We start from the raw sequence: 144,179 nt of genomic DNA on the forward strand, positions 1-144,179 counted from the left end.
TAACCTACAACATACAACAATATTCAACATGGCTTCATATCTTAAGCTTGAAATCTACCCATAATCATATTTCTCAATCTTCAAACTTGCAATTTATTCAAAGACAAATTTCTTCTTCCCCTCAAACTTCCCAAAAATTTGAAAATGGGAATCCTAAAATGAATGTTGAAACTTATCTTTTAAACACCATAGTTACTAAACCTGAGGTTTGGTAAACCCTAAAAAGTCATGCTCAAATAGGGGAAAGATATAGATTCCCAACTTAGAAATTGCATTGAAAGCTTTGGATGCTTTGTCATCTCCACCTCCAAACCTACCAAGAATATCAATCCACTATGCCATCAACTCCACAAAAGAGATTTCCAAAATAGAAACTGCTCAATAACTCATTCTTGGGCACCCATTTTTGAATAACTCATTCTTGAGAATCCAAAAAGAAATCTTTCAAATTTGAGTCTAAATATGCCAATTTCAAATTTGGATATGCTATCCACCATGAATACTCCTACATCGCTAATCAACTATTTTATAAAAAAATAAATAGATAAATAATACTTTCTTGATATCTTCTATAAAACATAACTTCATTATACATTTTATTAAAAATGTTGAATAATTCAACTTGATGAATGAAATAATTTGTATATAATCATCATATTAAATCATCTAAAATATCCAATCTGATAAATTCAACTTACATTTATATTTGTCACATTTTCATTCTTACAAATTAGACTTTTTTTTTTGAAGGGTAATTATATAGAATTAAACTAATATAAAAGACTTTTACAAAAAAAAACAAAAAGTTGCCCATGTCATCCATAAGTTGTAACACACCAAAACGATACTACCATAGACCGACATCTCTACACCCATTACAGTTCATCCCATACATACAAAATCAATATATGAAACTGTTTTATCAAAACTACAACAACCCACTATGAATATAATAATAACGTATACAAAGATTCTTATTGCATCCTACATATCGACCTAATTATTCACAAAATGGACATGACTAGATAGAGCCACACATTTTCATACCCCACAATTTAAGGGTTCTTTATTTCTGGCCTAGGCCTGCTGAACTAGAAGTCCCCTTTCTTAAACTTTGATTTCTTTTTGTTTTTCTCCTCTTTAGGGTCAAAGTCCCTCTGCATGTTCTCTCGATCACAGGTATTCCTCAATTACTCCCATTCCACCATGGCCTCCACACACCTTTCTTCCTTGCCTGTGTTAGCGCTCCACAATAGAAAAGGCCGCAATGGGGTTCAAATTTGCTTCCATCCACTCCCCATTCATCATCATGAACCCTTCCCCTGGGTGGGCCATTTTCATGAAAGTATCCAACCGATACTTTTGTTCCTCTTGAACACATTCCCTCATCACCCACTTGGTGTCTTCCTTCAAGCCAAGTTCAGGACACCATGCATAGAAAATGGAGGCAATACCAATGTTTGTCCTACACTTGTATTTCAATTTCATTTAACTATCCCCTAGGAAAACGTCGATAATCTATAAAAACTTTTGGGTCTTCAATATCAAAACATTCTTGAGGTGTTCCTCTGAAACCATGAGTAGGAATGCTAATTGTTGTTTACTAGTTATGAGAGTAACTTTTACCTCCATTATAAGCCCTCTGTGAACTTTGTTTCTCTCAAAAGAAAATTACATGATCCAACACATACATTCCACCAAACTTCCTAGTTTTATTGTTCCTATGAAGTCATTTTGAATGAATGTCGGGTAGAGTGTTCAAGGTCCATTAGAATTTATACCATCCTTTAATGGAGAACATGAGGTCCCCCAATCCAAGTAGGAAGCCTTGAAGGATTCTTGTGTTTAATTTATCCAAGGTTCTTCTAAATCCATTCCAACCTCTTCTTCCAACACATGTCTTGATGATCATTGGGACTCTTTAGACTTTAACCCAATTAAAACTAAGAATGAACCCTTTCCTAGTGGCATTCCAACACCTACATTTAGTTCTAAACATAGATGCAATGGACATGTTTTAGGATGTGTGCAACAAAGTTTAGAGGTTCATGAGAAATCTACATCACACTTTTCTAAACAAGGTGTATTGTATGGAAAGTTAGGGTTTCACAAGTTAAGCCTTGTAAACTAAGTAATGTCCTAACTTTCCAAAGAAAACATTAAAGGAAGGAAGAACTCAAATGATCCAACACAAAATGATTGAGTATAGATCAAGTTATTTTTCCTTTGTTTAGTCTAAATTGATTTGAATGTTAGATCTAGGGGGAATGATAGAAAATTTACATAAAACACTAGGAACAACAAGTTGTAGACACAAAATGTAGACACAAAGCTAAGTCTTTGTAGAAGAAACAAAGGAGCACTTGTGACAACAAGTTTGGCTTGTCAGTGTGGGATTGTGTGGCACTGGGCAGCCTAGTCTCTGATGTTAGATGTAAATAGATAAGAATATTTCAAAATTAAGATGTTTCTTAGAATATATTCTCAAAAATTCGTTAGAAGTTTTTGGAACCATGGAGCACTAGACAACTTGGTCCTCTAATTTTTGCCTCTGCAAAAGTCATAACTAATTGAACATTGTCATCTCTGCTGAAATATGTATCCATGACTCATGGATATGTAATTTACACATATAAATAAGGGAAATAGTGTTGTTGATGGAGGTTTGCCTTAGGTCAAACCCTGGTTTGGAGTTTAACCATAATTGAATGAAAATTTAATTGAAATACTCAAGTAAAGTGTAACATCCAACATTTAAAAAAAATATATATAATAAACTTTTCTAAACTAAGAAATTAAACTCTTATTTTATTAATTCATGTTTAATTGAAATTGAAACATAATAACTAACATAATTGAAAGTAACAACCATAACAATGAATAGAAACATTAACTAACTTTTTCATTTTTCTCAACATAAAGAAGATAGAGAGAGAGAGAGAGTTAGGAGATTATAGAGTTTTATCTTTTTAATGCCAAAATTTATACATAAACATAAGGGAGACAGAGCATTATCAAGGGCTTTTCTGCCCAACCACGGACCTAAATCCCCTACACCACTTCTTATTGGAAGGGCTTGACCCTTTATGAGGAAATTAGATAGTAGATGGAACAATGCCAATGAGCCACTGGGCCTAGTGTTTAGAATCTACACTTATTGACCAGTCATACACTGAAGGTACCTCATAACTTGTATGACTATCTAGCTAGTAGTGTGCAATATAACTCTTATGAACTGACAAATGCATGCATTCTATTGCACTATCTTGGCCAAGGTTTTATATATAACATATTGAGTGTTGTCCATGTTCACCACCCTTACTCAAATCATAAATAAAGGATGCATTCTTACATCAACACATAGGTCCAATCGACCAACAAAAGACTCTACCAGATAGATATTAAATTTACAAACTCAAGAGAGACTTCCCTTACTCCCTTAGGTAATAAAATAACATAAGCATTCAAGCATGAATTCTTAATAGGTTATAGTTTGAACAAGATGTTTTACATTGATCAAGTTGGCTATATTTACCAAACATTCAAGCTATAGAACAGTATCTCAAAATCACAAAGTCTGGTCCTATGCAAAAAGACAAACCGCACAACATATTTTAAGAACACAGTTTGAATGTTCTATAAAGTTACAGGTATAAAATGCATCTCAGTAATGATACATTCCTCAATCCTAGAATAGAGGGTTCAAACTCAGCAAACATAAACAATTTAACCACAAGAGATGTGCATCCATCTCTCTCATGGTTGGAACAAAGTTGCAAAGTTTCCTCTCACCATACTATGACTTAGCATGTTGAAGGAAACCTAGATACCGATCCACCCTTCGATGGATTTACAATACATGAACAAATATAATACTAATTGGAGAATTGAACATCGACTAACCATATCTAAATGTATCTTTCAGAATTGACAATCATCACTGATAAAAACATGCCATAGAATAACATTGAAACATAACAGAGTGATAACTCTTGCCTGGTAATGATAGAGAGGAATTTGTCCCAAGACTCCACAGCTCGAGACAATCACCTCAGTCTTTCTCCCAATTAACAACTATCCATGCACTATGATATTCATGTAGCACATGAGACCCATCCAACAAATGACAATGCCACAACCTCCAAGCTAGCTTCAGCTTCTCTTAATGGAGATAATTAATAGTCTCCCAAGAAACACACCATAACATACAACTCCTGAAAGAACAGTAATGTCGAGCCCAAGATCAAGCTTAATCACTAAATATCATAACCATATCCTCCTCATAAAAACAACCAACTTTATGACATCATTCAATTCCTACTAAATAAGAATCCACTAGCTATGTAGCACTGGAAACCATGGACATCTTGAACCAAAACGTTCAACAGTTACAAGAGAGTTTGACCACCATGATGGTGGCCACCACGTCCACCATCAATGGTCTAAAACATAAAGCATGATACAAATTGTAGTGGTACCATATTGAACGTAACACAAGAATGGATATATTAATATCTATACACGTGCATTTTCCAACATACGTGTGTGGTTATTAATATATTCGTAAACATACATATGTATACATACATACATACATACATGTAGTGTCTTGCCTAGACTTGCATTTTTATTTACGTACTGATAGACTTATTTAGACTTATGATGATGGTTATTTATGACTCTTCTGTTATTTTAGCTAGTATCTTTGGTACTAGGACTTTATGTGCATTCATGTTATCCGATATAACTCTTTATGATTGGAGACTTTTGTGATTGATGATGCGAGACTTATTATATGACATGATTCTTGTGGATGTTGATATATAGTATCACCTTGGTGGATGGATTTATATGACTCATGGATTTACATATGATCATTGTTTACATGGATTATGCAACTTATGATGATACTAATCCTATTTCATGATGATGATTTTCTGAGATATTTTGTTATCATATTGTGTGACTGTCTTCTTGAGTAGAGACGATGCCATATCACTCATTGCGAGCGGGATATGTCGTAGCGATTCTCTATCACTTGTCTGTTTATATATATGTATCATATATGTTGCGTTGGTCTTTGATGCAGGTTTGCGGGTACCAGACATCGACTCCACCTGACTCCACAGGTTTGAGCGTGTCTTTATCCCAATAGCAAGTTGTCAGAGATGACATAGTTTCCCTCACACACTCTAGGTCTAAGATGTGTACCTTGTCGATTGCGCCACGATGCAAGAGTCTTGTGTTATGTTGTTCGCTTGGCATAAGTGGATTAGAGTCTATGTTTATGTGGTTATGTGTGATTGTTTAATTATTAGGCTGTAAGTATTCATTTGATTGATTAATTGATTTAATCATGGTGTACTTCTAATCATCAATTATCTATTTATTGATGGATATTTATGATTGGTGAGATTTAACTATTTTAATGATTGGTTTAATTATTATTTGATGGTTTGTCCATTATGGAATTATTATTTATTTGTATTGCTTTATTGTTGAATATTTATTTTTATTTTTTTCAATAAAAGTGGATTATTCCACTAAACTTTTTTATTAATATTTCTTATTTTTTACACAGGATTCAAAGAGCATACCAGAGGAAATAACCTTGGGAAGAAAACCTCCGGTCACAGCTCATAAAATAAACCTATAGTATCTAACGGATCAATTTATACACCCCGCACAAAACCACATACAAAATGCGGTCACAACACATATAATATCAGTTTTGCATAGAGCCCATATGATAATTTGCCAAAAAAACCCATCGGATAATTTTCAAATGTAGACTCCATAGCTGCTATCAATGGAAGAAGACAAAATTTTCCAAAGCCTTGTGCCAAATCCCATGAGCCAAAAACCTTCCTGCCAAAAAAGAAAGTATCAAAAAACCTTTGGAAAAACACTATTATATCAAATACCATGACCTTGAACTCTTCTCCAAATAACAAACATGAATACTTGAAATGAAAGGGGAAAGCGTGAATAATTATTTATTATTTTATTTATTTGTTTATTTATTTATTTATTTGAGGATTATCAATTATTTGATAATATTTATTATTTTGATTTATTATTAAGCAATCTATTTATATTTATTTATTTATTGTTGTTGAACCTTAATTAGTTATTAATTATTATTGATTTTTGAATTTGTTGACTTTATCAAATTTTTTATCATTTGAGATTTAATTTTATATTTTTAAGTGGGTTCCTATTTCTAAGGCTTTATGCTTTTAATTGATTATTATGATTGATGAATTATTATTATTTAATGTATTATTATAAATTGTGTTTATCAGTAATTACAAAATGAATATATATTACCTACCCTTGCATATGATTGGTCGAATATTAATAGGTAGGTAAATTGTATCGAGGAAATAATATTTGCCTCGAAACTATATAGGTTAGGTGAATAATATAATTTTTTGGAATATTTTCATTGGTCGGCTTCCAATATAGTTTTTGAATTAATTTTTGTATTTATCAAGCTTCCTATGCATTCACGGGGATTGGAAAATTTTGGAAGCTTTGAAGATCTGGATTTTGGAGATTCTACATTTGGCTTTGGATTCATTTTGTCAAAGGTTTTTGCTGGATTTGGATTGTGCCTTTAGTTTTCAACTTGTTTCATTTTTTTCTAGGTTGGTTCCACTTGTTGGCACTCTGCATTTTGTTTCTGAAAATATTTGTTGCAGTGTCTAGAAAAGTTAGTTTGGGGAAAATTGATTTGGTGAATTGCAATAGTTTAATTCCCTTTTGATGATGTATTGATTTGGGGAAATTTGCATTCCAATGGTTTTATTTTTCCTAAAATTGTATTGTCGGGAGTTCTCTGTGTTTTATCTATGCTTGGTTATGTCTTGTGTTTCTATGAATGTTGGAACTTGGTCAGAGATTCTAATTTGTGTTTTCTCTTGTGTTGATTACAAATCTCCCTTGATTGAGCATCATTTTGGAGGCTAGTTTCATGTTTCATGTCTACAAGTTCTCTTTGATTTCATTCTGAATGTGTGGAAACATTCAATCACTTGTATTGGCTGCAATTAGTCTCTATTTATCTTTCTTGAGTCTCTCTTGTGTTTGCAACCCATTCTTGTTCTCTCTTGACCAATTTGGCTTCCTAAACCTCAGTTTTTGCTCTATGGGAGAATGATTTCTTGATGAAAATTTTTGTAGTGACTGTGTACTTGGTATATTTGTTGTCTCAGTTATTATTTGGATGTCTCAGACCCTCTATATGCATTATGAGGGCATTTTTGGTCCCTAAGCCATCTTGAGTCCTCACTTAAGCCTTATGCCTCAGAAATGCTCAATTTTCTACAATTCTCCCAAAAGCGCCATGAGAACATCCAAAAATGTTGTGGTTTGGACTAGGGGCACTATGGGAAAAACCAAGGATGCCACAATACACCCCAGGAATTCCACTGTTCATACCAGAAGCATTGACAAACATACCAAGGGTCCAGGAGGTCCTAATTTGCAGATGCAAGCCTAGAGACCAAAAACGCCATCCTAGAGACCAAAAATGCCATAGAATGAACCAAAAATGCCATGGTAAGTACCAAAAATGCTAGGGTACCTACCAAGGGCGCTATCCTAGGAACCAGTGGCGCTGAACTGTCCTGGGGGTCTCCGAAAGTCAGTTTTAAGCCTATTTTGTGCATTTTTGGATTGTGGGTTTACTCCAGAGGCTTGTGCAGTCTATGTTGACATTTATGTAGTTGTTTATGATGTATTTGTATTCCTTATAATGTTTCATGTGCTCTGGTAAGAGGGTCCATGCCTTACCGTTGAGGTGTTTTACGTGCGATATGTGGCTCCAACGAGAGGGAGAATGCCCCACTGTTGAGGGATTATTAGTATGGCTCCAGTGGGATGTGTTATGCCTCATTGTTGAGGATTTTATGTTATCTCAATGATCTATTTTATATTTTTCATCCATGATTTTTCATATCTTTATGGTTGTTCTGGTGAAGGCTTATTTCTATGAGCTTGGTTTATGAGTCTCTTTTGCTCAGTTTGGTATTCAGTTTGTGGTATCTATTCTTATATCTCTTTTGAGCCTTCATGATTTTTTTTTATGTTCTATGAAAGTATATTTACCTTATGGCCTTGGTTCATGGATGGGGGAGTGGGCTCTTGCATGTGTTGGACCTAGGTTGTGAGTACTAGATCTTTAGGAAGGGGGTCTAAACCTATGGAACCACATGAAGAGTTAATGGTATAATTGCAAGTGATAACATAATAATAATTGATTAGTGGGTTGGATTTATAAACACATCTAATCAAGATAAATAAGATGATATTTTATGCCCCAATTGGACAAACCTAAGGAGGTGTTTTTGGGATCCTAGATTAGGAAGATCGTTGGAGCGATATACCCGATCTCCCTTGAGTAACTCCAAGGTGGAGATGAATACCACATGAGGTTAGCATGTGATGACACTCTACCCCAGATGTATCCATTATCCATATGCCTTGATTTATTGATTTTCCTTTGGAGGTTGATTGCATTGATTTAGCCATGTGTTGTACTTTGGTGTTGCATTCTTATATTTGGGTCTTGTGAAGTCTTGTTGTATCCTTTGGTTGATAGGTGTCATCTTAGGTCTTGAGTGTGAGTTGGAACCTTTGTCATCTCATAGCACAGGGGGTGGTTCCTTGATTGGTTCCACATGGTTGGGTGGTTGATTGCCTTGTTCCATTGGGATATTTTCCTTAGATGTAGCGTGAGTGGATTCTTGGATTCTTCATGCGATTGCACTTCAACACTGATTTCTATATTCTTGAAAAAGAAGACATTGTATCATAATGAAATGTATATACATAAAATAAATGATGTATCCTTGTATATGGTATTATCATGTATTTGAAGAAGAAAATTGTAATAGGACTTGATGTTGGAATTAGATATAGATCTATGACTATTTCATGATGTAACAGATGTTTGTTATGAGTTTAAAGAATCTATGTGAAATGGAATAGTTTATATGTATTTGAGTTGCATTGCATTTATGATATGGTTAGTACTATGTTATGTTGTAGATTGAATGATAGTAGAAATGGATTAGATAGCATTGATCTTTGCTTAAGTAACTAGGTGATCATTGATATCAATGGTTAAATGATTTGTATAATGTTCTATTAGAGTATACTATGTGAATGATATATACATAAATGATAATGATGATTAGATGCATAAAAGTAAATGGTTAGAGGATGATAAATATGACCTTCTACTTAGATAAATGTTGTAATGAGATGATGTCAAGTAGTGATGTTAAGATACCCTAGGGAATGATTATGTTGCAAGAATATAATTGGGGAAATGTTTGATAGAATTACTTCGCTTGCGTAATGTTGATTTATGCTTTCATACATGTACTTTTATATGGTCTTGCAATTTAAATGATGCTATGTTGATCTATGTTAATGTTATCATAGTGCTATGGATGGTTTTAAAAAACAAAATATTTCCATTTGTTAGTAGAATTTTGATTATTTCTCTAGGGTATTTTGGCGGGCACACACACACACACACACACACACACACACACACACACACACACACACATGTATATGTATATGTATATATATATATATATATATATATATATATATATATATATATATATATATATATATATATATATATATATATATATATGTATATGTATATGTATATGTATATATGTATATACATATATGTATATGTATATGTATATGTATATATGTATATACATATACATATACATATACATATACATATATGTATATGTATATGTATATGTATATGTATATGTATATATATATGTGTGTGTGTATATGTACGTATGGATGTATGTATACATATATATATTTATGCACACACACACATATATATAAATATACATGTCTATGTATATATGTACATACATACATACATACATACATACATACATACATACACACACACACATATATATACACACATATATGCATATACATGTACATATATATATATATATATATATATATATATATACATAGATAGATAGATATATGTTTATATATATATATACATGCATACATAGATAGATAGATATATGTGTATATATGTATATATATGTATATACATATACATATATATGTATATGTATATGTATATGTGTGTGTGTGTGTGTGTGTGTGTGTGTGACTCAGGGTCAACATTAGTGGGGTGATATGGACTTTATTATACCATGGCCGAGATGCTCAATATACATTTCTGATTATCCTGATTTTCGACTCATTGGCAATGCTCAGTTCTAGTGTATGCAATCCTCTCCTCAATGAAACTCTCCCTCCCTCTGAGGGTAGTACGCATCTTGCATCCACTTGTTCACATGAAAGGAAATCGGTTAGTCAATTCTTAACCATTAATAACTTAACATAAGAAAAATCAATTAACAAACTTATCTATTCAATCATTTCCCATTCATTAAGTATTTTCATTAGATATTAACCTATTTATCCATTCAAAAATACATAATAAAATTCATAATTCCAAAATTATGAAGGTGGGATGTAACATAAATTTTGAATGGTATACCTCAAATATGCTGCAATGGATGATGATGCAATGCTCTTTAGATGTGATAACAAGTGTTGACGCAATAAAATGACTTGACATGACATGAACATGAATGATAAGAAAATGTGCTAGGAATGCTTGTAGTCTTAGATGAAAATGAATAGGAAGAATGCTCATATATAGGGTTCCCAAGGTAATTTACCAATTAGATCAACCTCCAATGGTCAAATTGAGACACCGAGAATCAAAATCACTAAGGTGGGAAAATGCACCAACATATTTAAATTATGTCTTATTTGAGGAGGACCAAGATGCCCCAAGCATGATGGTTATGGGACTAGGGCATCCTGGATGCCATGGTTCACCAAAAATAGGGCAGAAAAGTGGGATATTAAGGTGCACAATCCAAGACACGTGTTCAATTCTCCATGTAGACAGATGACATCAGATTCAAGGTAAAAAGGCTGAAAATGGACCCGAGAGAGAGCTATGATAGGAAACACTAAAGTAGGGGCATCAAAGGTGGTGTAAATTTTGTAGGGTTATAATTTATGGTGCTACTTATGGCCCCCACTTTAGCAAAAGTATGAGCCTATGCACATACTCACAATAAAGTAGCAAAAAGAGACATAAAGTTGAACAACTAAGAGCAAGATCACAAAGGGATAAGACATCACTAAATTCGAGGTAAAAAGTCCCCAAGCTTAAGATATTAACTCATACAATCATATGAAAGGGAACACAAGACAAAGCAAAGAAAAAGACAAAGAGAAAAAGAAAAAAGACATGAATGGGTTAGTACTAAAAACAAAGGCTCCAAGTCAGCTAGTTGAAGAGAATTTGATAGTCAAAATGTCTCAACCACTAATATCATTCTTAGAATTCTATTGCAAGAGCACAAGTGGTCACAAGGAAAGAGAAAGATAATGCATCGAGTGATGAAACATGATCCAACAACTAGGAAGGTATGTTATGGTTATGGGTTCATGGGGGAGAGAAAAGGGAAAACATGGATTCGACGAGCTAGCAAGCTATGTTATGCTAGGTGATCCATGATAGGAAAACGAAAGAGGCAACATGGATAGCATGACATAGAAAGATATGTTGTGCTAGTTGATCCATGGAATCACGGATTATCATGAGACAACAAGTTGTGTGATGTTGTGTGATCCATGTAGGAAAGAAGAGTTGACTAGCAAGTTGTTTTTATGCAAGTGAAAGGTATAGAGAGATGTGTAATGCTAGTCAACCTACCTTAAATAAATTTTAAAAGGAAGAATTGAAAGGTCTAGAAAATTGTGTTGTGCTAGTCAACTCATCGTGTGACAATGTCATTTGATTTTAGAAGTTAAGAATCTCATCTAAGACTTTCATCTAATTTCAAGCATGCAACAACTTGTATAAGATATATAATAAGGATAACCAAACAAAGCATGTTTGTGAGGCCCTACCCCGAGCCATCATAGCATTTCAGTTATTTTCATGTTGGACCTATTTTGGATACTATATTGTGATGCATTATGGACACAGATTTTATATGATCTCATGTTATGGATAACACTGATATGATTATATCAGTTACTTTGATTTGCAGTACTTCATTTTTATACTAGAAATTATGGATGTATGCTCTAAAAATGATTTAATTCCATGTTTATGAGGATGATGCCATTTAGTAGATGATTGTATGTGGATGTTATCAGATAATTGGATACTTGATTTTTATAATTGAAATTTTATGCGATGTCTGAATTGTATTCTTTTGATAATATTATATGTGATTTTTGGAATTACTAATGTGCAAGTGAGATGTGTAGGAAAATTATTCCATGTGACCATGGAAATTATTCAGAGAATCAAGCCTAGGCCTATGTGCAATTGTGAAGCCAGGGGTTGTCTATTTGGAGAGACAACCCCTCGTTTGTAAATGTGTTTTAATTTGTAAATGTTATGCTTGGATGTGTGTATAATTTGGGAATTGTTTAATTTATAAATTCCAAAAAAAGGGGACATTTGCCATGTGTGTTTTAGTGATGTGTAATTCTTTTTGTAGTGTCACTTGACACGTGTTGTAGGCTGAATTGGCATTGACATGTCTCTTTTGAGGAAATTTATTTTACCAATACATATATTTTCAATTATCCTAAAATGGTCCCAAGAATGTCTTGGTTAGGGTGACATAAGTAAGGTCAACTCAGGGTTGACCCGTAGGTAAACTTTGGGTGGACTTTTAAGGGGTTAAACCAACTCCTAGAATTAGTTTAGGAGCATTTTTAGTGGGCCATATGATGTACCTATGGATGAAGGCAAAATTTAGCCATGTGTCCACTCCCTAGGGCCTTTTTAACCTCCCTAAAAATTGAGTTTCCCAAGTTGACCGAATTTCATCTTTAGAAGAGCCTTCCTTGGTTAGATAACCCTCCTCATGAGTAGCATTGCTCTTCCCCATTCCTTTTACCCTTTTTGAGGTGCCTTGGTTAGGGAGTGCATAAGGTATTGGGAAGACCAACCAATGAACATCCTTCACCCTTCCCAAGTGGGTTGGAAAGAGTGAAGAGTGTCTTCATAGGGAATAGTTTGGCAGGGAGAAGTTTGATCACCCACTCTCCATTTTGGAGACTTAGAATTTTTGAATAATTTTTGTTAGTTTTGGGAAGATTTTGGCTAAGTTTTGAAGGAGAAAAAGTTGTGGATTTGGGCAGCTCTCCTACAAATTATCTTACCCTTTTGGCATATTTAAGGTTGGTTGAACTACTATCTCTTGTATGATGTTGTTTTCTTGAAAAGATTGTGGCTGTAATTGTTTTTCCATTGCTGTTGTTTTTTTTATATGTGTCGGAAGAAGTAGAGTTCTTCCTTATTTGTTTTGGTTGAGTTTTTATATTTTTGTTTTTGGGAGTTTTCAAGGCCAAACTCACCCTTGGGAGGGTAGAGTGGCCTTGGGGTGAAGGATTGTTTGACAGCCTTTGAGTGAGAGACTCTCTTTGGAAGAGAGTGAATCTCAAGGGATTTTGTGACCCTTGCTGCATTGTAATTTGTTTATGTAATGGGGGTCATAAGGGGAGTATTGTTGGCTTGTATGCCTTGGGGGATATAAGGGATTATAGGGACAAGTTTGGAACTTGTAGATGTGTTATTTGCAACCTTGTTATGGCATTATGTTCTCTATATGCAAAATTCTCCTCAAGGTACATAGTCCACCTTCACCCCACTTGAAAAGTCACATATGTGACATTATGTAATCCTTGGGTTGGGAGTGTCTTTTGTTGTTATGAGTTTCTACATGTATGTGTTTGTGTGTGTGTTCCCATCTAGCCTTGATTCTCCTAGCTCGAGGGTGGCTTCTAGTAAGCCTAGGTTGGGAGGTGAGCTTTAAAATTTGAGAAAAAAAAAACTATAGGTTAATGAAGGACATAAAAAGAATTAAATTACTCTGTTTATTGATAATAACCTGTTCTAAATAATGGAAATGTAGACTTAAACCTGAAAACATATATATGTTTTCATATGAACATATATATATTTTTATAAGGGATAATGCCTACAATTTTATTATTTAAAACTAAGCTGTTGTTCTTTAAAAAAAAAGATATAAAATAGACATGTATGCTGTTGTAAATAAAAAAAATAAACATGCTCATGTATATATATATATATATATATATATATATATATATATATTATATTCTAGAAAAGTAATACTTGTCATTTTAAATTTCTGGTTCATACTAAAATCATGCATGTCTACACATATTTTCTATATATATATATATCATCTTTTATCTATATAAAAAAAAAATTTAAATAAAAATAAATAAATTGATAAACAAATCAGGGAGCTCAAACCCCCCCTAAAGCCCTTGCGAGCTTGCAACTGGGCGGCTTGGGCCTCCTCTATGGGCCGAAAGCCACAAGGGTGCCCGTGGCGCCACTGCGGACCATGTCCCACAGGGATGCCACGACGTCGCTGTGGGCCACGACCCCTAGTGATGGCCTCGACTGCCACTACGGGTGGCCACTGCAGCAGTCGTCGTTGCCTCCCTAAACCCCTACGGTCTCCCATGCATAACACCCTCCACCATGGCCTTCGGCCTTCCTCTGTCACCGCCATGAAACCCTGCAAAACACACACACACCGAAAGCAAAGTCAACGAAAAAAAAAAGATATGACAAAATAATGGGTTAAGGTTAGCTTTTAAAATAAAAGATGTGTTAAGATATGCAACCCTAGCCTATATTCGGGTTAGGGTTAGCATTTAGAAAGAATAAAAAGAATAGGTTAAGCTATAGGAATAGATCAACCCTAGTTAGGGTTTATAATTAAATAATATTAAAATGAAATGCGGGGGAATTCGTTTTTAAAATTTGAAAAAGAATTCCCCCACGCCCCCCCCCATTTAACTATAGTCAATATATGAGATTTATTAACTCCCAATATTGACTAGGGTGAAATTGATTTTTATATAGTCTTTACTATCAAGGTTTAATTAAAATTGGGGATTAATTTTTATATAGTTATATTATTGACATAATCAATTAAATTTTATTAACAAGGGTTATTAATGAGAATGTTATATAGTTATTTTTTATATTTAATTAAATATGGATGTTAGGTTAAAATTCCTTTGGGGGATTTTATTAATGGAATTTATTAATTGTTTTATGTAAAATTCTAGCCTATGAGGTCATTATTGGCCGAATATTTAATAGTTGAAATTTAAATGTCTAAGAGGACTTAATATTCGACTTTGTTTTATAAAATATATTTATTTGGCAAATATTATAATCGAATTAGTTAACTTTATTAGTTATATTTTAAAAGTGAAACTGAGTACGTTCAATTATTTAATTTTATTAAGAGATAACATTATCAGTATTTTATTTAGCCTGGAGTACTTTAAATACTAATGAGATAATTAATAACTCTCGATTCTTGTTGGAGAATTTTAATTAGAGGAAATTAATTAGTTTAATTAGATTAATTAATTAAGTTGAGATGATCCCTCTTAGGGAATAATTAGTATTCTCTAATTATTGTCGCCACATTGATTTAGTTAATCAAATCAACTTTAGTAAACCATTCTTTATTCCTAAGTTAACCCTTAGTTAAGACAAAACTTATTTAATTACATTCTAATGTAGATTATTTAATGAATTTATGTTGTTTTAAAAAAAAAATTGTTGCTTCATTTTTGCCCAAAAGTTTGGGCATGACAATGTTGTTCATAAGTAAATCTGTAAACTTGAATTTGAAAAGGATAACCAAGCAAAGAATTGTGTGCAAGGAAATCTGCAAATTGAATTTGAAAAGGATAATCAAGCAAAGCATTGCATACAAGGAAATCCACAACTTGAATTCGAACATATGCTAGGAGGAGGCCGCATGTATGCCCTCCCTTAAGATGTCATCATAGCCCTATGTTTATGTCTTAAGGAAAAGATAGAAACAAGGATACACACCTTTGTCACCAAGGAGATATCCTTTAAGCAACAATGTACATAAGTACAAGCTAAAGTGGCATAAGTCTTACGAGCAAGGAAAAGATAGTTATAAGAAGAGCTATCTTGCAATAAGTGTAAAGGGGTCCTTTTTAGGGATGCACATAGAAAGAGATCTTTACATAAAGATATCTACCTCCAAAAATAAGGATAACATCTTTGGAAGGAGAACGAGACTAAGAATACTCACCTTCCCCATTGCTGGAAATTAATGCTCAAACACGATGGTGACGTACGAGCTCTCAATCTATTTTCCACCTCAAAGATCTTGAGGCTATGTCAAATCTACTACCTCCTTGAAATCTACTCCACGTAGATCCTCCCAGATCACACTCGTGTGATCATCATGCCAACAAATGACCGATTTTGACAACTTGTCTACCACATCATTACTAGCTCATAGAATATGGATAATTTAAAATTTATCAAGTTTTGCCAACTCTGCCTATTTGAAATTGACTTGTTGGTTTAAATTCCAAGCATCATTTGATCCTTTCTTAATGGCGTTAATAATGATTAATGAGTCCCCTTCGAGATGCAAATTTTTGACTGTGAGATTGTTGACAACATCTCCACTCAAATCTCATGCCACAATATCTGCCCCTAAAGGTCTGAGATTGCCTCTCGAGGCACAATCAATTTTAAACTTAATCCATCCTTCATCTGATGCTTGCCAAATGACATTTGACCCCCCAAATGAAACTAGATCAACCTAGTGAGGCCCATTAACAAGACATACTTCCTTTTAACTCTTATAATTGTCATAAACTATACATTTAATTAGAGGACTTTCTTTCTCTAAAAACTATGAAAATTGAAACGAAGACATGGGATTGACATTTTGTTTAATAGTATGGAGAGAGCATAGTTATATTATTATTGTTTTTCAAAAATTTTAATTTAATTTAAAAAAAATTAGTTAGTACAATTTTTTATCCTATTCATAATAATATATTATAATTTTTACAATAATTCATATAATTAAATTATAGTAATAGAAAATTTATAAATTTTATCATTTCAAAGATGAATTGTAAAAATAATATTTTTGAATTTCTTTGTAAATAATAATGTATCTTTGATATATTTTTGTAATATCAATAATGTATTGTTCTTAATGTAAAAAAATGACAATAGTTATAATTATTATTTTTGTTATTGAAAATGTTGTAAAATACATATAAATTTTGAATAGAAATTTGAATTGAATCTAAAGCAACTTTAAAAAACAGCTATCTTCATATAAATCTTTACCTTTTTTTTAAATATTATATTTGATATAACTTTAATGAAGGTTTATTAAAATTTCAATTCTATTAAATTGTTTTTTAGTTTATTAATGTAATTAAATATTTTTTTTAAAGTTCAATAGAAATCATATATATAGTTGAGTATAAAAGCTTTGACATGTTTGGGGATGAGGTTCATATTGTCTTCAAGTGATTTTGGCAAAATAGGTACCCTTCATATTTGGTTCGAAGTAGAAGGCATAATTTGAACATGTTGAGACCACAATCACAAAAAGAATATTGTGAAATGTTTCAAATACTCTAATTAAAAAAATTGGAGCACACATTCATTTATTATAACCACAACTTCTTTTGATTGAGTAACAATCTAAACATGCCCTTTGGTTCTAGTACCATTCTCAGCTCATTTATCAACATATTGATCTCTTAGAGGGCTACTCTCTTATTTACTAACTCTTCATCTAACATGATTTCATAATAATGCATACAAATAATGTTCAGGCATAATTATTATTCTAGATGTGTTGATGCCTTCTCTAACAATATGTGTGGACTCTTCTCTAAACTAATATTACAAATGGTGAACTTGGCCTATGTAATTCAAATTATGTTCAATCCAATGTTCAAATAAAGAAGAAAATGTATACTATCTAGTTGCAAATATAGCTCATGTGATGTAGGAATCTCTGCAACCAACAAAAGTAGATAAATACTATGTAGAAGTAGGTTTTTAGCCTTGCCAATAAATATGACAAGTTTGCGAGGAAGATGGATGATCTCATGCAAAGAATTAAGGTTTCATGTATTGTGAAAACAAGAAATGTGACAAAGCTTGTGAGGAAGATGGATGATCTCATGCAAAGCACTAAGGTTCCCCTTATTGTGAAAAAAATCTACACAATTGAGGGCTCATAATGGTCCAAAAGGATCCAAAAAGCATATAAAAATAAGAAAATAGGAAAAAAATAAAGTTTCAAATAAAAGTCCACAAGTGTCTAATAGTACTATAAACTATACCAAGCATAGACCATATCATAGCTAAGTAAACAACAATGTAGGTGTGCTAGTGTTCATTGTCACATCGACATCAACTTAAAATTGAAACCATACAAGCATTAGTTCAACATCTAGTGATTGATGATCTTTACTCAAAACGTTAGAAAACTCAACAATCATTGAAAACACTATAATAAGTCTTTTATGGGAGCATTTAAATCTTTGGTATTTGGAAAATTGAGAATTATTGCAGTTTCTATTCATTGTAGATCAAAAGTAGACGGTGAAATTGTCCATTAGTACACACCTTTTTTCTATTAATAAAAGACAAATAGTCAAAACACATTGTCACTACTATAAAAACTAATCACTTTAAATAGAAATAATTGTATTATAAATTTTTTTATAATATTTATTGATTAATAACACAATAATCTTATCTCTAAATAATTTGTATTTTTATTTTTATTGATAAACCTTTTTGATAAAATGAGCAAACCAAAAAGATTTTAAGAAGACCTTACACTTTTACAAAGATTACCAAAAATACATTAAAAACCTTCATTTTCAAAAAAATTCTTTGAACTGAAACTCTTCAATTTATACATGAATCATCCATACAACTTCTCTACGAGACCAGATATCTGGAAGCATTCCTAAACTTTCTCAGTAATCTTCACTGAAAATCTTTTTAAGTACCATAACCTAAACCTAGCCTTCTTTCAAGGGAACATAAATCACAAGTAACATGAATATGACTGAATGTAAAATGTCATCCTTAACCAGTTAAAAGCTGAGGAGAAGATGGAGCTTTAGGTAAAATGTAATACTGAGACCACCTACTATTTAAAGTTTAAATATCACTCTTCACTTAGACTCTGCCCTGTTAATTTGGCATAACTGCTCACTGCCAGATTGTCTAGTGCCAAATTTTTTGGCAGTGCAAATTGTAGTACTGTGTCAGTTAAACACAGCTGTAGTCCTAATTCTGACAAGAATCATAAATTCTCAATATCATATTTTGAATATGTGATGAATTGTTCTACAATTTTAGTTGTAGTGGACACTTAAAATTCTAATGTTTTTTAAATTTTAATATTAGGTTTTAAATTTTAATATTAGGTTTGATTGATTCTTGAATTTGTAAGGATTTTAGTATTTTAGAAAAAAGTTTTTTTTTAAATTTATAAGAAAGAATTTTTTTTTTAATTTTGAATCAAGAAAAGAAGAATGATCAAATGAAAATAAGTTTTCTTCACTCACAGAATTACATAAAATTTACGATATCATTATTTCCATCTTACTCTCTAACATCATAATGATAGATCGGAAATGTGATCTGAAACATCGATGAAAAAATACACACGATCAAATACACTAATAAATTGTAAAAATCTGAACCATATTCATTATTACACCAGTACAATATTTAGAAATGAATGCATTTCCCAATGAATAATAGCCACTGAAACAAAGATTTCAGCATCAGCAGTTACAGATGGTGATTGAAAACTCCCCTCTCCAAGCTAGGACTCAAGATAGAAATTTAGGTTTGTGATTGATGTTCCCCATGTAACTTTACAGCACAGACAGTTTTTTTAAAGACCCAGTGGAATTACAGCTAACACATGTACACTGGCATGAACAAATGTACATGTGAACAAAGCTATTAGTGAAACTATTTGTTTTAAATGGGTAAAAGATGAAAGGAGGTAGCATCTAAATCAAGGTAGGATAGTAATTTCAAAATAACTTTATTCTATACTTTCACAGATGAAGTTTCATACAACAAATGAATGTGAAGTTTCATACAACAAATGAATGTCTAGTTTCATATGATCTAAAACAATCCAACTATGAATTCCAACAGTTTACTTTTTAATCAAATAATTTATCCATTTCAAAATAATGAAAAAAAATTATAATCAGAAGAAATCATATAACATTCAAAATTATCTTTTAATGATCTAGAAAGATCAAGTGAACTAGTCTTTTGTGTAAAAACTACTAACAGAAAAAAATGGTTACCCTCTGCATAAGAACAAAAAAATTATTTCAAAGACATAGCCACAGTGAAAAAATATATAAAAAATCAGACAGGTTAAATTGATAAGAAAAATAATCTTCTGATAATTGTAAAAAACTTATAAATTCTTGTAAATCCAAAAATTAAAACTACCATTTGTCCCTTAATTGCTTCTGGATTTGATTGTCTCTAGTTTTTAGAATTGACGTTTCCCATCACACTCTGTGATCCATCATCAGAATGAAATAGTGTGATCTGAAACGTCAATCCTAAAAACTAGAGACTCATTGGATCACACTCTATGATCCATCATCAGGATAAAATAGAATGTGATCCAAAATGTATCCTAAAAACTAGAGACATTTCATCAGAATGAAATAGAGTGTGATCCAAAACATCATGCTAAAAACTAAAGACACAATCAAATCTATAAACAATTAGTTTGTACTGTAGAAATCTGATAAAATTAAAACTACCATCATAAAAAAAAAACATAAAAATACCTACAAATATTAATAAAAAATAATAATAACCATTGTTGATATTGCTCTGAGTACTGCTAAGCTATCTGTGCATAGACATGTTGAACCTCTCCAACAATCTCACCTCTGTGTGCAGAGATATATACATATATCTAAGACATAATTGGTGAGATTGTTGGCGAGGTCAGCATTCCTTCACACAAAATCAATCAAAACCCAATTCTTCCAATGCATTCTAGCACAACTTTCAATTGGTTGACTGTGCATTACACTATGAAAAATGAAGGATTGATGGGGCCTTTTATAGGCCTCTTGACTTTCTCTTTTCCTAATATACAAATCAACTGAATTGGTGTCTGAGTTTTGACAGAGGCAGGAAATTGAAAAGAAGAGGAATCTCGTGATACATTTTCATTTTCAATGAAGATCGGCTTTAATTTTTCTGTTGTTTGAATTTGGCAAGCAGGGAGCCCGTGAGTTTGCAGACAAAAAATAAGTGCACCAGTTTGACCTTGGCAGTACTTTGGCATTTATGGCAAATTTTCACGTGAGCTAACACTCTGTCTATTCCAATCAGTTCCCATTGAAAGGGAAGATCTCGATTCTTACCTTAGTTTTTTCATTTTTCAAAGTTTAAAATAGAAACATGGTTTTGAAACTTTGCTCAAGAAAAGCTCCTTTTCTATAAATTATGATGTGATCTCTATCCATTAAAAATATGGTCTGCTCATAAATTTGTGTACCGTAAAAATATTTATGGCCAGTCAAATAAAAATACACAATAACTGGGAACGATGACAAGTACAGCAGGGAAGAGAACTTCTAGATAGAGAGAATCTTGATGTGAACTATGAGCTGTTTAACATCATCAGGTTTATATAATTGAAAAACTAATTTTATAAATTCATGGAGTGGCGAAGTTGGTTTGGGCTGTGGGTTTGGTTCCTGGTTTGATTATGAGGTGCAGGCTCACCTGATATACGTAGTTTACAGCCGCATGCAGCCCCAAGGGATTAGTCTTGCCCCCACTCACCCATTCCTAGCCCAACTTGGCAGTAAGTAAGATCAAGGCAAGGCATGGGGATACCCTGCGCAACAAAGAAAAGAAGAAGAAGCTAATTTAATAATCCTTATTCATCATCGGGTGCAAAGAAATGGGTTATGATGTTTCTATTACGGTTCAACTACATGGTTTTTGAGTGAAATTATTGATCTTGGAGGAAAATCCATGGTTAAGCACACTTGACTTGGAGTAGCATTGAGATGGATGACCTCTCAACAAGTCCAAATGCTTCAACCCTATGAGCATCGCCTAGATTTAGTGAGTGCTAACTAGACCATTCATTTCATGAGAGATAGGTTCATGTGAACCACTGCTCACGAAATAAGGACCAATGAGTTTGACTTAAAACCACACAATTGCATCCTAATAAAAATATCATAATTTGACACACTACAAAAAAACACCTCCTATTATTGGAACAACCAAGATCTGAATGCAAAATCCAATAACTTCCACAAATGAATATTTGTAAAATATATAAGCCAAATATATATCATAAAAAGGTGAATAAAAATATATAATGAAGCCCTTGCATGTGAAGGTAGGGATAAGATGAGAAGATGGTTGAGGACTCTAACCATCGTGTATATACATAGGACAAGGGTATCTAATGTGCCATGTGCACTTGAGATACGTGTCTCTAAATATGTGTACATTTATCACATCCTTATGAAGTGTGAAAAAAGGAAATTTAAAGTCCTTAAAGTGTGAACTCAATATAGTTAATAAGACTCTCCTAGATAGGCTAAAAGCTAACTAATTTTATCATGTCCTTATTTACATTGATACCTATGTATCGAGAGAAAGAGGCTATGAGGAGGATGTAATAATTACCCTTGGTTACTGCTATTTTTTAAATCCACCACAAGTACCAACTTAATCAATGAATCATCTTCCATCCAATTTGGAAGTGTCAACTTCATAACTTTTCCAACCATGGTTGTGGTGACAACTCTCTACTACAACTCATAAATTCACCTTCGAATGTGTTAAGTTCCAAATGTTAGGGAACTAATCCTAGACCCTAGTCTAAACATCGAGGGTTCATTCGTAGCATCCCTACTTATTTATAATCCATTTTGAGAATCAAAGGCTTTGCAATTTACACTCTAATGATATAGAGAATTCATCATTTCCTCTAATATGAGATCTTTTGTCTCACTTTTAAACCATCACTATTCATTAAGCTTATGTTCTCAAGTTAATTCAATTACTATAGATTGGTATCAAATGCATTCTAATCATGTTTTGATCCCATGCCAACATTAGCGTACAAACATGCCAAACCACACAAGAACCATATTGTTCCAACATCACTTATTCTCACATTGATCAGCTCAAGCATATATCATCTATACACAACACGGATGATTCCCACTTATGTCACACATACATGAGTGATTAGCTCTTTTACACTTCATGGGTGCACACCATGGTTAGCTTAGGCATACATCACATATATGTAAGGTGACTAGCTCATACTTAAATCATAGATACACATGGAGACTAGCTTAGACACGCATCACATATCTATAATGTGATAACTTGTGCATGCGTCACATATACATAGTGCAACTACCTTAAGCACTCAATGCATATATAAAATGTGAATAATTTAGCAACCTTACAAGTATACATAGTGATTAGTTAGAAAAAAGGAAGTAATTGTTGTATATGGTGAAAATGATGATGATAACTATTGCAAACCATAAAAGATCCAATCACAACAAACCTTAGTTCTACAATAAAGCATTCACCATACACCAATGAAGAAACCTAAGAACATGCAAATCAACAAATTGAAACAATAATACCATTCACATGCCAAATATGGTTTGATCTTCATTGTCTCCTATCTCCATTGATCTTGTTTGATATATTTGCTCTCAGATTTTGTATGTGCACAAGAGCTCAACAAAGAACGAATTGTGGTTGTAATGTTGCTTGATTGCTTGAAAGATTGGTAGATGCATTAGGATTATTAGGATTAAAAGGATGAAAGAATCCTCTTATATAGAAGGCACTTTAGAAAATGGAGGGATAAGATTAAGAGGTGAAAATAATAAATGGTCGGCTAGGCTTAAAGGGTAGGTAGAGGAAATAATAAAATATGAAGGGGGTAGGTAAGATAAATGACATTTGTCATAGAGGAAAAATCTAATGTATTAATTAATAAGTAAAGATTTATTTAATTAATAGAAGAAGTGGGACCAATTAAATAAATAAAAGGAAAGGATAATTTAAATAAATAAAAAAATTTATTTAAATAGGGAAGGGCTAGAAAAGGATAAATGAATTAATTAAATAAATAAAGATTTATTTAATTAATAGAAGACTTAGAATAAAAATATTTATTTAATTAAGATAGGACTATTTTAGGTGTCTACAATTGCAACCTTATTGCAAGCATCTTTTCCTTCTCTTTGTTCACTAAGACAAAAGCATGTAAGTACATCTCATTAAAAAAATGAATTTCAATGCATCGCTTACTACACTATGGGTCTCATCCTTTTTCCCAATCCACTACCACTTATGATGATAAGAAAAAATAGCATACTACTTGTTGTCACCACTAGGAAGGGCATAAGAATGATGTAAACAATACTTGAAGCCATTGTTACACAATTACATAGTGATTGATTCACACATACATAGCACCCAACTAGAAATAGGAAGTGGATGTGACACTATTACACATGTATCTTCCATTAATTGGTTCATTAATGTCATTTACCATTTAAGTTCACCCTAACTAGAGAAAGGAAGGTCAATGCATCTTATACTACATTACGGGTCCCATCTTTTTCCGTAGCCCTCTTCACCAATTGTGATAATGAAAAAGAATCCCATAATAGTTATAATCATCACCAGATAAGGTGGAAGTATAACAACACACATCATATAAGGCCATTAATGATATTTTCACAGCCTAATGAACTTTTTGAGTCAATAAATTTTGACATCTATTACCTCCATGCTACTAGGGAAAGTCAATCTAACCTAGTATGGCATAGATCCTAGATTTTTTACCAATACATGGTAATGGTGAAATCTGGATAAGCACTATCATACTGTAAATAGATCTTTGCATTTGTAACCTCTATAGTACCAACAACAACTAAGAAGAATGTCCAAAACCAAGCCCTTGATTACGAACATTTGGAAGTGGATCAATAGATCTTTTTTGCTTCCATGTTCTTCGTGTCCTAATCCTCCACCTTGGTAATCTCATTTCTCGGTAGCCAATTTGTATGCTATTGGGTATTTTTCTTTGAAGTGATTAAGGCAGGTATCATTATCTACATCAGCATCCCTGAAAAGCCACTGATTAATATCTCCTTCTATGACCTCATGATTAAATTCACCATGAGATTGGAATGTAGTAGAACCACACATTCTAACCACGAGATCTTTCTTCTTTTTCTCTTTCGTAGGTTTCCCATGGGTATGAGGATCTAGAGGTAATGCACCCACTACAAGGGTTCCTTGTAAAGCATATTCACCACAATCAATGTCATTGATCTTGAGTTGGGAAAAGGTGGATGAAATGGAAGTTTTTATTTAGCAGCAGTGAGTATGGACTCGGGGTCAACATATGAGGATGATGGAGTAGTTTGAGGGATTCCAACATTAATACCTGGGCAATGATGACAATATGGGGAAGATGCTTCAAGAGTATGACAATACTCAAATGGTTGAGTGTCACCTCGAATAGTAATTTCATAGCCTTGATATGGAAATTTTAAACATTGGTGGTAAGTGGATGACATGGCCTACATGGCATGAATCCATGGGCTACCAAGAAGGATGTTGAATGGAAGATCAAGATCAATCGCATGGCAAAGAGTATCTTGTGTTACTGGGCCCACCTGAATTGGAAGATTGATCATCCCTACTGAGCTTCTCTCTACATTATCATATGCTTTGATAGTGATGCATTGGTTATGCAAATCCATGATAGTATACCCTACCTATGTAACAAATTTCAAAGTACAAAGATTTAGGGAAAAACCATTATCAATCAAAACTCGCTTTACTTTGTAGTGCTTGATAATGGCTTTGATATTAAGTGGATGGATATGATTGGGATCAAGAACCATGGCATCAGATTGGATGAAACTGAGATGGTATGTGGTAGATAAATGTGCTACCAAAGCTTTGAATTGCGTAGGATCTATGTTGCTAGGCACATGAATTTCTTGCAATGCACAGTTAATAATCTCTTGATGAGTAGGTGAAGCTTTCAACAAATCTAAAATGGAGATCTATGTAGGGGTCTACCCTAAGTGCTCAAGAATGTTATATTGTGTAGACACGGGAACTGGAGGTATGGTAGGAGGTGGAGCTCCAAGAACCGTCATGCAAGCTCTTCTAGTGGTTGTGGCACATTGAGTATCAGCTCCTTTGATACAAATCATATTGACATGCTCTTCTACTTGGGTAATACAACCTATCATACCACCATAGTTAAACAAGACTTTGTTATAGTTAATGTTATTTGTTGTATGAGATCGATCTGCATTTGACGTGCTAGCCTCTCCTTGATGTTTAGGAAGGGCATCCTTATACATACCTAGATTCGCATTTGGTGACTTTCCTGTGGTAGGATCAACATCAATTTTTCCTTGGTCAATAAGATCTTGGACTAGATGTTTAAGCTTCATGCATTTATTCATTGCATGACCCTTGAAATAATGATAAGCATAATACTCATTCTCTTTATACCAATCAGGATTGGTTTAGACTCATCAAATGGTATTGTTTGTGGATACACTACCATATTATGTTACTCCATACACTTGAAAATGACATCCAAGGGTTCCCGCATAGGTGTAAATTGACATCTTGGGTTATTATAATTTGTTTGTCGAGGAGGAGCTTGAGAAATGGTGATGGCATTGGTATGATTAGTTCGCACATTTGATGTCAGCATTTGAGGATTATGATAAACCTATGGCGGTGGATTGACATGTATTGTTGGTGATGGATTGGTATATGATTGTTGATTAGAGTATGCATGTGCAAGTTGTGGTTTGGCAGCCCCAACCATTTGAATTATCTTAGAATCAGTAACACCATCTCCTACAACGTTCTTGTTTTTGTTCCAATATCTTTGCCTATCACCACTTGGTTTGTCAGAAGGCTCTTTGTAAAGCTTGATGATTCCTTCATCAATCAAGGAATGTTCTACTGATGGTCCCTTGGACACAACATCTTTGAATGTAACTTCACAATTTAAGCGAATATGATATGCAAGCTTCAGGTGTAGATTATTGATGAATATTGGAACCAATTGAGTGTCGGGTACTATACAAGGGAGACAACCAATGGGGGCTCTCCATCTTTGAATATAATCCAAAAGGTTTTATCCTCCTTTGTGTTTGGCCTGACAAAGACCAAGCATGGAAATTTCCTTTTCCACATTGTAATGATAATGGGCCACAAATCTCTCTGATAAGTTTGCGATGTAGTGATGATGCTAAATGGCAATTTGGAAAACCATTCCAGAGATGGACCACTAAGACTCTTGGGAAAGAGATGTAAGAGATAATTATCACAATATGCAACTTCTTAACAAGCCATATTGAATTCCTTAATGTGATGATGTGGATCACCTTTCCCCTTGTATTTATCAAATTTCGGTGTTTCAAAATGTTTGGGGAATGACATTGATGTTATGGACTTATCAAATGGATATGGACAAAGATCATCAAATTTGAAAAGCTTCTCAGAATTAATATCTTGTAAATTTTTAAGGGTTGCCTTCATTTGTTCCCATTCAGTGTTAATTGGGAATGGCTCGAGAGATGGTGTAGTTGATTGATAAAGTGGTGTTTGATTTTGTCATTTTAGATGGGAAAGCATAATTTGGTTGTTGATGTGGATATTGATAGCTTGACATATTTTGTTTCTTATATTGAGATGGATATTGTTGTTGATATTGAGGTGGTTGTGAATAAGTTGCCACATTCTTTTGTGAAGGAATGTATTGTTGTTGATACTGCATATTTTGAGGTTGTTGAATTTGGGGAACACTACCTTGCATATAAATACCTCCAACATAGCTTGGATGAGATACACTTGGTTGTGGCGTACTATATGATGAAATATTTTCATGAATACCACTTGTCTATTGTTGCGCATTTGGAACCATATAAGATGAAGATGGCACTTGCAAATAACTAAATCATGGTTGTGAGACAATAGGTGGTGCGGTCACTTGGGGTTGATGCTAAGGTGTACTAACAATCTGTGGCATAGACTATACAAGAAGAGACACAAATGATGTTGGCACTATATAACTCATGGTCCTAGTCATGGCTTGTGTACTAGCTCATGGAAGATAACCTAGCATTCCTGTGGTCCAAGTTGGTGTTTGTGTAGATGATAAGTTTAATGGTCTCATGACTGGACTGATGAAAGGAGTCGTATGCACTATGCTAGAAGTCATGGGCATTTGGGCAACCATATAAATTGAAGTAATAAGCTACATAGATGGTACATTAGTGGGTGCATTGTAGATGACTCCTCCTAAGGCTGAAGATAGCATAGGACCTGATAGAGAATCAACATAAAAAGGTTGATAATGTATTCCCATCGTGTCCAAAGGTGGTAATTTTATAGATGCAAATGGGATATTTTGTTGTGGTGGTGTTACTAAAGCTTGGACTAAAAGTGGCACTGGCAGGGTTGTTGTGAAGATACTTGTTGTTGAGATGGCCCTTGAGGATTAGTAGTTACAAACATACCAGGTGACGCAATGGTCATACATTGGGCAACCATATTAGCAAATATTAGATGTGTGTATTTTTCAATGATTTCATTGACCATTTGAGAATTGTCCTGATTTGAAAGAAACTAATTGATAGGGTTGACTAGAACATCAGTCTCATCTGGTTGATTAACCATATCTTCTTTAGTGGCAACTAGATTAAGTGGATCAAACATGATAGTGAAACTTTCTAGTACAGTGGGATTAACACCCAAATCAGGATTCAACTGTGGATCAAATGTCCTTACTCCTAATTGAGAAGATTGTTGTTCCATCACTTGTCTAGACCGGGATTGGGTGGTGACGGGCATGAAGTAAGCTATAGTCAAATATTTGGATTAACTGATTGATCGTCAAACATGAGATGGACAAGATGATTGATTAGGATGATTTGGTACTCAAATTGCAAATAGATAATCTAATTTGAATGATGCAACTTCAAAAACCACTCAAGAGGATACACTCAAGTAATAAGATGAGTTATGGACTAGACCTCGGGCTCAAAGTAATAAGACCACAATGATTTAAAACTAGGCTCTAAACTTGATATAGTCAAAAGTGCTAGTAATAATAGTCTCTAAGACAAAATGTAGATTTTCAATTTAGGATGTGAGACCAAAGATGATAAAAAGATTAGCTTTTGAATTGATTTGATTTGATGTGATGAACTTCAAAAAGTTTGATGATTGGATTACATATTTGATTTGACTGAAATATCAATCCCTGACTATAGAAACAACAATATGACAATGATAAGATGGTGATAATGCAAGTTGACTGTCAATAGTGACAACACAAAATCAAAATGATGACCAAGATAATGACTCAAAAACTAGGATGATCAAGATGATGTGATAAATCAAGACCTTGGTAAGTGATAATAACAACACAAATAGATGTGGACCAAGTTTAAGTAACTGGCGAACCCGCAAAAACATAACAACAATCCTGATACTGGGAAAATCTGAGTAGGATTAAGAGACAATATGCAGCATCATGAGTTCTCAGGGAAATCTTGTCCTTCCAATAGGTGATCTCGTTGTTTCAACATGCGATCCTGGGGTTACTATAAACTAGTAAAACTAAATAGGCAGCTCACAATCCCATCATTTTCAGAAGACTGGTAAAACTGACACAAGCAACAATGATCTCGTTGTTTTAACAAGAAATCCCACTATTCCTAAACTGGTAAAAGTTATGTTGAACAAAGCATTCGTGCCATTTTCAAAAGACTGATAAATGAAAACAAACATAGTGATCCCGCTACTTTTGTAGGCGATCCCGTTGTTTCTGGACTAGGTAAATTGATGAAAATGACAAAATTTGGACTACAAATTTGATATTTCTAGGTGATGTTTTTGGACTTGATTATTGACAAAATATATAAGTGGCACCAATCACAACAAGAACACAAGTATGATAAATGCATGAACAATCATGTACTTCCTAGGCTGCCAAAGGGCAATACTTGTTGGACCCCACTTAAAAAATTAATCCCTAGTTGTGCTTATTAATATTGGATATCATAGAAGTATGGTGACACTAGCTCCCCTCCATGACACACATTGATCGGGCACACCAGACTTTGAATTCCTAATGATCCTAAAATCTCAAAGAATTTGATATCTCAGTAATGAACTATGACACTTCTTATCGGGTCATCGAGATAACACTGAATAACTCCTTCCAATAACCGATTACTTACTCTAGTTCGTCCACTTTTCTATCGGGCATCGGTATAGGGGAGAAACTTGCCTACCAATACCCGATACAACCGCTCCATGCCTATGCTTGCTCATTGGGGTAAGTCTTGCCGATTAGGGCAAGTCTTGCCGATAAGGAAAAAATTCAAAAACTGCTTAACATTCATCTCCATCAGCATGTTGGGCTCAACTCTCGTGGGAGCCATATTTTAACCCACATGTTGTATTTTACTTTTCCTGTATCTACAAATGAAGCAAACAGGTTAGACAAAAATAGTGCATATATGATTTCTTGCTGATGATTTGACCCAATATTTGCTGATTTGCTTGGCACTTTTTCATATGAATGAAAGCAAGGCCTCATTAGGCCACCAAATTTAGCATGTGCAAAAATTTGGTAACATTAATTTCTAGACAAAGGCAAAAAAATGGGCGCACCCTAGGGAGTGACAAGGTTGTTTGAGTTGATGGAGTATCAAGATGTGGGTAGTGGTAATATCATGACCTTTTAACCTTAGGAGAGTTTGCTTGATGTGCTATCGAATGACCAAAATTTCATCGAAAATAAATGAATTTTTGAAATGGATCTCCACATCCACAAGGGTTTGAAAAAATCCTTTAAATAGTGCCCTTTGATCATGCCAAGTTGTTTCATTGCTTTTCTATTGTGTCTTTGCAATATTTTTCAAAAAGATCAAACACCTACAACAAGATCAAGTGTCAACATCAACATCAAAATCAAAATCAAATAGCCCATCATTCAAGAAATGGAGAAAACATCTTACATGTTGTGATCTTAAGTCCAAACCAATCAAGCGAACATCGTGGAATGGCGTTATGCATTTCATAGGGAAGGTGAAGAATCCATCCCTTCCATTTCTATTCCATCATCATCCATAGAGATTTTAGCTCAACAAATCAAGACTGCGCAACAATAAATGAGAGACATGACAAGTCCTAGCAACCATAGTGTTGGTTAGAAAAAATGATGAGAGAAGTGATAACCACGAGGGAATCATTATCAGGCCAATCTTCTTTTTCTTGTGAGACCATTCAAACATGTCAACCTTCATTCTTCAATAAAATCACTCCTACTTTAGTTCAACCAACATTATAGTCAAGTCAACCTTCTTTTTCTTTCAACCCAACATATCAATCATACCAATCACATCAACTCAACATTCAAACCCATTTCAACCAAAATCAAGTCCCTTTCAACCAAAGCCCATATCAACCATATATATCCACCATTTCATCATCCTCTTAAGTCACACAAGAATAGTCCACACCATCTCTATCCAATAACACAATCTCCCAAGGGCTATACATAGTACAAATATAATCTAGTCCAAGTCATGATTCAAAGAGTCTCATTCAAAGTCATTTCTCATCAAGCCAAAGTGTTGAAACCTTCCAAAAATCTCCCATGCATATCCAAACTCCTTCCCAATGTCAAGAGAATAATCCAAAATCAGAAGAAATCAGTCATGAAACAAATCATGATCAAGAAAAAACCCTTCCATCCTACCCAATTTTTTATCAAGATCCCACTGACCAAGAATCTTATGATGATCCCCTCATTATTTTCTATTCCATTCATAATAACACCCTTTTATCTCAAGAGAAAGATATTCTTTCAAGTCCCATCCAACATCCACCTCCTAAGAAAGGTCAGGACATCCCTTCCATCCTTCCTAATAATCCCTTTTTGATTCAAGTCCAAAGTATTCCTTCACCTTCATGTCCTAAGCAAGATCCCATTATTTCTCTAGATCCTAATCAGGATCCCTCCATGTCACAATCCTCCATGTTCCTCATGATTCCCTCTCAAATGAACTTACCATTTCTCCTCATGATCCCAATCCCTCTACACAAGTTGTTCATGAACCCCTTATCAATGAAATCACCAATCCAGTCCATAATGTAGAGAACAATTTATCAATGATTGTGTGTGCACCATTTTAACATGCCAATGTAGTGATAGAATCAAGCATAGAACCAACTAATGAAATCAACACCCAAATTGTTCCATCATCTTCTACAAGAACAAGCATAATACCGGCTAATGAGATCAACACCTGGTTGGTTTCATCATCCTCTTCAAGTACATCAATAAAAACAAACATAACACCCGCTCATGTCATAAATTCAGAACTAGAATCTATTTGCCTCATACACCCGCATTTGAAAGACTGGGGGCAAGAAGATCTACCACAACTGGATTGGTTTGAAAATAATGAGGCTATAGCAGAAACTGTACATGAAATACTCCCAACTGAATATCCTATTGAAAAAGATAAGTTTATCCAACTCTTCAAACATAGACTAATGAACTAGCTACACAAAAACTCCTCGACCTTATGAACATCATGGACCTAAAAAGATATTACATCTAGGGGATGGGTTCATTTAAATTTTCAATACCGCATTTGCATATTTATTTACTATATTGCATCACATATCTTTATTTTAGAGTGCATCATAGTTGCTTGCATATCACCATAGCACAACATATATCTCCATATCATTATTTATTTCTCATGTAGTTGCATCAATAAAGCAAGGAGATTGTCTAAGTCATTTACTTGTCTAAATGGAGAGGAGTGAAGGTGTCTCATTTCCTAGATACTGGTTCATGAAGTTTTTAGGAGGTCTTCGATCATCCATCTTCAATGCCACCTTGTGATTAAGCTTTATCCATGGTTGTGTAGAAGTTTCACTATTAAGGCTTGTTACCCAACATCTACCAATTGCTATATCTCACACATTAATCACATGCTCTAAGTCCTTACAGATACCTAGTTGATCAAGTGGCTAGTGAAAAATCTAATATTCTGCTTCAACATCATTGTAATTGTCATACCCAAGTAGGTGTCATTACTTACAAGTCAAGGCAAGAAAATAAAAGAAAAAAGTGTTATGCCAATATCCACTTCAAGGAAAAATGAACAAATATATATAATTGAAATATCATGCAAAAATCTATAAATATTGACTAAGGAAATATGTGAATAACTCCATCAGGGCTATGGACGCCTACTAGTAATGGAGAAATATTAGAGATATTACAGTGTATAACCTCATCGGAGCCCTAAAAGCTTGTTGATAGCGAGGCTCTATCCAGGTTTTTTTGAAGTCAAAATAACTCATGTAGCTAGCCACATGATTCCAAAGGTCCGTAGTGGTTATGAGGGTAGGAATAAACTCAAGTTCACACACATGGGCAAAAGAAGATCAAAGTTTCAAGAATTGATGGAGAAGTTTTACGTGCCTCCATTCATAAATGTTGGTTACATCATGTGTTAAGTTGGATGGTCCTAGGTCTTCTAAGAATGGATTGAATGCCTACCTCTGAAACATTCCACACCTTTAATCCAATTAGTGCATTTCAGAATGAAAGGTGCACACAATCATCCTTATTCAAATAAGAATTGCATCTTCATCATGCATCTTGCATTAGCATCTCATATCGAAAATTCATTGTCTCCATATGCATCGCCTAGATCATCATGTCATAATAGGTCTGCATATTGGGGGCATAGCTGAAAAAATCCTTTAAAAACAGATAAAGTCCTGAAAAAAATCCTAAAAAATTAGAAAATGAAAAAATCCTAAAATTCAGAAAAAGTCCTGAAAAAATCCTAAAAATTAGATAAAGTACTGAAATTTTTTGAAAAATTAGATAAAGTCCTAAAAAAATCAAAGAAGACCCTGAACAAATACCAAAAACAATAAAAAACATCAAAAAACTTTAAAAAAAAAAAAAATTCAACAAAATCAACCAAAAACATTCAAAAATGTTCCACAAAATCCAAAAATATAAAAAAAATCAAACAATCAAAAACTTGCAATAACATGTCTCGTAAGAATCAAATACCCTAGCAGATATACAACAAATACTTCACACGAAGTTCGCAAAGGATAAAATTATCTAATCAAAATTTGCAACCAAGTTGATCAAATTGTCTTATCAATCGACAACTATCCATATCAAAGTGATCATTATCTTGTCTTAAACAAAAGAGGATACACTCAAAACTAGACAGCTCAGTCTTAAACGGGGTCCGCAACTTTCTAAAACCAAACATTATCAACCAAATCACATCAAGCAATCACATGAAGGCATAGATCAGTATGGCCACCAAAGTTTTGTCCTAGTTAGTCTTTAACTTTTTATCAATTAGTAATCAATCATGTTACTATGCTACTCAAGGATGTCCACAAGTGACTAGAGGAGTCGTGATGGGCATGATCTTGTTATTTGTTTGTTGTTTGTGGTGTGAACCAATGAAGTTATAGGGCAATGGTTCCAGTGGGTGTCTGTGTAAGTTCATTCGGCAACTATCCCATGAGGAATATCTATGCTTGTGACTACCACAGATACCTCCACCCCTGACGCTAGTCCCATAATGGAGGGGTTCACTCCTTGTATGTTACGTGTTTGTTTCTCACAATGAGATATCTATACATCTTGGTTACTTATACCCTGGTGTACTAAGCTTCATTGTTACATAATAAGGCTCAGTGATGATAAGAGTATTCATCACCATCATTCACTATCATCATCAATCATATCAGTTCATTCCATCAAGATTGACTCGTATTTCATCATCAATCATATCATTTCATTTTCTCATCTCATCATGTTGTTCTATCTCAAAAATCATTTTCTCATCTAACATATTCTACTATCAGTCATTTCATTTCAATTTCTACTCACATCTTTCTAATTCCATCTCAAATTGTTTCCTCACATACTATTCTATTTATCAATCAATTATTTTTCATCTTTCATCTAATTTTCATCATATTTAATCATTTGTCTTATACAAGATGTGTCCTTCCTGATACCAGACATGATCATCTATCTTCGTCTTATACAGGATGTATCCTTCTTGAAACCAGATGTTTTAATCATCTTTATCTTATACAGGTTGTCTCCTTCCTGAAACCAGAATTGATCTTTATTAAATCAATCCTATCAATCTTGTCATCTAATCAATCTTCGAATCAGTCCAACCATTTCATTTCTCTACTCAAACTCATTCATGTCATCACCATTCTTCTTCTTTCAAGAGATAATTCATGCCTTCAACGCACAAACAATCTCTCAAGGCTCGAGCATCCTACCTCCATCTCTCGGCATATTGGAGCAAAAAATTTTCATTTTCTTTGAAACAATATCGTCTCGACATTGTGTCAAAGAGGGGAAAACGTAGACACCTAAAAATGTCTCACTGATCATTGCTAATTATTCATCTTATTAATTAAATAATTATTTAATTAAGATAATTAATTATTCTCAACTGACCTAATCATCATTATTCATTTTTCTAATTATCTAATTTATATCTATTAATTTTAATTCATCATCAATTAACCCTATCTCAAATATTAATTAAATATTATTTATTTAATTAATCACAATTTATCCCTTGGTTAAATAATATTTATTATTTAATTAATACTATTTCTAATGTTTAAATAATTTCATTTAAATTATTTAAATTAATTAACTTATTTCTCCAATTCCCCAAATTTGAATTTAAGATAATTCCATCTAATTTCATTTCTCCCAAACTCACAATTCCCCAAGTGTTGATTTCAATTAATTTCATCTAATTCTAATTTCTTAAATTTTAATTCCCCAAATTTGTATTTCATCACATTTTAGTTAATATCATGTGCATTTCATCATTCAAAAATGCAAATTCAAATCTAAATTAAAAATGAAAATCAAATACAACTTCAAAATCCTACAACACATGTTGAAATTAGGACTAATTGATCAAATCAGTTAACTCATCAATCACCCCTTTTCACTCCAATTCACCTTTTTTGACTGATCAATCGATCCACTTATCTCTCCAATCCATTCAAGCATTTGATCAATCACTCTAGTTAACTGAGCAATCTATTATGTCCACTATTCAATCTATCTAGTTAAAAAATCAATCAACTCTGTAAACTGATCAATGTAAGTCAGTTATTTCTCAGTCAAGACTTGAGTTCAAAATCCTTCCCCATCTCTCATGAAAAACTATATAAACAACATCAATTTCTCAAATCAAGATAGATCACACTCTTCAAAACAATTGCCATCTTATGCAAGAATCCCAATGCAAAACCTGAGAGCCACCAACACCAGCAATTTGGAGAAGAACAATGGAAGCATTAATGTGGAATAGGGAGTTTAAATTAGTTTAATTATTCCATTTTTTTCATTTATTCTATTGCATTATGTTTTAAATCAGCTTGATTAGTTAAGGATTTGTGATTGTCCTTATTTCCTAATTGGCTATTTTTGATGAGTTTAAGCATGAAAACACAAAGTTGTACTTGGGAGGATCAACAAAGTTCATAGAGATGAACTAGTTCAACTTTTAATGGTAGAAAATTCGGAGGACCATGGCGAATTGATACCACTTGGTCCTAAAAAATTAGGTCAAACTTCTGAGGACGGATTCTAGACATCTTATTTTTCCTAGATCTAAGTCAGTGGCTCCATGGGACATCTATAGCTTACTATTTCTACCAAAATACTTCAATAATTCACTATTTTATCCTAATAATCAATAATTTAATCAATTCAATTTAGGAAAGAGAAAACCCTCTCCCAAAGAGGTTGAATTTAATCAGAATCTCAATCCTTTCCCCAAAAGGGATTGGGGCTAGATCTATTAGCTTCATTCTCTTTCCAATGTAATGTTTTGTTAGGTTATTTAGTAGTTTTAATATCTTAATTTTACCCTAACCCTAATTTTTACCTAATACAGAAGGATATTAGAGATAAGATTCTATTTTTTTGAATTTACTTCTTTCATGCAATTGTGTGCAATGCTTCATAACTATCAACTTCAAGTGAGCCAATTTGAATCATCTCCTTCAATGAATCCGACTAATAAGAATGAGAGCACTCAATAATCATTTCCAAAATTCAACAAACACAACAAAGGTTTCATAAAGAGAAATTATAACTCTCCTAGCAACACCAATACTCAAGTGGCAACCACGACATGAGGTGTGACTCCTTTATCCAAATATTTTAGAAAAGAATTAAATCCTCTTTATCAATCTTTGCATAGTATAATATTGAGGTTGTTTAATGCTAATGTGTTGCAACTTCCTCCCATCAAGCCTATAGATACCTCTAAACCTCTACCACTTTCCTTTGACCATGAAACCTTTTGCCAATACCATCATCAAGAAGGACATGATACCGAGAAGTGCTATAAGTTGAGGTATAATATTTAAGATCTTATTGATAAAAATATTATATCTATAGTTGGTGTGAATGATAAAGGGAAAAAATCTATAGAAAATCCTAATCAAAAATTCCAAATATTCACTAATTGTTTTCCTTCCCACTCTACCAATGTTGTTGAGTCTGAGTCACTTGTATTCTTTCTTGATAAATTAGGCATGGAGTCCAATAATGTTGTGAAACTTATTGAAAAACCTAAACCTAAACTTGAATTATGCATCACCTTTGATCTTAGTGAGACTATTATTGTACCTGATGGACTATTATACATTATTGTGAAGATTAAAGATGAGGGATGCTCATTGATCCAGTATGTATGGTGAATGTTAAAACTGAATAACATCTTTTTACTAAACAATTGCATAAAATTATATATAATACATATGATGCTATGATCAAGGTGTATGATGGTTTCTCTTCCCCTACTATTGGTTCTATTACTCTTCATGTTGAGGATGGTACTAAGTTCTTAGATGTTACCTTTTCTATTATTCTGACATCAGATCAATTTTGTGGGACATCCTTGGCTCTCTTCCATGAAAGTTATTCCTTCTAAAATCCATAAATATTTTAAGTTCCCTCATAATGGTATTATAATAATCAATCAATAGCCATTTCCAACCCACAACAAAGCATGAAAATTTCACCCTTGATTACGTTTCGCCTAAACAACCCGAACCTTTAAAGCCTCGAGATGATATTCTTTCTTTATCTTACCAAAAATGGAAAATTTATATGATATTAGCCTCAAAAACCTAGAGACCCTTTACCCATGCATATTACTCCTCCTCCTCCTAGAATTGGTCTTCTTCCTACACCTTCTATTCCTCCTCTATATGTTGTTGTCCCACCTCCCACATCTTATAAAGGAAAATACCCAGCATCCAATATATCTCAACCTAGTGAGGATCCTTCTGTTGCTACTCCTACAAGGGAAGGAAAGAGGCCTATGTTGATTGATCCTCAACCATCACAAGTCTCAAGTAAACCTAAAAGAAATCATTGTGCAAGAGAATGTCAAAGAAGATATTATTTCAAGGCTTGTGAACCTGATTGCCAAACCATTTCCTCACCAAAGACACCAAATGTTGACTTAATCCCATTTGTCTAACCTTTGCCTAACCCTAGGGAGGAAGTTCAACTCAAATCACCAAAAATAAAGATTCTTAAGAAAAATGATGGTCCAACTTCTTTTCATGCTAGAGATCATATTATGATTAATTTAGATGGTGATAATAATGTTGTTCATGCTAATAGTGTTGATCCTAATGATTCAAATGATATGTGTGAGATTGTCGAGATTAATCATAAACTATCTTCACACTTTTCAAAAGCATTAATCCTAGCTCCTAGTGACAAAAAAGTGACGCATCATTAGAGCATGGTCCTTGTTTGGAGCTTGTAGTAGCTGCATTTACCATGCTCATTTTTCTCCTTTGGCATCTTGTCCACCATCCCTAAATGAAGTTAAGAAAGATTGGGTGATGGATGATTTGCTTGACTAGCTTCATTTATGTCATAGATTCAAGTATGTGTGTTTACTTGTTCGTAATGTACTTCCCCCATGTTGTGTTGCTTGATATGTTTTTATGTTATGTTAGGTTCTATTTAGATGACCCTTGTTACTCCATTGGTGCAAGGTAATAAAGAGACTAAATCTGTTATGATATTTCTTTGTGTGTATCTCAATTCTTCTATATGTTGTATCAATATTTTGACGTACATGTGTTATTATTTTTAAATGTGCCTTTGTGTTTCCTACTTTAGGACATGATGCAAAGAATTGAGATCTCTTTTTCGTCTCTTCCATGTTGACTCAAAAATACATTTTTTTGTTAAATCTTATGTACTCTTCTTCCATTGTGCATGTAGTTCCACTACCTTTGGGGGATGAGATCAATTCAATGCAATTCTTCTTGATATACATTATTTATGAAAAGTGCATACTAACCCCAGCTATTCGATCCCTTATGTGCTTTTTCCTATATGTTTTGAGACTATTCTCTTTGATTTGTCCTTTCTTAAGGGCATCTCATTGTGGCAAGGTGCTTGTCTTTTGGATGCATGTATGCTACCTTAAAGTAATTGCTCTTAGTAAGGCATAAACAATTGCTTTAACATGGGGCATACACTCTACTCAATTTTACACTTCATGAACACACCACGAGACTTGGTTTGTACACTTTGCTCACACACCATGACGTGTTTGGTACATGTTACAATACCCATTTTGTAGTCAATTCAACTTAAAGTCTAGATTACTTTTCAAAAAGGTCCTTATGATTTGTAATCCTTTTTAAAATATTTCAAACCTACATGACTCATAGTAAGCACAAGCCTTACCAGGGCAAGTGCAGCCATTCTTTTTCTATCCTCTTTATGTGTTGCTCCTTTTATCTCAATATTAGATTGATAAGATCCTTCTCTAGGGGCTTGGTGTGTTTTGTCTCTTTGGTATCTTGGTGGAATGTTTTCCATGCAACTTGTTACTTTACTGTGAGTATGGACATAGGTTCATACTCCTGCTAAAGTGGGGGCTAAATGTAGCATCATAAATTGTATCCTTAAATAATTTTGTCCTCATGTAGCCCTCACCTTGGTGTTTCGACCTCCAGTGCTCAATGTATGCCTTGAAGTTGCTCATACCATATTGAAATTTACATTTTCAACTACTCACCTAGAATCTGTCCCATTTTGAGTATTGGATGATAGGACTAGGATACCCTGGGCACCCTGGTCCTCCCAACTAGGACTCAAAATAGAACCTCATAATGATCACTTGATATGAGCGATAAATTTGGCTCTGTGTTGGCCCGCTCTGAAAATTCAAACATTTCATACATGGTTAATTATAAAAAGAAGCCTACCCCCCTCATTTGGTAAACTAAACTTCAATCAAGATCCCATTTGCACTCTAGCAAGATCAATTCAAGCCTATATGAGCAAGAATTCAAGTATTCATCAAGGATTAAAGGAGAAGATGAAGTCAAGATCAAGCATTAATGTTCAAGCATCCATGATCAACCTTCTATGAAGATATTCCACATTACATCACAAGCCTTTGCATGAGGATTCAAGCAAACTTCATCAAGGTATCAAGTTCAAGCATTTTCATATCATATCTAGTCTTTCCCTCAAAAGGAAAGCTCATTCCATTTCAGTTCTATTTCAATTCCATTTCAATAATCATTTCAAGGTTAATTCCAAAATTGAGGTTTGACCTAAGGCAAACCCCCACCAACCAAACATATTTCCTTCTTTCTATGTGTAGGAATCATCTTAGGAGTTGCGAGTAAGGAATCAAGAAGTGTAGATGACGACAATCAGACTTGAATTTTGAAGGCAAAAAAATTGGAGCACCAAGGCGATCGACTCCCCTCGGTCTTGAGAATTTATTATGACCTTCCGACAGTGGATTCATTGCATCACCCTAATTTGAAAACTATCTAGACTGTCTATCCTTGACATTAGGAGGACCAGGGCAACCTGCTCCCCTGAGTCCCTACAATTCAGCCTAAATATTTTGTCATAAGTTTTGATCCCTCTTCCCTCTTTAGATCTTAGTTTACAACTCCTCATGATATCTAGAACATTATTTTGCTTTTGTTTTATGTCAAATTCCTATTGTTTATGCTATATCTAGAATTGCAAGTCAACCTTGATTCAGATTCAAATTTCAACTCTAACAAGGGGGAAGAATTAACCTGATCTAAATTTTGTCCTTTTAGGATTGGATCAATCAAGTTCAATTCCCTTCCCTTAATGTAAGGTGATCCCATGGAAATTTATGGCTTTATCAATTAGGGTGGTAAAACCTTAATTTTCAACATATTACAATGAGTATCTAGGAAATTTATGCGGCTTCAGGGTGTAACTTGCCACCCTTATATATGTATGTTTTAAATTTGATGGAGTGGCTTCCAAATATTTGAATCTCAATAGCTACTTTGGTAGACAATCTCTTTGCAAATTCACCCTCCAAAGTCCCAATGATTGCATAAAAAAATCACCATTAACATATAATGGGACTGTCTACTCCTCTCCAAAGTCAATTAAGGGTATAGTGATTGTTAACTCTCATAATCGAGTTAGTGAGTGACCCCTTTCTTTTTAGTGAGTGACCCCTTTCTTTTTAGCCCAAGATAGGTAGCTTGAGCTTCTAGCATATATACTAGGTATGCGGTAATTTAAAATTGAGGGTTAGTCTTTAACCTAATTAGTTGCTCATCTAGATTGTCGCTTATCATCTTTCCCCAATCAATGAACTCTTTTATGGCTACAATGATCTGGATGAACAAGATCGTCCATGGTAGGAGTCCTTTGGCATCAGGTAACCCAATTACTTTGCTCAAAAGGGTAACATAGTCTCTTACATCCAAATGTAGATATGCTCTATGAATCATCTTTACTCGGTCCAGCTAGTGAGCCTTCCTTTATCTTTAAAAAAAAAATCATTTATATACTTCATTGGTTCTGAGTCTTCTGAGCTAAAACTGAAGCTTTCAGCTCAGATGTAGTTGCAACTACTATAATTGACATGTACGCTAAATGTGGAAGCATACACAGGGCGTGTGAACTGTTTAACGAAGTTGCCTCAAAGAGTTTCCATCTTGTAGAATGCAATGATTGTAGGATATGCACAAAATGGATCGGTTGAAAAGACTTTAAAAATTGTCAAGCCAATACAAATCATATGGAAGCAACAACAATGCATATAAATTGTTGGACAAAACCCATCAAAGAGATATCACCCAACAATGCATATAAATTGTTGGACAAAACCCATCAAAGCGATTCAAAGATAGGGTATCTCATGAAATGATTACAGGATGTGCACAAGATAGATTTTGCCAGAAAGCTCTCAGAACCTTTGAATTAAAGAAGCACTCTAGTTTACATTTTTAGACAGACAATATTCTTGCTGAGATTAAATGAAAAAAATTGAAAATGGGCTTGCACTATAATAATGTGCATCATGTCAAATATCTAGTAACAATAATTGTGCATGTTTAATCGATGTGGGCTGTGAATACTTCAATTACCTGAGTAACACGTATTGCATCACATACATTGTTGATGAGAAGGATCTGCATGAAATCAAATTCATGAAAAGGCTTTGTATATTTTTAAGAAACTGTCATGGTAGACATATACGCATAAAATAATTTCAGAGAAAATATTATAAAAGAGTATTTATGGTTTGAGGAACCTGACACTTGTTATGCCTTCAAGGGGAATACATCCTCAGATAGAGCCACTCAGAGATTAAGTTGTGACACTCAGAGGCACCCTTGTAAATTTGTTCAAATAGCCTACTTTGAAATGTAATAATTCGAAGCCTCTCCATTCTCATGACAAATCACTTGGTACAAATGTTTATCTATCATATGTGACTACCTATATCAGTTTGTAACCTCCAATGGTCTGATTTGATAGGGTTTCGAAGCACCAAGTTTTAGGGTTTTGAAATAGTTTTTGGATAAGGTTTCAAAGCATCAAATTTTAGGGTTTTGAAATAGTTTTACAGTGCATGTTTTAAAATATTTCAAGTAAGCCATTTTACAAAGTCAATATCTCAGTGCCTAATGAATTTACCATTAAACCAATTGTTCTGCAATGTACTCTCGTAACCAATTTTAGAATCCCATTTGGCATTTTTTCAACATTGAACCAAATGAAAATTTTCATGTTTTTCTACTGTTGTTTACAATACCTATAAAATAGCCTTTTGTAAAAAATAATATTTCACATTTGGATGATTGTCATGCTAAGCCAATTGCTCCCTGCAATTGTCTATATCATAATGAATTCCTATGCAAGTTTTGAGAGCCCCGTCACTTCGTTTAATAGTTTTTCAAAATCCAAAAGTGTACGTGATTTATTTAGTTTTGCAGAATGCAGTGTTCTTGAATTTATAGGAGGCCAACTTTGAGAATTAATTTCTAGACACTTGTTGATCATCATGAAAAGACAATTCGTAAACAAACTTATGTCAGCTTCATATACATGCCTGGCAGTTCCTTGGACGTGGGAAATTATTTTATCAGTAAAAGTAAAAGTAGAACTATAGTAAAAATATTTCTCATCCAGAAAGATGATTTCACGTGAAGGTGAAGATACTCTCATAAGGGATTTTGATATGTGAAAATAAAGTGGCTAGATGAAATATTTTCACTTAAAAAGGTAAAAAGGTAAAAAGGTTTTATAAGGAATGTCAATTGGGTGAAAACATTTTCATTATGGGGAGAATGATTTTATGCAAATAGCAATTGGAGTTATCACTAAAAAATAATTTGCAATTTGATATATTTTTCATTATGAATGCTTCTTACGGGAAAGACAAAGAAAAGAACATTAAAACTTGAAAATGAAGTGATTATTTTCTGTTGTAAGCAAGGAAAAATAAAATAATTCATTTTAGTTGTATTGTAAAGTGATTATGTAATGCCCACCAATATACCCTAGAGAAAATAAGCTAACATCTAATGGAGATAATTTTTTTGTTTTTGTTTTGTTTAATGTATAATGCTACATTTTACTTCATTCATGCAATGTAAATAACCAAACATACACTTAACATCAACATGTTCGCAACATTAAACATTATACCTTTATCACTACGCAAGAGGAATAAAAAATACAACATACATCCCATCTTTCCCTAGGATATCTCAACGTCATTACTTAGTTCTAACCCAAGCAATAACTGTTAGGATAACCGGTGGATAAACCAAATACCGGAATAATTAACCATAAACATAAATTACAGAATAATTAACGAACCATCCATAACACATGACACCAAGATTTGTACGTGGAAAACCCAGTAAAGGGAAAAACCACTGTGGGCAGCCTACCCATAGTCAGATAATACTTCTGCAACAAGTATGTGATTACAATAAGAGGGGCCTGCACATGCAGGAAGGCACACTACTCATCACAAAAGGAGCCTCACTGACTACAAAGAAATCTAGACCACAATCTGAAAAGATGACTGAACTGCAAGAATAGCATCTCTTATGCTTGAGTACAATTTTGATTAAGCTCAATACCTGAGGTCTTAAACCTCTTTCATAAACCCAATTTGATCACCTATGATCGACCAAAACCTCTGCATATGATTACAACATTACTCACACACACATAATCCTATATCCCATAAACCTACGATCTATAAAGAGATCTTACATCATATTTATACCAACCCAGGACCTAAACAATTAGGTCAACCACCTAGAAGATAATACAATAGATCCGTTACATAATCTCACAAACCAATGATAAACCAAGTCGTCCTAAGACCGAAACAACATAATCCAAACAATAAATCCAACAGGTGATGCATCAAGAGCATCAACCAACACATTACACAAACCGGTCCATAACCTAGTAGAATAAGATTAAGATAGAATAGGTCTGGTCCTAAATGCAAACACCACCGATCAACTGGAACACGAACAAGATAACCATCAACATCCTGATAATCTTCTAGAAGCCGCACCAACAACACTTATCGGAAAAAAATATTCAACAAAGCTCTACCAGTAAAATCCTTACCGGTGACCAAAAGGCTTACTAGAACAAATGATAGCATCCAGATCATCAAATCCTGAACTAACTGAATGTGATACGCATCAGGAACACATGAATAACCAATCCAAGCCAATACCACAAGCTAGACCAAATTAGAGAATACCGGAGATGGTCTCCAGATCAATATCATAGTCCAACCACTCTACCAGAAGCCAATAGACAACAAAATAGCTAGTGTTAACATCAATGCAACACATAATCAAGTCCTCCAAATTGCCAACAATAACATCTATTCATCATTTTCTAATCTTAAAACCATTACTATTTCATCATGCTCTTAGGAAATTCAATTACTAATATCATTGAGATAATATGCAACACTTGATACATTATTTAACCATCTACGTATATGCAATGCACTTAATGCTTTCTCCCATATTGCATAATCCTAAATGCCTTCCTTTCATATGGTATGCAATCCCTTTTTTTTAGCTACATGATTTCAATGCAAGATTAATCCTCATAACTAAGGTTCATTTTAAACTCCAAATCCAAATGTTCCTAATACTTTTATCCATCCATATTCCCCTACATTCATTATGCAACTATCATGCTTATCTTTTGCTAAATGCATGACATGGATTACATTTCCTTTAACATATACATTCTACTTATGAATTCTTACATCCTAATATGATCCTTTCTTTAATGCAACCTATGTGCTTAATGCATGGTTTTAATTCCATTTCCATCTATCCATTTATATGCTATACTAGTATTCTTAACATTCCAATGCATTAATATGAGTGACAACCACATCTAAGTCTAATATTATTTCTTCCATGATAATTACATATGTTCATTCTGCCAACTACTTATTCACATCCATGTGCTAGAGATATCCATTAATCAAGATTATTGACTCCTCCATTAAGAACACTTATTTAATAATAACATAATATCTCATACAAGAGAAACATCCACTAACATAACAATAGCAATACATAGATTCCAACTTATCATTGGATCACGAGCTACAAGATACTTCACAATACATCCTACTATATTCAAAATTGTATTAGGTCCTTATATAACATTCATCATCATAACAATATATGTACCCAATCCTACTAAGGGCATAGCTTCTTTCTTCCTATGCATCAAACTAAATATGATTTCCAAGCTATCACCATTACCATTACCTTTGCATGATTTCCTTTCTACAAGAATCATCATGAATGCCAATTGTATAATCATGAACCAAACCATAACACATTGCAATACTCATGAATCCATTCTATTACAACCAAAAATGTAATACAATACATCTCAATGTCTAACATTGCAATTATATTCCAAGATGATCATTATTATTACCATTCATAGTCATTCACATGAATCCACCACCTATCATTACTATTCGATATCAAGAATCTAATTTCATTACAAGGTAAGTTTTACATAAATCCATTTCGTGTTTCCATTATCATTACATGACAATACATATGAATGTCACAATTACACTACACCCACATATCTCATTCTAAGGCTTCAACTAGATTACATACATCATTACATTTACATGAATAATACAACAAGAACATAGCTCATCCATCTCCTAAGTCCTCTATGATCATTGCAAGGATAAATGAATCTCATAAACATGATTCCCAAATACATAAATCTGCTCCAATAAAATCCATAATCCATCATGATGAAGAGTCCTCATCCACACAAGAAGAACACCAACAAGGGGAAAACCCGAATGGTAAAAAGAACCAACCAGCTAACCATGTGGAACTAAAGGAACCACCCCTCGTGCTAGGAGATGACACAAGGTCCCACCCCACACTTTACATCTAGGTTTACACTAAATACCAAAGAGACAAGCAACAACAAGGACTCTCAAACATGAAGAAATCATAAACAATCACAATAAGAAACCCCCAGAGGCTTATCAAATCAACAAAGAATAATCATTAATCAGAAAGGGGAGACATGTAGGAGTGGAGTGTCATCACATGCCATCCTCATAACATAGCATATACAATAACATAAAGCACTAGCCTGATGGACATGTGGAGCCATCTCAACCTATGAGTGATCAAGGGAGATTGACTTGCCATCGTAATGGCCTTCTCATTCTTATCCTAAAACATCCTCCCTAGGATCAAGTCATGAGGCTCACATAAATTTATTATCTTTATTAATTAACTATCTACCCATCCCATGAGTTCATTATTATGTTATCACTTTCAATTATAAAAAAAACAAGGTAAACTCCCAATGTGTCCTGGCGGTCTAGACCTCATGCATCCTTAAAAGGAACCTCATGCAAGCTTATCACTCATGACCCTAGTCATCACAAGGAAGACCATTCTCCCTAACATGGTCTCAAAACAATAAACAAACACAAGAGTCTTTATAATCATAAGCCAATATGAGATTACAAATAATCAGGATGCAGCCAACAATCTCAACACATAAGAAAGAAACATATGAAAGGCTACAACATGAAATCAAAGCCAATGAGCCTCTTGGAAATTAATGAAACAAATTCCATCACAAGGGCCACAAAATCTTCCATGAAACATAAACAAAAACCTCAGCAAGGCCTATTCAATTGCTGGCACAAGAATCTCAAATATCTCTATCTCTCTCACGACGCATCAACAAGAGAGAGTGTTCAACAAATAAACAAGTGAAAAGAGATAATAAAACATAATAATAAATCATATGAGGACCTCAAAATCCATTGATAAATATTTAATAAAATCATACATGACCTCAAAAAGCCTTTGGTACAACCCCAAATCCAAATGGTATCAAACCAGCTCAAATCTGTCCTCAAACCCTATTTTTTCACAGTTTAGCACATACATAAATTGTAATGACGCATATGTGAGTTGTTTTGGTGCAAATGTGTCATCTTTTGGTGCATATGTTCCATCTTGTGGTGCATATGTGCATTCTTGTGGCGCATATGTACTCGAGAAAAATTTGCATGAAAATGACTAAGCACGGGGACAAAAATACATAAAACTTTAGGGGGTTAAAATGACGAAACTAAGACCAATTAAAAAACATAGAAAAGGGATCCAAGAAGGTATTAAAGACATGAAATAGACATTTTTAATCAAAGAGATCTGATTGAAAACATAATGCAAACTTTGGAGGAAGAACATCTCCAGAATAGTAAAAAAAAAGACAATACTCAACAACCTTGAATCTAAAACATAGCAAGGATAGTCTATGACAAAAATAAATTTAAGAAGTCATTCCACACATAAAATAACATCCATACAAAAGAGGATGAGTGAAAATGAGAAGGAAAAAAGTCTCGTGAGTCTCCCTTATGGCAAAGCCAGATTGGGAGCTCACAAAGACTCTTCTCTTTCTCAGATTCACAATCTCCATAAGAACTCATCTACAAGGATAAAATCTCCTTAATAAACAATAAAAATATAATAATATAATGCATACCAAGACATACACAAAATTGCAAGACATTCCTCATGTTGTACATTCATGGCAATGCACAGGAAGCGTTATTTCCAAAACTTTAAACCAAGCAAAAGAAACTAGAATCCCATGGCTTCCCATTCAAAATCTAACAAGACTAAAGAGAATGCATAAATCAAATCATTTTTCCCCAAACAATTCAAACATAGAGAAAACAAGTTTTAAAACTTTGAAAGCAAAACGAGAAACCAAAGGAGAGGCTTCCAACCTGCAACCCGTGTGATGGTTTGTAGTTGAAGGAGAGCCCACAAGATTCTAGAATCCCACTCTAAGCCAAATCCCTTCAAAATCCAAGCCCAAACAAGCCTCCAATAATCCAAGCTGAAAGAATGGATCCCGTGAATAGTCACAGGCATTCCATTAAAACATGAAAAGCTCTAGAAACCCTAATCCTCCAACCAATAGGATTATTCCTTTTTGGAATATTTTTCCCCTACCCTATAGTTTTCAAAATAATTTTCCCATTCAAAATCCACCAATGGGAGAATAGGGTAGGTGAGGAAAATGAAAATTTAATATAAGATATAAGTGGGATTAATTTATTTTATATCCCAAGTATATTATTATTCAGCTATATAAATATTAATGCACAAACTATAGTCTACTTAGGAAATAATATTTAATCCGACATAGGATATAATTAATTTAATTAAATAATCACAAGGGAAGAACATAATTAAATAATTCAAGCACAAAATAGTTAAATACTCAAACCAATAAAATATTAAACATTAATTAAATAATTAGACTATAGTCATCAAATAATAATTAATTAAATAGTCCTCAAATAAATATTAATTAAATACATACTATATATCTAAAATCATAAATCAAATAATCAAATGCCCAAATAGCTAAAATCAAATAATTAAAATATGTATTATTAACTATTAAATCATGCATCAAATAATCAAATAGTCAACCACAACATAAATAACCACATAGACAAATAGATCAACCATCACTTACATACTCACAAAACTGAAAGAGCCAAGCTGACAACTGACATGCCAAATTGCGCCCAGTGACAATCTTAGACCTAGAGTATGTGAAGGGAACCTGTGCCACCTCCGAAACCATATATTACCATTGGGATTTAAGAAACACTCGCACCTGTTAAGCCAAGAGGAGCTCGCACTTGGAAACCCAGGAGGAATAGGTGTGTGGTACCTGCAAGTCCTGCAACCACAAAGTGATAAAACATATATATATATATATATATATATATATATATATATATATATATATATATATATATATATATATATATATATATATATATATATATATATATATATATATATATATAGTGTGTGTGTGTGTGTGTGTGTGTGTGTGTGTGTGTGTGTGTGTGTGTGTGTAAAGAAAGTGGTAGAATTTCACAATGACACATCCTGCTCACAATGAGTGATGTGACATTGATTCTACCACGAGGACAGTCAAACGATAAAAAACACACCATAAAGTCATCTCATCAAGTAAGTCCATGAAATAGGGTTAGTACATCCATGATAACCTCAGTTACATAATTAACACTACCCTCAATATTAACTAATGCATAATCAATGTAATCCATCAATATAAATAGGGCATATAAATCATCAAGTATGTGAATACATATGGAGTCCATCAAATCACATATATCCATCAAGTCATATGATCAATAATGATAGTACCATCATCTATATAAATAATCAAAGTAGCATGGGTCCACATAATGTCTGATCATCAAAATAGGCATCTGAGACACAGTCAGAATCATAATCCCAATTCAATCATCAAATAGAAACCTAGATAAGTCTATTTGAACGAGACAAAGGATAGGTCGAGGAGAGGTACTACAGATTAGTTATTTTTTATCTTTTAGTGTTTAGGTGGTAAGAGGATAGATTTTCAAGAGATTTAATGATTTGAAACACTCCCTTATATTTATAAAAGGGAAATCAAGACTGAATAGGAGGAGGAGGATCATAATAGATTATTTAATAACATTATATTATACAAATTTTAGGGCTTTCGAGTAAACATGCAAAAAATATTTTGTTCTCATGATGTTTATAGTTGTTCATTCATTTTAATGTAAAAATATCATTTAACTATCTCCACATTTATGTCTTCCTAACCATATAAACTAGTTTATCAAGGATGCATTTGGTTTGTCAATGCACCTTAATGTATTTGTGTATCCTGTTTGATGGGTTTTTTCAAGGAAGAAATAAATTCTATTGAATAGATACATTGATTTGGAGAAATAAATTAGATCAGTTGTAGGGTTATGTGATTGATATTCTTGCATGTTTATGCAAGGCATAAACTAGGAGTAGTGCTAAGTTGTTTTAATTTCAAACACCAAATGAACAATATATTCTTATGACTTTGTGGCCCAAGATAAGGCACTGATCAAATTTCGTTTCAAAACAATCATCATTTGTTTTATTTATAATTGTAGAGATAGGAGTAGGAGTTAGTTTGTATATAATTATCTATTTCAAATAGTCATGTCATTCTGGAGTAGAGACTAATTGAAAGTTTTATAGAAAGTTATAATCTACTCAGTCATAAAAAAGGTAAACCCATCTCGGTATAGTAGAACTAAAAGTGCAAGAGATATAAATCTTTTTTAGGTTTGATTCTTGTTCATTGGCCGAATCCAGTGTTGAATCTGATCATAAATCTTGGCATACTTATAGGGTTTGACAACTTGTTTTTTGGGGAAACAATACACTCTATAGAACTTTTCCTCATAGGACATTATAACTGTAAAATACTTATCATGCTTGGGAATCCCATATACATCCTCAATATAGGTTAGATAAATCTCAAGAATGACCTCCCCCAAAGGACCCTAGACCCTTCCTTCCTTACACTTGTATTTAAAAGCGCATGCCATTACTAACTCTAGAGATTGCAGAGAGATGGGAAAATGAACAAACTGCACCAATCAAGACCACACCAAAGAGGTTTCCCAAGTTTTCATTCCATTAGGATTGGATGTTCTCCTCAAGAAGACATGTAGGTCTATGTGACCCAAGTTGGTATATGTTATCTTTTGATCTACTAAAGTCATATTTGTAGGAGGAAGGTAGCTATTGAATTTGTACTTCATTGGTGGAACTCTCTCTTGAGACATTACAAATTATATATAAAACAAGTTAAGTTAGCATCATGATATCATGGAAAAGTAACATGACCTTCAATTTGTACTATCATTACACTTTATTGAAATGAAACTAACAAATAAAGCACAACTTCCAAAACTAGCCTCCTAAAATACTAAAACTAATTAAAAAACCCAATAATAGAAAGTCCATCTTTACAGGGCAAGATTATAACATCCCTGATCCTCGCTTAAATATTGTAGTAGGGTCTTTAGTGGTCAAGGATGTTAATATACTTGATCCTTGCTTAACATTATAGGTCAGAGTCATCGGGTGTTTGAGATTGGGGATGTCAATCCTTGACCACTACGGGGGTCGAGGATCTTGGCATCTTCGATCCCCAAAGGGCATGGTACATGTTTTGCTAGGGGTCAGGGATCATAACATCCCATATCTCAGCTTAATACTTAAATGGATTTATCAGGGGTTGGGGAAATGAGATCCCTGACCTATATTGACTTTTGTATTCTTAAAGCCTTGAAGGTAATGGAACATGTGTAGACACCTAAAATCAATATTTAATTAATTTAAGCCTATCAACATAATTAATTAAATTAATTGTGTTATCCTTATTCCTCTCAGAATCAATTAAATCTAATTTAATTAATCCTGTCACTATAGTCCAATAATTAATTTATCAAATAAATTAATTTCCCCTATTCTTCTAAAGTCCCCTCCAATAATTATTTCCTCTAAAACCCACTCAATTAATTAATTCTAATTAATTAACCTAGTCATATGATTCCTACAAATCACTTTTCCTAATCCTACTCAACCTAATTAATCCTCCTTGATTCTCTCATAATCATGTTTATCATTATTCTCCAATTTTTAATTCCCACTCATGTCACATCAAACTTTGAATCTCTCAAATAAATTCAAATTTCTTTGAATCCCTCAATGCATCCTTATTTTGGAATTTTTAATTCCTCAAGTTTGAAATTCAAATTTCTCCCCCCTTTTTCCAAAGGAATTTTATATTCCTGTTTATTTTCCCAAGGCACCCTTGATCCATGCCTTCTATCCAAAATCAATCTTGACCCTTCATAATCAAATCAATCTTGGCCCTCCATTAGCCTCCTCCAATCTATAAATTTGGAGCATATTATCCTCACAAGGGGATCCACTTCTCATGCATCCTCATGCTGCTCTATTCTCCTCTCATCCTCTTCTAAATCCTCTCTCAAATCTATCAAGTTCATAATCCATCACTCAAATCCAACAATCCAATAATCCATCCACTTACCTTGTTGAGCACAAGGAGAGCATTCCACATCAAGCAATCAAAGGAGCACATCAAGTGGAGCATCATCAAGGAACGCCTTCACTTCATCAAGCTCAATCCGAAGGAGAAGGTAAAATAGCAAGGTGAAATGGTCTCTTTATGTTTTTAGCATTTTCATGTTTATTTCATTATGTTTTGATCACTTTCCCTTCTAATCCATTTTCCCCTCTTCATTTTGGCACACCCAGTGGGACTAACGTCCCTGAATTTAACCTCTTTTTGCAAGTTTTTGTGAATTTTTGTTGCAGGTTCCGCTTCAACGCGAAAGCTCGTATGAGTTTCTATCTAACATAGAATGACTCTATTTCTTTTGTCGTATGGGCTCTGAGATTTGTCGTATAAGCGACTGAGAGAAATCATATGAGTTTATGTATATCTGTTGTGTTGATTATTTTCTTTCTTCTTTCTATCCTCTCTACTAAAACTTGTACGAATGTCTATCTTACATAGTACGAGTTTCTTGTTCTGTCGTATGGTTATCTGGGATTTGTCATATGAGCCTATAGAATAACTTGTACGAGTTTCTGTTTCTGTTTACTCGCATAAAAAACAAAGAGTTTTTTTAGCAGTTTTATATATGGAATATATATTGTTAGGATGTTTGAAAGGGGTTTCGGACTTCTAGGAGTTATAATGCAAAATCTAGTTTTTGGAGGTTTTTCCAAATTTCAGACTTAGTCAAATTCTAGGGCTTTTCAGAATCAGGAGTTTTTGGATGTTTTGATAGTCTAACGAGTGTTTTTAGATCTCATTTGTCAAAGGATTCATCAATCAAATCTACGCTTGTCAAAGACTTCATTTTGAAACTACTAACCAAGTGGTTTTGCTGGTTGCCTTGGAGACTCAACCAAACATTGTGTTTTTCTTAATCTAGGCACCTAGATTTTAATTAGGGGTAAAAGAACTCTTGCTTGTTGTGTTTGAGAAAAGTGTAGAGGTAGGAGAGTATGCTCTTGTCTGCATAGACAATCAGAAATCCCAACCGTCGAACCTTTTCTTGTTTATTGCATGCTTACCCTTAGCGGGCTTGCCCTCCCAACTTGCTCTTTGAGAAGGTAAGAGGGGAATGACCCAAGTGAGTACACCCAGACCTAGGGTTCCCAACTCACTATAATAAATAGGCCATTGACTATAAAAGGGTCAATGGTTGGGGCTATATGAGAGTTCACTCTCATATTGGGTGCTTAGTAGGATCCTAGAGATCTCAATCATGCTTGCATGACTACTAAGTTCTTGGTGCTTCTTTGGGCTATAGGCCTCAATTGTGCTTGCGCAACTTCGAAGGGTAGCTCCTAACGGGAAGAATTACTAAACACCTTATTCATAGTGCCCAAAAACCTTCTAGTCATTGGTGCAGGAGGTCGGACCTTCGAAGCCCCCCATATTTTTACGGCCCTTAGTAGAGACACAAAGTTCGCCATGAGGAGTTTTCATGGGAATTGATGCTTGGCTGCCCCGAGAAATGAGTGTCGTGGAGGGGAGCTAGTGGGGTCAAGCATCTAAGTGTCCACTCTGGGTAACCATAGCTGGGAAACCAATTGGGATCCATTGACTATTGTCTTTTCTCGCCATAGGATATGTTGTGAAGGAGCATGAGTGTCTTTTGAGTCTAACTTCTTTTGACCATTGTGTTTTCTTTATTTGACATCTCTTGCCAAGTCCATCCCCTGCAACCAATCAATCTTCCCTCTTTCCAAATTCCATCTTGTCATCAAATCTTTTATCCATTTCTATCTATCCAAGAAATTCTCCAATCCCCAATCCACTTTCATCCATTCAAACAATCATCCTTCCTCAACTAATATTTATTCTTCCTCTAGTCCAATCAAATCTCCAAAATTCCAATGAATCAAATCCATCCATCTTCCTAATCCAATTCAACCTAATCCAATTCAATACAATTCAATCCAATCCAATCCAATTTAATCCAATCCATTCAATCCAATCCAATTCAATCTAGTCCAATCCAACCAAATCCAAATATAATCCAAATCCAATCAAGTCCTAATCCAAGGACTCATCCAATTCCAATCCAAACCAAATCCAATCCAACTAATCTAATCCAATCAAATCCAAATACAATCAAGTCCTAATCCAAGGACTCATCCAATTCCAATCCAAATCAAATTCAATCCAATCAAACCAAGTCCTAATCCAAGGACCAATCCAATCCATCCAATCAATCAACCAATCCAATCAAATCAAGTCCTAATCCAAGGACCATTCCAATCCAATCAAGTCCTAATCCAAGGACCAATCCAATCAAATCAATCCAAATCAAAACCCAATCAAAATATAATCAAATCTAATCCATCATCATTCCAAGCCAAGTCCTAATCCAAGTCCTAATCCATCATCATTCCAAGCCAAGTCATAATCCTCATCTTCATTTAACATCATCTTCTAATCCTTCACTCTCAACATGACTACCCATAATTTCAAAGCTTGGTATGAGAAGATGCTCATAGAAATTCACAAACTTGCCTACCAAGTTAATCCCATGATCACCCACCTGCCTATCATACCTTCATCCATCCCATCTCAACACATTACACCCAACCCCAATCTATACCATATCTCTTATCCTTCCTCTACCTTCGACAAGGGAAATCCATATTATCCCCCATCCATATCTCCATCTTATTCCCCATCTATATCTCCATATTATCCCTCATCCACATACTCCTCTAATCTAATATGTATACCTCCATCTCCCCCCCCATCTACATCCCAATCCCCATCCTTCTACAATGCATTCATTACCTCTACTCCCCATCCAAATCCTTTACTCCATAGTCCTCCAATCATTAATCCTAATTCCCCAATCCATTATCCTAATCCTCCATCCAATTCCAATCCCAATACTAATCCTCCATCCAATCCTAATCCTCCATCTAATCCTAGTCCTCCAAAATCCATATTGTCCAAGTCCTCCAAATCCATCATCCATAATGTTATCCAAGACATGCTAGCAAAGGAGACAAAATCCTCACCTCAAAGAAAAGTGGCCAAGTCTCCTCAAGTCCTCCATCCACCCCAATCACCTCCACCTCAAAACAAATCCCAATCCCCCACACTTCATGATACTCCCATTTCCACATCTACTCACATCAAAGCTTCCATCCTTCCTCCATCACACAATCCCCACACCTCCAAACATGCCAAAATCTTGTTCCAAAGCATGCTAGCATAGAAATCTCTCCATCTCGTTATGCATCCCCCTCCACTCCATCTAATGATCCCACCCCCTCCACTTCCTCTCATGATCATATGATTCCTATATCATCACATAATCCAATCACCCCTCCCACTCCATCTCATGATTCCCTCCCTAGTCAAGATCAAAGTATCCCTTCACCTCCATGTCATGATCCCAATCCATCTAAAGATCTTAATCTTCCTTCCACATCTCATCCCCCTCAAAATGGACTCGCATCTTGTTTCCAAAATAATAAGGGTCCTCAAGATAATGCTCAAGATGTTGGTACATCCTCTATTCCTCCTAAATCCAAATTTCCATACAAATCAAAATCCTGTTATCCCTCATCTTCCGCATCCATTTTGGGACCCTATGTTCCAAAGTTAAACCCTTCATTCCTTCCATCCATTTTGGGCCCCTATGTTCCGATGCTCAATCCTCCATCCCTTCCATCCATATTGGGTCCTTACATCCCTCCATCCACCACTCCATCACCTCAAATAATCCCTAAGCAAGATCAACAAAGGCACACATCCTTGGATGCCTCCCAACACTCTCTCTCCACCATCCCATCCATCAATCCTTCATCCTCATGCACCCATCCCATTGCTATTGGAAGCAATTTGGATGCCCAGTCTAAAAAGAATAAAGCTCAAAATCCACAAAAATCAAAGGATCAACATGTCCCCTCAAAATGACATGCTCAAAAGAAAAATGTGATCCAAAAGAAAGAAAAATAAAAAAGGCCACAAAGGCCCCAAAAGAAAAAATCAAAAACTACGTGGATTCCCAAAGAAGCAATGCATCCCAAATAAAAATAAAAATTGGCATCCAAACTTGTTAATCCAAAAGCACCATCCATTCATAAGTCTCCCAATCCCCCATCTAATACTTCTCCATCTTCAAAATCCATTTTGAGTCCTTATGTCTCAAAATCCACCATCCCAACCCCTTCCTCTATTTTGGGTTCTCATTTCCCAAAATACATATATAATCCAAAATCCTCTCTACTTCACCACCCTTCAAGGTGTGTGCTGATGTTGATCTTCCACAAATTCTTCAAAACCCCATCCATTATCCACCATCCATTTTTCACAATCCCATTCCATTAGTCCAATCCTTTCCAAATCCTTATCTTCCACCCCCTATCCATTTCATCTCCCCAATTATTGTTACCAACATCTATGAGCATACCTCTAGTTCAAAGAAATACTAAGGGATACCATCTATGGAACTAGATGCTTGAGTTCTCCCTTCCTCCTTCACGCATCCACTATCTTCCATATCCACTCGTCCTCATCCTCATCCTCATCCATCCAAACTAGTCCAAAAATTAAAAAAATCAAAAAAATCAAAAAATCAAGAAAGAATACAAAAAAATAAAAATAAAAAAAAAGTAAAGAAAAATCATTTCATCCAATGGTGAAAACCACTTTTTGTGGTGCCTTGGGTAAGTACCATGATGAAAACTTAGAAAAAAAGTGTCATGTGTAATCCCCTCATCCCCTTGCACTCTACACTTGGGGGCAAGATTCATCCACACAAATCCTCCCATCCATCTACATATCCTCCATCTCATATCCCTCATCCTATCAAAATAAATCATCCATTCCTATCTTTCATCTTGATCATATAAGAGGAAAAACAATGTATATAAATCCTCTACCCTCCATATCCATTAAACATTATCCTTCCACCTCATACATATTTATCCACCATCCTTGCATCCTTAATTCCACTACCTCTAGTGTGGGGCATTGCACTCCTTTGCAGCATAGTCCTTGGGTCTCCATCACCCTTCTTTCCATCCTTTATTCCTCCATATCTTATCCATATCTTATCCATATCCATCCACTCCATCCACCTATCTCCTATCCAAATAATAACTCCCTCCTTCCATCCATCTATCCTCTTACCAATCCTTGGTTCTCCCTTGTCATTGGTTCCATTCAATCAAATCCTATCCACCAATCCACCCCATCCAATCCAATTTCTAATCCAATCCTATCTCATCCAATCACATTCAATCAAATCCTATCCAATTTCTAATCCAATCATATTCTCCATCTCTTCCAATTCAATCATTAATCCCATCCTCAATCCAATCCTATTCAATCGTCCATCTCCCTTTTCATCTTATCTAATCATTTATCCTTCTTCCAATCCTAGCCAATCCATCAAACTGAGCTTTTCCCATCTACCTGAGCTCACACTGACTTGTGCCTAATGCAAGAACCCATCCATACTACGCTAATCAAATCCAAGTGACAATCCTCTCATCTACAGATCTTGCACATCCAACTTGTCTTTTGTCATCCATCAATCAATCCATCACCCTGCCCATCGGGATGCATCCTTCCCTAGTATAGCATCTTATCCAAATCCATGTCCTAATCTTGGCAAGAGATATCAGTTGGTCATGTGCAGGTTGTTTGCATGCTTAAGCTTTTCGCTTTGTTTTCATCTTGTGTCCCAGGACTGCCTTGATCATCCTATATCTTGGTATGTCTTGGCTGGTGTATAATGGGGCATAGTTTTCATGGCATGGTGGGTTTGAAGGTCTTCCTTGTACAAACTGACAACCCTGCATTAGTGTTTATCAACACTTGCATGATTGTGTGCAAGGCATTCTAGTTTGACTGAGCGTCAATCCACACCTCGGATCTTCATATCATCCTGGTTCTTATAATTAGTGGTGTAGACTATCCATGGCAATATCAAATCTAGGTTTGCTCCCTATACTTTCTCAACAAGAAATCCAATCCATTTATCCTTTCTTTGTCTCATTTCATTCACAACACTCCAACTCATCCTACTTACCTCTTTCATTATCTTCATCCTTTCATCACTTATTCTTCTAATTCCTTTCGAGAGCACACCCGTTTTCTTCAAACTTGCATGTCCTCTCAAGGGGGCGTACCACTGCTTGCTCATCATCCTTCCTCCTCATCATTCTTCTTCATCTTGTGACTGGGGCATCGTCCTACTAGTCCTTACCCTTTCCTTCATCTCATGACTGGGGCATCATGCTACTAGTCCTTATCCTTTTCTTCCGCTATGTTTTATTCTTCTTTGATATAACATCATTTCACAACGCTATATCAAATAGGGGCAAAATGTAGACACCTAAAATTAATATTTAATTAATTTAAGCCTATCAACACAATTAATTAACTTAATTGTGTTATCCTTATTCCTCTCAGAATCAATTAAATCTAATTTAATTAATCTTGTCACTATGGTCCAATAATTAATTTATCAAATAAATTAATTTCCCCTATTCTTCTAAAGTCCCCTCCAATAATTAGTTCCTCTAAAACCCACTCAGTTAATTAATTCTAATTAATTAACCTAGTCATGTGATTCCTACAAATCACTTTTCCTAATCCCATTCAACCTAATTAATCCTCCTTAAATCTCTCATAATCATGCTTATCATTATTCTCCAATTTTTAATTCCCACTCATGTCACATCAAACTTTGAATCTCTCAAATAAATTCAAATTTCTTTGAATCCCTCAATGCATCCTTATTTTGGAATTTTTAATTCCTCAAGTTTGAAATTCAAATTTCTCCCCCCTTTTTCCAAAGGAATTTTATATTCCTGTTTATTTTCCCAAGGCACCCTTGATCCCTGTCTTCTATCCAAAATGAATCTTGACCATTCATAATCAAATCAATCTTGGCCCTCCATTGGCCTCCTCCAATCTATAAATATGGAGCATATTATCCTCACAAGGGGATCCACTTCTCATGCATCCTCATGCTGCTCTATTCTCCTCTCATCCTCTTCTAAATCCTCTCTCAAATCTATCAAATTCATAATCCATCACTCAAATCCAACAATCCAATAATCCATCCACTTACCTTGTTGAGCACAAGGAGAGCATTCCACATCAAGCAATCAAAGGAGCACATCAAGTGGAGCATCATCAAGGGACGCCTTCACTTCATCAAGTTCAATCCGAAGGAGAAGGTAAAATAGCAAGGTGAAATGGTCTCTTTATGTTCTTAGCATTTTCATGTTTATTTCATTATGTTTTGATCGCTTTCCCTTCTAATCCGTTTTCCCCTCTTCAACATGCTTCGGCCTATAGCCATATGTCAGGCTTTACAATTTAAGGACTTGGGCTTATCACTTTGAATATTGAACATGAAGAGAACATCAAAATATCTCATCTTTAAATGGATCCAAATAATTAGGACATCGACGTTGAGGGTTTACACCCTACTAAAAATCCCAAACTCCAACCAAACCAAAATAACACCTCAAATTTAGGGAACACACATACAAGAAAGGGGCATGGGATAAAAGCAACAAAAAAGCCTTAAAACACCCCCCAACATGGTGTGGAATGATGGGAGCTAACCCAAAATTGCTCAACACTCCCAAAGACAAGCTCAGAATGTAGCGAAGAAAATTAAAGTATCATGAGAAAATGATCCTATGACCAAGTATTTATAGGCCCAAAAGGTGCAATAAATTTACTCCTTACACTAGGTACGGTGGTGCCTTCTCAAGGATCAAAGGTTTCAGGTGTGCATAGGGAACTTGCACACTAGGATCCTTGAGCCCTAATCCTCAAAAGGGACAATTGAGTGTCAAGGATGAGGCATACTTGACCACTGCAAAGGCAGCCACAAAGGTAAGATCAGGTTTTGGGGGTCAGGGATCCCCAATTCCAAAATGGAAAGGGCACTCCCTAACCCGAATCCTTGAAAGCCTAAAAAATGAACAAAGAAAGAAAGAAAAATAGAGAAAAGGAAAAGAAGAAAAGAGAAAGAAAGAGTAAAAAAAATGATGGAGAGTGAAAGAGAAATAAAAAGGGTGGTCTGCATTTTCTTAATTGAAAAAATGAGTGAGTTGTGGAGACACAACATCTATTCAATACCCTCTCCATCAATGATTGTGGTAGTCAAATTTTTTTGCCTTAATTAAACGACACAAAAAGAAATTTGTGTCTTATTCATTATTCTCATCAACAATAATTGCATAGACATGATTTGCATGTTATTGAATGATAAATTAATTCCAAAAATATGTAAAATGAGATAAAAATTTGATTTCAACTAACTAATAAATCACAATACCTAGGTCCACTAGGTCATCTATACATGGTCAAAGTCCAAGTTACTACTTCTCTCTGGTCCAATTGTAGTGCTTTTGGAACTCAATATGTATTAATGGAAACTAAAGGTCTACAAGACCATTCATCAACCCACTCTTTTAATTTACATTCTTCCCACAACAAATCCATACATGAAGAGAAAAAATAGGCAATCTCTCTCGTATAAATCATTGGAAAACTTGCATTTGAACTTCTAATTAGGTGCAAATCATTGGAACTTGTAATGTACAAAAAATTATGTAGTTTGTAACATCAAATTCATGTATCAACCAAAAATATCTAAAATTTGTAGACTTGCCTTCATTACCTTGTCCCATTGTGGAGTTAAACCATTACACAATTGTTGTTGCATTCATAAACTCAACACCACCTTGGTACTTCAATTATTCTCTAGATTGGTCTCTTTTTACATATGCTCCTGCACGATCATTCTCTCCCTTTCCATTTTCAGCCTTAGTGAAATTCCAAAAATTTTGAACACCACCTGTCACATGCATCTTAGTCAACCAACAAAATTTCCTTGAATTCTTGAATTGTGAGGTTCAATTATATGACCATGTGATGTGTTTATTGTATCTAATAGTTTGTTTCCCTTAGATTATCATAGTAAATTTGGAATCATCTTTGTACAAACTGTATGGAATGGCTATGATCATCACTGATGTAGAAGTGATGCTATTTTAATATATTCATATCCTCCTTCGTGCAATCATGTGCATTTACAAAAATAGTAACTTGTTTAGAGGAGTGGTGATACTAATATTACACTTTATTTTGCGGTTGTAGTGTAATTCTCAACAAAATATATAAGAGAAAAAATGGTACTAAGAGGAAATCTATCCTTACATAACTTGAATTTCTCATCCAACCACCGAGCTCTATGTGTATGCAATGCATACTCATAAACTAGTTTATCTTGAAAAATCCTCATAAATTCAACTATAGATATATCTATATTCACTAACTCACATCTTTTCAACTCTTTGTCATCCTTAACCACATATATTTATGACTTGTATTTTTAAAAAGAGACTAGTTTCTTTCTGTAGACACCTAAAAATGGTCAACGCTTGCGGAGTCATATTTTAACATTTGCGCATTGCCTCATTTTAGGTTTTTGCGTCGCATTAACATTTCTCCTATGATTCGCACTTGGTCTTTATCATTTGCGAACATCAAGTCATTCTTCTACATTTTTCAATCATCTCGTTCTCAAATTTGGTCTTGTCGACAACATTATCCAATCATGATTTTGATTGAACTTATCTTGTTGCATCAATGTGCGTGCTAATTTGTCATCATTTTGGACATCGTCAATCCTAATTAGGGTTTTGTCCTCCTGTCAATCTTGCGATCGATTTGTCATCAATCGTTGCTCTCTTATCAATCTTATCATCAATCTTATCATTTTGGACATCGTCAATCCTAATTAGGGTTTTGTCCTCTTTTCAATCTTATCATTTGGCGATCGGTTTATCAATCTTGTCGTTTTACGATCGATTTGTCATTGATCGTTGTCATGTTCGATCTTGTCATTTGCGATCGATTTATCATCGATCGTGGTCATTTTCAATCCTATCATTTTTCAATCTATTTTGTCATCGATTCTTGTCCTCTTGTCAATCTTGTCATTTGGCGATCGATTTGTCTATCGATCATTGTCCTTCTCAATCGTGTCAATTTGGATCAATTTGTCATTGTTCCTCGTCAATTGGCGCATTTTCTCAATCAAATCATTTATCACATTGGTCATTTATCAGTCCAAAATCAAATCAAATCGAGTCAATTATCTTTCAAGACCTAATTCGTCTTCCAAGGTTTCGTGATTTCATCATTTAACCTTGTGTGTCATTTTCTTTCTTTAGGATTAAATAATTTATTTATTTATCCTAAGTCTTCTTGTCACAATTAAATCTTCATTTAATTGGCTAATTATTCCTCTTTGTGAATTGATTAATAAATGAAAAATTATTAATTAATTCACTAATTTCTAATTTTCATCAATTTCCTAATTCCTCTTTTTCTAAATTTTCTAATTTCTTAATTCTTAATTTCAATTTCCTCCTATTTCTCTCCTAAATTTACGGAAATGACATAGAAATTTGTCATAGAATTTGTCATAAAATGTCATAAATTCTTGACATAGAAATTTGTCATAGAATTTGTCATAAATTGTCATAAATTCTTGACATAGAAATTTGTCATAGAATTTGTCATAAATTGTCATAAATTCTTGACATAGAAATTTGTCATGAATTGTCATAAGCCTTGCATAGCAATTTGTCATAGATATGTCATAATTTTGCTATTCTTGATTTGAATTTCCATTTGAATTGCATCATTCTAATCTTGTCATTTATCCAATTCTTCTATAAATTGGATGATTTTCAATCAAAGCTAATCCGAATCCTTAATCAAACTATCGAACTTACACTTCTAGTACTCTTGAGCTTTTCATCAATCTTGCTTTCAATTGTATGTGCACTTGTAGGTGAGATCCACAAATCCATTGAAGAGGAAAGAACAACAATGGAGCCGCATGGAAGGAGCATTCAATTCTGCATTTGGTTTGCATAATCTTTCATTTTGAATGCTTTGTTTTCATATCTCTATTGAGTGTGCTTAGGATTAGGTTCATTTGCAATGAGTGCTCTCATGATTGATCTACTTATCTTGTGATGATTCCTAATTTCTACACTACATTAACTGGTGAACCTGACGTGAATACTAACCTTCTAACCCTTTTACTGTGTTTTGGAGTGCTTCTAAGTTGATTTGCAGGTGAAAAACCCAAAAACAGGGCCGTGCAGTGCATTCTGGACACTTCTGCGCTTGTGTTGAGCATCTTGCGCCTATGTATGCAAAATTTTGTGCTTGTGTCAGACATCTTGCACCTGTGTCATGAGTTCTGCGCTTGTGTAAAGTCCAGAACAGAGGTGAAAAATGCAGTGTTTACTTGAAGTTTTTGATGATTTTGCATTCTGTTTTCTGTGTTTTGGATTTTGGTACTAATTATTTGTGCAGAATCTTGGCATACGCATGGCAAAGACTAAAAATCAAACTACTAACATGTTTTGTGCAGATTCGATGGTCAAAGACAACAAATCAAACCTCTAACTTGGGTTTTGCAGGTTGCCTTGGAAAAACAACCAAATTGTGTGCTTGAGATTTTTAATTAGGCACTTAGTGATTTATAAATAGGTGGGAATGAACATTTCCTTGCTTTGATTGTTAAGTGTGACATTGGAATAGGAGAGTATGCTCTCATCCTTCTTAGGGTGATCAGAAATCCAGATCTTTGATACCATGCTTGTGTTGTTGAGTGTGTGTCTCCTTTAGAGGGCCTGCCTTCCCGACCACTTTGCTTTAGCAAGCAAGTGATAATCGTGAGAAGGGAACGACCCAAAGTGAGTACGCCTAGAATTCCTTGGCATTCTAACTCACTATAAAAAAAATACTCGATGAGTGAAAGCTTTGAAGGAAGTGTTACGTGGGAATTGCAGTTACTTGGGAAGTGATGACCCTTGAACTCTTTCTCATATCAACATCTAAGTAGGGCCTCTTGGTCTAAATCATGCTTGCGCGACTACATTTGTTTGGTATCTTGATGGGCTTAATGTCTCAATCATGCTTGCATGACATCAAGGAGTAATGCTTAACAGAAATCCTTACTACATACCTTGTTTTTAGAGGCCAAAAACCCTTCTAGTTGCTTGAGAAGGAAAAATTCAGATACTTGGAAGAGATACTAAGTTCGCCATGGGGAGATTTCCATGGGGACTGATGCTTGGCTTCCCTGAGAAGTGAGTGCCGTGGAGGGGAGCCCGTGGGGTCAAGCATCTATGTATTCTCCTTGAATCCCATAAAGAGTCTACCTCTCAAGTACCTAATGTCCTTGCCTACCATAAGAAATGTGTGTTAATGAGCATGATTGTCTTGAGTCTAAGTTGAAATATCTTGTCTTCTTTGCTTGTCAAAAGTTGAATTGCATCTCATTTCAAAAGCAAGACAAATTGATTCAAAACAAGGTTAAACATAAGAGACATTCATCCAACAAAAAATCAACAAGATTCAAAGATCATCTACTTCAAGCATGGTTATCCAACATTGTTCAAAAACTTGTCTCAAAATTTATGTCACTTACATTTAGGTTCATCCTAGGTTGCATTTTGCAAAGTCATTGTCAAATATCAAGGTTAGGTTTCACCTAAGTCATGCTCCTTTTGCATATCAATAAGAGTCATCCACTTGCATGTGTCCTCTTGCATTAAAATCATATCATTGTCATACATTTATATTTGCATACCCTAAGTCTCTTCACTAAGTTTAGGTCATTATCATATCATATTAGGGTCATTTGCATAGTAATTGTCCCTTAGCATATAGTGTCAAAACTAGGTCTTGTCATACTTGAGTAATCCAAATCTTTGATAAACCCTAAGTCATTGTTAAGAAGTTTAGACCTTATCAAGTCTTTTGTCCTTTTGTCATCAATATCATTTCATCAAACCTAGCTTAGTATCCAATCATATAGGGGAGACATTGTCATTTTGTCCTTTTGTCACTTGGTCCTTTTGTCCTTTGAGGTCTAGACATCATTTCAATTTCCTAAGGGTCTCTTTTTAGATTTGCATTTCAAAAGTTTGTCAAAATCTTCAAAAACAACCAAAAACATAGATTGCATCTTCATTTATCTAGTTGGCATTTAGTTGCATATCATATACTGTCTTTGAAAAATTTCAAAAAAAACATTTGCATAAGTGACATGCCTGTTGAGACAAGATCAAGATCTAAGAAGATGAGTGAACCAATGTATCAACCCATGGACAACATAGCAAATTCGCAGTTTCAAACTAGTCAGACAGTGCAAGTTGAAGGTTCATCAAACACATCTCTACCACCACCATTATATGAACCAGTGTTTGTACCTATGAAACCAGGACATGGGAGTGTCCCACCTACTCCAAGAGGAAGTCCACCTTTCGATTGGAATCAACCAAACTTGCAACATGACATTCAAACTCAAACGTTATATGAAGAACAAACTCTTTCGCAAGGATTTGGTTCAGATCAAGGCATCCAACAAGAAGCGAATCCAAATGTCCAACCAGATTCTTCATCTGATTCTGACGCTTCTGATGATGTTGATGTGTTCTTTCAAGATCCAAAAATGACAAAAAAGATGGATAAGTTCTTGAACAAGGTCTTTAAGATGTTTCCACAAAAGTATCTTAACATGATGAGTAATGTGACCTCTTCAAGTGAACAAATCAATGTGCAAGAACAACAAGGCGCTGAGTTGTTAAGTTTCTCTCCGCATCCAAATGAAGAAAATGCACAACAAGCAACTCAACCTACCTTGATGAGAAAACATGCTTCAAAGGCATTGACAGTGACTATTCCTCAAAAGTCACCATTTGAGACGATAAATAATCCATTATTCAATACAACGCCTGTAATACAAGATCAAATGAAGACCATGCAAATATCGCCAATGGTTCCCCAACAAGAAGTGGTTCCCCACATGCATAAAATTGGATCAACATCTAAGATACAAGAAAATTTCACAACTGGAATGCCTAATGTCAATAATGTCCAAAGCAATTCCACGATGCAACAAAGTTCTTATGTCCCGCTAAGTTCAATATCTTTGCCAAACACTATTGCGACAGATCCTTCGATAATGGCTACACAAAGAGCTACGGGTAGTGGTTTACACCACCAACAATTGTTGCAACAATTGAATAATATACAAAAAGTGCAATCGAAGGTACAAACAAGCAATGTACCACAACAACAAGTTTGCATTCGACAACAAATTGCAGCGCCTTCGGCACCATTACAAGTTAATGTAAACTTGCAACCATCACAATGGATTGGACAAGCAACACAGCAAGTTAATGCAAGTGTCGTACCTCATCCTAAGGAGAAGCAACGAAAACCATCTAAACAAAGTTTTTTACAATTGATGGGATATACACCGCGACAACAATTGGCACAAAGTCAACAAATTCCGATTCGTTAGCACCAACAACATGTGCCACAATATGTGCCAAGGCAAACAAGTTATCCTACTTCACAACCGCAATTGGCACCTAGGCAATATCAACAGCCTACTCAATTGCAATATCAACCTAGGCTCCAAGAAGCACAACAACAAGGTCAATATCAAGGCATAGCACAACCGCAACAACAAGAGATGAACCAAAAACTTTATATGTAGGAGACGCCAAAAACGACCATTGCAGAGTATCAACAACTGATCGGAAATGCGATATATCAACAAAGAATACCAACTGGGATTAATGATGGACCTCTACAATCTGATACAATTGCGCAACAACTTGAGAAGTTATAACGAAAAGTTGACGCATTAGAAACTAAAGGAACAAAGAAGTTGTATACTGATCAAGATTTATGTCCTAATCCATTTGACAAGAGTGTATACATGCCTCCATTCCCTAAGCATTTTGAGGCACCCAACTTTGAGAAATATAGAGGGAATGGCAATCCAAAAGATCATATTCGAGCATTTTACGCGGCATGCACGGAAGTAAGCTATGAGGAGACATATTTAATGTGATTATTTGCACGAAGTCTCACTAGACAAGCTATGGATTGGTATTCACATCTGCCAGGAAATATAAAGACTTGGTCAGAACTGGCGCAAAAGTTTATATCTCATTTCGCGTTCAACATCGACAGTGATGTGACTATGTCGGATTTATGCAATACCAAACAAAAGCAAGGTGAACCATTAGTGACCTTTTTGCAATGATGGTGAAGCTTGTATAGTCATTCTTCTCTCGATATACCTGAAGAACAGCAAGTGAATCTGTTTATCCAGAATCTGGTCCCAGAAATGATGTATGAGCTAAAATTGAAAAGTCCTAGTACTATAGAAAAACTCATTAAGAAAGGAATGAGTATTGAAACAACTCTTGTAGCTAAAGGAATTATCAAGCTCAATAAGGACAATGACAACACAAATTATTCAAGGGATAGAAATAGATTTTGGTATAAGAACAAGAACGTCACTAATGATGGTGTTGTTGATGCGAGAGTGGTGCATGCAAATCAACCCCCATTCACAATTAAGAAATTGAGTGTTCCTAACATGTCAACTATGGAAAAAAATCAAGCACCAAGGAGTAATGTTACTCAACAGCCACAATATCAACAGCATGCTCAACAGCCGCAATATCAGCAAAATGCTCAACAACAGCATGCGCAACAATATAATCAACAACAAGGCCAACAACAAAATCAACAACGCAAACCCTTCCGATCGCGGGATGGGCCTCCTCGATAGTTTACGCCATTGGGAGAGCCTATTGAATCAGTAATGAAGCAATTAATACAAGAGAAATTTATCAAGCTACCAGATATTAAAGCAGAACCAGTGGTAAAGCCGCATTGGTGGAATGATAATGCATACTGTGAGTATCATCGGTCCAAAGGACATAAAACTGCTTCATGTTTTCAATTAAAACACATGATTCAAGATTTATTAGAGCAAGGGGTAATTGAGGTAGATCCACCCCATCCGACCTCCAACACTGATCATACCATTTTCAAAACTCCTTTGCTTGATCATGACAAGGGCAAAGCATCCTCTTCTAATTCTGCTCAAACGGCCAATTATGCAAATACCGGTTATCACAATGTTATTAATTGTTTTCATGCGTCAAATGAGTATGTATCCACCTTGAGAATAAAAGGACAAGATCCTTCTTGTGCGGTCACCACTCGTCGATCCAAAATAGTCTTGAAAGGAGCTCCTGCCGCTCCTCCCAAACCAATTCCTGCAAGTCAGTATAATCTTTTGGATCATCTAGGAAAAACACTTGCACAAATATCCATTCTAGAGTTGTTGAAAATGTCTCCCATGCATCGTGCAGTCCTAGATAAAGCTTTGACTGAGTCCACTGTCCCAACAGATATTGATGTTGACCAATTTCAAGCGCGGATTGGACATTTAGCCATTTCCCAAAGTGTCGCATTTTCTGATAGTGATATCTCACCTGATAAGCTTCCCCATAATGACCCTTTGCACTTAGAAGTCTTTGTCCATAATTGCAAATTCCGGCGAGTCTTGATAGATGGTGGAGCAGGTCTTAATATCTGCACCTTGAGAGTGGTCATTGGCCTTGGATATACAGAGAATGACATTGATGCTTCCAAAAGGATAATGATCAAAGCTTATGATGATGCTGAACGCCCATCCAAAGGGATAATTGCATTGCCTATCAGAGTTGGTCCAGTGACGGAAAACACTTTCCTACAAGTCCTAGACCTTGACCTCCCTTATAATATGATCCTTGGCCGTCCATGGATCCATGCCATGAAAGCAGTTCCATCCACTTATCATCAATGTCTAAAATATCCTTACAATGGCACTGAGATAACCATTCCAGGAGATCCTAATCCATTTCAATTCTGTGCTACCTTAAAGGATACTCCTCGGCAGCGGGTCCCAGTCAATAAAGAGGCCAAATCAGACAGTTATGTGGATCCCAATGCATTGTTAGATGCTGTCAAAGGAAAACTAAAGATACAAGACCAAGGGTGTGGAGAATATTCAATGGACCAAACATTCCTCATTGGGAATTTGCCGATGTCTCCAAAATCATATGGAAAACCGCATTTATTGCAAAAGGAACCCAAGGTCATTATTCAGTATCAGCCTCCTACTACATTTGCAAGATGGGGAGAACTTGACAAAGAAACTATAGATGATGGTGTCATAGATTGGCTCTATAAAGATCCAACTAAAACCCCACCTGTCAAGTTGCCAGTGGAATTGTATGGCAAAGGATTTACTATGCTGCAGAAGAAAGGATATGATGGCTGCAGTGGATTAGGTCTGAACAACAATGGAAGGCTAGAACCTATCATACCTGAGAGGTGACCCCCAACTTTAGGGTTAGGTTTTGTACCATTACAAATTGGATCCACATCTACCAAAATGCCCACGTGTCAAAAAGGGCGTGACTCTGACGATGAAATAACACCTGAGGATATCCGACCCGAGACTGATTCTAATGAATTGGAGTGGAGTTCTTTTTCTTCCAGCTCCTATGCCCTTGACAATATCTTCATTGACCCTGATAATTTGCCTATGGAGGACAAACATGAAATAACTCCTCTTCCTAAAATATGTCCTCATGCTTGGATAGAATCATTCTGGGATCCAATCTCCGAATCCGACACAAGCAGTTCGGATAGTGACACCATAGACATTCACATTTTTACCATATCAGCCCTCTCTATCCTTACAATCGATGATGACATGCCCCTCATATATCCCCAACTTATCCAATATGACCAACAAGAACCGCTCACGTTGGACTGTTTTCAAAATGACGAAGCAATTGCAGAGTTCCTAGGACTACGGGAAGGCATACCGCAGGGCGATCATAAGGCAGGATTTGCTATTGACCTGGATTCAATGACATATTTTGGGGAGTCAACTCCCTCTTCTAGTCATGAAAAAGAAAAAGAAAAAGAAAAAAATCAAAAGAATAGATCTTTGAGTGAAAACCCTAAGGCGCTCTCTGATCATACAAAAGTGAAAATAAAAGACGTACCTACGGGTGAAAACCTTTCTGAGGCGCCCAAAGGTGGAAGAGTGGACGTACCCCTATCAATTCAGGACAAATCCACATTGCTGGTAGAGATGACCGAGGAAATCAATTTGGGTACACCTGATAACCCTAAGGTCATTCACTTTGCTGCCTCCTTGTCAAAACAAGAGAAGATTGATTTTATTAATTTCTTTCTAGAGAAGAAGATCAGCTTTGCGTGGTCCTATGCAGACATGCCTGGCCTCGATCCTGAGTTAGTCCTTCATCATTTTCCATTGAAAGCAGATGCTAAGCCCGTCAAACAAAAGCTTAGAAAGATGCATCCTCAGGTGGCTCTTTTGGTCAAAGTGGAATTGAAAAAATTACTAGATGTGGGCTTCATCAGACCTATTGATTATGCAGACTAGATTTCAAATCTAGTACCAGTTAGCAAAGTAACTGGGGGCATCAGAATCTGCACAGATTTCAAGGACCTCAATAAAGCATGCCCTAAGGATGATTTTCCATTGCCAAACATAGACATCATAGTGGACATGACGGCTGGATATGAGATGCTTTCACTAATGGATGGTTTCTCTAGTTACAACCAAATCCGCATTGCACCTGAAGATGAACATAAGACCGCATTCACATGTGCTTGGGGCACCTATTGCTGGAATGTGATGCCCTTTGGTCTCAAAAATGCCGGTGCAACATATCAAAGAGCAATGACGACAATCTTTCATGATTTCATGCATACTTTGATGGAGGATTATGTGGATGACTTGTTATGCAAATCTGTTACCAGAGATAGTCATCTAGCCATCTTGGGCCCAATCTTTGACAGAATGGAGACCTACAAACTCAGGCTCAACCCAAAAAATTGTGTCTATGGTGTTACAGCTCGCAAATTACTCGGATACATTGTTTCTCACCGAGGCATCGAGGTCGATCCCGCCAAGGTCAAAGCAATCATGGATATGCCTCCACCTTCCAACCTCCGGCAATTAAGAAGTCTGGAAGGAAAGCTCCAGTCAATTTGTCGCTTCATAGCTCAGTTGGCCAACAAATGTCATCCATTCCAACATCTACTGCACAAAGGTGTCACTTTTAAATGGACTGAGCAATGTCAATCAGCTTTTCAAGCTCTCAAAGACTATTTGTTGTCGCCACCCATCCTAATGCCTCCTATCGAAGGAAAGCCCTTTTTATTGTATATCTCTGCAACTGAAACAGCATTAGGCATTCTCTTGGCCCAACAAGATGAGAATGGCAAAGAGCGAGCTATTTACTATATCAGCCGGACACTGGTAGGCTATGAGCTAAATTATTCAACTATTGAAAGGGCATGCTTAGCAGTGGTATTTGCAACACAAAAGCTCTGACATTATATGCTAAGCCACCAAACATTGTTGATTGCCAAAATTGATCCTTTAAAATATTTGCTCAGCCGAGCAGCTTTGACAGGTCGCCTGGCAAAATGGGTCATGATTCTCAGTGAATTTGACATTGAGTATATGGAGCGAAAGGCGATAAAAGGACAAGTCATAGCAGATCAACTGGCAGATGCTCCTATTTCAGATGATCATCCCATGTTGATTGATTTCCCAGATGAATCAATCTTTGTTCTCACACCATCTAATGAATGGAAGTTATACTTTGATGGGTCCCACACCAAGTTCGGATCCGGCGCAGGCATTTTGTTTGTCACCCCTCAAGGTGATGCTATTCCAAAGTCCTACAGAATAACTTTCCAATGTACCAATAACATTGCAGAGTACGAAGCATTGGTTACAGGACTTCGAGTGGCAGTCCACTAGAATATCAAGCATTTGCAAGTCTATGGAGATTCTCAACTAGTCATCCGACAAGTGAATGATGACTACGAAACAAAAGATGAAAAGCTTATTCCTTATAAGCACATGGTAGACTTCTTCAAAACAAAATTCACAGCTATCCATTTCAGTCAAGTGCCAAGAATGCAAAACAAGTTGGTAGATGCGATGGCTACAATTGCTTCTATGTTGAATATACCTCATAATATGGACAAGTGTGAATTCCTGGTCGAACAATTGCTAGTCCCCTCTTTTGACATTCCGATAGCTGACGTGATGTGCATTCTTGTTGGTCCCAATTCCCCCTGGTACAATGACATATATCAGTATTTGAAATCCCAGACCTTACCACCTAACCTTTCCGCTAACCAACGCTGAGCCTTTATTCGACAAACAGCCAAATATGTCATCATCGCCGACACCCTTTACCGCCGTTCTTTTGACCATACCCTCCTCAGGTGTTTGGATTCTGACGAAGCACAAACGGCTTTACATGAGGTTCACGATGGTATATGTGGGGGCCATTTCAATGGTCTTAGCTTAGCCAAAAAGTTGATTCATGCTGGGTACTATTGGCCCACTTTGGAAAAGGATGTTCATGATTTTGTTGAAAAGTGCTACAAGTGCCAGATCCATGGAAATTATATTCATGCACCAGCTCAAGAGCTTCATTCTGTTATATCTCCATGGCCCTTTTCTCAGTGGGGTTTGGATCTTATCGGCAAGATTCAGCCAACATCTGCAAATGGACACAAGTTCATTATTACAGCTATAGAATATTTTACAAAATGGATTGAAGCCATCCCCATGACCTATATCACTGGTGTCCAAATTTCAAAATTCTTGCTAAATTATATCATATGCAGATATGGGGTTCCCCTTGCCATAGTCACAGATAATGGTCGACCCTTCAAGAATAAAGATGTTAAAGAGCTTTGTGAAAAATTTCATATTCAACACCATTTTTCTAGCCCATACTATCCACAGGGTAACGGTCAAGCTGAAGCGTCAAATAAAACCATTATCAAGATCCTGAAGAAAGTTGTCAATGATGCTGGTCGAGATTGGCATGTACAGTTAAATCCAGCACTATGGGCCTATCGTACTTCTGTTCGCACACCTACTGGCGCAACACCTTATTCTTTGGTGTATGGTGCGGAAGCCATTTTACCCTTGGAAGTGGAGATTCCTTCCTTGCGAGTTTATTTGCAACACCTGATTGATGATGAGACACACAGAGTCTCTCGGCTGCATCAGCTTGAGATGTTAGATGAGAAGTGTCAGACAGCTCTGACACATTTGCAAGCATACCAAAACCGTCTCCGTCGCTCTTATAATAAGAAGGTCAAAGGGTGACACTTGGAAGTGGGAGACCTGGTTTTAAAGGCAAATCCCAAGAATGCACAGTCTACTGACGTCATCAAGGGCAAGTTTGAACCTAATTGGGTTGGGCCTTTCATAGTAACTGCAGCCTATGGCTCGGGGGCATATCAGCTTGCTACCCCGGAAGGTGAACCTCTGTCTGATCCTATCAACAGCATGCATCTTCGCAAGTACTGGGCATAATTCTCTATCGGCACTTCTTCAAATATGATCATGAAAAAGAAATGAAAAAATGCAAAAAATCAAAAAACGCAAAAAAAAAAAGAAAAAAAGTGAAAAAAAAAAATCAAAAAAAAAAAAAGTGAAAAAAGAAAAAGAAAGGAAAAAGTAAAGCAAAAATAATTCATTCACTGGTGAAAACCTGGCAAACAGGTGCCTTGGGCAAATACCGTGATGAAAACCTGGCAAATAGGCATCATGCATAATTTATGAACTTCTTGCACACCACACTTGGGGGTAGGTTTCCTCCTTCATATCCTATTTCCCTTCATATCCTATTGTCCCTCATGTCCAGTTTCCCTTTCTACCTTTGATCTTGACAAGGCTGACGATTTTCATGAGCATCATGTATCTTGTTTGCAACTTTCAGTCTATCATAGCTTTTGGTCATTTATCCATTTGCTTATTATAACCTTTCATCCATATTCCCTAGCTTATTGCAACTTTCTACCATTATCCTGTAGCCAATCCTGACCTTCAGTCCATGTCCCTTATCCATTCTTGGTCTTGCTTATCCTATCCATATCTTATCACTATCCATACACTCTTTTTCATTCCTTGATCTTGATCTGACATAAGGATGCAAAATTTAAACATGGTTTCAAAAACCTCTTGACATGTCCCTCATGCCATGTTCTTGCTTTACATTGTCATATCCAGTCTCTTGTCCCATTGTCTCCATAATAAAAGGCCTTTGTCTTCCCTTTATCCACCATCATTTCAGAAAGCCTATTTATTCACCTGTCATATTCCTTGCCTTGCTAGACACTGGGGGCAAAATTCATAAAAATTGAAAAATGTCCTGAAATAATCCAAAAAAATCGAATAATGTCCTGAAATAATCCAAAAAAATTGAATAATGTCCTGAAAAAATTCATAAAAATTGAATAATGTCCTGAAAAAAGTATCTAAAAATTGAAAAAATGAAAATCCCTAAAAATCATAAAAAGTCCTGAAAAAATGAACACAAAAAATTTCAAAACATTAAAATCCAAAAACAAACATTTTGCAAATAATTATTCTTTTTGTGCATAAGAAAGTCACTGAGCATTCCTCCAACGACACTCGCAATCCATCACAGGCTGTGCTTTAATGAAATCATGCATTAAGAGATGAACTTTTCAATCAAACCAAACATTCAAACTGATCCAAACTGTCGTATCAATCGCACATCAACATCAAAATCATCTATCCTTGTCACACTATCATGGGTCTTATACAGGGTGTGGTATACTCGAAACCAGACTATGTCCTGTCTTAGACGGGGTACTGCATTTCCTGAAACCAGACAACATGATCGTCCTATCAGCACTTTCAACTTTTGACAATGAAGATTAAGATGTTTGTCTGATTTGCTTGAATTTGTGTATCTTATCTTTTTATTGATTTATCTTTGGCTTCGATCATGTTCCTATGTTGCTCGATGATGTCACTGAGTGATTTAGAGTGACCGGGATGGTTCATGGTCCTTTTCTTTTTTTGTTGTGATTGTTGTTTGTCTGCAATGTGTCTGTCTTTTGCAAAAAAAGGGTTGCATTTCAGCTTTGGCCTTCAATGCCATGATGCTACGCATCCATTTTGCTACATAAAAATAAAGGTTCTCACCTACAAAGTGCATTACTGAAAGCAAGTTTTTCTTCAACTGTCCTTTGTCTCATTCATTTCTTCTTACTAACACTTCTTCCGTCCGGTCGGATAGTCAGTTTGGTCTAGTGCTCTGATCTCCAAACATACATATTGCGTCCTGCATCCATTGGTTAGTACATTTGCATTGCATCAAGCATCACATATTACGTCAAATATTTATCCATTTCATTTCATAAATACATCAAAAATACATAAAAATACATCCATACATGTTCATAAACAAGTACATAAGTCATCCATACATAGCAAAATAACTACAAATCATAACACATTGCATCCCATCATATCGATGCATTTCATATCACATATCATAATAGTATAGGAGTAGAAAATCGGACTATCTGTCCTAAGTATGGCCCGCAGGCTAACTACAAAATGGCAAACTACATAATGTCCACTGTCTGTCATAAGGAGTACGTGCCTCTGTCACTGGGTGCTCCCTCTGTCCTCCTCATCCCTGCCATGTCTCGCGGATGATGTCCCTCCTGGTCCTGGCTGTGGTGGTCTCACAGGTCCACTCACCCCCATACTGCTCAATGACCTCCGAGAGCGTGACCTGCTCTCTGTCCTCGATCATGCCTGATATGAAGGTGCTCTCTGCTCTGGTGGAACAACACCCTCATATAGTGTCCTCCAATATAGTCTCTCTTCGCCGGTCTCTACCAGCATCTGTGCCATCTCCCGTGTACTGGCATCCCTAATCGACCCAATGAACTCAGTGACTCTCTGTCCCTCTCGCTATGCCTGAGCTATGGCTGTATCTCGAGCTGCTGTGAGTCTGGCTATCTCTACTCTGAATTGCTCATGCTCCCTCTCCAATGTCACAATATAGTCCTGCTGACTCGCTATGGTAGCCCTGCACATCTCCACCTCCTCTGTCCTAGCTATCTCCTGCTCTAGAGGAATGTCCTGCAATGTCTCCTGATCCACTGAGTCTGACTCCTCCTCGTCCTCCCCTCCACCATCTTCATCATCTCCCCCGTCCTCGTTATCCTCATCATCCTCATCACCATCATCATCCCCCTCATCCTCATCCTCATCCTCGTCCTCGTCCTCATCCTCATCATCTCCCTCCTCTCCTATGAGTGGGAAGTCCTCCTGTCTCCTCGGTACTGGAATATCTGGATCTGTCAATGGCACTGGCCGTCGTGGTGCAAACCATGTCTCATACTCCTCTGTCGTCCTAGCATCCCCCACTCCCACTATCTCTGTTGTAGTTGTGCAAAGTTAGCATATGCTATACGTGGCTGAATCATACTCCCCTACTGACTCGTCTCTCGGTGAGATCGGGCAAAGCATGCAATCCTCCTAGGTACATCCCGTCGCTCTCCAAACTGTCGTCTGACTCTCTCTGGCAGGTACAACTCAATCACTCTCTAGTGGTTCACTGGTCGCCCAATCAGGTACCTCTCTTGTCTGCAATATGGTAACTCCTCATGATCATCTGACCATCCGGGGCAATCTTGATATGGCCTCCATATGAACTCTGTCAGTCTATCTAGCTCATGTCGCCAGTATAATATGTATCCAAATGGACCCTGTCTCAGTGCTCCACCATAGCTATACACATATGGTTGGTGTGGTACAACCTGTCTATCTGTAATCGGCCGACATATGGCAATATGCTCAAATGCCCATACCTGAAGCAATGTAACTCCATAGCTCAATCTCTGCACTCCCTGATACGCTATCTGATGCAGCTGAAAATAGAGCATCGCCAGTACACATGGTCCCCATGCATACACTGTTCCCTCTATCACCATCCACTCTAGCACTCTTCCCCATCCAATAGGGAATCCATGTCCTCGTCTATCTCCTGCTAGAAGACATGCTATCACAACTGCTATCACCACATATCGTCGGTCATACTCGGCAGCCATAGTCTCCCAGTGAATCTCCCTCTCGACAATGTCCAGATCATCTGCGTCACACTCAAACAGTCTGCATAACGCATCTCTCCCTGTCACTGGGTCATACTCTATCATTTCCCCATGTATTGGAATGCGGAGGATGCACCATACATCCTCTAGAGTCACGGTCACCTCGCCAGTCGCCAAATGGAATGAGGAAGTCTCTGAATGCCATCGCTCTGCCAATGCGGTAAGCAATCCTGTGTTTGCCCTAATCTCGGGCATGTATGTGATATAATATATCCCCAGTCCTACTAATGTGTCTCTCTCTGTGCTTCTGAGTCTATGTCGTAGCATGAAACAGTCTGGTCGATTATCCCGCGTGCTCAACGGATACTGTCGACTCTGCATCACAATCGGGGCATCATTTTGTCAGTTCTAGGGTTTGCTCCTACGAGTTGCATATCCTCATTTTCATGTCTCAATCAGGGTTTTTTTCATCTGCATTGACTTTCATTTGCATGCATCATCTTTGTACAAACTGTATGGAATGGCTATGATCATCACTGATGTAGAAGTGATGCTATTTTAATATATTCATATCCTCCTTCGTGCAATCATGTGCATTTACAAAAATAGTAACTTGTTTAGAGGAGTGGTGATACTAATATTACACTTTATTTTGTGGTTGTAGTGTAATTCTCAACAAAATATATAAGAGAAAAAATGGTACTAAGAGGAAATCTATCCTTACATAACTTGAATTTCTCATCCAACCACCGAGCTCTATGTGTACACAATGCATACTCATAAACTAGTTTATCTTGAAAAATCCTCATAAATTCAACTATAGATATATCTATATTCACTAACTCACATCTTTTCAACTCTTTGTCATCCTTAACCACATATATTTATGACTTGTATTTTTAAAAAGAGACTAGTTTCTTTCTGTAGACACCTAAAAATGGTCAACGCTTGCGGAGTCATATTTTAACATATGTGCATTGCCTCATTTTAGGTTTTTGCGTCGCATTAACATTTCTTCTATGATTCGCACTTGGTCTTTATCATTTGTGAACATCGAGTCATTCTTCTACATTCTTCAATCATCTCGTTCTCAAATTTGGTCTTGTCGACAACATTATCCAATCATGATTTTGATCGAACTTATCTTGTTGCATCAATGTGCGTGCTAATTTGTCATCATTTTGGACATCGTCAATCCTAATTAGGGTTTTGTCCTCCTGTCAATCTTGCGATCGATTTGTCATCAATCGTTGCTCTCTTATCAATCTTATCATCAATCTTATCATTTTGGACATCGTCAATCCTAATTAGGGTTTTGTCCTCTTTTCAATCTTATCATTTGGCGATCGGTTTATCAATCTTGTCGTTTTACGATCGATTTGTCATTGATCGTTGTCATGTTCGATCTTGTCATTTGCGATCGATTTATCATCGATCGTGGTCATTTTCAATCCTATCATTTTTCAATCTATTTTGTCATCGATTCTTGTCCTCTTGTCAATCTTGTCATTTGGCGATCGATTTGTCTATCGATCATTGTCCTTCTCAATCGTGTCAATTTGGATCAATTTGTCATTGTTCCTCGTCAATTGGCGCATTTTCTCAATCAAATCATTTATCACATTGGTCATTTATCAGTCCAAAATCAAATCAAATCGAGTCAATTATCTTTCAAGACCTAATTCGTCTTCCAAGGTTTCGTGATTTCATCATTTAACCTTGTGTGTCATTTTCTTTCTTTAGGATTAAATAATTTATTTATTTATCCTAAGTCTTCTTGTCACAATTAAATCTTCATTTAATTGGCTAATTATTCCTCTTTGTGAATTGATTAATAAATGAAAAATTATTAATTAATTCACTAATTTCTAATTTTCATCAATTTCCTAATTCCTCTTTTTCTAAATTTTCTAATTTCTTAATTCTTAATTTCAATTTCCTCCTATTTCTCTCCTAAATTTATGGAAATGACATAGAAATTTGTCATAGAATTTGTCATAAATTGTCATAAATACTTGACATAGAAATTTGTCATAGAATTTGTCATAAATTGTCATAAATTCTTGACATAGAAATTTGTCATAGAATTTGTCATAAATTGTCATAAATTCTTGACATAGAAATTTGTCAGGAATTGTCATAAGCCTTGCATAGCAATTTGTCATAGATATGTCATAATTTTTCTATTCTTGATTTGAATTTCCATTTGAATTGCATCATGCTAATCTTGTCATTTATCCAATTCTTCTATAAATTGGATGATTTTCAATCAAAGCTAATCCGAATCCTTAATCAAACTATCGAACTTACGCTTCTAGTACTCTTGAGCTTTTCATCAATCTTGCTTTCAATTGTATGTGCACTTGTAGGTGAGATCCACAAATCCATTGAAGAGGAAAGAACAACAATGGAGCCGCATGGAAGGAGCATTCAATTTTGCATTTGGTTTGCATAATCTTTCATTTTGAATGCTTTGTTTTCATATCTCTATTGAGTGTGCTTAGGATTAGGTTCATTTGCAATGAGTGCTCTCATGATTGAGTTATCATGTCTTGTGTTTTGATTGATCTACTTATCTTGTGGTTATTCCTAATTTCTACGCTACACTTTCCAATTTCATGTGTGCTCTCTAAATGTACACATCTTTGCATTTTTTTAAATCAGCACGGGTAACAGATGACCCTTTCAAAAACATCATCTTATAAAAAATGCATTCATCATCTCTTTTACATAATACACTTGAAATAAAATCTCTTAATGAATTAGGAGGGACTTTTATACCACATTCCTACAGAACATCGTTAGTGTGCAAAGTGAAACATATATGATGATAAATATCATCATGCATAAAACATTCAATATGCATCCTACTGAAGAAGGGGTAAATGAACAAGGCAATATTCAATGATAATATTCAAACTAAAACACATAAAACACAAAAATACTATTTATATCTTGCCAATCTTTACCTTCTCTTCTGATTGAGCCTTTGATGAAGCCAAGGATGCACCCCTCCTTGACTTGATTGGATTGTCTCCCTTGTTGAATGTGGATGGCTCTCCAAGATTGTGCACAAGATGATGAGATGGAATGGATGAGGGATTTGGCTAAGTGATGGATAAATGAAAATTTGAGTAGAGTTTGGGTGCTATGGATGATTTCTTAGACTCAATTGGACAGCATAAACTTAGATAACTTGGAGATATGAAATAAGGGGATGGAGCCTTCAATTTATAGGAGAAGAGGAGAAGAAATGAGGGCTAGGATTGATCCAAGATAAAGGGTCAAGATTGCATGTGAGCCCACACATGGCCCAAGAGGAGATGACAAGACAAGTGTGGAGTCCAAGAGATATGCCTTAAAGGCATTTCTTGTCTCCACATTCCTCAAGGCTCATTGGGAAGGCTTCCCAATGCACCTAGACAAGGGAAAGGAATAAAATATTGCTTGGGAGACGGGGATGAGGAATTAAAAATTCCTCAAAAAGGATCATAGGGATTGGAGGAATAAAGAGGAATTAAAAATTCCTTGGATGAAGAGATGTCTTGAGGAATGTGAGATTTTTGAAAATCTCACATTCACCTAGGAGAGGAGCATTTAAGGAAGGTGGTTGGATGGAAGAGACAAGGAGTCGACTTTGTGGATAATCATGAGGATTAGCCACTAGCAACTCATTAGGAGAGGGATTATAAAAATGATTAGGTAGGATTAGGACAAATGAGATTTGTAGGAGGATTTGACTAGGAGAGAGAATGAGTGGAGGGAATTAAAAATTAGAAGAATAACAATAAGTGAGATTAGGGATGCTTCTAGAAGAATTCATTAGGTTAATGATGGATTAGGAAAAGGTGATTTGTAGGAATCACTTGGATCAATTAATTAATTGAGATTAATTAATTAAAGGAGGGATTTGAAGAGAATTAATTTTAGGGATTTTAGAAGAATAAAGGTAGATTGATTTATTAAATAAATAAATCAATAGACTATAGTGACAACATTAATTATATTTAATTAATATTGAGAAGGAATAGGAATTGGCATAATTAATAAATTAATTATGTGAGGAAATTAATTAAAATAATTAATTTAAGTGTCTAGATTTTGCCCCTCTTTTACGCAGTGGCAAATTTGGTGATGGGTAAAAGATAGAAGAAAAAAGATGCCCTAGCATAAAACATGGGTGGTGTATGCCCCCTCGAGAATTTTTTCAGAATTTTTTAGAAAATTGACGATAAATTCTTGAAAAGAAGAAGAAAGAAGAAGGGGTGACAAATGAATGAGAAAGAAAGATAAAGGGGAGAGAGAAAATAGAAGAGGAGATAGAAGGAGGGAGAATATGAAGGGAATGGGCCCACAAGGGGGTCCATATAAGCCACACAGGGCCTGATGAAGTGTCATTGTTACACATAAGCATTAGAGAAACCTAGAGCCTAGAAGAAGAGAAGAAGAGATGGATTGCATTCCCACATGTGAGCACCATGCCAAGAGGATCCAATGATATGAGAGACCTGAGGGATATGGACCACTGGTATGTATGACTAACCTCCTCTGTAATTTTTGAGGTTTACGCTATAATTAGGCTTAGAATAGGCTAAAAAGTCTAGCGAGGCAAATGCATTGATCATCATTTCAGTGGACACACCTCTAGGATAGCGCAAGAACTCGCTATTTGAAGGGGATAACTGGGGGTTCTAGGGTGAGCACTCACATTTGGCATGGGCACTCGCACTGGGGATAGTTAGGGTTAGGTTTAGTGTTGGGAAAGGGTAGCACGACGTGGGTGCCCACATTGCGATACCCCTTCTCCCTCCCTAACCTAACCATAAATTTCCTTAGCTATTGCAAGGCACCTATTTACTAGGTTTTCACCAGAGTGATGATCTTTTTTTATGATCTTTTTCTCATTTTTTGTATTTTTCTTGATTTTTTTTTTTTTTTTGACAATTGATGACCTTTTGAGGACTAGGCATAGAATCTCTTTAGGTTCATGATGTTCATTGGATCATCCAAAGGATCTCCTTTAGGATTAGCCAACTGATATGCCTCTAATCCATACTTTGCTATGATCACATATGGTCCAAGCCAATTAGGCTCAAACTTGCCTTTCTTCTCTCATTCTTGAAGGTTTCTCTAATTTTCCATGAGGATGAGATCACCAATTTAAAATTCCCAGGTTCGGACCTTCTTGTGGTAACTCAAGTGTAGGATATTTTGATATACTCGGAGATGGTTTAAGGTCTTGAGGCACCTTTCATCCAGGAGTTCTAGCTCTTGTAGTCTGGCAACTTTGTATTCCTCGTTTGGGAGGATATCCTACAGCGACACCCTTAGAGAGGGGATCTCAATCTCAAGAGGGAGGACAAATTTAGAGCCAAAGACAAGGGAATATGGGGTGGTGCCTGTGGGTGTGCAGATAGAGGTGCGGTAAGCTCACTGAGCAGGGTGGAGTTGGAGGTGCCAATCACAATCAGCTTCATTGAATGTCTTTTTGAGGATTTTGATTAAGGTTTTGTTAGAAGCCTCAGCTTGACCATTACCTTGTGGGTAAGATGGGGTGGAGAAGTGATGTTGGATGTCAAATTTCTGAAAAAGCTCTTTAACATCCTAATTTTTGAATGGTCTGCCCTTATCTGTGATGATGACTTTGGGGATTTCATATCGAAAGAAAAAGTAGTTCAGAATGAATTTGGAGATCTGCTTACCAGTGGTGAAGGTAAGAGGGATGGCCTCCATCCACTTGGTGAAATATTCGGTGGCGGTGATAATGAATTTATGACCATTGGAGGATGTAGGGTGGATTTTCCCAATGAGATCAAGCCCCCACTGTGAGAAGGGCCAGGGTGTAATGAATAGTTGCAATTCTTGTGATGGCGCATGGATCTTGTCACCATGTTTTAGTTGGCATTACATGAAGATTGTATTGATGAAGTATAGTGTTGTCATTGATGTTGATAGTAACCAGTAATGAATATGTATTGCAACTGGTAATGATGCAGTAAAGCAACTGGTAGTAAAGTAGTCAAGGCAACTGGTATTATTATTGAAGCAGAGATCAATCCACAACCCTAACCGATGGAGCTTGGAGAATCGATTGTGATGATCTATGAACAAATGGTGATCGGAGATGAAGATTCCACATAAGCATGATGCACCTGATGATTTTTGAAGTGGATTTGGCACATAGAGATAATCATTTGTCTTGGGAATGATCAATTGCATAGCATGAAGTGACAAACATGTGATGAGCTACAGGATCCAATGTGCGATTGAAGTTATCTAGAATAATGTGTAGTTGATTGCTATGTAATCTTACGATCAAGATTAAGCTGATATGTTTGTAATCTCTGTGAGATTTGTAGGTTTTGTATTGTGTTACCAACCTATTGTATTTTCTTATAAGGTCAATGATTTGATTCAATGTTGTGTTGGCAAATTTGGTTAAGTGTGTGTGTGATTGTTGCTAAACCAGAAGTTGTGTCTGCAAAATGTTGTGAAGGCTGAGAGGAGAAGAAAAGGATCTGATTAAGCAAGGAAGTTCTATTTCTAGATTAGCAAGGAACCTGTTGTTCGCTAACCATTACAATAGTTAAATCCCTCAACCGGGTAAGCTTTAATAGGATCATTGTTGAAATCCTCTAACCAGGTAATCCATTTGCTTAGATTTGAAATCCCTTACCGAGGTTACCTTTAATAGGGTATTGTAGTCAATCCCTTATCCAGGTGGTCCTTAACCAGATTTGTTCTTAACATGACATTATTGTATAAGCTTCTAACAAGGCTTGGCTCCTAACAAGGCAAACTTTAGAATACTTGTGGGTATTCATCCCCACCATGGTTTTTCCCATTTGGGTTTCCGTGTGAAAAATCATTGTGTCAAGTGGTGAATTATTTTGTGGATGTGTTTTTGATATGGATGATATGAATGATTGGTAAATCCACTTTAATATGTTTAGATGACCGAAATTGATTTGAAATGTTTTGTTTAAGATATTAGTGAAGTGGTTTAATGTTTTGATTAAATGGTATTTGACTTTTAGATCTATTGCATTGTATCATTAATGTTTTGGTCAATCAGTAAAGTTTGACAGTGCAGTTGCAGTTTTTGATACAGTGACTAAACTAGTTAGTTTAGTGATTGGATTCTGAGTTGAAAGTTTTTTTGGTGAAAGTTTAGTTTATTTTCTATCTACTGATTCACCCCCCCTCTCATTAGTTGACCGAATCCTTATAGTTTCATCATATTATCAATTAGTATCAAGTTGTCTAGGTCCTCTTGAGTTTAAGCCTAATAGCTTGAGGTAAAGATCTAGGAGAACATGATGAAGAATGAAAGTCCTAAGTTTAATAGGGAAAACTACAGAATCTAGAGTGATATGATGAAGATCTATATCAAGATCTTAGGAAGTCAATATTGGGAACATGTTGTTACTAAATATAACTTGCCTAGTAGGATTTTGATAGATGATGAAAAGAAGGAGCAATAGGAGAACAATCAAGCATTGGAGGCCATCATCAGTTCCTTGTCCAGTTCAGAATATGTTGATGTTCATGGATTGGAGACTGCATATAAAGTATGGAGGAAATTGGAAGATATCTATAACGGTGATGAGCATGTTAAGATTGCCAAAGAAGAGAGTATGAGAGGAAAATTTGATAATATGCAGATGGTTGAAGGAGAAAATATTCAACAGTATGGTCAAAGGATCAAGGAGATAGTTGGAGAAATCAAAAGTGTTGGAGGTATAGTGGAGGATACCATAGTGGTTAGCAAGGTGTTGAGAACCCTTCTACCGATCTACATTATCCGAGATGCAGCCATTCAGGAGCTCAAATCTATTGATAAGACAAAGGTAACTCTTGACTTTGTCATTGGTAAATTAATTGCATTTGAATTAAATGGTTTTGATGGAAGTGTTCAAAGATCAAAATCTTCATTTAGAGCCTCAATCTCAACCCCACTGGTAAGGAAAAGTAGACAAGTGAGTTACAGTCATGAGTCTGGATCTAGCAGAGAGGTAGATGATGAAGATAGTCTGATTGAGCTTGAAGCATTGTTTCCCAAGAGGTTACCCAGAGGTATAGATAAGTACAGAGGTAAACTAACTTTGAAATGTTTTGGATGTAACCAGATTGGACATATTGCTTCTAACTGTCCAAATGGAGATAATAAGCAAAAACGTGAGAAGTATAGGAAGCATAAAGGAAAAGGTAAAAGGAATTGTTTCATTGCAGGGGATGGAGGAATTATAGATGAAGAATCTGAGGAAGATGCAAATGAGGACATTGTCTTTGTTTCTATTAAAGAAGAGATCAGATCAGAAGGCATTGGTCTCTCACATGGATAGTTCAGATGACTGGATTATGGACAGTGATTGTTCACACCACATGACTAGTGACCAGAGTAAGTTTCTTACTTTGAGGGAACTTGATGGAGGTGTTGTGAGATTTGGAAATGACTCACCCTACATGGTGAAAGGGAAAGGATCCATCTCTCTGAATGGTAAAAGTAGTGTAGATGATGTCTATTGGGTTGAAGGTCTGAAACACAATCTTTTGAGTGTTGCTCAACTCAATGAAAAAGGTTACCCACTGGAATTCAAGAATAGAGTTTGCAAGATTTATGGAAGCAAAGGTGAACTGATTGCAATCGAAAAAAAGACAAGAGGTAACTTGTTTCTGTAATGCCCCACCAGGAACCCTAAAGCAATACCACATCTAAGGGTGAAATAATTTTTTGTTTTAAAGTATAAATCACATTAAGTGCATTAATTACCACAAAAGCACTATAATAACACAAGTGGAGGACTTACACTAGAATTCCTTAAAGGGTTACCAACAAAGAGTAAAACTAAAAGTTAAATTCCACAATTATGATTAATCCAATTAACCATCAATTACTCAAAGAACATAATAAGCTATATGCAATAATAGATTATCCCATTGAAAGATTGAAAGGATACAATATAATCTCTCTTCAATAAAGCATTTACACTAATCATATAAAAGTTGATAAATAACATCCAAAACTTAGGATTACATTGATCTTCCAATACATGTCTCTCAATGAAACATATAAAGTTTACAACTTACATCAGATTACAAGGTTACATAAATTCATGATACAAATGACCACATAGGTCTCCAAGGAATAATAATCTCCAACATGAGATAAAACATGAGTCAATAACCACAAGAACACCTACGAAGCCAATCCTCACATGAAGGTATGAACAAGAACATCCGATGGGAAGTGGCACTACCACCCAACCATGTGATCTCAAACTGGAATCACCCCACCATGCTAGGAGATAGCAGAGGACCCTCAAGCAAGCAAAACCAAGACATGGTCGACAGAACAATATGACTCCATGACAATACAATATGACTCCACAATATTCCAGGTGACTCAACATCACAATACTCAAGTGAATCGACATCACAATACATAAGTGATTTGGCATCACAATACACAAGTGACACTAAAGAGATAGTGTCATCGCATAGCTTATGATGGTTACCATGGTAGTCCTCCATAGGTCTCAGCCCCCATCCTGGGTTATCCTGGTAACCTTTCCCGAACCTCCGGCTCCAACTAAGTCTCATGCGGACCTTACCAACCCTTCGTGAAGACAAGGTGGTCGGTTTGCCATTCTAGGCCTTCCAACTACATCTTGAGCCTATACGAGCACTCAACCATGCACGGGGTACAATATCTTTTATAATGTTATAAATTACCCATCTCCTAATCAAATTATTAGATTATCACTTATTAACTGACTTTCGAGGGGTTATCCTACCATCCACTTCGAGAATGACCCCCAGTCAAAAGCCACTCTCTCAAAGGACACTAAGCAAACATGGTCACTACACGAGGAACCTATGGTGAAGTAGAAAGCCATAACACCACTATCCAAATACAAGTGGTCAAAACAAGGACATACTGACTCTTGGTTAACCATAAGGCAAAGACACTACATGGTTAAGGCAACAAGGTCATCATACATCACTTGATCAAAAGGTACCAAATACGCCACAACAGGATGATTGAACCACATACGAGAAATAAACACAAATAATACTCTTGCAAGGAAAGCTAATTCACTAAGTCCACACTGAGACAATCTTTGAGAAAACAACATCATAAACACTTGCAAATACCATTGATTGAAGATTCAATAAAAATACCCTTCATTTAATGCATCATTCAGAAATGTCATTCACTTCTTTTAATTTCCAAATTCAGTACACCAATATAGAATAAAATTCATATTAAATATTCAACCGAATAAAATATGAATTATAATAAACATATACTTCATTTCCAAAATACATCCAAATTATCAATTTGAATTAAAATCCCAAGCCTTGATTTTCAAATTATCAAACATTTCAAACACCTTTGAAGCAAAAATCCTTCCTCTCTCAGGTTCAGACCATTTCCCGGTCCAACTTTTTATCTCTGAAACCATTCCCTCTACTAAAAGCCCTTTTAGATTTGAATTAATGTGGCTGAGAGATGAAAACATCTTAAAATTAATAGAAAAATGGTGGACGGAATTTAGAGTGATAGGCTCTAAACCCTTCAAATTATTCACTAAATTAAAAATAGTTAAACAAAATCTAATAGCCTGGAATAGAAATTAGTTGGGTAATCTCTTTAAGAAAAAAATGGAAATAGAGGAAGCTCTAAAAGAAGTGAATGAAGAGGTCATTAGATCAAGTATGGACAATAACCTCTACTTGAAGGAAAAATCCTTATTAATAGAATATGAGGAAACTATGGCCAGAGAAGAAATTTTTTGGAAACAAAAGTCTAGAGAAAATTGGTTGGAGTTTGGAGACAAAAACACCAAGTTCTTCCATAATAACACAAAGTAGAGGAGACTAGTTAATAGAATTGCTAAAATAAAAAACCAAGTCTGGGGTTCTCAGTTGTAATCTGGAAGTCATAGGTGTAGAAGCAATTGAATACTTTATGAACATTTTTAACAATCAGGATGGCTCTAGATTATCCTCGAGGAATGAAGTGCTCAAATGTATTCTGAAGATAATAAACAAGGATCAAAACCAGTTATTAAATGCTAAATTCTCTAAGATAGAAATTGAGAAAGCCCTTTTCCAAATGAATCCAGACAAGGCCCCTAGGCCGGATGGATTCCTTGCCTCTTTTTATCAGAAATGTTGGCACTTCATTGGGGATGAAGTCACAGAGGCATTAGAAGGAATTAGGAATTCAGGGAAGATCCTTAAGGAATTAAACAATACATTTATAGCCTTGATACCAAAAAAGGACAAAGTTGAAAGTTTTAAAGAATTCAGACCTATTGCTCTATGTAATACATTATACAAACTTCTAACTAAAACCATAGCAAACAAACTTCACAATCTACTCCCTCTATTGATTAGTGAGGAACAAACAGGTTTTGTTCCAGGATGCTCAATCTATGATGGAATCATTATTGCCCAAGAAGTGATACATATAGTTCAAACTAATAAAGACCCTAGTATGCTCATCAAACTAGATATAAAAAAAGCCTATGATAAGGTTGACTAGCACTTCTTATGTAAATGCCTTGAAGCTTTTGGCTTTGATAAACAATGGATCAATCTTATATATGAGTGCATATCAACACCAAGAATGTCAATCCTCGTCAATGGGTCCCCTGTTGGTTTCTTCAATATCTCCAGGGGACTTAGGCAAGGGGATCCAATTTCTCCCTTCCTCTTCATACTAATGGTTGAGTCCCTCGGAAGACAATTAAATACTGCAAGAGAACAATCATCTATTCAAGGAATTAAAATTACCAGTAGCTTGGAAGCAACTACACATCAACAGTTTGTGGACAACACCATGCTCTTCGGACATAGTGATGTTCAAGAAGCCAAAGCTATTAAACAAATTCTACAGACCTACTCATTGGTGTCAGGACAAGAAATTAACACCACAAAATCAAATATTTTCTTCCTGAATACTGAAGAGAAACTAGTAGGAAAGATATGCAAAACCTTTAAATTCAATAAAGGCATAATGCCATGCAAATACCTAGGCATCCCCTTGGACAAAGCTTGCAGATCCTCAAATTTGTGGGATCAAATTATATCAAAAATAAAAAATAGAACTAGCTCATGGAATGGGAAATGGCTATCCTCAGCTGGCAAGGCCACTATGATAAAATCAGTACTATCTGCTATGCCCATTTACCAACTCTTTTGTAGAGACCTTCCCTTAGTAAAAAACAATGAAATAAATAAATACATTAGGACCTTCTTCTGGTAGGGAGCTAGTGAGAAATTTAGAATGCCTTTGATGGCCTGGGAAAAAATATGCAAACCTATAGAGAAAGGGGGTTTGGGGATAAAAGATATGATTCTACAGAGAAAAGCCCTTGGGACAAAATTGGTATGGAGAATGCATAACAATACCCATTTAAAATGGGTCGGGATCCTATACAACAAATATCTCCATAATAATGATCTAACCAACATCTTTAGAGTACTCTCACCCCCCAAGGGATCCAGAATATGGAATTTCATGATGAACTGCAAGGAAATAGTATCAAAAAAGCTAACATGGAATCTAGGGAATGGTAAGAAAGCACTATTCTAGTTAGACTCATGGGGAGGTTACCTTGCATTAGGAAAAGATGACAAATTTGAAACTTCTAGGGTTATCCTGGAAAGACTATGGGGAGATAAGGTTGCTGACTATATTGAGGAAAACATAGTGGAGGGTATTAAAGCCTGGAGGTGGAAATCATTTGGAAATTTGGGTCTACCAGCCAATTAATTAAGAGATTTGGAAAAGATACTGTTGTCCAAAAAATTTTCTTTCGGTAAGGATGAGGATGGAGTAATCTGGGCAGGGACTAAGAATGGTAGGTATAGCACAAAAGAAGGATATAACATTCTTATACAACAGGGGCCTGATACTGCTAAGGAAATTCCATTAAAACTATGCTGGGATAAGAGATGTCTGCCCAAAGAAAGGCTTTATGCTTGGCTAGCATTACATAACAAAGTCCTAACTAGTGACATATTCAGAAAAATGGGGTATGAAGGTCCAAGCAGATGCCCGCTATGTGAGAAGGAAGAAGAATCAACCAATCATCTCTTACTTACTTGTGAATACTCTCATAATTATTGGAGGTGGCTTAAAAAATAATTGAATTGGTACTCCCCCATCCCAGACTTAGTCATGGCTATATGTCAGGCATGGCCCATCAAGAACCTTGGAGCATTTATGATGGGCTTTGGGTGGTAGCTCCCTCAATGCTTGTATGGGAGATTTGGAAAGAAAGAAATAGGAGAATTTTCAAAGATGACAAGTTGGAATGGCAGCAACTCACAAACAAGGTAGAGGCGGCCATAATAGAACTAATCAATAGCCACTCTATGAAAGACCATAAAAACATGGAAATGTCACAGTGGGATGATAAAATGAGATTAAAATGGACTGGATTAAAGATTCCCCCGTTCATTGGGGATGGTCCTATTAGAGCTATTCAAAAATGCAAAGACTGTAAGTGGATGCCCCCAACTAAGGGTTGGGTTAAACTCAATTGCGATGGAGCCTCTAGAGGAAATCCAGGAGTGGTGGGTATCGGATGCAACATACATAACTCAAAGGGAGAAGAAATAGCTACTCTAGCCCATCATTTGGGTATTCACACAAATAATGAAGCTGAACTTAGAGCTCTTGAGGAAGGAATTAAATTATGTAAAATCTTGAAAGTTAACAAAATTAACATAGAAGGAGACTCTGCCATCATTATCAACACCCTCAAGAAAGGGGATATGCCCAATTGGAAACTCAATGCAATCCTTAATAACATTCTTATTATGGTCCAACCCTTCGAAGGAGTAACCTTCAACCACATATATAGGAAAGGTAACTCCAGGGCAGACCATCTTGCAAACCAAGGAGCATATGGAAAACCTAGTGTTTACATAAAGCTTGGCCACTCACCTCTTAGTTGATCCTCTTAACAGTCAATAGTGGCAAGGGATTACTAATAGAACCTAAAATTGTTATAGAAACCACAAAGTAATTCATTTAATTAAAATAAAATCACAATTCTCACCAAAAGAAGTATACACTGCATAATTAGCAATCGGATCGCAGTTAAGCAACTACGAGGCCCCTTCTATATATAACACCAAGATAGCATTTAAACTCAACATATGTTATGATACTCATTAATGGATAATACTTAATTCCCCACAGAAGTATAGTTTCGAGGAAAATGAGGTGCCAATTAATTGCTATACCAACCTCACACCATAAGGAGTAAGAAACCGATCTTATTAACACTCTACCATGATATGGGAAGATGTACTTATATGATCACTTTTTTGGTAGATGGGAAAGATCTGTCTTAATAATAATTGTGATTCAACATCATAGGCATGCCCATTAATTATAGTGGTATCTAGAAAGTTCACCTCTATCTTAAAAAAGCTAGACAAAGTCATCTTCATTCACGGTAGACTCTCGCTAAACTATCTAATTCCTTCTGATAACAGCTTCTTAGATAGAAACCATGGATACCCCAGTAAGACTGAAAAGCCTGAAAAGACAAATGGCCTTTGTTGGGGAAATTTCAAGGGATAGGTTGAAAAGGATCATCAAATTCCCTCATGAGTTGGTGATGGATGTAGTGGAACACACCCTTGGCTAGGAATTATTAATTAATGAAGACTGAACCAGAGCCAACAATGACATTGCGGCCATGTTCTTAGTGGTCATGATGTATATTGAAAAGGATAGAGACATTACAGTTGGCCTGTGCAGGGCAATCTTCAAGGCTTCAATTCTGGTTGAATTAGATAGGGTTATGGTCAATATCAGCAATGAATTGACCATTCCCAAACCTTCACACTATGACACTCTAATTATAAACAACAACTCGATTCCTAGAAAGCCAATATTGGTTATTGAGGACCATAAGGCCTTCAACGCAAGGGTGGAAGAGATACAAAGAAGCATTGCATTTCTCCTTAACCTATTCCACCTTCGCGCGCCTAGGAAGGTGACATGGTTTGAAGGCTACCTCAAGCTACAAGGCATCGATCTTGAAGGGGAACCTTAAACCCCAAAATCTTTAGAAGAATGATGATATACCTCAGGCGAGCCCTCTTTCTTTTGTAGTTTTTTGGTCATATACTGTATAGCTAGGGCTTATGGTTAACTTTGCATAGTTTATAAACTCTTTTTATAGTGAAAAATAGGCATATTATAGCTATAAGAAGATCCTCCCAATAGACTATTATACATAAGATGCATGTGTTGTCAAACTGAGACAAGTGGAGAAGTTTTGAAAATCTCAGAGCAAGGTCTGGGTAAACTCTGAATATAAAGTTTGTTTAATATATGTTAAGGTTATATAGTGTTTATTGCATTTTGGACAAATGCAGTTTGAGGCAAGTGTATGTTATTGCACACTATAACAGGCAGTAATGGTGCATTCTGCAAGCGTAACCCTAATTATCCTAATAATTTTGGTTAATGCTTAACTATATAGTACTCAATGTAATCCTCTCTATGGAAATAATTCCTTGCATTAAAAATAAGAAAAATATTATAAGCAAGTTGTTTCCTGGATAATCACCTGCAGGGGATCCAACAGGTAAGGTGGTGTATCCATAACAGGCAAGCTCTTGTGACACATTTTCATATTGTGTGCTCCTGTATACACTAGCTTATTTATATATATATATATATATATGTGTGTGTGTGTGTGTGTGTGTGTGTGTGTGTGTGTGTGTGTGTGTGTGTGTATGTGTATGTATATATGTATATATATATACATATACATACATATATACACACACACATGCACACACACACGCACACGCACACACACACACACATAGAGACATATATATATATATATAGACTTATATATTTATAGATATACACAAATATATATTATATATACTTATATATATTCATAACTATATATGTTGACATTATCAATTTTGTTGCCCCTTTGTGCCTGGTGGATGGTTATTTTGGTGCCCTCTTGCCTGATTTGTTCCAGTGGCAGCCTCTCATGGTTGACTTGTTGGCATTTTTGTTTATTTATGTTGTGATTGTCATTGATGGACACACACTTGTATTGTGATCCCCTTTATATGTATAAGCTTGTGCTCAACCGGTATTTGTTCTAACCGGTATGTTGTATTCTAGTCTTTAGACTAGTAATGATTTTGCAGAATGTGTTTCTCGATCTGAAGCAACATGTCGACCCCAAGCAGTTCATTGATCCCAAGCGGTACGAGGGAGCAAAGCAGCACAACACAATCTTACCAGTCTTCATTTTTGTCAAACCGGCAACTGTTATTTTGTATGAACCAATAATACTCTGTGATGAGTTACCAACTAGCATTTTGTGATGAGTTACCAATCCACTGATTGTTTGACGGTGCCGACACATTGACGGTGCTTTTTGTGTCATGTTACTGAGTATGTCTAGATTCATTGAACCTAGGAAATTGTAATGTAATCCTATTGGACCGACATGAAATAAAATTCCTTTAAAAGGACATCATGTCTAGGGTTTTAAGTTGTTGTTGAAAGGGTTAATGTCAAGCTAGGGTTTTAAGGTGGAAGTTGAGAATGATCTTATCTGAGAAGATCAAGTTGTAACTGTGAGAGAGATAGAGAAGAATGAAGTAATGCTAGAATGCATTAGTTGTGAGCAATGCTGGATCTAATCAAGCAGTTTGTGCTATTAGATAGATCAAACACTTGTTGATTACTCACATCTTTGACAAGTTTGTAGCCCTTAACCAGGTAGGCCTCAAAGCCTTTATAAAATCCTCTAACAAGGTGGTTCACACCTATGAATCTAAAATCCTCTAACAAGGTAGTCTTTAATCGGACTTATCTCCTAACAGAGATTGAGATTCCTAATAGGATCTATTCTGGTGAAGAACATTGTAAGACCTTAACTGGTCTGACCTTAACCGGTCTAGTTTCTATTCTGCAGATAGTGACTTGTGAGTTCCATCTCACCGTGGTTTTTCCCAGTTGGGTTTTCACATCAAATATCTTGTGTTATGGTTGTATTGCTTTTGTGGGTGAATGCATTATTTGCATTTTGGTTTGTATGTGTGATAACCAGTCTGACTGTTAGACTGCTTTACCGATTTATCTTTAGACTGTGTAAGTGTTTTAGTGCATTGATTTTTGGCATACTAATTCACCCCCCCCCCTCTTAGTATTCATCAATTGGTATCAGAGCCTACCTTTCTATAAGTTTAACCACTTAGAAAGAGATATGGGGGAATACACCATGAGGGAACTTACTCAATGGCTCACTAAGTCTGAGAAAGCCTATGATGATCTTATGGTCAAATACAAGGCATCTCAAGAAAAAAGGAGAGAACATGCAAAAAAGTTGATGGAGCTATCTAAAAGTAGTTCTAAAGATGAAGCTAATATGGAAGCCATGATAGCTGAAGTAAACAAGTTGAATGAATCAAACTCCAACCTAAGAAAGGAGTTGGAAGGACTGACTATTTGGTTTAGTCAAGAGCTTGAGAACCGGAGAAAAGCTGAAGATTGGATAAAGGATAGAGATCATGAGATCTCCAAGTTGAAACAAGAGATTAGTGCACTGACTGCTTGCCTTCATGAGAGAAGAATGGAAAAGGAAGACATGCAAGGAGAACTAAACATAGCCATCTTGGAAAATGCAAGTCTAATGGAGACAAACACTGCTATTTCCAAAGAACTCTCTATGTCAAAGGAAATACTTGCTAAGTTTGGCAAAAGTACTGTCAAGCTAGAGCAAAAGCTTGAGTCATCTAGACTAGAAAAGAATACCAATGGTCTTGGTTTCTCTGGACATGAGGAAGGAGAATCCTCAGGAACAAATGTTGAAGCATCAAAGAAGCAATCGACACTCAAAGGAAAAGGTAAGCAAAAATTCAAACTTGTTTGCTTTAACTATCTTAAAGAAGGACACACTACCAATGTATGTAGGAGCAAAGCCTACAATAATTTTTCATATTTTATCAACAATGTACCTAGATCCAATAAGTTCAATGGTCATTGTTATGCATACAACAAGTTTGGGCATAGAGCATTTGAATGCAGGTCTGTGATGGATAACACTGGAAGATATCCTCTAAGGACCCAAGGAGCTAGTCTTGAACCTCTGTAGAAGCAGAAAAAGTATATTTGATGATATACCAGTCACTCAGGAAGGAGAAATTGATGTTGAAATAGTTCAAACAGACATGAACAAAACATGGAGGAAGAAACTAACAATGTCGGAAGAGGAAATGGTTTCTGCACCTAGTGTGGAAATATTGGAACTGACAAACTAAGCCTCAAAGGCTTAGGGGGAGCAAATGGCGAAATGCTTTCAAACCCCTGGTTTACACTGGTAAAAGACCTTAACCAGTATGTGACACTTGTCGCTTGGCAGAAGACTGGAAATGGTAAAAAGGCAAATTAGAGTTTACGCCCTAATAGAGGAGCATTAATGATGGTAGGTGAGAGACATGTATAAATGCACTTTTCAAATCATTTCTCACTATCTGTTTTTGAGCGAAGAAAAGGCAATTTTAGCTAAGATTTCAAGAAATTGATAAACCTTGAAAGGGATTCAAATATAGTTTGCAAGTGGTAGTGGAGAACACAAAGTGGTGATTTGGCAACCGACAAAGAGTGGAGTGAAGCAGAATCAGGAAGCCCTAAATTCGCATTTGAAAAGGTATTTTTCATGTTCTTGAAATACTCTACAATGGCTTCCACATCTCATACCAGTTCGAGTACATCCATAGAATCAGAAAGTTTTATTCAGAGGAAGTCCAAATATAATGCTTTATCGCATGTTTTGGCTGGAGTCATAGTTGAAGAGGGAATTTTTGATTTTATAGATTGCAAAATAGAAGACCTAGGGTCTTTAGATATTCACACTCAGTTAGGTATATTTTGTGGCAAGGACAAAAAGATCAAACCGAAGTTTAGTATCTTAGAGAAGAAGAAATTCCATAATGCAGTATATTTTCTAGAACATTTCATGGAGGATCACATCAGAATTATTTTGAGAAGATTCCACAGTGACAAGATGTACCTGGAGAGGACGCATGATATTACACCTTAGGTAATTCATGCAGTCACTGATTTTTGCAACACAGGGGAAGTGCCAGCTCTGAGAAAGGTGAGCAAAACTGAAATAGCCAAGCTCACTGGTTCAACCAGTGATTCACGGGGTATGATAGTTAATCCTATCAAGGATGATCTGGTGAAATACACCTGCATGGTGATAGGCTATAGGACATTTTCAGCCATCAAGATTAATTATGTATCTGCTGCAGTGGTAAATGCCACTTATCAGATGATAAAAGAGGATGCATCTTTTGACTTATGCACCAGTATGCAGAGGCAACTCCTGTTGAATCTAAAGGCAATCAAATAGGACAATGCACTGAGATTTAAGTTTGGACAACTACTGGTACGGTTGTTCTTCTATTTCCAAGGCTACTTTCCTAGAGTAGGAGATGTCCAGTGGTCTCCTGACCAACCGGTAACTAAACAGATAAAGGAAAGCATTCAAGCCATTGGAACCAGCTACCTTGAAGTACTAAACAAATATTTTGATGAGTTTAGAAGAAAAATGAGTCAGAGGGTAAGAATCTCAGGTGACATAGTGAATAAATACGAAGATGACATCTGTTTCACCATTCAGGTGGAAACAATGTTTAATGGAGGCTGTTGAGCCTAGAATGGAGGAAGTAGAGCCAATGGGTTATGAAGTTATGTATGACATGCTGGAAGGGTATGCCTAAACCCTTATTGCCTCGCCTCTTGATCCAAAGGCTAAGAGGACCAAAACCTACTTGGAGAGGATTGCACCGGTAACAAAGAAAGCCAAGGCAGTTCTTGCAGCATCGGCACTGGCTACCACTGCGACTCCAAGAGTGACCAAGTGGTCATCGGTAAAGAAGAAACTGGAGGTAACACTGACAAAAGTCTTTGAAAGAAAGAGGAAGACTAAGACAAATGAACTAGACTTTGAAGAAACCGAGTCTAATGAAAAGCCAAAGAAGGCCTGACAAACAAAGAAGATGAAGAAGAATGAACCGGCAGCATCCATACCAATAAATATTGACATCTCCTCATACAAACCTTTGACACATTTTCAAAGGACGGCTAAGAATATTAGGAAAAAATTACATCTTGATTTAGTAGATTACTATGATGATTTTAGTGATGAGGAGAAGGAAGAAATACTACAGGAAATCATTGTTTATTTGTGCAAGAATGATCGGTCACCATCAGAGATTAAATCTCAAACACTGGCTTCCTTATTTAAAGCATTAGATAATAAATGGCACATTGCCATTGAAAAGGAACAAGAGATTAGGGAGAAATTCTTTTCACAATACTTTCCCGAACTCTCAAATTTAGAATTGTTTGATGTATTGGATCAAAATAAAGGTCTCTTCTTCACAAGGAGAAGAAGACACTGGTTGTTGGAGGGAAGAATTGATGATGTGGAAAAAGACACTCATCAGCACATGAATCATGCTATTCTAGCTCACAAAGCATGAATGGCTAACCTCCAAGCAGAAAAAGAACTAGTTATTTCTAAACCGGATGAGGTTTTTGATGAGGAAGGAAACCTGGTGGAAGAACCAATCGACACCATCGATGTCAATGCCCTAGATATAGAAGATGTCACTCAGGACATACCTTCTAAGGGAACTGAATAGGGGCAACAAGCAGAATAGGGTGGTGAATAGGCTAAGGACACACAGGAAGTGGCAAAGGAACGGGAAGAGAAGAAGAAGAGGGATGAAGATGAGAAAAAGAACAAAGAGGAAGAGAAGAGAAAAGAGGAAGAGGAGAAATGAAAAGATGAAGAAAAGAAGAAGCAAGAAGATGATAGGAAGAAGAAAGAAGAAGAGGATAAGGAGAAAAAGAGAAAGAAGGAAGAAGAAGAGAAGAAGAAGAAGGAAGAGGAAGAGAAGAAGAAGAAGGAAGAGGAAGAACAAAAGAAGAAGGAAGAGGAAGCACAAAAGAAGAAGGAAGAGGAAGCAAAGAAGAAGGAAGAAGCAAAGAAGAAGAAGAAAGAAGAGGAAGACAAGAAGAAGATGGAAGAGGAAGAGAAGAAAAAGAGAGAAGAGAAAGAGAAAGAAGAGAAGGAGAGGAAAAAGAAGGAAGAAGTAGACAAGACAGCTGAAGCAATGAAGAGCACACAGATGGAGACTCCTAAGGCAACTGGGAGCCAAGCCAAACCAGCTGCTATCTTGAGTCCTATTGATCTCCAATCTGCAAGTGAGTCTGAGCTTATGTAGAGCATCAAGGTTGCCCAAGAGCGCCTTGAAGTCATTCACAAGAAAAGGAACAGGACATAATTCAGGTGGCTGTAGACACCCTTACTAGTTTAATCCCCGGTACTAATCTTCCTGATACTAAATCATCACTAGCATAGCTCAAACTTCTATTTACTGTAGTGGATGATCAGGTGCAGAGTCTAGAAGAAGCAGCAGAGGCCAATGTCAAGAAAGAGCACCAAAAGGCTCTTAATGTTTCTCTAGTGAAAAAGATGAATGAGCTTAGGACTGAACTACTGAAAGATCAAAAGGACATAAGGAATGCCTTGGATGAGGGAAACTTGCTACTCAACAAAATCTGTCAACCTCATATGTTCTATGATGATGTGCTAGCCAAGAAGGAAAAGCTTCAAACAGACTTACAGTCCTACTTGGGCACATTTAAGACACCTTATGATTCCTTTGTAGCATATGGGCAAACCGTTCACCGATTTCAGATCCAGTCAGCCAAGATGGAGCAAGAGATCAGTACACAGTCTAGGGATTTGTAGGAGCTTCAACTGGTTTTACTTCCATGACTGCAAATTCTTTAGAAGTGTTATCTGAACCTAGATGCCCTGACAGTCACTCAGGAATTGAGCACAGTAGATGCCATGGAGGAATAGGTATCCTAGATGTAGATAGAGAAGGAAGTGGCAACCTCCCTACTTGAGTCCTGGTCTCTATCCATGAAACAATTTTTGCAAGACTATAAATCGGTTTTTGACAAGTATTATTTATTATTGTCATAAACTCTTTTATATATATATGGAAACAGGGTTATTCAGCGGTACTTTGTCATTGTTGGCAAAGGGGGAGAAGTATCTGGTTTTTGGTTTTAAAATTTTGATCTTCTGACATAGGGGGAGAAGTATCTGGTTTTGACATTTTGATATATGCTTTGATATATGCTATATGCTTTGATGTCTCAATGATTATGCTCTGTATGCAAAATTGCTAAACTGTGTTGATTAAGGGATAGTGTATATGATTAGGGGGAGCAATTTTGTTAATGGCAACTTTTTGTTGTAAAACACTTAGATGTCAAAATTTTATTTTCCTAAGTGTTGCCATCAATGCCAAAGGGGGAGATTGTTGGCATTTTTGTTTATTTATGTTGTGATTGTCATTGATGGACACACACTTGTATTGAGATCCCCTTTATATGTATAAGCTTGTGCTCAACCGATATTTGTTCCAACCGGTATGTTGTATTCTAGTCTTTAGACTAGTGGTGATTTTGCAGAATGTGTTTCCCAGTCTGAAGCGTCATGTCGACCCCAAGCGGTTCATTGATCCCAAGCGATATGAGGGAGAAAAGCGGCACAACATATTCTTACCAGTCTTCATTTTTGTCAAACCGGCAACCGGTATTTTGTATGAACCAGTAATACTCTGTGATGAGTTACCAACCGACATTTTGTGATGAGTTACCAATCCACTAATTGTTTGTCCGGTAGCAGCAGAGACCACCCGCTAGTAGTTTTGCTACCGCCGATAGCAGCCACTATCAATCAGTAGCAGTCCTACCATCTGGTAGCGCTGCTATTGCATAGCAGCCCTACTGACCAGTAGTGCTGCTACCCATGGGTAGAAAGACACTACCGTCCCACGTGGTGGGGCTTAGCCCACCATGTGGGCAAGGGTTAATCTAATAAAAAAATAAATTTCTATTTAAAACAATTAAATCATAAAATAAAAACTCCCTTGTTCACCGTTTTGACGAGAGTGCACACACACAATGCCAAAACCTAGAATGAGAAAGGATATTTTCCAATAAGGTAAATGGTCAATAATAATGTACAAGAGCCCCAATTATAAGGATATTGGGCAACATAAGAAGAATTTGAAAGATAGGAGAAGGATTATAATAAATATTTGCACTTCCATTGCACAGGAAGAATTCCTTGCATCTTGCAAGAGGCAAATAACCAATTTTGCCAACATAAGCCCCAAATCTTGGGCAAAGAGATACTAGAAAACACACAACAAACTAAATCTAATTCTTTCTATTCCAAATATAAGAGATAATTCAAGAACTTGATTTTCAAGAACAAATAACAAACAACAAATGGAAAGATGAATCATTTCCTTTCAACATGCACTCATTTGCTATGAATTCAACAAAATCATCAATAACAAACACTCTTTCTCCCATTCCAATCATTCAACAAGAATTTACAATGATATTTACATTTTTCCAACACACAGAAAGAAACTAAAACATTCCAAATTAAAATTCATAACAAGAAGAGATTATCCAACCTTCAAGCAAACTAGGAAGCAAATTGATGGAAGAATCCCAATCTTGCAAACCAAATCCAACTCCAGCTCCTCTTCCAAAATGGTTTTCCATATTTCTCCTCCAAAATTCTGCCTCTCTTCTTCCCGTGAACTTTCAAGAATATATGGGAAAAATATATTTCAACCTAAACTTTCTAGGTTAAAAGTTTTTCCAACCAATCAGATTAAACTATTTAAAAAGTAAAAGAAATCAGATTTACCCTTTTTCCATAAATAATTCTTTTCCAACAAAATAAAATGCAAAAGTCAAAATGGAAAGGTAAAAAGGAAAAGCTTTTATTTTTTTATTTTATTTCATTTTCCATTATACTTTCTTTCAACATAAGCATTTAACATTTAAATGGCAAGGCAAATACTTATTTCTTTTCACAATATATTAATACAACTTTACACAAGAAAATAAGCCATTTAACCATTTAATTCTAACAATCATTAATTTAATTAAATCAATAATCTTAAGAGCATAATAATTAATTAATTATGCCAACACAAATATAGCATCATTCACATAATTAAATAACCATTAAAATAAATGGAAACAAGCAAAACGAGGAATGATCAAACGACGACTCACAAGACGAAAGCATAAAGCACTCTAACTTGCATACTGGTCAAACAAAAAAGACGACCAACTGACAACACTCACACGAGTGTAACTGCGGGTCAAGCTAGGGTCCAACAACTATCTCCTCCAGTCCCATCGAACATATAAGGCACGCTTAAACCTGTGAAACCAGGTGGAGTTGATACCTCATACCTACCCAGTACTTGTACTTGCAATGTCCTACACCAAAGAACCACATGTGAATATAGACAAATATATATATAAACAGTAATGACACACACACCGATGAAGGAGAATCATGACGTTCCCTGTCTCACCGGAGTGAGTGAAGGAAAATCATCCCCTCACATCCCATACACTTGCAAACACACAACATATAAATAACACATTGCACATATAGGGTAAAAGTGTCAGTCCATGATAATGATCCGTAAAAAAACATTAATCATAAGCACTGAGATACTGCATAAAAGCATACACCACAAATCCAAATAAAGCATGAAATAACATCGCATAAAGTCTGAATCAATATACAATAATGTTCCATTGAACAGTCAACTGAAGTCAAACATAAATACAAAAAGAGTCTATTCGAGGAGGGGTACTACAGTTTCATTTAAACTCTAAAGTCAGTAGTTGTTTAATTGCAAAAGTAGAAGATAGTTGGCTTTGGCATCAAAGATTCTGTCATGTAAATTTTGATAACATTGTAAGAGTCAGTAAGTCCAAACCAGTAAGAGGTTTTCCATAGTTGGACAAAGTGGTGAATGCTTTGTGCAAGGAATGTCAGTGAGGGAAAATGGCATCCTCAACCTTCAAGAGCAAATCTTTCTCAGCAAAACATTTGCTAGATTTGGTTCATACCAACCTTTGTGGACCAATGAGGACTAGGACTAAGAGTATTCAAGGCGATTGGTACTTCATGATATATACCAATGATTTCTCAAGGATGATGATGAAAAGTAAGCAACTAGAAGGTAAGAAGACCCAAAACCACCCCTCTATGCCTTGCAAGTAAGGCCTCTCACAACCCCAAAACTAGGGTTCTACACACACCAATGCAACCAATCACCTACTTCACTTCCTAAGGAGGGTTTGGACTATTCAACAACTAGGATCACTCACCCTAGCCTTCCAACCAAGTTTGGAAGTTTCCTTTTTGCACCCGGGATAAGACACCCCTATTTAGGCCTAATCCTAGTAGCCCTGTCAGATTGGTATTTCCCAAATCATTCAAAATTATTCCAAAACACTCTAGGACCAAATTAAATATTTGAATACCCTTTTGGGCTTTACATCCAATCCCAAGAGATTGAGGTTTGACTCTACTCCAACACCCCTAAGCATCTACTGAGTTTGCAGACCTAATAAGCCTAATTAGGCCTGTTTTCCAAAGCAACTACTTGAAGATGGGGTTGCAGAACAAAACTCACCACTTGGACATATTCCCTAGGAATCTATTACATCAAATCTACCACTAGACTAGTCACCAAACACTCCCTAGGTGTTTGTTTGTTCATTCCTCCTTGTAGGCTAGACTAAACACATTATCTTGTTTAGCCTAGGTTTTGGTGGAAACCACACCAACCCTCACTCCCTGATTCCACCCTTTTGAAGTCTCAGTGTAAACACCCCTAAATTATATTTTCCAAGAGGCCATTGAATTCCACAAAGGAATTTGCAAGTTAGGGCCACATCTTTGGTAAAACCCTATGAACCAGGGTTTTGAATGACAGTTTTTGGTAAACTGCTCACGACTCACTCCAAACCATATCAATTCAAGTCAGGCCACTTGCATTAGAGTCTTCACTCACATCAAAATCCAACCAATTCAAAATTCCATGCAAGTAAATCCTCTCTCAGATCGTGCAATACGGAAAACAATGGAAATTGGGTAAAATCTGTATTTTTTTTGTTATTCAAACCACCAAATCTTTACATGCTTCATCCAACAACCAACATGGATGATCTCATAGGCACAAATAGGCCTTTCCCCAATGGACACAATTATTTTCCAATTGGTTATGGTTGTTGGAACCTCTTTTCCCAATAGGTGGAAAATGTTGTTTAACAACTTTGCAACTTTTTACAATTTTGTATTTTTGACACTTTTGACATGCCAACGTCCCCAATGGAATTGTTAGACCTATCCTAGGCCTAAAACAACTCAATAAAAATTATCAACATGCCTCCTACACTACATGAACCCTGTGGCCTAATTTGGTCTCTAGGTTTATAAATGACCTTAGAGCCAATTTGCCTTACAAATGGGTTCTTTATTACATCCAAAGGATCCAAACTGATCCAACACATCATCCTAGGGTCTAAGACCACCTATCCAACACTCAATCATCAAATGAAAACTAAAAACCAAGAGGATGCCCTGTACCATACTCCCAAGGCTAGGAAAACTCAAGTCTCTTGAGTTGGCAAATCGAGAACCTTGCATCCAATCTTCTTGAAAGCCTGCTCTATCATCCAAGTTGCACTTGTCTTTCCATTGGACCAGGTACTCATAGTAGGTATGCCTCCTTGTTTTCTTACTCACCCTCTTGTAAAGTACATTCTCAACTTCAAGCTTAGGCTTCTTAGGTAGGTCTTGTAACATCTCTTCCCAGTTGGAATCATCTTAACCTGCATCACACACATCAGTAATAGGACATTTATATGCATATATATCTGAAACATTGAAAGTGTTAGAGAGACCAATATCCAATGGGAGATCAATCTTGTAGGTATTTCTGCCACACTTTTGAATGATTTTGAAAGGACCTATCTTCTTCATCATCAACTTGGTGTATTTCTCCTTAGGGAGTCTCTCCTTCTTAAGATGAATCATCACCATATCTCCAACCTGAAACTGTAAATCTCTCCTTTTCCTATCTACTAAATGCATGTACTTGTCTGAGGTTTGTTCCAACCTATCCTTACTTGTTGGTGTATGTCTCTCATCACTTCTGCAAATTCCTCTTCCTATGCACTTCTTCTGTCCAAATCCTTCACATCTCTCAACTCCAATACACCTCTAGGGTGTGACCCATACACTATTTCAAAGGGACTGTGACGAGTGCTCCTATTCACTAAGTCATTATAAGAAAATTTTTCTTGAGGAAGTATTGAATCCCATGTGACTCCTTGATCCTCAGTTAAACACCTTAATAGGCTTCCAAGTGACCTATTGATGACCTCAGTATGTCCATCAGATTAGGGATAATAGGCTGATGTAAATGACAAATTGGTACCCAGCCTTCTCCAAAGTGTTCGCCAAAAAATGCCCAATAAACTCAGAATCTTTGTTTGAGATGATTAACAGTGGTAAACCATGTAACCTTACAATCTCCTTGAATAATATACTTGCTATGTGAGATGCATCATGTGTGGTTTCATAAGGTAGAAAGTGAGCCATTTTTGAAAACCTATCAACAACTACATCGATGTTGTCATAACCCTGTTTAGTCTTTGGGAGTCCTAATACAAAGTCCACGCTGACCGAATACCATGGCTTGTTTGGTATGGGCAAAGGAGTATAGAAACCTACATTTGAACTAGTATCCTTGGCCTTCTGACAAATCATAAACCTTCCACATACTTTTTGATCTCGATCTGCATCCTAGGTGAGAAGTAGAATCTTCTAACCAACTCAAGGGTCTTGTCAATCCCAAAATGACCTGCCAACCCCCCACAATGCTTCTCTTTCACAAATGTTTCTATCATGGAGCCTTTAGGGATACAAAGTTGGCTTCCCTTAAAAAGTAAACCTTCCTACAAAATAAAGTCTAAGAACTCCTTATGGTACTTGTCACCCATTTCCTTACATACTTGGTATGCTTCTTTGAAATCCTCATCTCCTTGGTACATATACTTTGTGGAATTGATGCCTATGCTCTCCAACTGAATCTCTTTCACTGTCAAGTTTCTCCTGCTAAGGGCATCAACTACCTTATTTGCTACTCCTTTCTTGTGCTTGATGGTGAAAGTGAATGCTTGAAGGTATTCCATCTACTTCATATGTCGATGATTCAACTTGTCCTGTCTATTCAAAAATATCAGAGCATGGTTGTTGGTATAGACTACAAATTCCTTGGGCAACAAACAATGCCTCCATTTCCTAAAAGATTGAGCCATTGCATACATCTCTAAGTCATAGGCTGAGTACTTTTATTTTGCTTCATTCAATTTTTCACTAAAGACAGCTACCGGTCTACCTTCTTGACTCAAAAATCCTCCTACTACCTTATTACTTGCATCAAATTCTATGGTGAAAACCTTATGGAAATCAGGTAGAACCAATATGGGTTTCTCTGCTACCCTTATTTTCAAATACTCAAAGGACTCATTTGCTTCACTAGTCCATACAAACTGACATTTTCTACCTCCCTTTATAGTGTCAATCATAGGTGCACATACACCACTAAAATTCTTAATAACCTTCCTATAGAAGCTTACAAGACCATGAAAACTCTTTACCTCACTTGCATTTCTAGGTGTAGGCCAATTGAGGATTGCTTCCACCCTGGATGGGTCCATCTTGAGGTTTCTCTTGGAGATTAAAAAACCAAGAAATACTAACTCCTCCTGTAAGAAGACACATTTTTCCAAATTCATCTTCAACTGCTCTTCATTCAGCCTTTTCAACACCAAATCCAAATGTATTAGATGTGCATCCCTATTCTTGCTAAAAATCAAGATATCATCTAAGTACACAACAACAAAATGATTGCTAAAGGGTTTCAAGACTTCATTCATGAGTCTCATGAATGTACTAGGAGCATTTGAGAGGCCAAATGGCATAACCATCCATTCATAAAGTCCTTCATTTGTTTTGAAGGTTGTCTTCCACTCATCTTCCTCTCTTATCCTAATTTGATGGTAGCCGCTCTTCAAATCCACCTTAGAATAGTACTTGGCTCCTGCTAGACAGTCCATCAAATCTTCTATCTGAGGCATAGGGAACCTATACCTGATTGTGATCTTGTTGATGGCTCTTGAATCCATACATAATCTCCATGTACCTTCCTTCTCTAGGGCCAATACTGCAGGGACAACACAAGGGCTAATACTCGTCCTTATGAATCCTTTCTCTAACAACTCATGTACTTGCCTTGCAAGTTCTTCATTTTGATCAGGGGTCAATTTATATTCTACTTTGTTGGGCAATGAAGAGCCTGGTATGAGGTCAATGCAGCGACTTACATCTCTAAAAGGTGGTAGGGTCTCAGGTTTTCTTCCTGCAACTATACCCTTGTATTTTTCCAACAACTCTTTCACCTCTTTAGGACCTGCAAACATCTCTTGCACCTTGTCTTCTTCTTTCTTCCTCACTTCTTCTCTTGGCTTCACCACTATGGAAAAGCATGGGGTATCCTTCTCTTTGATTGTCTGCATAAAATTCTCCTTACCTACTAACATGACACTAGTCACAACATGATTTTTCTTACCATCATCCGGTAGTGGGGTCATAGTGTATTGCACATCATCTTTGGTCAACTTGTAGACATTTTTCTTCCCATCATGCCTTGAGTCTAAATTATATTGCCATGGCCTCCCAAGGAGTAAATGGCAAGCATCCATCTCTACAACATCACACAAAATCTTGTCTCTATATTCAACTATTTGAAAGTCAACCCAAACTTGATCACTTACCAAATCTTGCTGCTCTTTGCTCAACCAAGAGACTTTGTAGGGGCACGGGTGAGGAAATTTCTTCAATCTAAGTTTGCTAACCATCTCTATTGAAGCAAGATTATCAGTTGACCCTAAGTCCACAATGACTCTACATACCTTTTCACTTACCTTGCAAGTAGTTCTAAACAATGACTTCCTCTGTGGTGGCTCCTTGATGGTTGGTACCTTCAAGAGAGTCCTTTTGAACATTAGACACTCCCCTTTCTCCAAATCTGCATGTCTTGAAGGTGAGTTCACACTTTGGGTGTCCTCCTCTTGTGCCAAATCAACTCTGCTTTCTCCACCTTGACTATTAGAAACTTGTTTTTCCAGACATTCGAAAGATTGATGGTCAACTTGATTAGATGTGAAATATCTTTTGGTAAACACATTGGTTCCTCTACCTCCAAATCTACCTTGGCCATTTGGTCTTCTTCCTCTAAAACTACCCTTGTGACTTGGTTCCCCTTCTTATTTCTGATTACTTGACTCTCCTTGTAGTTTAGGAGATGTTCCTCTTCCACCAAATTTTCATCTTCCTCTAAAGTTTCCTCCTCTTCCTCTACCTTGTTGGTCTCCCTTTATTTTGAACTTTTCTTCAATTCTTAATGCCATTTGATAGCATTTATGAACTATCTCAGGATTAAAGAGACTTAGTTCATCTTGAATGACATATTTGAGGCCATTCATGTACCTTGCCAACTTTTTCTTCTCACTCTCTGACACCTTTTCTCTTAAGGACAATTTGTGAAACTCCTCGGTGTATCCACTTACATCCAAATCCTTTTGTCTCTGGCTATGCAACTTCTTGTGCATTGTCACTTTATAATCCTCAGGTACAATTTTTTTTTCACCTCTGCAACGATCCTCTTCCATGATGAGATAGGATTCTTCCCTTCTTCTACTCTCTCATTTTGCATGAAGTTCCACCAACTAAGGGCGGATACCTTCATTTTAGACTTAGCAGTCTTCATCTTTTGATTCTCTAAGGCCTCCAACCAATCCATGACTTCCTCTAGGTTCATCTTCCTAGTGAACATAGGTAGGCTTGCTTTGTCATCTCAACTACCTACTCTCTCAATGGCTTCAAGGAAACTTCTCTAATTTACAGGTATCCTCTCTCTTTCCTGCAAAAGGGCATATTCATCATTCCCTTCTTCTTCTTCATCAAAGTCTCCTTTCTTCTTGTCCATCTTACCCTTCAACTTATCCAATTCTTTTCTCATCTCTTTATTTTTTGTTGTTTGCTCTCTTACCAACGTGGCCAGTTCAACGTTGGTCATCCTTCTCCCATCACTAGTGTCTTCTCCTTCTAACATCTTGTCATTCTTCTTCTTCCACCTCAATAACCTTTATGGATCTAATACCACTTGATGCACAATGGGCAACTAGAAGGTAAGAAGACCCAAAACCACCCCTCTATGCCTTGCAAGTAAGGCCTCTCACAACCCCACAACTAGGGTTCTACACACATCAATGCAACCAGTCACCTACTGAACTTCCTAAGGAGGTTTTGGACTATTCAACAACTAATATCACTCACCCTAGCCTTCCAACCAAGTTTTGAAGTTTCCTTTTTGCACCCGAGTCAAGAAAACCTTATTTAGGCCTAATCCTAGTAGCCCTATCAGAACGGTATTTCTCAAATCATTCAAAATTCTTCCAAAACACTCCAAGAAAAAATTACAGATTTTAATACCCTTTTGGGCTTTACATCCAATCCCAAGAGATTAAGGTTTGAATTTGCTCCAGCACCCCTAAGAACCTACTGAGTTTGCAGACCTAATAGGCCTAATTAGGCCAGCTTTCCTAAGCAACTACTTGAATATGGAATTGCAAAACCAAAATCATCACTTGGACATGTTCCCTAGCCCTCTATTAGACTAAATCCACCACTAGACCGGTCACCAAACACTCCCTATGTGACTGTTTGTTCATTCCTCCTTGTAGGCTCGACTAAACATATTGTCTTGTTTAGTGTAGGTTTTCATGGTAACCACACCAACCCTCACTCCCAGATTCCACCCTTTTGAAGTATCAGTGTACACACCCCTAAATTTCATTTTCCAAGAGGTCATTGAATTTCACAAAGGAATTTGCAAGTTAGGGCCACATCTTTGGTAAAACCCTATGAACCGGGGTTTGAATGATAATTTTTGGTAAACTACTCATAAATCACTCTAAAACCTATCAATTGGAGGTAGACCACTTACATTAGAGCCTTCACTCATATCACAATCCAACCAATTTAAAATTCCATGCAAGTAAGTCCTCTATCAGATCGTATAATACGGAAAACAAAGGAAATTGGGTAAAATCTGAGTTTTTTATTTATTCAAACCACCAAAGATTTACATGCTTCGTCCAACAACCAACATGGATGATCTCAGAGGCACAAATAGGCCTTTCCCCAATGGCTAAAACTATTTTCCAATTGGTTATGGTCATTGGAACCTCTTTTCCCAATCGGTGGAAAATATTGTTTAGCAACTTTACAACTTTTGACAATTTTGCATTTTTGACACTTTTGACATGCCAACATCCCTAATGGACATTTTAGACCTATCCTAGGCGTAAAATAAATCAAGACAACTTATCAACATTCCTCCTACACTACATTAATCCCATGTCCTAATTTGGTCCCTAGGTTTATAAATGACCTTAGAGCCAATTTGCCTTACAAACGTGTTCTTTATTACATCCAAAGGATCCAAACTAATCCAACACATCATCCTAGGGTCTAAGACCACCTATCCAACACTCAATCAACAAATAAAAACCAAAAACCAAGAGGGTGCCTTGCACCATATGATGTGGGTCACATTATTGAAATATAAGACATAAGCATTTAGCGAGTTTAAGGCATTCAGAGCCTTGGTTGAAAATGAAAGTGGAAGAAAGCTTAAGTGCTTAAGAACTAATCAAGGTGGTGAATTTACTTCAGAGGAATTCACTAGATACTATGAAGACAATAGAATTAAGAGGTGTCTTTCTAAACCAAGGATAGCATAGCAGAATGGTATTGCAGAAAGGAACAACTGATTAGTAGTTGAAGCTGCTAGGACTATGCTAATTCAAGGAGATGTAGCTAAGACATTTTGGAGAGAAGCTGCCAACACAACTATTTATACAATGAACCGGATACTGGTTAAAAGAGGTAAGGAAAAGAAAAACCTATGAGTACTGGTATGGTAGATCACCTAATGTCAGTTACTTCAAAAATTTGGGTAGCAGATGTTTTATCAAAAGAGGTGATTATATTGGTAAGTTTGAAACCAAGAGTGATGAAGGCATATTTATTGGTTACTCCACCAAGAGAAAAGCTTACAAGTGTTACAACAACTGAAGTAAGAAGATCATTGAAATTGTAAATGTCTGAGTAGATGAGTTTCCTAAAAGTTTAGGTGAAACCTGCAAGGAGAAGGAAGAAGAAGAACCTTACACACTATTTTTGGAAATGGAACCGGTGAAGCCAGAAGTTGTTGAACAGAACAGAGAATCCCTAGTTCAATCGGAATAGGAAGGTCCAGCAGAAGATGAAGAAAGTGAAGAAGAAGAAGAATATGAATAACAAAATCATGTTATTCTGAGGTATGTTAGAGTCAATCATAGCCCTGATCAGATAATTGTAGGTGTGCTAACTAGAACAAGGCTAAGAGAGAACTCTTGTATGATTTCCACCATTGAGCCTAGAATTACAAAAAAAGCCTTTGTAGATGAAGACTAGATCAAGGCAATGGAAGAAGAACTTGACCAGATAGAGAAGAACAATATTTAGTCATTGGTACCCTAACCAGAGAACAAGAATGTAATAGGAACAAAATGGGTATTCAGAAACAAACTGAATGAAGATGGAGTAGTGGTCAAGAATAAAGCCAGACTGGTATGCAAAGGATATGTACAAGAAGAAGGTGGAGATTATGGTGAGACATTTGCACTAAGGACTCTACTTGCATTTGCAACATACAGAGGATTCAAAGTATATTAGATGGATGTGAAGTCAACATTCCTAAATGGATTATTAGAAGAGGAAGTCTACATTGAACAATCAGATGGTTATGCTTTAACTATAGAAAGGATATGGTGTACAAATTACATAAGGCATTATATGGATTGAAGCAAACACCAAGAGCATGGTATGAAAGATTGCACTCTCACTTAGTGAAGATAGGTTTTCAAAGAGCCAGTGAAGATAGTAACATATATTTCAAGACAAAAGGAGATAATATACTGGTAAGTGAGGTATTTGTGGATGATATCATTTTTTGAGGAAATGATGATATGTGTCATGATTTTGCTAATGAAATGAAGAATGAGTTTGAGATGTCACTAGTAGGTGAGATAAAAAATTTCATAGGTTTCCAAATCCAACAGATGAAGGAAGGTATTTTTATCACACCGTCCAAATATGTGAAAGAAGTGTTGAAGAATTTTGGAATGGGAGACTGTAAACCAGTTGGAACACCAATGGTTACGGGCTTTAAATTTTCTAAGGAAGATGATTCTTCATTAGTTGATGAAAAGGAGTATAGGTCCATGATAGGTAAACTACATTATATTGTCCATAGCAGACTGGACATTGCTCATGCAGTAGGATTGGTTGCCAGATTTCATAAAAGCCTGAAGGAGACACACATGGTTGCAACCAAAAGAATTTTCAGATACCTAAAAGGCACAATTGATTATGGATTATGGTATCCATATGCAGGAGACTTTGGTTTAAAAGTCTATATAGATGCAGATTGGGCAGACAATATTGATGACAGGATGAGTACAACCAGAGGAACATTTTTTCTTGGAGGTAGACTAGTGTCTTGGAGGAGCAAGAAACATAGTGGCCTCTCTCAATCAATAGTAGAAGATAAATATATTGCAACATATATGAATTGTACCAAAGAAATTTGGATGAAACACATTTTGGAAGGTTTCAAGTTGAAGATATCAGAACTGGTAAGAAATTTTTGTGATAACACAAGTGTTATAAACATTTCTAAGAACCCGGTGTTGCATGCTAGGACAAAGCATATTGAGCTAAACTATCATTTCCTGAGAGAGAAAGTGCAAAGTAAAGATGTGTCACTAGAGCATGTATCTACTAAAGAACAACTAGCAGATATCTTTACTAAGCCTCTACCTAAGGCTACATTTGAGTATCTTAGAGGTAAGTTAGGGGTTGTACCCCTACATGAAGTCAATTAAGTAGATGTGGAAGCCATCAATCCCGGAGCCTACTGAAAAATATTGAAGAAAGATTGGTGAAGAGTGGAGCTACTCCACAGGGGGACAAACTAGTTGCAGATCGGTGAAGCATGAAACTGTATGGTTTACCTTCACTTTGGCATTGTTGTCAAAGGGGAAGAAGAACTGATAGCTAGTTACCAGCTGAAGACAGAAGATACAGTTGAAGGAGAGTTTATGGGAAAAATGTGATCAGAATTCCTCTACCTGTGTATATGCTTTACTCTCAATCATCACAATCAATGGGTATTGATATTTGTATTGCCATCAATGCCAAAGGGGGATAATGTTGGCATTACATAAAGATTGCATTGATGAAGTATAGTGTTTTCATCGATGTCAATAGTAACTGGTAATGAAGATGTATTGCAACCATTAATGATGCAGTAAAGAAACCTGTAGTAAAGCAGTGAAGGCAACCGGTATTATTATTAAAGCAGAGATCAACTAGTAACCCTAACCAGTTGATAAGAAGAACCCTAACCGATGGAGCTTGGAGAATCAGTTGTGATGATCTATGACCAAATGGTGATTGGAGATGAAGATGCCACTTAAGCATGATGCATGTGATGAGTTTTGAAGTGGATTTGGTGCGTAGAGAAAACCATTTATCTTGGGAATGATCAAATGGATAACATGGAGTGACAAATGCGTGATGAGCTATAGGATCCAATGTGTGGTGATCCAGAAGTGGTTGAAGTTGTCTAGAATAATGTGTAGTTGATTGCTATGTAATCTTATGGTCAAAATTGAACCGATATGTTTTTAATCTCTATGGCATTTGTAGGTTTTGTGTTGTATTACCAACCTATTTTATTTTCTTATAAGATCAATGATTTGATTCAATGTTGTGTTGACAAATTTGGTTAAGTGTGTGTGTGATTGTTGTCAAACCAGAAGGTGTGTCTGCAAAATTTTGTGAAGGCAAATAGGAGAAGAAAAGGATATGATTAAGCAAGGAAGTGCTATTTCCAAATCACCAAAGAACCTATTGTTCTCTAACCATTACAATAGATAAATCCCTTAATTGGGTAAGCTTTAAAAGACTTGTTGTTGAAATCCTCTAACCAGGTGATCCATTAGCTTGGATTTGAAATCCTCCATCGAGGTTACCTTTAACAGGGTATTGTAGTCAATCCCTTAACTAGGTGGTCCTTAACTGGATCTATTCTTAACATGACATTATTCTATAAAAGCTTCTAACAAGCCTTGGCTCCTAACAGGGTGAACTTTAGAAGAGTTCAGAATACTTGTGGATATTCATCCCCATTGTGGTTTTTCCCATTTGAGTTTCCACATGAAAAATCATTGTGTCAAGTGGTGAATGATTTTGTGGATGTGTTTTTGATATGGTTGATATGAATGACTGGTAAATCCACTTAGATATGTTTAGGTGACTGAAAATGATCTAAAATGTGCTATTACTAATATTAGTGAAGTGGTTTAATGTTTTGGTTAAATGGTATTTGAGTTTTAGATCTATTGTATTGTATCATTGATGTTTTGTTCAACTGGTAAAGTTTGAGAGTGCAGTTGCAGTTTTTGATACAGTGACTAAACCAGTTAGTTTAGTGATTCGATTCTAAGTTGAAAGTTTGTTTGGTGAAAGTTTAGTTTATTTTATATCTTTTGATTCACCCCCTCCCCCTCTTAGTAGTTGACCAGAACCTTATAGTTTCATCATATTATCAGTTTCTAGCAAGGGATACATTTCTTCACATAATTATATGCATCTACTTCCATTGTAGGCCAGTAATATCCCGTTCACAAGAGATTTTTAGCCAAAGTGAGCCCACTTGAGTGTGCCCCACAGATACCTTTGTGCACTTCATGTAGTGCCAATTCAGCCTCTTGTTTGTCTAAACACCTTAGGAGGGATCCATCAAAATGCCTTCTGAACAAGGTGTCTCCAAGCATAGTGTAATGAGCACATCGGTGGATGAAGGTTTGTTGTTGGGTTTTGGTAAGGTTTGGGGGAATGGTGTTGTCTCTTAAGTAAGTGAAAGTCTCTTGATACCAGGGGGATTCGGGACCAATGGGTACACACACCATTTCAGATTCTAGTAAATCATATGCTAATATGAATAATTGCTCAACCAAGAACTCACACTTCTGACTATGTGTCGACATCTGAAGGAGGGAGCCAATGGTGGCCATTGCATCTGTAGCTCTGTTGTTTTTTCATGGAATTTGATCAAAATTGATTGTTGTGAAATGTTGCTTAAGATCTTCAACCATACTACAATAGTGAAGAAGGTTGTCATCTTTTGTTTGATATTCATCATTGTCTTGTTTAATGACAAGTTGGGAATCACCATAAACATGTAATTCCAATATCTTCCATCGGATAGGCAAGTGTAGTCCTATAATCAGTGCCTCATATTCTACAATGTTGTTGGTACATGCAAAGGTTATCTTGTATGATTTTGGGATGCAATCTCCTTCAGGTGTGATCAATAGTATTCCTACCCTCGATCCATTTTGGGTGCAAGAACCATCAAAGTACAACTACCATGTGGAGGATGCGATGACAGTCATTATGAATTTGTCTAGCAATTCTGTAAGGATTGCATGGTCACATGGAAGTGGAGTGTCAACCAGTTGGTCTACAATTACCTATCCTTTGATTGATTTTATATCCACATATTCAATGTCAAACTCACTTAACAACATGACCCATTTAGCAGTTCTTCCAGTGAGGGTAGCTTTTGACAAGAGATATTTGAGAGGGTCAATCTTAGCAATCAATTTTGTTTTGTTGTTGAGCATGTAGTGACATAGTTTTTGTGTACTAAAGACAAGTGCTAAGCATTCTCTTTCAATGGAGTTTTAATTAAGCTTATACCCTATGAGTGTTCAGCTGATGTAGTATATAGCATGCTCCTTTCTCTGATCATTTGTTTGTGCCAATAATGCCCCCAATGCCACTGTAGTAGCAAATGTGTAGGAGGCATAAGAGCTGGAGGTGATGCTAGATATTCTTTGAGTTTTTCAAAAGCCTTTTGACATAGGTAGTCCCATTTAAATTTTGTGTCCTTGCGCAACAAGTGTGCAAATGGATGGTATTTATCTGTAAGTTGCAAGACAAATTTCTTGATAGATTGGAGTTTCCCTTGGAGGTTGCACAACTATCTAAGGGTCTTTGGGGAGGCATTTCCATGATCACTTTCACCTTTGTAGGATCAACCTCTATGCCTCTATGGGAAACTATGAAACCTAGCAGTTTTCCTGATGTGACACCAAAGACACACTTCTAAGGATTGAGGCACAGTTTGTATTTTTCCAATCTTTCAAAGTTCTACCTTAAGATAGGGATGTGCTCATGTCCTATCTTTGAGTTGCCTAGAGCATCGTCCACATAGTCCTCCATGATTTTGTGCAAGAGGTCATGAAAAAGTGTTGTCATTGCACGTTGATGTGTAGCTCCTGCATTTTTTAGGCCAAAAGGCATGACTCGGTAATAGAAAGTCCCCCACGGTATTGTGAATGTAGTTTTGTGTTGATCTTCCTCTGCGATCCTGATCTGATTGTATCCAGAAAATCCATCCATCAGTGATAGCATCTCATGTTCTGCTATGACATCTACAATCATGTCTATGTTGGGGAGTGGGAAATCATCCTTAGGGCAAGCCTTTTTTAGATCTCGAAAATCAATAAGATGCGGATGCCCCTAGCGGGTTTACCAACAGGTAAAATGTTGGATACCCATTTAGGGTAGTGTATTGGTTTGATGAATTATTTATCCAACATCTTTTGAAGTTCTCCTTTTACCATGAGTGCAATATGTTGATGCATCTTGCATATCTTCTGCTTTACTAGTTTTGTATCTAGATAGGCATCAAGATTATGAACCACCAAGTTAGGATCTAGACTTTTGTTTCTATGAGGAAACTGATGAAGTCTCGTCTCTCTTGATCCATGAGGGACTTGGCAATGAGCATGTTCTTTGGAGTGTCTTTGGTGCCCATATTGATGTTGTCTTTTTCCTCTATCAGTAAAGTTGACTTGTCTTGCTGAGGAGGAACAATGGTAGGGAGGTCAAGTCCTTCATCCTCAAGTGCCTGATCGAGGTTTTCACTTTCGGATATGCCCTTTGTTTTTACTTTTTCCACATCCAAAGGTGCCTCAGAGAAGTTTTCACCTAGGGAATCATGGTTTTTCTTTTTATTATCTTTTTTGCAACTAAGGGCATTGACCTGGCTACCAAAGTATACTTTTTCATGTAACTGAATCCCATGAACTTTGTTGCAGTCTTCCAAATTGTGCATAGTCAGGAGAGTTGAGAGCATTTTCATTGACGCGGACATCTAAAGTTGGTTTGTCTTGTTGGCCTTGGTCTATAAGTTCGGGATGGGCAAGTTATAGCTCATGTGAAATGGGAGGGGTTATGGGAGTGATGGTGTTGATGTGGGTGTCAAAGAAGATGTCATCTTTGTATTCAAAAGGCATTTCATGGAACTCCTCGTCATCGAAGTCTTTGACATCCAAAGAAGGACTTGAAGGGGCACCAATGATAGTGATCTTAGGCATTGGAGTACACCCCAAGCTCTTGTTATACTTGTATGAGATAAGATTTATTGGTTCTTTTATTCCTTTCTCCTCTGGTCCCAAGCCGTGTCCTTTATAACCCATCTTTTCTTCTATAGTTGATGCTTTTGGATACATTTTCTTAGGTATTTTTGTTGGGTTTTCATCTTCTTCCCGATAAAACCATGAAGAGACATTTGTCTTAAGGCTCTCCTCACCAAGTGGACCCCATTGCTGAAAGGTGGTATCTTTGCATTGTATAACACATTTTTGATCTTTTTTTATTTCTTTTGGTTTGTCGAATGACTTGGGAGACATGGGGAGATTGCCTATTAATAAGACATCCTCGAGTTTGTATTCTCCGCAACCATTATCCAGGATCTTGATTTTGGGCTCTGATTGGGATGAGGTGGAGGCAATGTTTGATGTGTGAGATGGAGGATTTGGAGAGGGTCTATTTAATGGGTAATGATATGGATGCTTCCCCTCTAAGAGCTTACAATATTGAAAGGGTTGTGGATCACCTTTGATAGTGATCTCTCTTCCATTGAAGGGGAATTTGATGTGTTGATGATAAGTGGAAGGTACGTCCTGAAGGGAATGAATCCATAGTTGTCCAAGGAGGATTTTATAAGGGAGATCAAGATCCAAGACTTGGAAAGGGGTCTCAATTGTAATAGGGTCCACTTGAAGAGGCAAGGTGATCATGCCTTTAGAAACTCTTTTTGCATCATCATATGTTTTTATTGTGATTCAACCTGATGCATCTACCAGGTCTTTAGAAAGCTCCAATTGTTTTATTAACTTATATGTACACAAATTGAGTCTGGATCCATCGTCTATCAAGATATGTTTAACCTTGTGCTTCTGGATAAGGGCTTCGATTTATAAAGGTTTATTATGGTCTTCATTTGTAGGAGCGCCATTGCAAGTGAACACAAGGTGTTGTTGGGTAGTGAGGTTTCCAATGAGAGCTTGAAATTGGGTAGCATTCATATTATCGGGAACGTGAGACTCAAGGAGGGCTTGTTCCAAAATTTCCTTGTGGACAGGGGAAGTCTTGAGAAGTTCTAGGCTGGAGATCTATGTGGGGGTCTTCCCAAGATGGTCAAGGAGGTCATATTGATGGGTGGAAGACATGGGGGGAGGGTTTGGTGGAGGAGGGGCTCTTTGGATAGTTACTCTCCCACGACAGGTAGTTACATTATAGTCATTCTGAGAAGAGGGAGGTGTCGCACCTTGAATGACTATCTTGGAGGGATTAGGTCGACTTTCTGGTTGGGATGGAGTAGGACCACCTTGGATAGTGATCTTGGGTCTATTTTGGGGTGGGGGATGGTTAGCTCCTTGTATAGTTATAACATAACATGAGTATCTGTAGGCTCGATGTGACCTACTAAGGAGTCAAAACCTATTATGTGGTTGGTATAATCATAGTTCATAGTGTTAGATGATGAGTCTTTACCTTTATCATGTTTTGGGAAGGGTTCCTGGTATATTTTGAGTTTGTCATTGTTGTTACCAGATTTTGAAGTTGCTACCTCAATATCACCTCTATCAATGAGATCTTGTATGTAGATTTTAAGCTTCATACACTTTTATGCATCATGCCCATTGATATGATGATACTCACAATACTCAGTTTCATTATACCACCTAGGTTTGGGTTGATTGGGGTTGAATGGGCGAGTTATCGGGAAGACCACTGCGCCTGCTTGGACAAGCTTTTGAAACACAACTTCAATGGGCTCGGCAAGAGGAGTAAAGTCTCTTGGAGTCATGTTATTGGATCGAGGTGGTCACCCTTGGACTGAGACATTGTTAGGGGGTTTTTGAGATTGATTTTGATTATTTTGATTGTTGAATTGGCGATTGGTGGTGGTGGGCTTTGGAGGAGCAGCCATAGTCTAGACCTATTTTGCATCAGTCACACCATCATTGACTACGTTCTTGTTTTTGGACCAAAATTTTGGTTTATCATTATGTTAAGAGGAAGAATTTTGACTTGATTTTTGGTAATATTTTAAGGTTCCTTCCTCTAACAAGACACGTTCAAGAGCTAGGCCCTTGTCAGTCATTTTTTAGAAAGATTTGATACATTGAGATGTCAGGGGTCTTCATAGTTCAGGTACCAAATTCTTTTGAAATAACTCAATTTGATGTTGTTCTAGCATGTCCCATTGGAATTTATTGATAAGATGTTGCCATCTTTGTAAGAAGTAAGTGAAAGTCTCTCTAGGCCTTTGTTTCGTGATACAAAGGTCCATCATGGAAACATAATTGGCAATGTTGTAGGCATAGTGAGCCACAAACTTTTCTACTAAGTCCATGAAGGAGGTGATAAAACCTCGAGGTAAGGATGAGAACCATGCAAGAACATTTCCCATGAGACTCTTATGGAAGATCCTTTTAACGTATAAGTCACTATAGGAGAGTTATTGACATAAGATGTGAAACTCACTAACATGGTCTCAGGGGTCCCCTTTGCCCTCATACTTTGTGAACTTAGGCATCTCAAACCCTAGTGGGTATGGTGCAAGTAATATAGATAGGTCATAAGGACAAGGACAAAATTCCTCAAACAAGTAGGGTTTCCTCTTGTTAGTCCCTTCATGTTTTTTATGATGTTTTTCATGTCCTGGATTTCTTTAATGAGGTCTTGTTGTGGATTTTGGACATGATGAATTGTGTTTTCCCATAGAATTGGATGAGTCATGGAAGGTGGACCACCACCACTAATGTATTGATATGATGAGGAAGCGGGGATGTGAGATGTGATGACCAATGTCAAGGGGACTTGAGTGATAATTGGTTGCGACCCACAAATTGTTGTGATAGGAGGAAGCGAAGCTCAAATGAAGTTAGTGACACTGTTGAGAAGAATGGAGGATTGTGGAATAGAAACGTATGATCGGGTAGAAGAAGATGGCATAGAAGCATGTTGGAGAATAGACAAGATTAGATTCAATATTGGCATAGATGCTAAGAAGGAAGAAGGAAGAATGGAGACCACGGGGACAAATTCCACGAGTGCTATTGGTTGGGGTTGAATGATGGGTGGGGGCGCAATTGGTTGAGGTTGAAGAACGAGTGTGACGATATGAGTAGGAGCAAGGTCTCCTTGTTATTGTTGATCAAGAATGGATCTATCAAAATTAGGGGGAAGGTGAGCTCCATTTTCAATAAGAGTCTTTAGAAGAGAACTACGATTATGGATAAATTTCTCCATTATTTCTTGATTATAAGTCTTCTAAAAATGTTCGCACTTCCGGAAAGAGTTCATCTTGATCAACCATATTAGGGTCCTCTTGTGGTTGATTTTGAATGTTGGGTTGCACACTTTGTGTAAGATCTTGGGTAGGGTCTTGATATAGGACACTAATGTCTGACATGCCATATTGTTGTCCGACCATCTTTTTCTTTTGAGATCAAGTTGTGACTATACAAGAATAGCCTTAAAAAGACTGATTAGAGGAAAAAAGATTGGATGAAAGAACTTAGAAAATATCTTGGATTTAGGATTTAATTTGGATTTTATGAAGTTGGATTTGATTGATTGGTAAAGTCCTTGGATTAGGACACAGGTTTGATTAAGATTGCACCTTAGTCCTTGAATGAGGATTTTAGATGGGGGATGTTGATGAAACCACAAGAAAGTTAATGACCAAGTTGGGTAAAATTTAGACCTTAGAATAATGACCAAATTCTTTATTCTACTAAGGATTGACTAATGATCCTAAGAAAAGTAAAGACATGAGATATGAGTCTTGATCAACTCAAAGGAGGGGGCGAAGGTGCTTGGAGAGGATTCTTCTTCAAGCACAAGGCTAAATGATTGATTGATTAGAGATAAGGTCTAAATAAAACTTCACAAGGTATAAAACCTTAACGTGAGGTTAATTGGATTAAAGGATGAGTTGATTGGAGATGTTTGATTTGAGGATTGATTTGATGATTGAGGATTGATTTGATTAAAGATGATTGATTTATTATCAATTGATGTGCTAAGTCCTTATGAAAGATTGAGGATTATTGATCAAATAGAGGTGATAGTGATGATTAGAAGAAATTTGATGACTAGATTATTCTTGGCATGAACATGACTCAATAGATGATTGGTTTGGATGGCAAGTTGTATGAAGGGATGCGACCACCCTGATTTTGACAATAGTTGGTGTTAAAAGACAAACCTAAACCTTGATAGAGGGCACAAACTCTTAATTCATCACTAGAATCAAACTTGTTGCTATGACCATGGATGTAATCGTGGTAATGGTGCAAAAAGGTCCTATGTTTAAGCAAAGGTCTAGGGTTGGTATACCAAAGCTTTCGACATCTAATAATTTATGCTTGTGTGTGCTTATTCTTCTTGATTGGTTGATGGATTGACTTCTTGGGATGCTTATACAACTTGGGCTTATGAAACATGAGATGGACAAAGTTCTGACTTAGTTTGAAGATTTGTGCTTGGAAGATATAGGCTTGTTATGACTTGGATTTTGACTAATGTTAGTTCAAATTTTTTGTATTACTAGGATATGCCTTTGAATATGATGTCGACTAGACTTGAATTTGATGATGATGACTAGGATGTTGACTAATTCTACTCTTGGCAAGAAGACAAAGAAAACATATTGGACATTAATTCAAATAAGCACATCAAGCATATAAAGCCACCCTAGGAAATTGGCTGAGGAGGAAAACCTTTGCTTGCTGACTCAGGTACACACCCAATAGCTAATCAGAATATGGTTGTTGGGTCTCACACAATGTATTTCCAATGTCGTATTAGCCAACTCCAAATGCTAATGGGGGCACGATATGACAAGTCTCTTGGGAGAGTTACTATCTCCCTTGCACAAAGATTATCCACCTTTCGGAGGTGAACCGGGTGGTCTCTAATTCTAGAGTTTTTAATGAGGATTTTCATTCGAAGACTACTCCTTGTAGTCGCACAAGCACGATTGAGGCCTATAGCCCTACAAACTACTAAGAATTATGTAGTCATGCAAGTGTGATTGAGACCTAAAGGCCCTACAAAATGCCCAATATGAGAGTGAACTCTCAAATAGCTCCATCCTCCGAAACTTTTGTCCCAAGAGTCCTATTTATTATAGTGAATCAAAATGCCCAGGTCCAGCTGTACTCACTTGGTTTGTTCCACTCTCACCAATGCCTAAGAAAATTGAGAGGGCAGGCTCACTAAAGTGAAACACTCAACAAACTAGAAAAGTATCGAAGGTCTAGATTTCTGATTGTGTAGATAGACAAGAGCATACTCTCCTACTTTCACACTTTTACCAAACAAAATCAATCACTTTAGTTCTTTTACCCTCCTAATTAAATCCAGGTGCCTAAGATAAAAAATAAAGACACAAGATTTGTTTGTACCTCCTTGGCAACCTACAAAATAAAATGATTAGTAGTTTAATCAATGTATTATTTGGCAAGTGAGATGCAAAACAACCATTAGTAGTCTAGGGTGATGTCTTGGACTAATCGAAAAACCTGCAAAAACTTAAAAATTTTGATTAGTAGACAAAGATCTGCAGAAACAGTGCTAGCGCTATTCTACAGACACCCGCACTAAAGCGCCTGCGTATGCACTAAAGTAGGGAAGAGAATAAAAAAATAGAAATGTACAGCAAATGTAGAGAAAATTCAAAAATGTAGAATATACCTTCACGCTCGCGCTATTTTTCTTTTGGCCGTGCTAAAACACGTGCACTCGCGCTAAAATAGGTTAGCAAAGAATGGGACAAAAATCTGAAAATTTTGAAAATTTTTAAACAAGTAGGAATTATACCGGAGTGCTCGCGTTAAACTGAGAACTCTAAAATGAAAAAGGACATTAAGCAAACTAACTAATAATTTCTTTTTATTTTTTATTTTTTCCACTTTTTAGTGTGTTTTTTATTGCTAATAACGGAACAAAATAGAGAATATAAACAAAAAACACTAATTAGAAAATAAGTGAAGAAATCCTGGTGGTAGACGCATTGTTTCAGAGGCACTCATGCTGTTCTAGGGTCTTGAAAAAGCGCGGGGTAAAGATTCAAATTTTTGAGCCCTCATGCTAAAGCGCGTGCACACACGCTAAATCTCTTGTCGCTCACACTATTACGTTACCTACGATAAAAAAGTTCAGAAAACTCCAAAAAAAAGTTAAATTTAAGGGACGTGGGTCCCACCGGGTGTGCCAAAATGAAGAAGGGTGAAAATGAGCAAGGCAAGATTCAATGATAATATTCAAATAAAACACATAAAACACTAAAAGATTATTTATACCTTGCAAATCTTTACCTTCTCCTTCAGATTGAGCCTTTGATGAAGCCAAGGATGCACCCCTCCTTGACTTGATTGGATTGTCTCCCTTGTTGAATGTGGATGGCTCTCCAAGATTGTGCACAAGATGATGAGATGGAATGGATGAGGGATTTGGCTAAGTGATGGATAAATGGAAATTTGAGTAGAGTTTGGGTGCTATGGATGATTTCTTAGACTCAATTGGACAACATAAACTTAGATAACTTGGAGATGTGAAATAAGGGGATGGTGTCCTCAATTTATAGGAGAAGAGGAGAAGAAATGGAGGGCTAGAATTGATCCAAGATGAAGGGTCAAGATTGCATGTGAGCCCACACATGGCCCAAGAGGAGATGACAAGACAAGTGTGGAGTCTGAGAGATATGCCTTAAAGGCATTTCTTGTCTCCACACTCCTCAAGGCTCATTGGGGAGGCTTTGCAATGCACCTAGGGAAGAGAAAGGAATAAAATATTCCTTGGGAGATGGGGATGAGGAATTAAAAATTCCTCAAAAAAGATAATCATAGGGATTGGAGGAATAAAGAGGAATTAAAAATTCCTTGGAGGAAGAGATATCTTGAGGAATGTGAGATTTTTGAAAATCTCACATTCACCTAAGAAAGGAGCACTTAAGGAAGGTGATTGGATGGAAGAGACAAGGAGTTGACTTTCTGGCTAATCATAAGGATTAGCCACTATCAACTCATTAGGAGAGGGATTAGAAGAATTATTAGGTGGGATTAGGACAAATGGGATTTGTAAGAGGATTTGACTAGGAGAGAGAATGAGTGGAGGGAATTAAAAAATAGAACAATAATGATAAGTGAGATTAGGGATGCTTCTAGATGAGTTCATTAAGTTAATGATGGATTAGGAAAAGGTGATTTGTAGGAATCACCTAGATCAATTAATTAATTGAGATTAATTAATTAAAGGGGGGATTTGGAGAGAATTAATTTTAGGGATTTTAGAAGAATAAAGGTAGATTGATTTATTAAATAAATCAATCAATATACTATAGTGACAATATTAATTATATTTAATTAATATTGAGAAGGAATAGGAATTGGCATAATTAATAGATTAATTAAGCAAGGAAATTAAATAAATTAATTAAAATAATTAATTTAAGTGTCTACACCTACAACAACATGTAGTGTGTGCATGATTTATCTTAACATAAAAAGGTTTCTCCATTTCAAAAACTTTGGACTAATTCTTATTGAGAATAGCTTTGAACAAATTTCCCATAAAATTGTGTTTGAGTCATATTCAAAAAGTGTTTGGGATGTGGTTCACAATTTCTAGATCTTATTGTCCTTCTAACAACATCTCTTTGATTGGGTGAAACTCTTGCGTTGTCTTGCCAATTTTTTTCCATTAATGTTCTTAATGCATCAACAACAAACAAGTATGTGTGGAATCTACCTGACAATGTCCAAACATAATTATTATTGAGATTCTCAATCTTCTCACATCTCCCTAAGGCACGGTGTAGTTTTTTTCTACTTATATTTAGTCACTTGTTTTGATAACCAAGCAATATCTTTTTGTTTCCTTGCTCACTTTGGTTGATGTAAGAAAATGTCGAGTAATATTGCAATGTTTAGTGTGTGATGTTAAAGTTATTGCTTGATACACATCAATTATATTTATCACTATAGTTTTTCACCATTGGTTTCAGATGATCTTAAGCTAAGGATTTTCATAGTGTCTCTAAAATTGAGATTTTTAATCATTTCAACGATCAATTGGCACCTTCCACTTTTATTTAAGCTCTCAAAATAGTTTTTCCATATTTTATTGGCAATTCCTATACAAGTGTGATGGAGAATATTGTTAGGAAATGCTTGTAAAATATTTTCATCTATGTCAATTAAATACTTTGGTCTGGTACGGATAATTCTAACAGGTGTTAAGGTTGGTGTGTGTTATTGGTTTTAATTTGGTACATTTTATTGATCATTTTTTGTCTCTATAGGTGTGGTGATTAACACTTGTTCTTGGTTTGCATTCGGTTCATTTGGTCCATCATTTATAACATCAATACATGTTTTGTTATTTGATTCTACATTAAAATGAGTTGGTTTTGATGAAAGTCATCAAATTTGACATTCAAAAGTATTAAACAATCAAAAAAATATTAAACAATCATTAGTTGTAATTTTTAAAAGTATTTCAATCACTTGAAGTCATATAAAACAAAAGAATCTCTTACACTATCCAGAAATATCATAGGAAAGCATGATCAATTGTAGTGGGACCTTCACTAGGCTTCTCTTGTGCTTTTTTGGCCATTGACAATCCACTTTAACTCGAGATAACATGTACTAGTTTCTTTCCCTTAAATTATTTTCATTTTTGGTTCCTCAAATGTCTATGGCCAAATGAGTTTGCAACATCTATAATGTGAAAAAACTATTAGTGTTTTTATGTTAAAAACCACGTATGTGTTTTTGGCATTACAACCATTGCTTGTTGTCAGTGAAGATGCGGGCATCTCTTTAGCGATAAAAAATATGAATGGGTTAAGGAAACTTAACCCATTTTTATTTTTTGTCCCTAAACTTTACTGTTATCACATCGACCTCCACCTAAGTTCTATGAAACTTATGTATTTTTGAGATAGAGAGGGGAATGAGGTGGGGGAGAGAGAGGTAGAGAAAGATAGATGGGGGAAAAGGATGGGAAGAGGGGGTTAGATGGGAAAGAAGGGATGGGAAGAGAGAGAGAGAGAGAGAGAGAGAGAGAGAGAGAGAGAGAGAGAGAGAGAGAGAGAGAGAGAGAGAGAGAGAGAGAATGTTTTGTTGTATATGTTGAACTGTCTAACCTTTTTTGGGAATTTTCAAATGAATAAACACAGGATTATTGATGCCTAGAACCTCAAAAAATACTCATAAGGTTTTGATTTACCTTCAAAGACAATATTTTTTTGCAAAAAAACTAACTTACCATTAATGATCTTTAGGGGTGCAAAGTTAGGATGTATGACTATTGGGTCCTCTCTCATGAAAATTTTGAATTTAAAAAGAATGACCATTACTCAAATTCATGTTAATACCACTAATCCATATTTAATTTTTAAACACCTTTAAGTTATCTTAAGATTTAATGTTATCAATGGTAATGTTATCATTTCTCTCAAGATTCCCTAACTAAATCAACATGCTTAGAAGTAACCCGCACCAATTCTACACCATCCCTACTCAAATTGTATGAAATCCTTAGGTTCAACACCTTCATGAACAAATAAAATTTAGAATTATTGAGTTAATAAATAATTAAATAAAAAGTATATTTCTTCAACATTGTTTTAATATGGAACAGAGCGAAAAATACCCTTCGAAGGGCATGAATTGGGGTTTTCCTTCTCTTGTGGCCTAACTTGGGCAGTATCCTCATGACAACCCTAAACCTAGTGGAACCTCAATAACTCTAAAATGCAAGAAGATGTGCAAATTGTGGAATTAATAGAGGAGATTGAGGAGGACCTGGGTTTATTGAAAGACATAGCTATTATCTATCGAATTGTGGATCCTAGATTTGAAAGATCCAAAATTTTGGAATGGATTGATGCATCTTGGAACATGCCTCATATCACTAAATTCTTCCCCAAGGGTTTCTTTTTAACTATATTCAGTGTTGAGGAGGAATGGGATAAAATTCTGGAGGGTGATCTATGGTGGATTGATGCATATCCCCTCTACATGCAAAAATGGCACTGCATTTTTAACACCCTAAATTTCAAACCATATAACAAGCCTGTTTGGATCAGACTCAACAATCTCCCCATAGAGTATTGGTTGGAAGAATCTCTATAAAAGGTTGGTCAATCCCTTGGGGCTTTGGTTGATGTTGATTCTCAATGGGATTCCTACCTATATGCTATATTTCACATCATTGTTGTTAGGGCTATTCTAGGAAAAATCAGACTAATTGCAAATAGGATTGCATTGATGCAATTAATCGAAATCGAAGAGGAAAAATTTTTTTTTTTAAGATGTGGGAGGCAGGATCACCCAATGGTCAATTACATAATTCCACCCCAAAAGAAAGACATTTGGGTCCCTAAACCCATGTCGGACAACAAAGTGGAGGTCATCCTAGATGCTACTCAACTAGTACAAATTTGAGACCCTACCCCCTAGGGACATATGGAGCAAGTGCCTCATTGAGAGGAAGGAAACACAATCTGAGTCCAATTGAGCATTTTCTTCTCCCCCCCAACAGGACATTCTAGAGGATCTAGATGAGGGGTTAGAGGATATGTTGGAAGAGGACCAATTAGATATAATTGAGGATAGGTGTATCTTGCAATTGGCTACCAAAGCCCTAGGATACTCGAAGGTAGAGCACAAAAAGAAATGTAGGAAAACACTAAAAGAAATAAGGGAATAGGAAGCATCGGAGAGGAACTATGCCAGCATCAAAAAGTTCTTGTCAAGTACCAAGGGGGGTAAGGCCTCCCTTGGGAAGCAATGAAGATCATTACCGGGAATGTCAAGGCCCTAGGGGACCCTCACAAGTGATGCCTGATAAGACATTAAAATGCATATGTTATCGATTGAGGGGATTTCTAAGTTTTTGGCATATTGCAAATGGTGGAAAGGTTTCTTCCATCAAGCTACTGGCATGATGGGGGGAATTGACATCATGTGGAAACACAAATATTTATTAGAATTGAATCCCCATTGAATGGTAGTCAATTATTATTCCCTCTCCTTGAATGAGAAATTAATTGTAGTTAGTGTGTACGATCCCACCAAGACTTGTGACAAGGCAGACACTTGGCATGCCATCCTAGTCTTTATGGGGAAGTATGTAGGCTCAAAATTCATACTAGGGGGTGATTTTAATACTATCCTTAGGGCTTCAGAAAAGCTTGGTGGAAACCTTAGACCCAATCAGAACATGAGGGACTTTGGGGAATTTGTGGTGAACTCTAGAATAATGGACTGCCACACATTGAATGATACCTTGACCTGGTCTAATTGCAGGAGATATTTCCAGAATATTGTAGAATTGTTAGACTGCTTTCTGATTTCACCTAAATGTATCAACACTCCTATCACCCTGGGGGCTAAAGTTTTGTCAATCTATGCTTCTAACCATTGGCTAGTGGAGATTGACCTTGGATGTAACCTGATGGGTCTACGTACAAGCTTTAAATTTGAGACTATGTGGTGGAGGGACAATAATCTGATTAATCTAATCAAGGCATGTTGGAAGGAATGCAAAATAGGTGGCTCATGGAACTTCAAACTCACCAAGAAATTGTAGTACATCAAACTCAAACTAAAAGAATGGAATAGAACTATCTTCAAAAAAAAAATTGAGGAGAAAGCCAGAATTGAAAAGAAATTAGAAACTCTAAATGAAAATATTATTCAGTATGACATGTTCAAGGAACATTATGACCAAGAAAAAATCATGTTTGCTAAACTCAAGGAGAAGTTAGCAAGAGAATAGGCCTTCTAGAGGGACAAATCTAAGGATCTCTAGCGGAAGGAAGGAGATGCCAACACCAAATTATTTCATGCATATGTTAATGCTCGAAGAGCTACTAATAAGATAAATACAATAAGTAGGAGTGATGAAATCTTGGCCTCAAGAATCAATGAGGTGGGTGTTGAAGCGGTTGATCACTTTAAAGGTGTGTTGGGCAGCAACAACATCACTATTGATCCTTGCCTTGTGTTGGATCACATCTAAATCTTGTCATAGATGTAGACAACAAAATTATATGTGAACCTATTTCAATGGAGGAAGTTAAGAATTCACTATTTCGAATCCACTCGGAGAAGGCAGTAGGTTTGGATGGCTTCCCTATCAAGTTCTTTCAGAAATGTTGGTCATATATGGGGACTGAATTATGGAAAAGGGTGGGGGACTTTTGGGCTCATAAGAGGTTTGTAAAAAACATCAATAACACTAACATTTCTCTTGTCCCTAAATTTACCTATTGTTCTTCTTTCAAGGACTATAGACCAATTTCATTATGCAATATCTTATATAAGATCATAATCTAAAGTGCATGCAAATAGATTTAAAAAACTACTAAAGAATATCATATTTAAGGAACAATATGGTTTCACGTTGGTAAAGTACATCTTAGACTGCATCGTATTAACCAATGAGGTGCTCCACATGATGAAGTCAGATAAGCTTAAGGGGATGTTGATTAAACTAAATGTTAGTAAGGCATATGATAGGTTCATGTGGAGTTTCTTGCTTTGAGTTATGGGAAGATTTGGATTTTGCAACCATTGGATTGAACTCATACGTTACTACATATCCACAATTAGATATCCTGTCTCCATCAATGTGGACTTGTTCAAATTATTTTAGGCTTCTAATGGAATCTACCAGGGAGACTTCCTATCTCCCTCTCTTTTTGTCATCACCATAGAAGCTTTGGGCAGGGCAATTCAAATGGCTAATAATAACAAAACTTGTAAAGGCATAAAAATAGTGGAAGGAGTCCTCCCGGTTACCCACGCACAATTTTTCACTGACATTGCTCTCTTTGGAGTTGCTTGCATAGAAGAGGAAAAGTCAATCAAGGAGGATTTGAATAAGTATGAACTTATGTTAGGACAGAGCATGAACGGAAACAAGTCTTCAATATTCTTTTTTAACACTAAGAAGTATCTACAAAGAAAGATCGCTTAGGAAATCTATCATTGGCAAGTAGGATTACAATGATCAAATTGATCATGTTTGTGATGCAAATATGTGCTATGTCCTACCTACAATCTCCATGAAAATTCGAGGCAAATTTAGAAAGCATCCTAAAAAGGTTCTTGTGGAAAGGATAAAAGAATGAAAATAAAATTCCACTAATATGTTGGGAAGTGGCCTTTAAATCAAAGGTTCTTGGTGGCATGGGAGCACATAGAATACAAAGACAAAATATGGCTCTAAGAGCCAAACTAGTATGAAAGATGTACAAATCTCCAGATAGACCTTGGTACCATATATTCCAAAGAAAATATTTTGTTGACCACAACCCCAACAGAATATTGACAATTGCAGACACCAGGTCTAGGTTTGCTTCTTCGAAATTGCTTTGTGAATCAAGACAATTGATTACTCACTACCTCACATGGAAAATCAATAATGGTAGGAAGGTAGAGTTCTAGATGGATTCATGTAATGGGTTCAAAAGCTTGGCTGAGACTTTGGACATTAGGGAGCATATTGAGAACCTAGTTACCAAGTTTGGACCAAAAGTCACAAACTACATCAAGATGGGGGAAACCATTTGAATTGATGCAAATGGATTGATCTAAAGTGCCTTGAACTACCATTGGACACAATGATTAGGCTCAAAGGTGAGTTGGAGATGCGAAGGCTAGTGATTAGTGATGATGATAATGATGATGATGATGGTGATATTATATGGTGCGGTGCTAAATAAGGGGTGTACTCAGTCAAACTCGGATATGACATTCAGGAGAGACTTGAGGAATCTTGTGGATGGCCTAAAACTTTATGCTGAGATATTACAATTTTTCCAAAGGTGGGGGCCATCCTATGGGTTTCTTTGCACAAGAGATGTTTGACGGTTGACAAACTGAGCAATGCTGGAATTTTTGGTCCCTCTAGATGTGTGATATGCAAAAGGAATGCTGAAAGTGCATACCACATCTTCCTTAATTGTGAATTCACCTCCATTTGCTTGGATTGGTTGATGGAAGAAATGCATTAGAAGTCCCCTTGAAAGGAGTGCCTGTTGTAGTTCCTTCAGAGTTGGCCATCGATCCACAATAAATTGCTTTGGGGGCTGATTTGGATTATTGCCGCCTCCTAATTTGTTTGGAACATTTGGAAAGAAAGGAACAAAAAGATCTTTAAGGAATGAGAAATATCAATAGTTGGCCTACAAAATAAAATAAACTTGGATATTATTGAAATTGGAAATTCAAGGGTTAGATTCAAGAATGATAAAACATTCTCTAAATGGGATGAATGGATCCAGAATCAATGGAGTGATCTCCAATGCCCCGCCATCCCTTCTAACACTTCAAGGGTAGACCGACAGATGGTGGTATGGAGGTGTTATAAGATTCACAAATGGAAGTTAAAATTTGATGGGGCAGCCAAGGTAAATCCAGGACCAGCTGGGGTAGGATGTATCATTAGAGATTGCTATGGAGAATGTATTTGGTTTGCATCTAAAAAATTAGGATTGATACAAATAATGAAGCAGAGTTTGAAACTCATGTTTTAGGCTTAAAATTATGTAAGGAAAAGGATATCAGGGTGGTGGACATTGAGGGTGACTCTCAAATTTGCATCCAGGCTATGATTAGGGGAACCACACCAAATTGGAAGTTGAGTAACCTTCTTCAGGATGCTATAGATCTCATGGGCGAGTTGGGGGATTTTGCCATCTCTCACACTTATATGGAAGCCAACCATGCAACAGATTTGATTACTAATAGGGGATGGCTCGAGTGTTGAGGATCTTCATAAGCACAAATCCTTCTTGCTGGCCAAGAATCCAAGATATAATCAATCTTGAGTGCATGGGACAATAGATTTGACATGATGGACTATACCGAGCACAATGATTTGAGCTTTCCCTCACTTCTTTAGTACTCCTTTTCCTACTACCCTATGGATAAGGCATGGAATTCCTTCTAGACAATAGTCAAAAACCATGACCTATCAACACTCAAGTCCATCCTTGGTTCGGACTTGCCTTGGATTTCTAAAAAAGGCAGAGAAATTCTGCTCAATCTGGCATATGGCTTGGCTCTACTCTACAAGAAGTTTTCTCTGTAAATGTTTTCAGATAGGCCCCACATGACTAGTTCTTTCTAGTTATTTTGTCAGGAATGATCGCATGTTGGCATGCTCATTTTTTATCACTATGTACTCTTTTCATTTGAAGCAATATAGGGAGCTATCCCCTTAGATAGCACTTTAAAAAAATTAAATAAAAAATAAAAGTAATTTTTAAATTTTATTAAATCAAATATCGATATTATTATATAGATTACAATACAAATTCAAAATATAATTATTTTAGAATAATGAAAACTTTAATAAGATAAATATTATAAATTAAATTAATTCTAATAACTTTTTATAAATTATCTCTATTGTTTATTACACCTTATTCTCTATCCATCAAGTCACATGTATAATTCAATTTTTTTTGTCATGTGACATTGAGATGAAATTTGTCAAGAATAATTGGATTTCCATTTTTTGAAAGATGGTGAATTTGTGCATTTAACGTGAATATTGAACAATATAAGTAGGCACTAAAATCCTTTAATTTTACAAATTTATTATAATTAAATAATCACATATAAATTTTATAAAACATACATAATTATTCAAAGGCACTATATCTTGATATTAACTGAAATAAAAGATATATATTAAAAATTTAATCAATTTTAATTCATTCATATTGTATTAATTTAATAAGATAAATAATAAAATCTAAATTAATTTTAACAACTTTTTATATTCATTCATAGTTCCATAGAGTCTCTGTTGGCATGATTGGCATAACTGATATAGATGAGGTGATGCAGTTCAAGATTGATGACTGCACCGGTAGAGGATAGAAGACTATTTGTGATAAAGAGATTGAGATTTTATGATTAGATGACTTGATTAGTTATTTGTGTTGTCATTGATGGCAACTCATGTTAAATGATGTTAATTAATGTTTCTTGATGTTTGGTTTGTCATCTAAGTGATTCAGTCTACCGAAGGTAGGGTTTAGCGGCAATATACAAAAGTCTGTGAAATAGGAATTTAACTCATATATGCAGAGATGTTTTACTTGAAGTGGATGATTGGTGATGATTGATTTGCAATGTGGAATATAAGATTTTATCATGGTAATGAGTATCTGACTAGAACCGAATTTTGTGATGACTACTGGAAGGCATGTTTCTAATTTTTGATGAAGTTTTTCCATGGTTTAAGAAGGGTTTTAGAACCGGTGATGAAATCATCAAACTGGTAATGATTTTTGGTAATGGCGGTGATTGACAACAAGTTCACGTGTTGATGATAATGTGGCACAAACTACGTGAAATGCTTGAAAGATATTTTGGTGCATTTGGAGAGCGAATTTCTTGGGAATGTGCAAAGTTCTTAGCGGAGTGAGCTAAGGGTTTGACTTTGTACCAGATCAACTTTTCGTTACAACTTATGATCATTCAACGACTTATATTAATTTGTAATTTATTTTAATGATCCATATGATGATCTGAAATGAGTTGTAAAGATCTATGATGATCTATGTTGTAATTTAGGGTTTACTGGCCGACCTATTGGAAAGCATTATTTATGTTGGCTTAGTTGATGTTTATTGTATCGGTGTTCTTAGAGAAGAGTGTGAAGTCGTACCAGACAAGAGTGAGATCTGCCTAAGAGTTGCAAATAGTGAAGCATATCTGGATCTGATTTGGCAAGTTGAGAAGTGCAAGTAACAGATCACTTTTTCATTGTTGTTCTCTAACAATTACAACAAATTAAATCCCTTAACCAGGTAGGTCCTGACATGCCTTAATCTTGTAAATCCTGTAACAAGTTATCTCTCAAAAATAGTGGTAAATCCTATCACGATGTTGATCCTAATAGGTCATTAAGCTCCTAAATGGGTTGCACATCCAAATCCCTTAACTAGGTGACTCCTAACAAGGTCTACTTCTAACAGGGCATATTGTAAGCTCCTAACATGGTGCATTTCAAAAGAGTACAATTCTTTGTGGGTACTAACTCCCACCATGGTTTTTCCCTATTTGGGTTTCCACATCAAAAATATGGTGTTCATGTGTGGAATGATTTTCATGTGATGTTATTGATTATCTATAGCTTATTCATTATTTTTTAATACACCAGTTATAGCAGTTTATCGGAGATTACCAGTCCAGTTTAATGATTTGGCATATGTGGTAAATGAAGTTAGATTTTTTGTAAGTTTGATTTGGGTTTAAAGTTTTAAATTTCTATTAATACTAATTCACCCCCCTCTCAATATTAACTGGATCCTCATAGGATTAATAATTGGTATCAGAGCTTTGGTCCTCTGAGTGTAGAAAGCCTAACCACTTGAGGTAAAGAGTCTAAGGAAGTAAAGATGATGAAGAAAGAGGGTCCCAATCTCAACAAGGATAACTACAAGATCTGGAAAGATAGAATGAAGATCTACATCAAAGGTCTTGGTGCACAATATTGGAAGCAAGTTGAAACAAAATATGTTGCTCCTACTACTACTCCCCTGACACCAGATGAACTCAAAGAGAAACAAGATAACATGCAAGCCTTAGAAGCTATTGTTATTACTTTATCTGATTCATAATATATTGATGTTCAAGGATTGGAAACTACAAGTGAGGTTTGGGAAAAGTTAGATATAATCTATGGAGGAGATAAGCACGTACAAAGAGCCAAAGAGGAAATCTTGAGAGGAAAGTTCGATGACATGAGAATGCTTGAAAGAGAAAATATTGCACAGTATGGTCAGAGAATCAAAGAAGTTGTTGGTGGCATAAATAGTGATGGAGGTAAAATGGATGATGATGCAACAGTGTTGGGTGAATATTTTGTCACCAGCGTACCAATGACAAAATATATAATTCACACAATGCTATGCTAAGAAATTAATCTCTCCTCTCATCAAGGGGAGGTTCCCTATGAAATTTCTCCTCTAATTAATAAGAAATTAAATTTGTGGGTTGGTTCTGGGCATATAACTCTCTTTTTTCAGAGTTTATTTATTCTCCCTTCACCTAGTTACAATTTCTCTACCTCTTCAGATACTTAAAGAAAAGAACTATTAATCTAACAAACTACACTAAGAGTTACTATTAAGCAGCACAAAGTCTCCTTTATGGTAACACTAATTCACACTGATTGTTACAAATTAAACAATTAGAAACTTAGCTTAAAGCTCAAAGTCTTCAAGTATAGATTTCTAATCCATTAAACTACAAATAACCGCAACAATACAAAGCTTACTACAAGTTACTTAATTTATCAACAGATTTCTCAAGTATGCTAAGAGCACAAAGTCTACTTTGCAAGATTTGAGAGCTCTCTAACCATGTAGCAATATCTTAAAGATCAAAGAAGTAAAGATAATATAGATTCAATGGACATAGGAACATCGAATTATATAAATGAGTTTCTTGATACAACACAAAGTTTGTAATCAACAAAACTATTTTCTTTATTCGTTTGATAGGATTTTCACCACAAAAAAAGCCCAAAGTCTTAGTTGGGATAAAAAATCAGCAGAGTTTTGCTAAGCATGAAAAAGATAAAATATTTACAAAAAGGTCCTCCTTATATAGGAAAAGAAGTTGAGAAAAAGGTGGGCACAGTTGACTTATTCAACTGCACAGTCCCATTTTACTACAACTACTAGATAAAGAAAATGTGCAGCTGCACAAAAACTGACAACATTTATCGGTGTGGCTACATGAAGAAAGGATGCCATGAGGGGGAAATTTATTCTTGATTCCTCTCTTCATTGGATTTCTAAAAATCTTCGAATTTAGTAAGGATGGCTTTCATTTCTGCTTTGTTTGGCATCAAGGTAGAACTTGTGATGATTTGGATGTGGGACATTGCATCTTGAATCTTCACTTGTTTCTTTTTTACATCCTTCAACATGGATGCGAGGAATTCAAAGCTGACTTGGATTTCTAACAGTTTATCAAATGTATCAAGAGAGAAATCTTGTCCTATGCATTGATCCATCAAAGAAAGGAATTCTTGCATGACAACTTCAGCAGTGATGAGATTTTGATCTCTATCATATAAATAGCAAGGGAGATCACTAACTTTAGAAAAAATAAGGTCAACCTCATCATCACCTTCTTTCTTCCCCTGGTCCAGCTCTGTAATCATTAACTTCATTGTCTCTTGTTTATGAGACAATAAAGACAAGATTTGAATGTACTTTTCCCTTGTGGGAATTACCTTATTCTCTACCAAGACATCTATCCTGAAGTCCTCCATTTTGCTCCACAAGGTAGTTCTTTTCACAACCTCCTCAATCTCCTATGATAAAGAGGTTTTGAGTCCTTGCATTCGACTCTAGATTACTTCATAATTAGAAAATAGTTCCATTGTTGAGCTCAGAAGATGAGAGCCTTCTGACCTTAGCCTTAAAATCCACTCATCCATTACTCGGCCTTTAGCTCCCACCTGTTCAATCTTCTTGAGAGCTTCGGTATCTATTTAAGATCCTATAGGCTCTATCTCTTGAGAAGATTGTGTGACCTTTAGAAGAATGTTGGTTAGCTGTTCACACTTCTACTTCAAGATATTTTTCTCATCCCTCTCTTGATACAATCTTATGAATAAAGAATTAAGGGTTGTCTGAGAATCTAATTTCACACTCTCATGTGTTTCCACCCCGAGCTCTACAACTTACATAGTATAGTCTTCAGATTGTATGTTGCCTTTGTCCTTATTTGATGATGGTACCATAACTTCAGCATATTTTCTCTTGGAAGCTGGGTCTATTACCACCTGAGATATCGTCTTTGGTTTTTTTTCTCCCTTAGGCTTTGGGGGAACTAAAAGTTCAAAGTCAAACTCATCTGGGGATATCACCTATTTTTCCTTTTAGGAGCCACTACTTCCATCCAGTGGGGTAGTTCTGGATTAGCTGATGGAGTAGTAGCTCCTTGCTGACTTGGAGTTGAAGCTTCAGAAGCAAGGAGACTAGAACTTGGAGTAGTTGTGAGTGTTACTGATGGTGCTGATATTGAGGAATCCAGTGAAACATTTGTTGTTTCTACCTCTTTAGTTACAGATGGAAGAGTAGAGGGTGCTATGAATGTAACTTCAACACTTACCAATGGAGGAATTGCCATGGTGGTGGTAGTAGTGACAGGTAAATCTATTGAAACCTATTCTGTAAGTGTATCTTGCAAGGTCTCATTAAAATCCATCATGGTGGATTCAAAAGTAGATGAAGGGATATCATCTAAATTAGAGAAGTTGGTTATTGTGAAAAAACTGACCAACAGTCTCTGATTGCGTCATACCCATAATTAGATCTCCATCTTCTTGAAAATCTTCATCTTCTTGGTCAGAGTCAGATTCAAAGTCAATAGAATGGATGATTACCTATGAAGTAATCGGGGCATCAAATTTAGATGGATGTGATACTTCCTTTGCCTGTACTTCCTCTTGTTGAGGAATTTCACCTTCTTCAACCTCATTTCCTTTTCCAACTTCACTGGCAGGTGGTTGTTTTGGCGCCTTTGCCACTACTTCCTATGATGCAGATGATGACTCACCCTTCTTCGACCCTTTAACTATAAATTTGATTTTGGGTCCTTTACCTTTCGATTGTATCACAGGAGCTGAGGATAGTGCTTGTGAGTCTACCCTGCTCTTTGTTCTTGTTTCAGCCATTTCTATCTTGCCCAATGGGCCATCACTGTTTTCATCATCTCCTGAACTAGTGGGAAGTTGTTTCATCCTAAGGTTTTGTTTTAGTAACCAAGCATTGGTGTTCGCTAAAATAGGAGAAATCCTTTGTGTAATAGATTTTCTTTCTTTCTTTGACCATTGCACAAGTGGAATTCGGGAGTCAACAATCTTCTTTTCATAATAAACAGAGTCCACTATATCATCTGTGTCTTCCATGGTCATTGGGATCTTAGCTAAATCCAAATTTTCAATTTGTTCCAGAGTAAGGCAGCTGAAATCCATCCTTCTTATATCCTCCTCATTCTGACAATCTACCCAAACATCCTCAAACATATAAACATGAGTATAAGTCCTTTTGAGTTTGTTCTTTATACCCTGAAAATCAAAATCGGTTCGGGCCTTGAATCTTCTCATGGTATTCCATTGCATTTCCTCCTCCATATTTTTGGCCTTGGGGTTGGTTAGCACTGAATACCTGCCAATTGACTCTAGGAATTTCAGCCCAATCTCATGTGCTTGTGATTGTTTCTCATGCACATTAATTAGTTGTCTGCACAACTCCATAAGGATGATTTTGTCTGAAGGGAACCTTGGAAGAATGAAGGGCTCACCTGAGAAACATCCAATTTGGATATAGGTGAATGTGGGAAACTATAGAAATACACACCCAAAATGAGACACCCTGCTATAAGCGGCCTCTGATATTCTTCTCTTCTATAGGCCTTTATCAAAAATGCACTTCCATACAATAAAGAAGGCGTCATTAACCCTTCTATAGTGATTACCTTGATTCTTGATTGTTTGTTGGTCATAGTACTCCCAAACAGGCACCACTCTTTTGTCACCCTTGGTAGACAAGCCTGGATATTGCCTCATTGAAGCAGCTGCATAAACTAGGTACGAGGTCATGTAAAAATTCAGTGTTACCTTGACCTCCTTCAATTGAGCACAAAGTGCATCACCGATCTATTCTCCCCAATCAATTCTTGTGACCCCTTTTCTGATTATATTTATGTAATAAGACATCCAGCTTTGAAAATAATGAGTCCTTTAATCCTCTCACTCTGGATAACATGGTGACCATGTCATTATATTCCTTATTAAAATCACTCATGTGGAAAGACTTATGCCATCGTGAGGTGAGGGAAGTTCTTACAGTAGAGAGATAAATAGTATTGATCACTTCTTAGCATTTATCCTCATGTTTCTCATAGTACTCTTGAGCACTCTCTTGAGAAATATCAGCTACTTCTTCAACTGATGAACCTTTAAAGATACTATTGAAGAATACACTATCTAGAGTCATGATGACATTTTGATCTTCATCTTTCACTTGCCTTGTGCTTGGATCAAAGTGATAGCTACTGCTAATACAAATTCAAGATCATGAGCCACAACTGGAAAAGATGCATACTTATGCAGCTCAGATTTGATTAAACTATATGACATGCAAGAGACCTTTGAACCCAGTCAACAAATTCTTACATATCAACATGCCCAATTTTGGTGTCTCTAATCTCCTTAATATTTGACTCCACTGAACTCTCTGGGTACAGATTCAAGTACCTATCATACTTGTATTTCATCTTTTTTGATGATGCTTTACTTGGAGAAGGTTGTCCTGAGGAAGACTCGGGTTTGTTGTGAGAGAGATTTGATATTCATGCATAATGACTGCATTCAACACTGATGATTAGCTATTCATCATTATCAAAATCATTTTTTCTCAAACGGGACTCAAAACAGGCTTAGGAGTAAAACTGCCAAAAATAGTAGGTCGGGGAAAAAAGTCTGACCTGCTCTTTTGAAAACAAAAATTGCACATCGGAATTTAAAGTCCGAAGTGCAATAAAAACACCTTGATCTGCACATCAGACTTTAAATTCTAATGCACAATCTTGTGAAAGGTTATCAACACATTGGACTTTAAAGTCCGATGTGTCAATATGCGGAAAAACATTAACACATCGGACTTTAAAGTCCGATGTGTAGGAAAAAAAAACTTTAAACAAGCACATCGGACTTTGTGCTTCCTAGAAAAGGTTTAAAGGCACATCAGACTTTAGAGTCCGATGTGCTTTCAAAGGGGAAGGACAACCAGTCGACATGTCGGGTTTAAAACCCAACATGTCGACCAAATCCCCTCCGCATATCGGATTTTAAAGTCCAATATGCGAAGGTAAAGATCCCACATATCGGACTTTAAAATCTGATATGCGAAGATACATTTCTCCAGTTGCACACCGGACTTTGAAGTCTGGTATGTAGCTTTAGAAAGGAGCGGGGGCTCCGAAGGACGATGGGTTTTGAAGTCCGATTGTCCTCCGGAACAAGGGAGACAATCGGACTACAAAATCTGATTTCCCTCCATAAAGAAGGCCGAGAAAGACAAACAAAAACAAAGAGAAAACAAATAAGAACAAAAAACTCGAAAAGAAAACAAAACCCTACCTTTTCCGCTTTACTGATCAAAAAATCTGACAATGGAGCGATCCAATTGAGCCACAAAGAAGAAAAACCAAGTTGAGATGGAGAAACCGAGGAGGATGCACGCAAGACAAATAAGAATGAAAACCAAAAATGCAAAAATTAACTTTAAAAAGATTTTTAACAAACCCTAATTAGCAATTAATGCAGCAATAAAGCCAACACGCAGTTGCATGTCGGTCTTTAAAGTATGACATGCAAGCTAGGAACACTTGCACGTCGGACTTTAAAGTCTGACATGCAAGCCATGGACAAGATACATGTAGTTCGGACTTTAAATTCCGAACTACAGGATAAACAACATGCAAATACATACTTGACTTTAAAGTCCAAAGTGTATTTGGCAACAAAGAACCCTGCAGTTCAGACTTTAAAGTCTGAACTGCAGGTAAAACTGCAAACTTAAGGAACAAGGAAAACAATAAAAATGAAAAGCAAAGAACGAAGTGAAATAACTGACCAAGTTGATTAAGCTCTCCCGGAGACCATAAGGTACGAAACGGACTAGTTTCATAGGGTTGCCTCACGATTTTGGCCATGCTGAAATTGAGGACAACAAATAGTAAGTAAAATGCTTAGAACTCTTCAACCTCAGTATGCTATGAGAGTATCTGCAATCTAAGAACTTAGATCTATTTCAAAGGATAAGGTAATTATTGATTCATTGATTGGTAAGATTACATCTTTTGGGTTAAATAGCTTTGACAATAGTCTGACAAAATCTACTGAATCTGTCTTTAAAGCTTCTATTACTGATTCATCTGCTAGAAAAGGAAAAGATATATGTCAAAATTAAGAGTGTAGGTCAAGTCATGGAAGTTATTGACTGTTAGCAAAAATATTTCCAATTGGCACTGGTAAGTATAAAGGAAAGCTACCTTTGAAGTGTTTCTCTTGTAGTAAAATTGGACACATTGCTACTAACTGCCCTAACACTGATAAGAAAGAGAAGTTTAGGAGATTCAAAGGAAAGGGAAAGAAACATTGTTATGTTGCAGTAGATGAAGGTGTGATCGATGAGGAGTCTGAAGATGAAGATGACAATGAGGAAATTATGTTTGTAGCTGTGAAGGAGGAACTGACAAATGAAAAGGCATTGGTATCTCACATGGAGACTAGTGATGAATGGATTATAGATAGTGGTTGCTCACACCACATGACCGGAGACAAAAGTAAGTTCATAACCCTTGATGAATTTGATGGTGGTGTAGTTAGATTTGGAAATAACTCTCCCTGCATGGTGAAAGGTAAAGATTCAATTTCTCTAAATGGGAAGAGTAATGCTGATGATGTGTTTTGGGTTGATGGTCTAAAGCACAATCTTTTAAGTGTTGGTCAGCTCAATGATAAAGGTTATTTGCTTGAGTTTAAAAGTGGAGTTTGCAGAATTCTTAAAGGTAAAGGTGAATTGATTGCTACTAGGAAGCAAACTAGAGGTAACTTATTCCATTTGAATAGTAATGTTAATAATTTTCTAGTTGCAAGAATGGAAGACAGTTGGTTGTTCCATAAAAGATGTTGTCATATTAATTTTGATAATTTGGCTAAGATAAGCAAGTCAAGTGTTGTAAGAGGATTACCCCAACTTATTAAACTGGATAGTATGATATGAAAAGATTGTCAAATTGGTAAGATGACCTCTATTTATTTCAAGAGAAAGAATTATATTTGTGAGAATATTTTAGATTTGGTACATACTGATCTCTATGGCCCTATGAGAACAAAGAGTTATTACAGTGATAGGTATTTCATGATTTTCACTGATGACTATTCTAAAATGACGTGGGTGACATTTTGAAGGAGAAATCAAAAACATTTAGTAAATTTAAATCATTTAAAGCTTTGGTTGAGAATGAAACCGGTAAGAACTTGAAGTGTTTAAGATCAGACCAGGGAGGAGAATTCACATTTGATGAATTTGTTAAGTATTGTGATAAATAGGGTATCAAGAGATAGATGTTAGCTATGAGGACACCACAACAAAATGGCATAGTAGAAAGGATGAACAAAATAATAGTTGAAGCTGCTAAAACTATGCTATTACAAGGTAATGTACCTAAAATTTTTTGGAGAGAAGAGGTCAATACCTATTGTATACACTTTAAACCGGGTACTGGTAAAAAGAGGTAACAATAAAACACCCTATGAGCTATGGTATGGAAAAACTCCTTGCGTAAGTTATTTAAAAAAATTTGGGAGTCAATGTTTTATTAAGAAAGATAATTACACTGAGAAATTTGAAGCAAAATATGATGAGGGAATCTTTCTTGGTTACTCTACTAAGAGTAAGGCATATAAATGTTACAATAAGAAACAAAGAAGATTATTGAAAGTGATAATGCGAAGGTAGATGTTCTCTCTGCAAAGTCCAAATCTACCAGCAAACCTGAGCCTGAAAAAGATGGTGAGAAACTTGTGATTATTGAACCAGAAGCACAAAACAATGAAGATCCAACAAATGGAGAATTATGTGCTCAACCGGTAAGTGATGATAGCGATGAAAAAAATGAAGAACAAGAAGTAGAAGATACAGAACCAGTACTAGTATTGCCTAGGTATGTTAGATTAAACCATTCACAAGAGCATATCATTGGTAATAAGAATGTTGGTGTGCAAACAAGGAGGAAACTAAGAGAAAACTCTTGTTTGATATCTACAATTGAACCCAAAACAGTAAAGGAAGCACTAAAATATGATGATTGGGTTAATGCAATGAATGAATAATTAGATCAAATTGAGAAGAATTAGACATGGTCACTTGTTCCTACACTAGAGGATAAGAATGCATTTGGAACAAAATGGGTCTTTAGGAAAAAGCTGGATGAAGAAGGAAAAATTGTAAGAAACAAGGCGAGGTTAGTCTACAAAGGGTATGCACAAGAAGAAGGTGAGGATTATGGAGAGACCTTTGCACCTATTACTAGATTAGAAGGAGTGATAATGCTACTAGCATTTGTTGTATATAAGAAATTCAAAGTTTATCAAATGGATGTCAAATTAGCCTTTCTAAATGGGATTCTAGAAGAAGAAGTCTACATTGAACAACCAGATGGGTTTTCTTTATCTGATGATGAAGACATGGTATGTAAATTGCATAAAGCACTATATGGTCTAAAGAAGGCACCGAGAGCATGGTATGAAAGATTACATGCACATCTGATTAAAATTGGATTCCAACATACCAGTGAGGACATCAACATTTATTTGAAGACTGATGGAGACAAGATTCTGATAGTAGAAGTGTTTGTAGATGACATAATTTTTGGAGGAAATGATGATTTGTGTATGGATTTTGCTGATGTAATTAAAAAGGAATTTGAAATGTCTCTAATCGATGAAATAGAGTTCTTTATTG

The 144,179-nt window shown here is 36.2% G+C and overlaps 1 protein-coding gene across 1 annotated transcript; it reads right to left on the bottom strand.

Moving 5' to 3' along the window:
- Positions 1–19,166: 19,166 nt before the first annotated feature.
- On the bottom strand, positions 19,167–107,901 carry LOC131856955 (uncharacterized). The gene is made up of 2 exons (XM_059208922.1): positions 107,187–107,901; positions 19,167–19,294 (listed from the first exon to the last, which is right to left on the bottom strand). Exons 1-2 carry the CDS (start codon positions 107,899–107,901, stop codon positions 19,167–19,169), a joined length of 843 nt encoding a protein of 280 aa, XP_059064905.1.
- Positions 107,902–144,179: the final 36,278 nt, after the last annotated feature.

This window comes from Cryptomeria japonica, chromosome 7 (genome assembly GCF_030272615.1).
Source record: "Cryptomeria japonica chromosome 7, Sugi_1.0, whole genome shotgun sequence".
Classification (NCBI taxonomy): domain Eukaryota; kingdom Viridiplantae; phylum Streptophyta; class Pinopsida; order Cupressales; family Cupressaceae; genus Cryptomeria; species Cryptomeria japonica.

Coding starts and splice junctions, on each gene's coding strand:
- LOC131856955 (XM_059208922.1), bottom strand. CDS start 107,901: ATGGTTAGCAAACTTAGATTGAAGAAATTTCCTCACCCGTGCCCCTAC. Junction 19,295..107,186: donor ATTGGCCCTAGAGAAGGAAG/GTACATGGAGAT, acceptor GATTCTTGTCAG/AATTAGGACTACAGCTGTGT.